Source organism: Marmota monax, unplaced genomic scaffold (assembly GCF_021218885.2).
Source record: "Marmota monax isolate L192 unplaced genomic scaffold, Marmota_monax_Labrador192_F-V1.1 WCK01_AAM20220418_F8-fsc00174, whole genome shotgun sequence".
NCBI classification, from domain to species: domain Eukaryota; kingdom Metazoa; phylum Chordata; class Mammalia; order Rodentia; family Sciuridae; genus Marmota; species Marmota monax.
This window is the reverse complement of record NW_026694860.1, coordinates 2,432,928-2,577,106: the sequence shown is the minus strand read 5'-3', so window position 1 is coordinate 2,577,106 and position 144,179 is coordinate 2,432,928. Positions and strand designations below refer to the sequence as shown.

Here is a 144,179-nt window from a genome sequence, read left to right as displayed (position 1 = left end):
GTTGGTGTATGGTTCCCTTGAACAGTATGTAGTGTCCCTCTTTATCCCTTTTGATTAACTTTGGCTTTAAATCTATTTTATTTGATTTGAGTATGGACACTCCTGCTTGTTTCCGAAGTCCATATGAGTGATATGATTTTTCCCAACCTTTCACCTTCAGCCCATGTATGTCTTTTCCTATCAAATGCGTCTCCTGTAGGCAGCATATTGTTGGGTCTTGTTTTGTGATCCATTCCACTAGCCTGTGTTTCTTAATTGGTGAATTTAAGCCATTAACATTTAGGGTCATTATTGAGATATGGGTTTTTTTTTCCAGCCATATTTGTTTATTTATGTTACTAAACATGGTTAGTTTTCCTCTTTGATTATTTCCCCCCCCCCTTTACTGTCCTACCTCCCACTGTTGGTTTTCATTGTTATTTTCCATTTCCTCTTCCTGTAGTGTTTTGTCGAGGATGTTTTGAAGAGATGGTTTTCTAGCTGCAAATTCTTTTAACTTTTGTTTATTGTGGAAGGTTTTAATTTCATCTTCCATCCTGAAGCTTAATTTTGCTGGATACACAATTCTTGGTTGGAACCCATTTTCTTTCAGTGTTTGAAATATGTTGTTCCAGGATCTTCTAGCTTTCAGAGTCTTGTTGAAAGATCAGCTGTTATCCTGATTGGCTTACCCCTAAATGTAATCTGCTTCCTTTCTCTTGTAGCTTTTAAAATTCTCTCCTTATTCTGTATGTTGAACATCTTCATTATAATGTGTTTAGGTGTGGATCTCTTATGATTTTGCACATTCGGCATCCTGTAGGCTTCTAGGATTTGGGATTCTGTCTCATTCTTCAAGTCTGGGAAGTTTTCTCATATTATTTCATTGAATAGATTGCTCATTCCTTTGGTTTGGAGCTCTATACCTTCCTGTATCCCAATGACTCTTAAGTTTGGTCTCTTAATGTTATCCCATATTTCTTGGATGTTCTGCTCATGGTTTCTTAACAGTCTTGCTGAGCTGTCTATGTTCTTTTCCAGTTGAAATACTTTGTCTTCATTGTCTGATGTTCTATCTTCTAAGTGTTCTACTCTGCTGGTAGTATTCTCCATTGAGTTTTTAAGTTGGTTTATTGCTTCCTGCATTTCTAGGATTTCTGTTTGTTTGTTTTTTAATAACCTCTATCTCCCTGTATAGTTGATCCTTTGCTTCCTGGATTTGTTTGCGTAATTCATTGTTGAAGTGATCTTTCATTGTCTGATTTTGCTGTCTAATGTCTTCCTTGATACTCCAGATCATCTGAAGCATGTATATCCTGAATTCTTTATCTGACATTCCATGTGCTGCAGTTGTTACCTCTTCTAAAGTTGCGTTGACCTGCATTGCTTGTGGTCCTTTCTTTCCTTGTCTTTTCATACTGCTTGCGTTTCTTTCCTGCAGGCGTGGGTGGTGGCTCTGCTCTCTCCTTATTCCAATTGGGGTGTCGTGACTACCATGCCGGCAGGTCACTGGGCCTGTTCTGGGTGCTGGCGGCGGCTCTGTTCTGCCCCTACTCCAATTGGGGTGACGAGTGTACCACGCCGGCAGGCCACCGGGCCTGATCCGCCGGTCGGTTGCAGGTTTGCCTACCCTGCAGGCGTGGGCGGCGGCTCTGCCCTGCCCCTCCTACCATGCCCTCGGACCACTGGGCCTGTTCTGCCAGTTGGTCGCAGGTCTGCCTACCTTGCGGGCGCAGGTGGCGGCTCTGCTCTGCCCCTACTCCAATTGGGGGTCACGCCGGCGGGTCACTGGGCCTGTTCTGGGCGCGGGCGGCGGCTCTGCTCTGCCCTTCTGGCTTGATGACAAAGTGAGAGAGACTCGGGTGTTTGTGACTCACTTTCTTTATCAGGAGACCAACTGTTTCTGTCGCCGCTGGTATCAATGAAGTTCTCTCCTCTGCCGCTTTCTGATGACATCAGATCTCTGCCATGTTGGTATCCCATGCGAATGGCAGCATTTTGTTCCCTCCACAGAATTCAGCAGGCCTCGGACAGAGAAGCAGTTTCCGCGAGTTCTTTAGCCCTGGGCCAGAGCAGTTCCGGGAGCCAGAATTCGGCCGCTCCGTGCTCCGAGTATGTTCTGATAGGAGCAGGCTCCAAGAAGCAGTTTCTGCGGGTTAATTATCACTGAGCCTGAGTAATTTGTCTGCGAGCCGCAGGCGAATGGCAGCCTGAAATTACCTGTTCTATGGCTGAATGAGCTGCGGTCAGTCGAAAACAGGGATGGTGATGTCAGCTCTCCAAGATGGTGGCCGCTGGCTTCCTCTGTGGTCTGACCGGTGTGGAGAACCAAATTGGACCGCTTCCTTCCCCCGTCTCAAACCCAGAATTCAGCACTTAGTACGGTGATTGCACAGCTGGCAGAAGCCCGCGGAAACTGCAGCGCTGTATCTTTGCATTGCTATCTCCTCATTTCTCAGGGCGCGCTGCAGACTCTAGCCGCGGGGCGATTTGCTGAATAAGCAGTGTAACCCTCCGTGCGGACAAATCTCTTGCGTTTGAGCCCCCGTAGCTGATCCTCGTGTGATGGAAATCCTTCCTCTAGGTTTTGGAGCACCCCCATTTTGCTGGAAATTCCTAACAAGATAGCTTTTAACCTTTCTAACTCGTCATTCTCCCGCACAGTGACGCGGTACACGGGGGTAATGCACTCCCTTCGCTGCCATCTTCCCCTTTGGATTTAGATTTTTCAAGCAATGTTGGAACAGTTAGGATTTGGAGACTCTGATGATTGAATGAATGCATTTTGCCTTCATTTAATGGAATGCGAATTTTGTAACCCAGAGGTGGAAAACCCCTAAATGCTTTCATGTTAAAGGGTTGGTCCTGAGGAGGTGCTATTGTAAGGTAGTAGAACCATTAAGAGGTAGAGCCTAGTGGCAGCTCTTTAAGTCATAGGGGGTATTCTATTGAAGGTGATTTTGGGACCCAGTTTTCTTTCTTTCTTTTATTTCTTGGGAATTTTCTCTGTCACACTCTTCAGTCAAGATGTGCTGCCTCATAACAGGTCCCCAAAGAGCAGGACCAAACAATCTAAAACTTCTAAAGTTGTGAGGAAAAAAAAAACACCCTGTGAGCTATTGTTATGTTAATATTAAATTTTACGTTTTTAATTCATTCATTTAAGAAACATACTTTACGCTTCTTAAATCTGTATGTTTATGCTTTTCAAACATTTGAGAACTTTTCAGCTATTATTTCTTTAAAAACTTTTTTTTTCCCCAACCTGCACTCATTCTCTTTTTGCAGCAATAACAAATGTTACATCTCTTATTATTGTTCTACATATCCTGGCGTTTCTAGTAATTTTCTTTTTCTGGACTATTTTCCTTATATTGTTCAATTATACACCATCTGATATACCTCAATATAATTGTTTATTTCTTCTGTTGTTTCCATTGTGCATTAGCCTATCCAGTGAGTTTTTATTTCATTTATTATATTTTCATTTCTAAAATTTCTATTCTGTTCATTTGACATAATTATTTCTTTGCTGAAGCTTTCTGTTTTTTTCTTTATTTTTCAGGGGTGTTATCAATTGCTACTTAAAAGCATTTGCATGGTGACTTCTTTAAAATTCTTGTCAGAGAATTCTAACACTGTGCCATCATGTTTTTTGAATCCATTGTCTTTTTGTCATTCAAATTGAGGATTCCTAGTTCTTGAAATGACTAATAATTTTGGATTGTATCCTACAATATGTTTATATTTTGAGACTCTGGTTCCTATAATAAACTTCTACTTTGGAAGTCAATAAGCCTTCTTTTTTCTTTTTTTCAGTATCTTTATTTTATTTTTATGTGGTGTTGAGAATCAAACCCAGTGCCTCACATATGGTAGGCGAGCACTCTACCTCTGAGCCATGACCCCTGCCCTCAATAAGCCTTCTTAAATTCATAACATATGTATAGATCTGATATGGAAACTCTAGTTTCAAAGTCAACTTATTTTTCAAAACCTATGAGTAAAATTCTGGTCTGCCTTCTATGTTCTCTGAAAAGGTCTATGTAAACTGTGATCAGTATTCACTTAATTCATTCATCACAATTTGGTTTTGTTTTTATTAATCTTAAACATGGGTACTTGGGTTTTGCTTAGAAACTAATAAAAAATTTAATGAATCCTCCCCATTTTAAAACTCCTTTCCATACTCCACCCTATTCTACAATTGGAAGGGGTCAGAGGCCACTCTTTTGTCACTGTTCACTTAATGCTGGTTGAACGTAGTTGACAAAGTTCCACTCTCCTCCTTGCAGTGTTGATAGGGGAGGAGGGAAAGAGGTATTGTCTCTGCTCCTATTAATGTAAGGTGGGGATGATTGACAGAACTCTACCTTGCAGTTTCTGCCAATGCAGCACTCAATAGGGCTGGGAATAGATTTCACCTCTGCTTATGCTCATGGGGAAGTTCCAGTTAAGTAGGCTGAAACCCACTGACTCTGCAGAACCCACTGTGGAGGAGGTAAGTGGCTTTTCCTTAGTATTTGCCTGGAAGAGATTGGGAAAGGGTGAAAAACGATTCTGTTCTGCAAGATCTCTTTACTGCCATCCACTTGTTGAGAGAGCAGACCTGTCTCACAAAATTTTTTTTTTTGTACTAGGGATTGAACTCAAGGGCACTCAATCACTGAGCTACATCTCCAGCTCCATTTTGTATTTTATTAAGAGACAGGGTCTTACTGAGTTGCTTAGTACCTTGCTATTGCTGAGGCTGGCTTTGAATTCACGATCCTCCTGTCTCAGCCTCCTGAGCTGCTGGGATTACAGACGTGTGCCACTGCGCCAGGCTCAGAAATTTTTAAAGTATGTGCCCATTGAAATTTCTGGGTATATATTGTCCTTGTATCCAGGCTTGGATATGTAGAAGGGGGAACAGACAGAACTTAACACTGGGTAGCTACTGAAGTCCTTAATCTCTGGGAAATCATCTTTTTTTCCTCCATCTTTCAACATCATCTGATAGTTGCTTTGATCAGTTTCTAGTTGTAAATAATAGGAATAACAATTCAGCTATCAAGGAGGTGGAATCGTCAATGAATGAGAGAACTGAATCAAGTTGGTTGATCTCTATAGTAAGAATGGATAATGGGTGATATGTGGACATAATGTAACATTCAACACTGAGTTGAGTCTTTCATGAAGGACAATGGGCTAATTATATGAAGTTAGCAATAAAAAAGAAGGACTGTCAAACACCACTCATGAGACAGAAAATGGCCACAATTGGAAAAAAAATACTAAAAGGAGAGCATTATTTTCATAAGGAAGATAAATGTTTCCTATAATAAAAAGTTGAAGGACAGGTTCCTAGAAGGTTGCTGATGTTAAAGAGTATTTGGTTGATAGTTGCCCATGATTTCAAAAAGCATAAGAGATAGGGCTTCAGAAGCAGAGGAAGCGTAGAAATTTGGCCAAGTTAGAGCAAATAGGTGAAGGACAGATTCCCAGAGGATATAGATATTATAGAATATTTGGTTGATAATTGACTATGGATTTCAAAGGGATAAGAGATAGGGTTTCAGAAGCTGGGAAAAGGTGGACTGTTGACTCAGAACAAAAAGGTAAAGGGTATGTTTCAAAAGCATACAGAGATTTCAGAGTATTTGATTGATAATTAACAGGGACTTCAAAGGGCACAAAAGTTAGGTCTTTAGGAGACAGGGATGGGTAGAATATGCACTCAGGAAAGGTAATTTCCAAAGCTCAGTCGAACAAAAAAGGAGTGAAGACTTCTGAGAATCTAGGTATCTTCAGGTAACCAACAGGTAAGGGATCAAATGTGAAGTAGAGGAGAGTGGAGCTGCTGGGAGAACTGAGTGAGGAAGGGACTGTGGGAATCTTTCTTGGATCCTATAGCATCCTGGGTTCCCACTGGGGTCCTACCCATTAATGCATATTTGCCTGAAAAAAAAACATGGTTATTCTGAGTATAGAGAAATAACAACATCTTATATCAATTTTTCTGGTCCTAACTTGAGAGAGACCTGCTGGTGAATGGTCTCAATTAAAATGTGCATCAAGTTTTTACATGTAAGGATGGGAGCAACGAACTAAGCATTTTTCTGAAGAAGCTAGAAAATGGGAAAAGAGGATGATGTTGACAAAGATAAGAACTAAAAGTAATATTTTGAAAATGGTCTAACAATTGGAATGACAATAAATACAAGTGTTCCACATTCTTCTGTTTTTTTTTTTTTTTTTCTGAAAATGTGAAGAACAAAACCTGGTAAGCTCATTAAAATGAAAAAACACAAACATGAAATAGTATGCTATATGACCACAGTTACAGAAATGATTAAATGAGACTACCTTTTGCAATACCTGTTTACTGAGCTATAATATACTGATGACATGAACCTTTTTTTCTGAGCAAATATGAATGGCCAAAATGGAAGTAAGGATAGAAAAATAGCAGGACGTGATTAAAAGCCATGGAAAATATTGAAAATATTTTATCAAAAATATTATTTTCCTTTGATTTCTGTAGCTTAGTACCACAAAACGAGTGGCTTAAAACAGTAGAAATTGGGCTGATATACAGCTCAGTGGCAAAGCACTTGCCTCACATTCTCAAAGCCCTGGGTTTGATCCCCAGTTCCAAAAAAGACAAGGAAAAAAACAGTGACAATTTATCCTTTATACATTTAGAGGCTACAAGTCGAAATTCAGGCATAGACATGTGGGGCCATGTTCTCTCTGCCGCTTCTAGGGGAGAATTCTGCTGTGGTTTGGATATGGATTTTTTTCCTCAAAAGTTCATATGCTGACATCTTGATCCTCAGTATGATGGTATTAGGCTTAGTCCCATTTTGTTTAAGAGATAGAGCCTAGTAGAAGGTGTGTTAGTCAGTTTTCTATTGCTATGACAACATACCCAAGAAAAACAATTTTTCAAGGAGGAAAGTTTGTTTTGGCTCACAATTTCAGAGGATTTAATCCATGTTGCTTTGGGTCTGTGACACAACAATACATCATGGTAGGAATGCATGTTAGAGGAGGCCTGTTAACATCATGGTGACAAAGAAACAGAGAGAGAGAGAGAGAGAGAGAGGGTGGGGGGAGGGGCCAGGGTCTCAATAACTCCTTCAAGCGCATGCCCCAAATCATGTTTTTTTCCATTAGGCCTCATCTTTGGAAGATTCACCCCCTCCCAATAGCACCACAGTCTGGAAACCAAGTGTTGAATACATGAACCTCGCAGTGGTCATTCAAGATCCAAACTACAAAGTCATGGGAGTCCACCATTCATGAATGGATTGATGCTGCCTCAGGAGGGATGGTTGTCATAAAGTGAGGCCAGTCCTTGCCTTGGCCCTTTCTATACACACCTAGGTCCATTTCTCCACTATGTTATGACTCCGCCATAGTCCCCTCACCATGATGTTGATGACATGATGCTTGCACCATACATTTACTGTAATTGTGGAGGAAACCAAGTATGAGATACTGCTTTCAAAGATACTTTAGTAAAGTTCTTTTTAAAAAAGTTTTAAATTACTCACATATTCAAAAAGAAATCATAATTTCTTTTCATATGTAGTAGTGAATATATGTCAATAAACTACATGTCAAACTTGCAGCTGCAGCTAATGCTGAACTTAGATATTTATAGCTTTAAAAAATGTTCATTTAAAAAAAGTAAAAAGTCTTATAGTAAATGAGTTAAACATCTAATTTTTTAAAAATTAGAGGAATAACAGAATAAAACGAGATAAATTAGATGAAATAATAAAGAGCAACAATTGATAACATAGATAACAAATATTTAAAATAATCAGAAGTCCCATTTCTGAAAGGTTGAAATAAATTCCTAAAAATATATGTGACAAAACTGAACAATAAAAAGGTTAAAAGACCCAAGTACATAATACTATGAATAAAAAGGAAACTTCAACTACAGATATAGTAGAAAATAGCACAAAAGATGTTATTGAAAACTTATTTTTAATATGTTTTAAATTTAGTTAAAATTGTTAAATTACTAGGAAAGATTATATTACAAAACTGATTCAAGAAAAAGTAGGAAAAAAGAAAAAAGAATGCCAACACTCTTTAAGTTATTCCATAAAATATAAAAAAATAAAATTTATTCTATGTAGCTAGTATCATCCTAATACCAGAACCAGGTAAGGACATACCAAAGAAAGAAAACTCATAGACCAAAATCACTGATTAAATTATATTTAAAAATCTGCAATAAAATAGTAGCAAATCATATTCAACAATATATTGAGAAGATTAGATATCTTCACCAAGTTAATTTCAACCCAAGGTTACAAGGATGGTTTAACATTTGCAATTCAATTAAATGTAATTCACTTCATAAATAGGATTAAGGATATAAATCACAAATCATCTCCATAGATGTAGACAAATCTTCAACAATGTTCAACTCTCTTTCATGATAAAAACACTAAAGGAATGAGGGGTAGGAGGAACTTACCATAACATCCTATAGACTATATATGACAAACCCAAAGCCTTATAGTGAATGGGGAAAAGCCAAAAACATTTTCTTTAAAATCCAATATAAGTTAAGGATATCCACTCCTACCACTCCTATTCTACATAGAATTAGAAATTCTAGCCAGAACAATATGGCAAGAGAGGGAAATACAATGGATAACAGGAAAGGCAAAATTTAAATTTCCACTGTTTATCAGAATGTGGAAGATGGCGGCAAATGGAGTGCATCACCCCCGTGTACCACATCACTGCGCTGGTGAATGACGAGTTAGAACAGCCAAAAGCTATCTCGTTAGGAATTTCCAGCAAAATTGGGGTGCACGGAAACCTAGAGGAAGGATTTCCATCTCCCAAGGATCGGTTACTGGGGCTCAACCACAAGTGAACTGTCCACCCGGAGATTCAAGCTGTTTATTCAGTGGCCCGCCCCGCTGCTAGAGACTGCGGCGTGCTGGGAAACAGCGGCCCTAGAAACGGCGAGCTAGCAACGCAGAGAAATGGTGCTGCAGATTCTGTGGGCTCCTGCCAGCTGTGCCCTCACTGTGCTCCGGGCTGAGTTCTGGGTTTGAGATGGGGGAAGGAAGCGGTCCAGTTCTGTCCTCCACACTGGGCAGCCCACTGAGGAAGCCAGTGGCCACCATCTTGGAGAGCTGACGTCACCATTGCCAGTTTTCGACAGATTGCAGCTCATTCAGCGATAGAACAGGTCTGTGTCATTTAGACCATCTCCCATACAGCAGGGAAATCACATAAAATCTCTCCCCGGCTTTCTGGGGGCGTGATTAACAGAGTGAACGTGAATAGACGCGTGGGGAAAGGTAAAGGCACCTGACCTCCAACTCCCCCCCCCCCACACCAGCTGCGAAAACGAAACCTGTAGCGCCAGCTCTCGGAGGAGGGGCTAGCGGAGGGAATCAAAACAATAAGGTGCCAGTTCCCAAAAGCCGAGCTCCACGTCCAGGAAACTGCAGGCACAGAGTGTAGCTTGAACTGCTGAGAGGTATCACACTGGGAAAGGCCTGGCTGACAGGAGAAGCCAGGGGAATAGAAACCAGGAATAAACCTAAGCTAACAGGTTTTGAGAGACACCGGGGGTGGGGGGGGTGGGGGGGGGAGGAGGGAGCGGCCTCACATGGATTGTTTCCTACAGCCGGAGGACAAAATCTTGGCCCAGAAGGCACAGCACCACCTACTGGAAGCGAAGAAAATAGAAGTCTAACAGTGTCCCTTTTTTCTTTATGTTTTTTAAAATTTTTTTTAAATTTTTAAATTTTAATTTTTTTCTTTTCTATAATTATATTATTATTTTTTTAAATGTAATTTTTATTTTACTGCATTTTATTATTTTTTTTATTATCATTTATTTTTCTTTTCTATTCTTTTCTCTTTCTTTCCTCTCTCCCTCTCTCTTTCTTGGTTTGCTTCCTTAGCTTTTCCCCATCTTTCCTCTTAAGCATGACCACCCAGATTACATACAACTTACTAAATGCAAATAGATGAATACTACGAATCGGTCCATAGTCCGCCTAAGCCCTTAACTACTCCCAAGTACTCCTGTCTATTCTCTTGTTAATATCTGCCTGAATTTGAGCAACACCCCAAAGAAGCTAACATATACTAACCTCCATACCATCAAATTGCCCGACCTCAACATAAAATCCTAAGTTCAAACCTCAATTCTATACATGCCATCAAATTCTGTAGGCCTTTAATGAAACTAATGAATTTACCTTAAATCACAATTAAATCCAACATTTCTAAACATTGTCTCCCAACACAAAGGAGAGATATTGGAACTATAAAAACGAAAACAAATTTAAAGAAGAAAACAGAAACACAGCAGTCAAACAGAGTTGGAAAGTAACGTGAGCACCATGAAAAAACAGGGGAAAAAAGGATTACAAAAAATGCAGGACAACTTAAATTCACAGGAGAACCTAGAGACATCAGAAAAATGGACAGAGAAAGAACTCAAGGCATACCTAACTCAGCTGGAAAGGAATCTTAGAGAAGACATTAGACAGCAAGTCCAAACAATGAAAGTATACTTTGGAAATGAATTAAATAGGCAAATTCAAATGGCAAAGAACGAGCTCTACCAGGAGATAGAGATTTAAAAAAAAAATCAAGCAGTAATCCTAGAAATGCAGAAAACCATAAACCAAATTAAAAACTCAAACAAGAATATTACAAATAGACTAGATCAAATAGAAGTCAGAACATCAGATAATGAAGACAAAGTTTATCAACTTGAAAAGAATATAGTCAACACAGAAAGGATGCTAAGAAATCACCAGAAATCTATCCAAGAGATATGGGATGTCATAAAAAAACCAAACTTGAGAGTCATCGGGATAGAAGAAGGTATAGAGGTTCAAACCAAAGGAATGAACAATCTACTGAATGAAATAATCCTAGAAAACTTCCCAGATATGAAAGATGGAATGGATTGCCAAATCCTGGAAGCCTACAGGACCCCAAACATACAAAACAGTAATAGACCAACTCCAAGACACATAATTATGAAGATATCCAACATACAGAACAAGGAGAGAATATTAAAAGCTACGAGAGAAAGAAGGCAAATTACATTCAGGGGTAAACTAATTAGGTTAACGGCTGATTTTTCATCACAGACGTTGAAAGCAAGAAGATCCTGGAACAATGTATTTCAAATGCTGAAAATTAATGGATTCCAACCAAGAATACTGTATCCAGCAAAATTAAGCTTCAGATTTGACAATGAAATGAAAATATTTCACGATAAACAAAAGTTTAAAGAATTCGCAGCCAGAAAACCAGCACTGCAAGGCATTTTGAGCAAAACACTATAAGAAGAGGAATTGAAAAACAGCACCCAAAACTAACAGTGGGAGGTAACTCAGTAAAGGGAAGAAAAAAAATAACCAAAAAGGAAAAACGAGCCATATTAAAATAAATAAATAAATAAGCATGACTGGAAGTACAAACAATATATCAATAGTAACCTTAAACATTAATGGCTTAAATTCACCAATCAAGAGACAAAGACTAGTAACCTGGATTAAAAAAACAAATCCAACAATATGCTGCCTTCAGGAGACTCATATGATAGGAAAAGACATACACAGGTTGAAAGTGAAAAATTGGGAAAAATCATACCACTCACATGGTCCTCGGAAGCAAGCAGGAATGGCCATACTCATATTGAATAAAATCAACTTCAAACCTAAGTTAATCAAAAGGGATAAAGAAGGACACTATATACTGTTAAAAGGAACCATCCACCAACAAGACATAACAATTATCAATATGTATGCACCAAACAATGGTGCTGCAACGTTCATAAAACAAACTCTCCTCAAGTTCAAGAGCAAAATAGACCACAACACAATAATTATGGGTGACTTCAACACACCGCTTTCTCCATTGGACAGATCCATCAGACAAAAGCTGAATAAAGAAACTATAGAACTCAATAACACAATCAATAACCTAGACTTAACCAACATATATAGAATATATCAACCATCATCAAGTGGATACACGTTCTTCTCAGAAGCACATGGATCCTTCTCAAAGATAGACCATATATTATGCCATAGGGCAACTCTTAGTAAATATAAAGGTGTGGAGATAATACCATGCATCTTATCTGATCATAATGGAATGAAACTGGAAATCAATGATAAAAGAAGGAAGGAAAAATCCTGCATCACCTGGAAAATGAACAATATGTTACTAAATGATCAATGGGTTACAGAAGACATAAAGGAGGAAATAAAAAAATTCTTAGAGATAAATGAAAATACAGACACAACATATCGGAATCTATGGGACACGATGAAAGCAGTTTTAAGAGTTTAAGAGGGAAATTCATTGCCTGGAGTTCATTTCTCAATAAAAGAAAAAAAACCAACAAATAAATGAACTCACACTTAATCTTGAAACCATAGAAAAGGAAGAGCAAAACAACAGCAAATGTAGTAGAAGGCAAGAAATAATTAAAATCAGAGTGGAAATCAACGAAATTGAAACACAAAAAAACATTAAAAAATTGATAAAACTAAAATAAGAGAGGTAAATAGGGAGCCTACATCCTGGGAACAAATTTTTACTCCTCACATTTCAGATAGAGCCCTAATATCCAGAGTATACAAAGAACTCAAAAAATTAAACAATAGGAAAACAAATAACCCCATCAACCAATGGGCCAAGGACATGAACAGACACTTCTCAGAGGAGGACATACAATCAATCAACAAGTACATAAAAAAATGCTCACCATCTCTAGCAGTCAGAGAAATGCAAATCAAAACCACCCTAAGATACCATCTCACTCCAGTAAGATTGGCAGCCATTATCAAGTCGAACAACAACAAGTGCTGGCGAGGATTTGGGGAAAAGGGTTCACTTGTACATTGCTGGTGGGACTGCAAATTGGTGCAGCCAATTTGGAAAGCAGTATGGAGATTCCTTGGAAAGCTGGGAATGGAACCACCATTTGACCCAACTATTCCCCTTCTTGGACTATTCCCTAAAGACCTTAAAAGAGCGTATTATAGAGATACTGCTACATCGATGTTCATAGCAGCACAATTCACAATAGCAAGACTGTGGAGCCAACCTAGATGCCCTTCAATAGATGAATGGATAAAAAAATGTGGCATTTATACACAATGGAATATTACTCTGCACTAAAAATGACAAAATCATGGAATTTGCAGGGAAATGGATGGCATTAGAGCAGATTATGCTAAGTGAAGCTAGCCAATCCCTAAAAAACAAATGCCAAATGTCTTCTTTGATATAAGGAGAACAACTAAGAACAGAGCAGGGAGGAAGAGCATGAGAAGAAGATTAGCATTAAACAGGGACGAGAGGTGGGAGGGAAAGGGAGAGAGAAGGGAAATTGCATGGAAATGGAAGGAGACCCTCAGGGTTATACAAAATTACATAGAAGAGGAAGTGAGGGGAAAGGGAAAAAAACAAGGGGGAGAAATGAATTACAGTAGATGGGGTAGAGAGAGAAGATGGGAGGGGAGGGGAGGGGAGGGGAGGGGGATAGTAGAGGAAAGGATAGGCAGCAGAATACAACAGACGTTAGTATGGCAGTATGTAAAAAAGTGGATGTGTAACCGATGTGATTCTGCAATCTGTATACGGGGTAAAAATGGGAGTTCATAACCCACTTGAATCTAATGTATGAAATATGATATGTCAAGAACTATGTAATGTTTTGAACAACTAATAATAAAAATTAAAAAAAAAGAAAAAACACTACAGAAGATACTGGAAGGTGGAAGAAACTTTTATGGGCAGAATTATTGTTAATATTGCCATATTACCAAAAACAATATACAGATTCAACGAAATTCCCATCAAAATACCAAGGACATTCTTCACAGAATTGCAAAAATATTCCTAAATTTATTTTGAGAAATAAATGATCCCGAATAGCCCAAGCAGTTATAATTCAAAAAGCAGTGCTGGAAGTATCACAACACCTAATTTCAAATTACAATACAAAGCTCTAGTAGCAAAAAAAAAAACATAATACTGGCATAAAAACAGACATATAGACCAATCGTACAGATAGATGATACAGTGACAAACTCACACATTTACAGTCTTTTGATCCTTGACAAAACATACATTGAAGGCACCAAAAACATACATTGGAGAAAAGATATCCCCTTCAACAAATGGTACTGGGAAAACTGAAATCCATATGTGACAAAATGAAATTAAACCCCTATCTTTCACCATGCAACTCAACTCAAAGTGGATCAAGGACCTAGGAATCAAACCAAAGACCCTGCATCTAATAAAAAGAAAAAGTAGGTACAAACCTCCATCATATTAGATTAGGCTCCTATTTCCTTAATAAGATTCCTATAGTGCAAGAATTAAAATCAAGAATTAATATGTGGGATGTATTCAAACTAAAAAACTTCTTCTCGGCAAAGGAAACAATCAGTGAGGTGAATAGAGAGCCTACAGATGGGGAGCAAATTTTTACAACTTGCACATCAGATAGAGGTATCTCTGGGGTATATAAAGAACTCAAAAAGCTAAACACCAAAAAAAAAAAACCAAATAACCCAATCAATAAATGGGACAAGGAACTGCTCTCAGAAGAGGATATACAATCAATCAACAAATATATGGAAAAATATGTTCAACATCTCTAGCAATTAGAGAAATGCAAATCAAAACTACTCTAAGATTTCATCTCACTCTAATCAGAATGGCAGCTATTAAGAATAGAAACAACAATAAGTGTTGGTGAGGATGTGGGGGAAAAGGCACACTCATACATTGCTGGTGTGACTGCAAAATGGTGCAGACAATATAAAAAGCAGTATGGAGATTCCTTGGAAAACTTGGAATGGAACCACATTTGACCCAGCTATCCTACTCCTCAGTCTATACCCAGAGGACTTAAAAACATCATTCTACAGTGACATAGCCACATCAATGTTTATTGCAATACAATTCACAATAGCTAAACTGTGGAACCAACCAAGATGCCCCTCAGTAGATCAATGGACAAAGAAAATGTGATACCTATACACAATGGAATATTACTCAGCGATAAAAGAGAATAAAATCATGGCATTTGCAGGTAAATGGATGGAGTTGGAAAATGTAATGCTAGGTAAAGTTAGCGAATCCCCCAAAAACAAATGCTGAATGTTTTCTCTGATTTTAAGGAGGCTGATTCATAGTGGGGTTGGAAAGGGGAGCAAGGAAGAATTAAACAAATTCTAGATAGGGCAAAGGGATGGGAGGGAAAGGGAGAAGGCATGGGGATAAAAAAGGTGGTGGAATGAGATGGACATCATTACCCAAAGTACATGATTAAAGACATGAATGGTGTGAATATACTTTGTATACAACCAGAGATATAAAACATTGTGCTCTATATGTGTAATATGAACTGTAATGCATTCTGCTGTCATAGATAACAAATTAGAATAAAAAATAAATTGAATAAAAGATACCGTTTTAAACAAATGGTACTGAGAAAACTGGTCATTCATATGTAGAAGAATAGGACTAGATCCTCATCTCCCACCCTGCACACAAGTGAACCCAAAATGGAATAAAGACCTAAGAATTGACCAGGAACTATGCAACTCATAGAAGAAAACATAGGTTCACCATTCCAACATATAGATTCAGGCAACAATTTCTTAAATAGAACTCCTAAAGCTCAAGAAATAATATCAAGGGGCTGGCTTTGTGGCCCAGTGGTAGAATGCTTGCCTAGCACACGTGAGGCTCTGGGTTCAAACCTCAGCACCACATAAAAATGAAATAAAGATATTGTGTCCACCTACAACTAAAAAAATAAATATAAAAAAGAAATAATACCAAGAATTAATAAATGGGATGGCATCGAATAAAAAGCTTCTGCATGGCCACAGCAGCAATCACAAATGTGATGATAGAATGTACATAATGGGAGAACATCTTTGCTAGCTACTCTTCTGACAGAGGATTAATATCCAGAATATATAAAGAACTCAAAAATCTGAACACAACCACCCACTGAAAACCAAATAACCCAATTAATAAATGGGCAAAAATGAACGAAACAGACATTTCTCAAAAGAAAGAAGTAGTTCAAATGACCAACAAATACATGAAAAAATGTTAACATTTTTAGCAATCTGGGGAACTGCAAATCAAAGGCAGACAGAGATCTCATCTCTGGTTAGAATGGCAGCCAGAAAGAATACAAGTGATAATAAATGCTTGTGAGAATGTATAGGAAAAGGAACATTTTTACATTGTTGGTTGTATAGTAAATTAGTATGATCACTATGGAAATTGGTATGGAGTTTCCTCAAATGTCTAGGAATGGAACCACCACCATATGACCCAGCTATACCACCACTTAGTATTTACCCTAAAGCATTAACGTCTTCATACTATAGTTATAAATGCATATCCACGTTTATAGTAGCACAATTCACAATAATCAAACTGTAGAACCAGCCTAAATATCCATCAATAAATGAATGGATAAGGAAAATGTGGTATATATCCCAAATTGAGTTTTATTCAATCCAAAAAAAAAAAAAAAAGAAATTATGTCATTTTTAGGAAAATGGATGGAACTTGAGAACATTATGTTAAGTGAAATATGCCAAACTCAGACAGCCAAGGGCCATATGTTTTGTCTCAGATGTGTAAACTAGAGAGGAAGAAGCAAAAGAAAAGATAGCGGAGATTTTATGAAAATAGAAGGGAGGCCACTAAGTAGAGAAAAGGGACCAGAGGGAGGGAGAAGGGGAGGTAGAGGATAAACGGAAATGATATTGAACCAAGTGAATTGTTATATCATGTGCATGTACAAATATATAACGAAAAATCCCTTTATTATGTATAATTATAATGTAAGAATAAAAAACAGGAAAGAAAGAAAAAGTGGAATACTTAAATGGTTTGATATTTATAAGCTATTTAAGGCCTTTCCAAACAGAGTTACTGGGAGTTATATTTTACATGTGCTATCAGGGAAATAAGAAACCTAAGAGATATTTAAATTGAGTTCTGAGTTAGGTTAGAGAGAAAGAACCATGCACCTATCTAGGAGAATGCCACTTCAAGCAGAGGGACACCTACTGCCAAAGACATGGTTGAAAAATAGCATGGGACACCTGAAGAGAATTGAGTACTAGTATAGCTCATGTGTGGTGAACTTGAAGACAAGTCAGGTAAGACACGGGAGTGTCAGGCACAGCTTTACTTGCCGTAGTTTACACAAGGATAAATGCTTTCCTTAGGAATGTGGTTTCATTCTGCATGCAGCAAAAAATTCTTCAAAGTATATTAAGAAAATAAATGATGTAGTTTAATCCTATTTTCAGAACACCAGTAAGATAGTTCATGATTACTCCCTAATTTTCACTGGAAATTATGGTTACTAAGGATTAAAAATTATATCTGTAATTTAAAGTACTAAGATTATAAGAGAAACAACAATGTATACCAAGGAAAATACATGTATTTTTATGTATTTATAAGGAGAGTTATAAGTTATGATGATGTGTTTTTGTTAAGGGGAAAAGAGAGCAATTAATTTGGTTTTTTTTTTTTGCATTTTTTATTTGTGGGTTTTAGGTGTACATGACAGTAGGGTCTATTTTGACATATTGTACATACATGGGTTGCAACTCATTACAATTTTCATCCCATTCTTGTGGTTGAATAGGATGTGGATTTACACTGGTCGTGTATCTATATATGAGTATAGGAAAGTTATATCTGATTCATTCTACTGTCTTTCCTAGTCCCATCTCCTGCCCCTTCCTTTCATTCCCATTTGTCTAATCCAATGAATTTCTATACATCCCCTCATTACCCTCCCTTGTGATGGATTAGCATCCACATATCAGAGAGAACAATTGAACTTTGTGTTTTGGGGACTGGCTTATTTCACTCAGCATGATATTCTCCAGTTCCATCCATTTACCTGCACATGCCATAATTTTATTCTTCTTTATGGTTGAGTAATATTCCATTGTGTAGACATATCACATTTCTTTACCCATTCATCTATCGAAGGGCATCTAGGTCAGTTCCACAATTTGGCTATTGTAAATTGTGCTGTAATAAACATTGATGTGGCTGTGTCACTGTGGTATGCTGTTTTTAAGTCCTTTGGGTATAAGCTGAGGAGTGGGATAGCTGGGTCAAATGGTGGTTCCATTCCAAGTTTTCCAAGGAATCTCCATACTGCTTTCCATTTTGGCTGCATCAATTTGCAGTCCCACCAGCAGTGTATGTGTGACCCTTTTTCCTCACATCCTTGCCAACATTTATTGTTGCTTGTATTCTTGATAATTGCAATTGTGACTGGAGTGAGATGGAATCTTGGTATTTTTAATTTGCATTTCTCTAATTGTTGGAGATGTGGAGTATTTTTTCATATATTTGTTGACCGATCATATTTCTTTTTCTGTGAACTGCCTGTTCAGTTTCTTTGCCCATTTATCGATTGGGTTTGTTTTTGATTGATTGATTTATTGATTTGTTTTCTTGGTGTTAAGTTTTTTGAGTTATTTGTATATCCTGGAGATTAATGCTCTATCTGAAGCGCAGGTGGTAAAGATTTTCTGCCCTTCTATATGCTATCTTTCGTGTTATTGTTTCTTTCCTTTGCTGTGTAAAGCTTTTTAGTTTGATATCATCCTATTTATTGATTTTTCATTCTACTTCTTGTGCTTTAGGAGTCTTATTGGGGAAGTTTGTTCCTGAACCTATATGATGGAGAGTTGGGTCTACTTTTTCTTCTAGCATGTGCAAAGTATCTGTTCTAATGCCAAGGTCCTTGATATACTTTGAGTTGAGTTTGTGCAGACTGAGATATAAGGGTTAAATTTTAATCTACTATATATGGATTTCCAATTTTCCCAACACCATTTGTTGAAGAGGCACCTCAGATAGAGCATTAAAATGGACCTGGAAGAGAATAAATGAGGTATCAAGAGAGAGTCCAATTAATCAAAAAATATCTAAAATTAGTACTCTGATAAAACAAAACGTTGCGAGACACTGGAATTGGTTAATAGCATACAGTAAGTGAAATACCTATCATATATGGATTCCTATTTCTTTTTGCTAATGTATTTTAAGTAGAGGCCTTTATTTTTGAGATTTCAATTGTAGTGTATCTTAACCATAAGAAAGTTTATGTTACCAGATATAATGCTGTTTGTTTCTTCTCAGTTCTGACTCAAACCTGCCAAGCTTTTTAAGAGAGTAGATATGCTAGGATCCACCCTCTCCTTGACTGGCAGCTCAGGTGGTTGAGTACTGTCTTCTTTAAAGGAGACTTATCCCTCAGAAAGCTTTGTTATTGTGTCTGTGGTTGGAAGTGCAACTCTAGCAAGGATGCTTGCTGGGCCTCTCACCTACTCCACTTGTAGAACATCTTGTTTTTTTTTTTTCCCACATACCTCATTTCAAGAGCCTCAGTCCATGTGCTGGGGAGATTGTGTAGGATGCATCAGTATATGCATGAGACCCTTCTGCCTTCAGGGAGGGTATGCAGGGATCAGTGGTTTCCATCTGGTGCTTTGTTCCCAAAGCTCCTGTGTTAATGCTGTGCCAATTCCCACACCCTGTCAGCTGTGTTCCTTATCCCAGATCTCAGACTGCCAATTTCAAATGAAAATGCTCTTCACTCTTCTCTGCTCTTCAGACTGCTAGAACAATAGTTACAGCTCCTTTCACCTTCCTCATCATCTCCCAAAACTGTGTCACAGACCCATTCTTGTGCCCAACCTGTCCCAGCATGAACACTCAGACAATCCATTGAAAATTTAAGCCTGTGTCTATTTTTTTTTTGAGTATTCAAAAAACTGGTGTCTTAAAAATAAGCCTAATTAAAAAAAAAGGAAAAGAAAAGAAACTGGGTGGGGGAGGTGAGAAATAAAGTTATGTATGAAAAATGAAAGCTACAGGAATTCCTAATTCATTAGAAGAATCCAAAAATGTGTCATTTAAAGCTATCTTTACTTTGTACTTTCAACTGCCTCTGATGGAGGGTTCCAGGGTTTTTTCCTCTGCTATTTCATCTCTCTGCTTGTGACTCTATTTTCTGCTCAGATTGCAAATTTACTGGACAATGGCATTTGTTTTTCATAATCTCAGTGGGAGAATTTCTTTTGTCCTATAGGGGAGCTTCCCATCCACATTGAACCACCACATGCTGGATGCAGCTGCCACCTGATGCTGTCACTAATTCTCTATGATAGAAGATATTTTTGGTTTTCACCTGGGTGCTAGCTCTGTGGGTTGCCTACAGGCATTTTCCCAGTTTTTCTTCTCCAGTTTGCTGCTACAGAAAGTCTGTTTTTATTCATACTCAGAGAGCTGGTATTAAATCATGGGTTCCTCTTATCTGTCATTTTCTCTTTACCCTCAAGAAAACCTTTTTCCATTTTTTTTCTTAAATAAATGTTTGCTTACACAATTTGGTAATATATACTATAATAGTTTGGATATGACTTGCTCCCAAAGCTCCTGTGTTAATGCTGTCATATTCATAGGTAAATAATTAGGTTATGAAAGCTGCAAACTAATCAGTCCATTCTAGAATTAATGGACTACTTGGAAACTGTATACCGAAAGGTCATTCTGGAAAGGGGTATGCCGGAGGCATGCTCTGGAAGGATTAATCTTCCCTGCACTCCATTCTCCTTGCCTTCTCTGCTTTCTGACCATCATAATCAGAATAGAATTATTCCACCACACTTCTGTCCCATCTTGGATCCAGAGCAATGTAGTTAACTTACTGTGGACTGAGACGCTAAAGCTATAAGCCAAAGTAAATATTTACTCCTTTCAGTTGCTCTCGTTAGGTATTTTGCTCACAGCAATGAAAACCTAGCCAACACAGAAATTGGTACTGAGAGTAGTGTCTTTGCTAAATGAACCTGACCATGTGATTCAGAAGCCTTTGGAAACAGTCTGCAGAAGTTTGGAAAAGTTTGAGATACAGGCTACATAAGATTTAGAATGTTGTCAGTGGAGCTAAATGCATAATTATGGTGGAAGCTCAAAAGTCCATAATGCCAATAGGGATGCAGACAGTAAACACTGTGCTCATAAGGTCTCGTAGGGAATGAGGATTCTAGTGAGAACTGGACTAGAGGTCACTTGTATTTTATTCTTTCAAAAAACGTTTCTACACTTTGATCACATCCTGAGACTTTCTTTGAGGCTGAATTTAAATGTGGTGGACTAATTAAACTGATGGAGTAAATTTCAAGGCAGCACAGCACTCAGGCAATCGCATGAATGTTGATATCAGATTTTAACTAGCTTTACTTTGAGAATTGGAGCAGGAAGTACAGCAAAAAGATTTTAAAAGCCTTCATTTGGAACAGAATAGTGCCTTTAAACTGAGGTCAAGGAAGTTGTGGCTGTTGAAAGATTACAACCACTAAAAAGATGCTAAGCACTTTGCATGGAGACCATAGGAGATAAGTTGAAGCATCGCAGGAATTGGCAAAACCATACCCACTGTAAAAGAAAAATGTCCTTTGAAACAGACATTCTGGCATCCTACTTATACATGGGAGGGGGGCTAGAAGTTGTTCTACCATGATCAGCCACTCAGACACTCAGAAGCTACTATAGTCATTGTCCTAGGATGCTCATCTATTGCTCAACCTGGCAGTCCATCTTGGTGTCATCCACATTATGTCAGTTCGTAAGGAATCCAGATGCTAGAGTTTGGTCCTGTTGGTTTCTGCAGAGAGAGAGAGTCCTTAAAATATCCATATGGTCAATGTGACCTTCAATGAGCAGAGTGTCCTGGACATAAGAATGAACCTTCAGCAGGTAAGTGGGGAAATTGGCCTGAATCCCTCACAGCTAGTGATGTTGCCTTTAAGGTATGGAATGATTGAGAAGAGCAGAAATCAAAACCAATATAGGTTTTTTGTCAACCCTTGAAAAAAGATTCTCAAGAAAGTTAAGGAAAAGAATATAAAGGGCCATTTCCATTAAATAACAAAATCAATAATCTTATTAAAAAATAAACACCCCACAGAAGCCCTGGGGTATAATTGACAGTAGGAACCCAACTAAAAATTAATAACACCATATCAGTCAGTGATAGGAGTGACAAGGCTCAGTGACACCCATTGCTATAATCCCTTACATGCAACCAGGAAGAACAAAAACTAAAACAGAGATTTTGGTATATGTCAGATTGTTCAATCCTTCTCCTGAGATGAGAATTTTTGTGTAAATTAAATGTACAGATAACCTTCTTGCCCCAAAAGCAATGGCTTCATTTGCAAGTGCCACAAGAAAATGTGCCCTGGTTTCAGCTTTTACTTGCCAACTAGGTTAAGAGAGAGAGAGAGAGAGAGAGAGAGAGAGAGAGAGAGAGAGAGAGAGAGAAAAGAAACTGAATCCATTCTGCTGGAGATCTGTGAAAAAAAATCAGTCAAGCCATTGGGTCAAAAGGACCCTGGGGAGGGTTCTCAATGATACCCCAATCTAGATTTTACCCCAAGAGGTTGTAACCTGCCCCATGAAGAAAGAACATCCCCTTAGGAGAGATATTTATATGTATCCAGCCTCTTCTAGACAAATTTTTAAACCACAGATTTAGTTGGTTTTGCCAGATTCCCTATAATACCTCTATCCCTCCGCTAGTAAACCCACTTACAATTACCAATTTGTTCAAGACTTGAGAGCTATAAATAATATTTCCCAGAATGTTTACACCACAATATCAAATCTCTATTCCTACTGAGTGTGATGTCAGATAACCATGGAGAGTTCACAATTCTGGACTTAAAGGATACATTCTTCTCCATCTCACTGAAAAGGAAGTCCCAATTATTGCATGCTTTAGAGCAACAGGACCCCAAATTCCAAAGTTACCACCCAATATTGCTGGACTACCTCTGGGATTTAAAACTCTCCTATTCTATTTAATGCGAGTTTAGCAAGAGACATGCCAGGATTATGGCTGAATCAAGTAAATTTTTTTGCAATGTATGGATGACCTGTTTATAGCTAACCCTGATGGTAAACATTGCTTTCCAAACACCATTACTGTATTAAACTACCTAAATGATAAGTCACCTCTCTGGGATTACAGATTTACTAAGGAACCTGAAGTTTGATATCAGATCATATGCAGGTTATTTTGAGCCTTAGAGAACCCAGGAATGGGAGACAGTATATGGGTTCCAGGAATGACAAAATTTTCATGTATTTGGATCACTAACTTGACTAATAGCTAACCACCTATATGAGACCTTTATAGGAACAGTAATAGAGTATTTGCTTTGGATCCAAGAGTGCCAATCCACTTTTGAGACATTAAAACAAAGCCTCATAACCACCCCTACTTTAAGCTTGCTTGATTTACAAAAGGATTTTGGATTATATGTGCAAGGAACCACCTGTGGAATTCTCTTACAGACATTGAAAGATATATCATGACCATTACCTTATTTGTCAAAGCAGCTTGACCATACAACAAAAAGATAGTTCTTTTTCCTGCAATCAGACAATTGAGTGGCACTTATGAATCACTACAAGAGGTTGAGAAGTTCACTCTAGAATAATCCAGTGCTGTTTGTTCCTCACCAAGTCCTGGATTTACTAAAACAAAGGGTGGCTACTGACTAACTGATGGGGAAATACTAGGCCATTCCACTAGAGAACCCAAATTTCAACCTTAAATCCATGTCCACCTTAAATTCAACAACCCTGAGCAATCTTGAAGATTATTTACTCTAACAGGTTGGATTTGTCAAATCATGAAAAAGGATTCTCAAAAGAGTTAAGTGCCGGGTTTCTGTTCTCACAACTAAAAGGCTCAGGGGTCACTCTAGTTAAACTGGGCTAACTGGGCTGCACAAAATAACCACACAAGAGACACAAATACCTTTTTCTTTGGCGTCACTGTGATGGCTCCTCTGACCTTAAGGGTACGTAGAAAGAGAGAGAGTGAGAACACGCGCTAATTCCTTTTATTGAGGAGAAGCTATTCAAATGAGGCAAGGGCTCAGGTTTCAGGGGGCTGAGTATCTTCATGAAGTCCACTGTCAGCAGGTTGATTGACACCTGGTAGGCCACATCCAAGGACACAGTAAGAGAAGGGGACACACACAAGGCACTTCCATGGAAGATTCTATCCTAAACAGGGCAAGGGGTTAGATTATGAAGGAACAGGTGAGCATAGCTTCACCCATGGGGCTGTAGCAAGACACACCCATGCATGATACACCGACCCTCAAACCCAAGAAGGGTGCCACATTTCTGCGACTGAGCGCCTCAGCACCCAGCCAGGGAGTGTAACTCAGTCATGTGTAAGGTTGGCCTCCCACAGTTAAGGAAAGAATATAAAGGGCCACTTCCATTAAAAAACAAAACCAATAAGCTTACAGAAAGAGAAATATGCCACAGAACCAGACTGGGACTTCTTTATCAATTGGAGCAGCTTCATGGACAATGGCCAGTGGATGACTAGATACAGTGATCCAGAGCAATAGACATTGGAAGCTGAGGCATTTCCACTGGGAACATCAGTCTAGAAAGTCAAGCTAATTGCTCCACCAAGAGCTCTCAGACTGGGACTGAGGAGGTAGCTCAGTGGTAAATTGCTTACCTCGTGCTTATGAGTCATTGGGTTCAATTTCCAGAACCGCCAGAACAAAAATGATTAAGAATTCTCAGACTTTCCAAGAAAAGAAGGTAAACATTTACACTCACAATATGTTGTCATGATAGTATAAGCCAATAGTGCTATCTGGAAAGAAAGAGGGTTCCTCATTACCTAAAAGAAAAATAAACATGCTCTTGAAATATTGATATTAATGCAGACTGAGGCCAAACCAAAGTAGATGATGATCATGCACTGATTTGACCATCAGAAGATTAACACTTATGTAGCTCATGTACAGCAAACTGTGCATTGGAGCCCTAGTGGTGTGGCTTGAGTTAGATCAATACAAACCTCTTTGTACTGAGATGAATGAGAAACAGGCCAAAAAGTGGAGTTTTGACTCCTGGAGTAGCTCAAGATGAAATTCCCATGGGTTCATCCTCCTGCCTGAAGCAGTGGTCTGGCCCTACCTGAGAGTACTCACTATGGGAGGTATGTCTTGATAAGTTTCATCAAGCCCCATTTTGTAAGGGCCAATAGACAAGGAAAGCAAAAGCTGAAAACTATGTGAATCACTGACTGTTTCTTACTGCCTGGTTCTAGTTCTTCATAAGTTCAAGAAAAATCCTTTTCTAATATTCTATGAATCATTTTAATGAGCTACCATGTTTTCACATAAACTAGTTAGACATAAATTATTCTTTTTTTAAACAAAATATTTGACTAACAAAGCTGTACTAAGAGTTTCAAAAATGAAAGATTTATATTCCCTATAGCGAGCCATCCATGGACTGTGTGTGTGAGCTATGTGCATTTGAGCTTATAAGGGGACTGGACTGGCGTTCTGTGCTTCTTGGGCTGTGCCACGGCATGTATGACTTTCCTCTTGCTCTACCTGTGATCCAATACAGCACTTGAGATGGGTGTGGCTTCCCGAGATGTCAATCAACCTGCGGGACCACAAGACATCACCACGCAAGCCTCCACCCAATCCCTTGTCTTATTTGGATGGAATATTCTATGAACGGCTTTTCCTCAATACATAGGGGGGTTTCAGGTGTGCTCTATCTCTTGCCTCTTGCCTCCCTTTCTCCTATTTCCCCCCAACATAGGAGCTGAGGTCTCAGAGACGCCTCTGACCCCCAAAAGGATACTTCTGTGTTTGTGTGGTTTTTTGTTGCTAGCCTGGCCAGCTGGTGACAGTTCTCCATGGAGATATAAGTAGATGTTTTATCTCCAAATTAAAAGTAATCCAATTGTATTGGATATGTAAAAGTATTCTATAGCTGAAACAATAAAAAAAATGTAGTGAAAGAAAAATTTTTACAGAAAATTGAGTTAATGAAATAGTAGTTTAGAAGTTTCTGAGAAATGAAATCACAGGATCATAGAATATGGTTATTTGATACTTTTGCTTTTGTTCTAAAGTAATGAAGTGATTTTCATATCCACAAAAATATATGAGAATATTTATTTCCCTCCACTCTCTTCAACATTGAATATTCCAGTTTTTAAACTTTACCAACTATGAATTAATGTTTTGACCACTTAATGATTGCAAAGTCTTTTCCTGTTCTTTAGAAATTTTTCATAATTATGAATTATTTTGTAAATGTTATAAAAGTATTACAAAAATACAGAAAAACACACATGAAGTTAGATGAATAATCATAAAATGTCTAGCACTGAGCAAGGAAAAGAATATTCCTAACATTTCAGGAGTTCTCTTATTTATCTGTCTAGTTACCACACTGTCCCCTAAAGGTAAATATTCTCCTGACTTCTGAAACCATAGATTAGTTTCATGTGTTTTTGAGTCTTATGTAATGAAACTTGAAATTTGTGTCAGGGTTTTCTTCTACTAAATATATGTTTCTGTAATTCTTTAATGTCTTCCAAGTATTTGTAATTCACTCATCATGACCGATATTTAGTTTCATCATTTGAAATGTGATAATTTACTTTTTTGGAGTATACACAGATGTTGCATTGTTTAATGGCTTTGATAAGTGTCCACCAGGGACTAATGTTTCAAGGCTTATTCCCCATCCCTTAATGATATTCAGAGATAGTGGCACTTTTAAGATGTAGGGCCTAGTGCACTAAAGTTAGGTCATGGTGGCTTGTACTTGAGAGGAATATTAGGACCCTGGCCTCTTCCTCTTCTTCTCTGTATACTTTCCAACTGCCTTGAGATGAACAACTTTGCTCTACATGTTCCCCACCATAATGTAAAGCCTCGCTACAGGTCCATAAGCACTGGGCTAAGACATCATGACTGAAACCATTGAAATCATGAACTAAAATAAAACTTTCCTCTTTATGGGTTGATTATCTAGGGTGTTTTTTTTTCCAATATCATAAATCTGAGTAATGTCGGAGTCCAGCTCCAACAGGGGATCTCAGGAGACGAACAGAAGGTGAGGAGTCTACGAAAGGGGGGTGGAGAAACAACACAGACACCAAAGTGGAGGTGCTGAGTCCCAATCTTTACTTATGAAGTTAATCATATATACTTTTCATTTTGGCAGGCTCACAGTACTTTGTGGTTACAAAACAGGAATTATTATTCAAAGAAACAAAATATTACGTAGCTACAATTAGATAAAAAGAATGTATCTTGGCTTAGGCATAAGCAAGCATTTTTACTTTCAATTCTCGGTTTGCTTTGAGCTGTTTCTGCTTAGTTAGCTTTTAATAATAGGAATGTCCCAGACTATTGGCCTATACCTTGACTATTCTTTCTTGACTTACTGACTAGAATTGGCACCATGGTTATAGCAAGTGGTTAACTTGAAAAGAGAGGCTACTAATTTTAATCAAACAAGAGCAAGAGCACAAACCATTGTGCACAGGAACAAGAACAAGTTGCCCAGTACTAAGCGCTAATCTGTCTTCTTAACATTAAGTCTTCTTCTCTAGATTTTAATTTAATTTCTCAAAAACTTCCTTGACTGTTTTTCCTACAGGGGTTTTTTCATTAAACATTAACAATTTACGTTCCACAGATGAATCTTTGCATTTAGAGCAAACAGATTTATTCTTTAGAAGTAGTTGCATTAATTGGGAAAGTCATGTTTTTTCCTTCATACTTAATGGTCATATGAGAAGTCTCAACTATACTTATTAAAGGAATACAAAAACATACCAGCCATTCCGAGAAACATACTGCGCTCCTCCAGAGGATGGACGCCTTGCGCCATCCACCTCAGTAGGGCCTTGTCATTGCCTGAGTCAGGGGAGGAGCGCAGCAGAGTAATATAGTTTGTTCCCATTTGGTGTCCGTTATGAATGGTGCTACTCTTAAATGTTTATGATTTTAAATTCATTAATCTTTTCCTTTTTGGTTTCTTTTACTGCTTTTATGCTTTATGTTTTTCTCATTTTGAGAATTATGAACATACTCACCAGTAGTTTTCTAGGTATTTAAAGTAATTTTATCTTAAATATTTATTAAATTTTATGTTGCATAGATTTAATGAATGACACACTATGGTTATAACCTTTGTTTTCATACAAATACATAATGGCTGAACCAGTAAATAACTAGTCCACTTTGAGGAGTGGATGAGCCCTGGTTATTGGCTGTTCCTGTGGCAAAAGTCAGACCTGGGAAACACTCCTTGCTAAAAGGCAAGGATGTGCACGGCTTTGATATCTTGCTCTGACACTAATAGTTATCAGATGTTCCAGTGAAATAAGTATTCTGGGTACAGCAGGATAGTTACAAAAATGTTTCTAGCTCTGTAATGTTTTAGTGCACACAGAAGCCATTTAATAACTCAAAAGCCTTGAACAATTACAGAACTTCTGTGGTTTAACTTCCTGATAATGAGACCTGATAAAATAAACATGCTGAGCTAGTTCTGAGCTAGTTCCTGCATCAGAGGGCAGTGTCCCACCTGGCCCCAGCTTTGTTTAAAAAAGTCTTTGTGTTTTTCTTTGTCTCCCATTGCCCTTACTTGAGAACCTTTGTTGTTGCTGCATGGATTGCAGCATGACTTCTTCAAATATTCTGCTTACTATTACATTTCAATATTCACAAATTTTTTTTTAAAAAAAAACAAATATTTTTAGATGTATGTGGACACAATACCTTTATTTATTTGTATGGGGTGCTGGGGATCAAATCTAGTGCCTCACATATTTGAGACAAGTGCTCTACCACTGAACCACAACCCTAGACCCCACAAAACTTTTGAAACCAAAGAATTGAAGCTTAATTGCAAGAACAATAGATGCAGGAAGCCACCCATGTATTACTTGCAGGTCTTCACTCGGTATGAAAGCCAGGGAGATTTCAGTTTTTCCTTGGGAACTATCTGTGACTCCTCCAACCTATAGATTGCCCAAGGCACATGATCTTTATCTCCAGTCTACTAGGAAGATCCCTCAGTAGCTCTGCAAATGAGCATAATCCATTAGAAACTGTATAGCCCATCTTGTACTTTTTTCAGCAAAGAACATTCCATGGAAAGCCTTTGAAGTTCCCCAATATAAATAAAGCAATCAAGAGTTCCATTTTGCTCTTTTTAGTGTGGAAGCTTGAAGGGTATGATGGGTTAGCCCATCCTGTCCTTCCTCTTTAAAAAATATTTCCTGTGTTCTGTGTTTTCTTTTTCATCAATCTATTTTCCTTAGCCTTTATTCCAGAGCCAGCCCATTCCATTTCTACTGCCCACGTGGGATGTGGGTGGGAGATAGACTTGTTAATGTTTAGTTGATCCTTAACTTCATTATAGATAAAGACAAAATACACACTATCAAATACTCCCTGAAGACTTTCAGAAACAAGTCACGTTTTAAGCTTTCTATTTTCCTGTGTTCAAGCAGGGATCCAGGTAGTCTACCTCCCAAATCAATTTAAGCTTTGATATGTCAAAGCATTCATCAAATTAATGGCAACTAATCTAAGCATAGTTTACTCATTCTATTCAATAACTTTAGAATTAATAATTAAATGATAGGTAGAAAGTTAGTGTATAAGTTAAATTTCACTCTCTGATTAATACATTTTTATATAATTATTTTATACTTGGTTACAATTCTACTCCTCATTTATATCCCAGATGAACTTCAGTGGAAAATCTCTCATGTTCCTCTTGAATATTCTATCAAATCTTTCATTCTGTGCCACAGTCAAATGATGTTTCCAATCTCCAATGGTACCTAATAGAATAAACACATAAAGAGAACACTTATGAATAAGGAACACTCTCATGGCAAAGGTTATCCCAATCCATCATAATATCTTCTCCAATCCAAGATAAATTTTTAACTTCTCCATGGGGTTGGATACCTTATCATTCCTTAGGAATGAATCTAAAAAGACCCTTAGGAACACAACAGTTCAGTAAATTTAAATTTCAGTTCCCCATATTAGACTTTCACCACTTAATCTTATCCATTCTTTAGGAAGAAAAAAATCTAAAAGATATGAATATATTAGGATTTTAAAAAATATTTTGACTATATGACAGACATCATACTTAGCAAGTTACAATTATCTAATGTAATATGATTTTCAATGAAAACCTAGAAGATACATATTTCTTCATTTTTACATTATAAAAATGGAAACCCAATGATCATCAACTAAAGAAGTCAATGTCACTTAGGCTATAGACCTACCACTATTGCAGTTTAGCTTGATAGAAGATAAAAACCATTATTATGTAAGGAGTGGTGAATGAATTACAGGTTTCTTTGAATTATCCCAAGGCAGAAGTATGCCCTTCTGAGAACTCTTGGTGGAAAAGCACCAATAGAAATTGCTTAGTCACTGGTGATGCTCTGTTCAAAGGGGATTCTGTGCAGCTCACAGCATTTATTGGTTCCTGGCTTTGAGTTCAAACACCAGGTGCCCAGAGGTAGAAGAGATACGGGCACAAGTTGATAAACTCTAATTAGACTGTTGTGCTCACAAATTTCAGCGTCAGACTCTCTCTTATTAGGAATTTAGTTGATCCACTGGGTCTTGCTTTCTCTATATTTGTGTTTGCTTGTCTTTTCCCAATCCTCTCACTGGGATGTTTGGAAAATGGAAGAAATGTTGCATAGGCAGCAACATTATTATACCATTTTTTAAATAAAAAATAGTAATTTGGCCTCTTTACCTTCCAGATATGCTTGTATAAATTGTTGACATGTGGAATGGATAGCAAGCTATTATGGACATGAGAATTGCATTGTATCTCTTTTATTGTAGGAATGAGGAGTGAGAGCTGATAATTTTTTCATCACAAGAGAAAAAGACCATGATTTAAAAAAAAAAATCAATATCCAGGACCATATGTATTCACCACTGAATTCTATAAGACCTTCAAAGAACTAATACCAATACTCCTCAAATTATTCTATGAAATAGAAAAAGAGGGAACAGTTCCAAACTCATTCAATGAGGCCAATATCACCCTGATTCCAAAATGAGACAAAGACACATCAAGGAAAGAAAACTTCAGATCAATATCTCTAATGAATATAGATGCAAAAACTCTCAATAAAATTCTGGAAAATCAAATACAGAAATATATTAAAAAGATAGTGCACCCTGATCAAATGTGGTTCATCCCAGGGATGAAAGGTTGGTTCAACATATGGAAATCAATAAATGTAATTCATCACATCAATAGACTTAAAGATAAGAAAAGATGATAATCTCAATAGGTGCAGAAAAAGCACTCAACAAAATATAGCACCCCTTCATGTTCAAAACATGATAACAGGAACATGTCTCAAGATTGTAAAAGTTATCTATGCTAAGCCCAAGGCCAACATCATTCTAAATGGAGAAAAATTGAAAGCATTCCCTCTAAAAACTGGAACAAGACAGGGATGCCTTTTTTTACCACTTCTATTCAACACAGCCCTTGAAACTCTAGCCAGATAATTAGATAAAATTAAAGGGATGCGAGTAGGAAAGTAAGAACTCAAAATATCACTATTTGCCAATGACATGATTCTCTACATAGAGGATCCGAACAATTCCACCAGAAACTTGTTGAACTAATGAATTCAGTAAAGTAGCAGAAATGCAAATCAAAACTTCTCTTAGATTTCATCTCATTTCAGTCAGAATGGCAGCTATTAAGAATACATACAAACAACAATAAGTGAAAGGCATTTCTGAACATCAGTGATAAATCCTCTGAAAGAGAAATGACATTTACAATAACCTAAAAAAAAAAAAAGGCAAAAAACTTTGGAATCAACTTAACAAAAGAGGTGAAAGACCTCTACAATGAAAACTACAGAACTCTAAAGAAAGAAATTAAAGAAGACTTTAGAAGATGGAAAGATCTTCCTTGTTCTTGGATAGGCAGAATTGTTATTGTCTAAATGACCATACTTCCAAAAGCACTACGCAGACTTAATGCAATCCCAATCAAAATCTCAATGGCATTCCTCATAGCAGTAGAAAAAGCAATCATGAAATTCATCTGGAAAAATAAGAGACCCAGAATAGCCAAAGCAATCCTTAGCAAGAAGAGTGAAGCAGGTGACATCATTATATCAGACCTTACATTATACTACAGAGCAATAGTAACAAAAATAGCATGGCATTGGTACCAAAATAGACTTGTAGACCAATGGTTCAAAATAGAGGACACAAAGACAAACCCACATTAACATAGCTATCTCATACTAGATAAAGGCACCAAAATCATATATTGGAGAAAAGATAGCCTCTTCAACAAATTGTGCTGGGAAAACTGGAAATCCATATGCAGCAAAATGAAATTAAGCCCTCATTTGTCACCATGCACAAAACTCAACTCAAAGTAGATCAAGGATGTAGGAATTAAACCAGAGACCCTGCAACTAATAGAAGAAAAAGTAGGCCCAAATCATTCCTTAACAAGACTTGTAAAGCACACAAAATAAAATCAAGAATCAATAAATTACAGCGCCTGGGTGCTTCTTAAAATCTGATCTTATCGGAGTGAACACCGAGCGCGGGGCGGCCGAGTTCCGGCTCCCGGAACCGTCCCGGAACCGCCCTGGCTCAGGGCTACGGAGCCAGCGGAGGCTGCTTCTTGGACCCTGCTACTATCAGAGCAAACACCAAGCACCAAGAAGCCGAATTCCGGCTCCCGGAACTGAGCCCGCGGGGACTGCTTCTTGGAGCTTACACTTATAGGAGCTTACACCGAGCACGGAGCGGCCGAGTTCCGGCTCCCGGAACCGTCCCGGAACCGCCCTGGCTCAGGGCTGCGGAGCCCGCGGAGGCTGCTTCTTGGACCCTGCTACTATCAGAGCATACACCAAGCACTAAGAAGCCGAATTCCGGCTCCCGGAACTGAGCCCGCAGGGGCTGCTTCTTGGAGCTTACACTTATAGGAGCTTACACCGAGCACGGAGCGGCCGAGTTCCGGCTCCCGGAACTTCCCTGGACCGGGGCTAGGAGCCCGCGGAAACTGCTTCTCGGTCCGGGTCCTGCTGAGGGCCGGTCAGGACTCACCCGTTGCTTGGGTTGCCCGGCAAGGGGAACGAAATGCTGCCATTCGCATAGGATACCAACATGGCAGAGATCTGATGTCAGCAGAAAGCGGTGGAGGAGAGATCTTCATCAATACCAGCGGTGACATAAGCAGTTGGTCTCCTGGTAAGGGGGGTGAGGCTCAGTCACCCGAGTCTCCTCAATTTGTCCTCGAGCCAGAGGGAAGGAGCCGGGCCGCCGCCAGCCCCCGGAGCAGGCCCAGCAGCTCGCCAGCGTGGTGACCGCGTGACCCCAATTGGAGAGGGGGCGGAGCGGAGCCGCCACCCACACCCACCAGGTGGGCAGACCCACGACCCAGTAGTACATGGGCGTGGTAGGAGGGGCAGGGCAGAGCCGCCCTTCGTGCTTGCAAGGTAAACAGACCTGTGACAGCCTGGCGGGTCAGGCCCAGTGGCCTGCCAGTGTGGTACACACGTCACCCCAACTCGAGTAGGGGCAGAGCAGATCCTTCTCCCACGCCCGGATCAGGCCCTGCCGGTGTGGTGGTCACGTGACCCCAATTGGAGTGGGGGCAGAGCGGAACCGCCACCCGTGCCCGCAGGGTGAGCAGACCAGTGATCAACCTGCAGATCAGGCCCAGGGGTCCGCAGGCGTGGTAGGAGGGGCAGGGCAGATCCGCCGCCCGCGCCTTCAAGGTAGGCAGACCTACAACAGACCGGCGGATCAGGCCCAGGAGCCTGCCGGCGTGGTACACACACCACCCTAATTGGAGTAGGGGCAGAGCAGAGTCGCCGCCCGTGCCAGGAACAGGCCCAGCGTCCTGCAGGCGGGGTAGTCACGACACCCCAATTGGAGTAGGGGCAGAGCAGAGCCTCCACCCGTGCCCGAAAGGTGGGCAGATCTGCGACCGACCAGCGGGACAGGCCCAGTGGCCTGCCGGTACGACAGACAAGTCACCCCATTTGGAGTAGGGGCAGAGTAGAGCTGCCGCCCGCGCCTGCAGGGTAGGCAAACCTGCAACCGACCGGCGGATCAGGCCCGGTGGCCTGCCGGCGTGGTACACTCGTCACCCCAATTGGAGTAGGGGCAGAACAGAGCCGCCACCAGCTCCCAGAACAGGCCCAGTGACCTGCCGGCGTGGTAGCCACGACACCCCAATTGGAATAAGGAGAGAGCAGAGCCGCCGCCCGCACCTGCAGGAAAGATACGCAAGCAGTATGAAAAGACAAGGAAAGAAAGGACCACAAGCAATGCAGGTCAACGCAACTTTAGAAGAGGTAACAGCTGCAGCACATGGAATGTCAGATAAAGAATTCAGGATATACATGCTTCAGATGATCTGGAGTATCAAGGAAGACATTAAACAGCAAAATCAGACAATGAAAGATCACTTCGACAACGAATTACGCAAACAAATCCAGGAAGCAAAGGATCAAATATACAGGGAGATAGAGGTTATAAAAAACAAGCAATCAGAAATCCTAGAAATGCAGGAAGCAATAAACCAACTTAAAAACTCAATGGAGAATACTACCAACAGAGTAGAACACTTAGAAGATAGAACATCAGACAATGAAGACAAAGTATTTCAACTGGAAAAGAACATAGACAGCTCAGCAAGACTGTTAAGAAACCATGAGCAGAACATCCAAGAAATATGGGATAACATTAAGAGACCAAACTTAAGAGTCATTGGGATACAGGAAGGTACAGAGCTCCAAACCAAAGGAATGAGCAGTCTATTCAATGAAATAATACAAGAAAACTTCCCAGACTTGAAGAATGAGACAGAATCCCAAATCCTAGAAGCCTACAGGACGCCGAATGTGCAAAATCATAAGAGATCCACACCTAGACACATTATAATGAAGATGCCCAACATACAGAATAAGGAGAGAATTTTAAAAGCTACAAGAGAAAGGAAGCAGATTACATTTAGGGGTAAGCCAATCAGGATAACAGCTGATCTTTCAACACAGACTCTGAAAGCTAGAAGATCCTGGAATAACATATTTCAAACACTGAAAGAAAATGGGTTCCAACCAAGAATTGTGTATCCAGCGAAATTAAGCTTCAGGATGGAGAATGAAATTAAAACCTTCCACGATAAACAAAAGTTTAAAGAATTCGCAGCTAGAAAACCATCTCTTCAAAACATCCTCGCCAAAGCATTACAGGAAGAGGAAATGGAAAATAACAATGAAAACCAACAGTGGGAGGTAGGACAGTAAAGGGGGGGGGAAAATAATCAAAGAGGAAAACAAACAATGTTTAGTAACAGAAATAAACAAATATGGCTGGAAGAACAACCCATATCTCAATAATAACCCTAAATGTTAATGGCTTAAACTCACCAATTAAGAGACACAGGCTAGTAGAATGGATCACAAAACAAGACCCAACAATATGCTGCCTACAGGAGACGCATTTGATAGGAAAAGACATACATAGGCTGAAGGTGAAAGGTTGGGAAAAATCATATCACTCATATGGACTTCGGAAACAAGCAGGCGTGTCCATACTCATATCAAATAAAATAGATTTCAAGCCAAAGTTAATCAAAAGAGATAAAGAGGGACACTACATACTGCTTAAGGGAACCATACACCAACAAGGCATAACAATCATAAATATTTATGCCCCAAACAATGGTGCAGCTATGTTCGTCAAACAAACTCTTCTCAAGTTCAAGAGTCTAATAGACCACCACACCATAATCATGGGAGACTTCAACACACCTCTCTCGCCACTGGACAGATCTTCCAAACAAAAGTTGAATAAGGAAACTATAGAACTCAATAACACTATTAATAACCTAGACCTAATTGACATATATAGAGTATACCACCCAACATCAAGCAGTTACACTTTTTTCTCAGCAGCACATGGATCCTTCTCAAAAATAGATCATATATTATGTCACAGGGCAACTCTTAGACAATATAAAGGAGTAGAGATAATACCATGCATCTTATCTGATCATAATGGAATGAAACTGAAAATCAACGATAAAAGAAGGAAGGAAAAAGCATACATCAATTGGAGAATGAACAATAGGTTACTGAATGATCAATGGGTTATAGAAGACATCAAGGAGGAAATTAAAAAATTCTTAGAGATAAATGAAAACACAGACACAACATATCGGAATCTATGGGACACATTGAAAGCAGTTCTAAGAGGAAAATTCATTGCTTGGAGTTCATTCCTTAAAAAAAGAAAAAACCAACAAATAAATGATCTCATACTTCATCTCAAAATCCTTGAAAAAGAAGAGCAAAACAACAGCAAAAGAAGTAGAAGGCAAGAAATAATGAAAATCAGAGCTGAAATTAATGAAGTGGAAACAAAAGAAACAATTGAAAAAATTGACAAAACTAAAAGTTGGTTCTTTGAAAAAATAAACAAAATCGACAGACCCTTAGCGATGCTAGCGAAGAGAAGAAGAGAGAGAACTCAAATTACTAGCATACGGGATGAAAAAGGCAATATCACAACAGACACTTCAGAAATACAGAAGATAATCAAAAACTATTTTGAATCCTTATACTCCAATAAATTAGAAGATAGTGAAGGCATAGATAAATTTCTTAAGTCATATGATCTGCCCAGATTGAGTCAGGAGGATATAAAAAACCTAAACAGACCAATATCAATTGAGGAAATAGAAGAAACCATAAAAAGACTACCAACTAAGAAAAGCCCAGGTCCGGATGGGTATACAGCAGAATTTTACAAAACCTTTAAAGAAGAACTAATACCAATACTTTTCAAGCTACTTCAGGAAATAGAAAAGGAGGGAGAACTTCCAAATTCATTCTATGAGGCCAACATCACCCTGATACCTAAACCAGACAAAGACACTTCAAAGAAAGAAAACTACAGACCAATATCTCTAATGAACCTAGATGCAAAAATCCTCAATAAAATTCTGGCAAATCGGATACAAAAACATATCAAAAAAATTGTACACCATGATCAAGTAGGATTCATCCCTGGGATGCAAGGCTGGTTCAATATACGGAAATCAATAAATGTTATTCACCACATCAATAGACTTAAAAATAAGAACCATATGATCATCTCGATACATGCGGAAAAAGCATTCGACAAAGTACAGCATCCCTTTATGTTCAAAACTCTAGAAAAACTAGGGATAACAGGAACATACCTCATTATTGTAAAAGCAATCTATGCTAAGCCTCAGGCTCGCATCATTCTGAATGGAGAAAAACTGAAGGCATTCCCTCTAAAATCTGGAACAAGACAGGGATGCCCTCTCTCTCCACTTCTGTTCAACATAGTTCTCGAAACACTGGCCAGAGCAATTAGACAGATGAAAGAAATTAAAGGCATAAAAATAGGAAAAGAAGAAATTAAATTATCACTACTTGCAGATGATATGATTCTATATCTAGCAGACCCAAAAGGCTCTACAAAGAAACTATTAGAGCTAATAAATGAATTCAGCAAAGTGGCAGGATTTAAAATCAACAGGCATAAATCAAAGGCATTCCTGTATATCAGCGACAAATCCTCTGAAATGGAAATGAGGACAACCACTCCATTCACAATATCTTCAAAAAAAATAAAATACTTGGGAATCAACCTAACAAAAGAGGTGAAAGACTTATACAATGAAAACTACAGAACCCTAAAGAGAGAAATAGAAGAAGATCTTAGAAGATGGAAAAATATACCCTGTTCATGGATAGGCAGAACTAACATCATCAAAATGGCGACATTACCAAAAGTTCTCTATAGGTTTAATGCAATGCCAATCAAAATCCCAATGGCATTTCTTGTAGAAATAGAGAAAGCAATCATGAAATTCATATGGAAAAATAAAAGACCCAGAATAGCAAAAACAATGCTAAGCAAGAAGTGTGAATCAGGCGGTATAGCGATACCAGACTTCAAACTATACTACAGAGCAATAGTAACAAAAACAGCATGGTACTGGTACCAAAACAGGCGGGTGGACCAATGGTACAGAATAGAGGACACAGAAACCAATCCACAAAACTACAACTATCTTATATTTGATAAAGGGGCTAAAAGCATGCAATGGAGGAAGGATAGCATCTTCAACAAATGGTGCTGGGAAAACTGGAAATCCATATGCAACAAAATGAAACTGAATCCCTTTCTCTCGCCATGCACAAAAGTGAATTCAAAATGGATCAAGGAGCTTGATATCAAATCAGAGACGCGCCGTCTGATAGAAGAAAAAGTTGGCTACGATCTACATTCGGTGGGGTCGGGCTCCAAATTCCTCAATAGGACACCCATAGCACAAAAGTTAATAACTAGAATCAACAAATGGGACTTACTCAAACTAAAAAGTTTTCTCTCAGCAAAAGAAACAATAAGAGAGGTAAATAGGGAGCCTACATCCTGGGAACAAATCTTTACTCCTCACACTTCAGATAGAGCCCTAATATCCAGAGTATACAAAGAACTCAAAAAATTAGACAATAAGAGAACAAACAACCCAATCAAAAAATGGGCCAAGGACCTGAACAGACACTTCTCAGAGGAGGACATACAGTCAATCAACAAGTACATGAAAAAATGCTCAACATCTCTAGCTGTCAGAGAAATGCAAATCAAAACCACCCTAAGATACCATCTCACTCCAGTAAGATTGGCAGCCATTATGAAGTCAAACAACAACAAGTGCTGGCGAGGATGTGGGGAAAAGGGTACACTTGTACATTGCTGGTGGGACTGCAGATTGGTGCAGCCAATTTGGAAAGCAGTATGGAGATTTCTTGGAAAACTGGGAATGGAGCCACCATTTGACCCAGCTATTCCCCTTCTTGGTCTATTCCTTAAATACCTAAAAAGAGCATGCTACAGGGACACTGCTACATCGATGTTCATAGCAGCACAGTTCACAATAGCAAGACTGTGGAACCAACCTAGATGCCCTTCAATAGACGAATGGATAAAAAAAATGTGGCATTTATACACAATGGAGTATTACTCTGCATTAAAAAATGACAAAATCATAGAATTTACAGGGAAATGGATGGCATTAGAGCAGATTATGCTAAGTGAAGCTAGCCAATCCCTAAAAAACAAATGCCAAATGTCTTCTTTGATATAAGGAAAGTAACTAAGAACAGAGTAGGGATGAAGAACAGGAGAAGAAGATTAACATTTAACAGGGATGAGAGGTGGGAGGGAAAGGGAGAGAGAAGGGAAATTGCACGGTAATGGAAGGAGACCCTCAGGGTTATACAGTGGAGGGGGTAGAGAGAGAGGAGGGGAGGGGAGGGGAGAGGTGGGGAGGGGGGAGGGTGGATGATGGGAAAGGCAGTGGAGCACAACAGACACTAGTATGGCAATTTGTAAATCAATGGGTGTGTAACTGATGTGAATCTGCAATCTATGTATGGGGTGAAGGTGGGAGTTCATAACCCACTTGAATCAAAGTGTGGAATATGATATGTCAAGAAATTTGTAATGTTTTGAACAACCCACAATAAAAAATTAAAAAATAAAAAATAAAAAAATAAACAATTAAAAAAAAAAGAATCAATAAATTAGATGGATTCAAACTGAAAAGATTTTTCTCAGCAAAAGAAACAATCAGTGGGGTGAAGAGAAAGTCTACAGAATGGGAGCAAATTTTTTACCACACATACATCAGATAGAGCACCAATATCTAGGAGATATAAAGAACCCAAAAAACTTAAGCCCCCAAAGCAACCTAATCAATAAATGGGACAAGGAACTGAACAGACACTTCTCAGAAGAGGATATACAATCAATCCACAAATATATGAAAAAAATGTTCATCATCGCTAGCGATTAGAGAAATGCAAATCAAAACTTCTCTTAGATTTCATCTCATTCCAGTCAGAATGGCAGCTATTAAGAATACATACAGGAGACTAGCAACATGGTGGCGGATAGGGAGGTAGCACTACCATGACCTGCACCGCTGTGCTTACAGTAAGGGAGTTCAGAATGGCTGGATGCTGTCTTATCAGGAACATTCAGTGAAGTTGGGCTACAATGAAACCTAAGGGAAGCATTTCAACATCTCAGAGGCTTCAGGGTGGCTGAAATTCTGAGCCACCCCGATCGTGGAGGTATGGGAGCAGAGAAATGGAACTTGGGATCCTGTGAGGAGCTGCAAACCATGCCTCCACAGGACACCAGACCAAGATCTGAAGCTGGGACTTAGGAGAGAAATGGCCCAGACCCATCCTCCCCACCGAACACCCTGCAAGGAAACCCGCGACCACCATATCAGAGAATTGACATCATCAGAGTTCGGCGGATCAGATCGCATGGCAGCGAATTCAGTGACAACAGGTGTGTGACCCTCAGCCCCCCCCCCTCCATACATCTGGGAAAACTCAAAAAAATCTCTCCCCAGCTTTCTGTGGGCATAATTATCAGAGCCAAGGGAAACAGAAAAGGCACCTGACCTCCAACTCCCACTCCCACCAGCAGCGAAAACGGAAACCTTTCTCACCAGCTGGCAGGGGCCTGACTATTGGAGGGAATCCGACAGAATAGGCTGCTGGTTCACAACTTTCACACTCCAAAACCATGAGGTCTGGGTGAATGGCAAACAGAGAGAGTGCCTAGTCGTTCAAGAGAGCAGGGCATCCAGGAAACTGCAGGCCCAGAGTGTGTGTAGCTAGATCTGTGGAGAACTGCCCCAAGTAGGGCTTGGCTGGCAGGAGAAGCAAGGGGGCTAGAGACCAGGAGCAAGCCTAATGACCAGGATTGGAGAGTCACCCGACTGAGGAGGGAGAGCCGCCTTACAGGGATTGCTTCCTGCATCTTTTGTTTATCATGGAAGGTTTTTATTTCATTGTCAAACCTGAAGCTTAATTTTGCTGGATACAATATTCTTGGTTGGCACCCATTATCTTTAAGCATTTGAAATATGTTGTTCTAGGATCTTATCTGATCATAATGGAATGAAACTGGAAATCAACGATAAAAGAAGGAAGGAAAAATCCTATATCACTTGGAGAATGAACAATATGTTACTGAATGATCAATGGGTTACAGAAGACATCAAGGAGGAAATTAAAAAATTCTTAGAGATAAATGAAAACACAGACACAACATATCAGAATCTATGGGACACAATGAAAATAGTTCTAAGAGGAAAATTCATTGCTTGGAGTTCATTCCTTAAAAAAAGAAAAAACCAACAAATAAATGATCTCACACTTCATCTCAAAACCCTAGAAAAAGAAGAACAAAACAACAGCAAATGTAGTAAAAGGCAGGAAATAATTAAAATCAGAACTGAAATTAATGAAATTGAAACAAAAGAAACAGTTGACAAAACTAAAAGTTGGTTCTTTGAAAAAATAAATAAGATTGACAGACCCTTAGCCATGCTAACAAAGAAGAGAGAACTCAAATTACTAGCATACGAGATGAAAAAGGCAATATCACAACAGACACTACAGAAATACAGATTAATTAGAAATTATTTTGAAACCTTATACTCTGATAAAATAGAAGATAGTGAAGGAATCGATAAATTTCTTAAGTCATATGATCTGCCCAGATTGAGTCAGGAGGATATAAACAACTTAAACAGACCAATATCAAGTGAGGAAATAGAAGAAGCCAACAAAAGACTACCAACCAAGAAAAGCCCAGGACCGGATGGGTATACAGCAGAGTTTTACAAAACTTTTAAAGAAGAACTAATACCAATACTTTTCAAGCTATTTCAGGAAATAGAAAAAGAGGGTGTACTTCCAAATTCATTCTATGAGGCCAACATCACCCTGGTTTAGGAAAAACAGACAAAGACACTTCAAAGAAAGAAAACTACAGACCAATATCTCTAATGAACCTAGATGCAAAAATCCTCAATAAAATTCTGGCAAATTGGATAAAAAAATCTCAAAAAGATCTTGCACTATGATCAAGTAGAATTCATACCTGGGATGCAAGGCTGGTTCAATATATGGAAATCAATAAATGTAATTCACCACATCAATAGACTTTAAGATAAGAACCATATGATCATCTCGATAGACACAGAAAAAGCATTTGACAAAATACAATATCCCTTTATGTTCAAAACACTAGAAAAACTAGGGATAATAGGAACTTACCTCAACATTGTAAAAGCTGTTGATGCTAAGCCTCAGGCAAGCATTATTCTAAATGGAGAAAAAATGAAGGCATTCCCTCTAAAATCTGGAACAAGACAGGGATGCCCTCTCTCACCACTTCTATTCAACATATTTCTCGAAACACTGGCCAGAGCAATAAGACAGACGAAAGAAATTAAAGGCATAAAGATAGGAAAAGAAGAACTTAAATTAGCACTATTTGCACATGACATGATCCTATAACTAGCAGACCCAAAAGGTTCTACCAGGAAACTTCTAGAACTAGTAAATGAATTCAGCAAAGTGGCATGATATATAACCAACACCCATACATCAAAGGCATTCCTGTATATCAGTGACAAATCCTCTGAAATGGAAATGAGGACAATCACCCCATTTATAATATCCTCAAAAAAAACAACAACAACTTGGGAATCAACCTAACAAAAGAGGTTAAAGACCTATACAATGAAAACTTCAGAACCTTAAAGAGAGAAGTAGAAGAAGACCTTAGAAGATGGAAAGATATACCTTGTTCATGGATAGGAAGAATTAATATCATTAAAATGGCCATATTATCAAAAGTACTCTATAGGTTTAATGCCATGCCAATCAAAATACCAATGGCATTCCTCGCAGAAATAGAAAAAGCAATCATGAAATTCATCTGGAAAAATAAGAGACCCAGAATAGCAAAAGCAATTCTAAGCAGGAAGAGTGAAACAGGTGGCATAGCGATACCAGACTTCAAACTATACTACAGAGCAATAGTAATAAAAACAGCATGGTACTGGTACCAAAACAGGCAGGTAGACCAATGGTATAGAATAGAGGATGCAGAGACCAATTCACAAAATTACAACTACCTTATATTATACAAAGGTGCTAAAACCATGCAATGGAGAAAGGATAGCATCTTCAACAAATGGTGCTGGGAGAACTGAACATATGCAACAAGAATGAAATTGAATCCCTTTCTCTCTCCATGCACAAAAGATAACTCAAAATGGATCAGGAGCTAGGAATAAAACCAGAGACTCTGCGTCTAATAGAAGAAAAAGTTGGCCCTAATCTCCACCTCGTGGGGTTGGGCTCCAAATTCCTTAATAGGACACCTATAGCACAAGAGTTAAAATCAAGAATCAACAAATGTGACGTATTCAAACTAAAAAGTTTTTTTCTCAGCAAGAGAAATAATAAGAGAGGTAAATAGGGGGCCTACATCCTGGGAACAAATTTTTACCCCTCCCACTTCAGATAGAGCTTTAATCTCCAGAGTATACAAAGAACTAAAAAAACTAGACAATAAGAAATCAAATAACCCAATCAACAAATGGGCAAGGATCTGAACAGACACTTCTCAGAGGAGGATATACAATCAATTAACAATTACACAAAAATATGCTCACCATCTCTATCAATCAGAGAAATACAAATTAAGATCACTCTAAGATACCATCTCACTCCAGTAAGAATGGCAGCCATTATGAAGTCAAACAATAACAAGTGCTGGTGAGGATGTGGAGAAAAAGGTACACTTGTACATTGCTGGTGGGACTGCAAATTGGTTCAGCCAATTTGGAAAGCAGTATGGAGATTCCTTGGAAAGCTGGGAATGGAACCACCATTTGACCCAGCTATTTCTCTTCTTGGACTATACCCAAAAGACCTTAAAAGAGCATACTACAGGGACACAGCTACATCAATGTTCATAGCAGCACAATTCACAATAGCTAGACTGTGGAACCAACCTAGATGCCCTTCAATAGATGAATGGATTAAAAAAATATGGCATTTATACACACTGGAATATTACTCAGCACTAAAAAATAACAAAATCATGGCATTTGCAAGGAAATGGATGGCATTAGAGCAGATTATGCTAAGTGAAGTTAGCCAATCCCTAAAAAACAAATGCCAAATGTCTTCTTTGATATAAGGGGGGTGACTCAAAACAGAGTAGGGAGGAAGAGCATGAGAAGAAGATTACCACTAAACAGGGACGAGAGGTTGGAGGGAATGGGAGGGAGAAAGGGAATTGCACGGAAGATGGAAGGTGACCCTCATTGTTATACAAAATACATGTATGATGGTGTGAGGGGAAAGAAAAAAGAGAGAGAAATGTGTCACAGTAGATGGGGGTAGAGAGAGGTGATGGGAGAGGAGGGGAGGGAGGGGGGATAGGAAGGGCAGCAGAATACAACAGACACTAGTATGGCTGTATGTATAAACGTGGCTGTATAACCAATGTGATCCTGCAATCTGTACACGTGGAAAAATAAGAATTCATACCCCATTTGAATCAAATGTATGATATGTCAAGATCATTGTATTGTCTTGAGCAACTAATAAAAAAATTTTAAATTTCAGTTATTGTATTTTTCAGCATTAAAAGCTTCTTTTGGTTCTAAAAAATGAATACATACAAACAACAATAAGTGTTGGGTGAGGATGTGGGAGAAAGGGCACACTTATACATTGCTGGTGGGACTGCAAATTGGTTCAGTCAATTTGGAAAACAGTATGGAGATTCCTTGGAAAACTGGGAATGGAACCACCTTTTGACCCAGTTATCCCACTCCTCAGTCTACACTCAATGGACTTAAAAACAGTATACTACAGGGACACAGCCCCATCAATATTTATAGCAGCACAATTCACAATAGCTAAACTGTGGAACCAACAGAGATGCCCTTCAGTAGATCAATGGATAAAGAAAATGTGGTATGTCTACACAATGGAATATTACTCAGCAAAAAAAAAGAGAACAAAATCATGGCATTTGCAAGTAAATGGATGGAGTTGGAGAATGTAATGCTAGGTGAAGTTAGCTAACCCCCCAAAACAAATGCTGAATGTTTTCTCTGATTTTAAGGAGGCTGATTCATAGTGGGGTTGGGAGGGGGAGCAAGGAAGGATTACACAAATTCTAGATAGGGCAGAGGGGTGGGAGAGAAAGGGAGGGGGCATGGGGGTAGGAAAGATGGTGGAATGAGATGGACATCATTACCCTAAGTACATGTATGAAGACATGAATGGTGTGAATATACTTTGTATTCCACTCGAGGTATGAAAAATTGTGCTCTATATTTGGAATATGAACTGTAATGCATTCTGCTGTCATATATAACAAATTAGAATAAATAAGTTGATTAATTTTAAAAATATAAAAACTAAATATCCAAGTTAATGTATATAAAATATTTAAATAATTGCTTACAAATCAACATTTGTCATAATATTATTAAATTATGAATGTTACAAAATAAAATATGAATAAAATAGAAGCCAAATTATGGTTTAGAATGTTCTAAGTTAAAGTTTAAATTAAAAACTGTGAACTTAAGAGGGAAATATATCCATTCTTAACAACTCCTGGCATATAATATATTATACCAAAATAGAGATCTTAATTATTTTTGAAGTAATTAAATTAAATTCATAGCAGATAATACTATGAAGATATTGCATTACTTTTTGTAAGGAAGCACTCTGACTTTCAGGAAATAATATTCCAAACATCCTCTCCCTTAAGAAAACATGCATTAAGTTTACTTGGAATATTTAGGAGAAATAAAGGAAAAAAGGGTTATTGTTCTACTGGTTCAATATATCCATTGCTTTCACATAAGACAATAACAAAATTTAAAAAGAGTAGGTCATGTGACCTATAAGAAAAGAAGGAAATATTTGTTAAACAAGTTAAATTGTCAGACTGCATACTAAAATACAGCTAGGTTCCCTGAAAGATACTCCAGGCCTACTTTCAGTTAGGATGCTTGATCTTCTCTGGTCTCAAATATCATTATCACTGGAAGAGATACATTGGAAGCACTGACTTTTTCTCATAGTTTACAAAGACCCAAAAGAACTCTCAATATTTTTGCTACTATAAACCCCTGAGAATTACCTTTGCGCAGGAAATTTCCCTCATCATTTCTAATTCCAACTTTATATTTTACAATATTTTTATAATTTGCTAGTGGATCACACTTCATGTTTTGAAATTCAGCCTGTCTCACAACAGAATCCAAATCTTCTTCACTCAGTGATTTTGCAAGAAACTTGCAGATTTTAAGCACTGAACTTCTGAGGTCCTGGAAGAGTCATAGTTATGAAAGATTATTTAGTATGTGAAGGATACATGAGTTACATACAGGTAAACACACAACACAATCAAGTGTAGGTGAAAAATTCCAACATGCAGGCACTGTCAATGACTTCTTAAATAGGAATCCTAAAGTTCAAGAAATAAAAGCAAAAATAGACAAATGGTGTTGCATCAAATAAAAAGCTTATGCACAGCAGTGGTAACAATTAGCAGCCTGAAGAGAGAGCCGACAGAAGGAGAGAATATCATTGGCAGCTACACTTCTGACAGATAATTAAGACCCAGAAAATATAAAGAACTAAAAATAACACACACACACAGACTCACAAAGAACAACAACCCCCCACCCAAACAACACATTCAATAAATCAGCAAATGAACAAAACAGACATTTCAAAAAGAAGTACAAATGGCCAACCATTACATAAAAAATGTTCAACATCTTTATCCCTTTATCAAAGCCACACTGAAATTCCATTTCACTCCAGTCAGAATGCACCAGTAACACAGGAGCCTGAGGAAGGAGGATCTTAAGTTCAACGCCAGCCTCACCAACTTAGTGAGACCCTGTCCCAATATTAAAAAAAAATAAATAAAGTGCAGGAAGTGTAACTCAGTGGTAGAGTACCCCTGGGTTTAATCCCTAGTACCAACCAAACCCAAACAAACAAACAAACAAACAAACAAACAAAAAACCCCAATAAATGCTGGTAAGAATGTGAGAGGGGAAATGAACCCTTATGTACTGTTGGTGGGACTGCAAATTGGTACAGACATTATGAAAATCAGTATGGAAGTTCCTCAAAAGACTAAAAATGGAACTACCATACGACCCAGCTCTACCACTCCTTTGAATTTATCCAGAAGCATTAAATTTAGCATAGAGTGATACATGCATGTTCATGTTCATAGCAGCAAGAGTCACAATATTCAATATAGAAAAACAGCCTAGGTATCCATCAGCATATAAATGAATAAAGAAAAAATGTGGTATATGCACAGAATGGAATACTATTCATTCTTAAAGAACAAAATAATGTCATTTTCAGAAAAACGAATAGAACTGGAGATCATCACTTTAAGCAAACTAAGCCAGACTCAGAAATAGAAGTATCACATTTTTTTCTCTCTTATGTGGGATTTAGAGGGAAGAAAAGGAAGGCATGAATGTAGAAGAGACTATTAGAGAAGAAGAAAGGAGTCAGGGAGGTGAGAAGAGAAATAAGGGAGCGTACGGGAGAGTGTGGAATTGATCAAAATATGTTATATGTATACATGAACATGCCATACTGAAATCCATTATCAAAAAGTTCAGGTAATGTAACTCAGTGGTAGAGAATCCCTGGGTTCAATCCCCAGTAGCAACCAAACCAAACCAACCAACCAAACAAATAACGAAAAAAAATAATAAATAAATAAAATAAAGATCATTTGAAATAACTTTGAAAAGATAGTTAAAATGGTATATTTTAGTTATGGATATTTTACCACAATTAAAAAGTGCAATGGGGATAAAACCAAACCAGAAATACTATATGCAATAGCTGTTCATAGGAAAGATGGATTAATTCTATGAGATTTCAGACTTAAAATAGACCTAAGCTCATTAATCGAAATGGAGATATTAGTGAATAAATTTCCTAGAAAGTTAAACCCAGATGAAAAGAGAAATACAGAACTGGGAACTAGGGACAGGGAAAATAAAAACATTCAGAAAGATACATCATGGAAGGGGTCAGATGCCTTCATTGCCATATGTGGTGGATATAGCAATGTGACTGTGGATAATGACTGTGGATAGTGAGAACACAGCCCTGAGGAATACCTGTTAATAAGGGATAGGCAGGAAATTAGGAATGCCACCCTCTTCCCTGCACCATTAAAAGTCTAAGGAATAGTTAGATATGAAAATGACTAGAAGAATGTGTTTTGAAGAAACCAAGAGAATAAAGGGCTTAGGAGAATATATACATATATTTTAAAATAGCCTTCTTATTCCACCTTCTTCATATCTTCATAGCACATGAACATAATATTGAAGTCATTTCTGCGTTCATACCAGCCTCTTATATGATCAAACCAACAGTTTGCTTCCACTGTGGAAAAAAAGAAGTGAAAATATAGATGAAGATGTTGCACTTATTGAACTCCTCCTCCTCCTCCTCCTCCTCCTCCTCCTCCTCCTCCTCCTTTTGAATAACAATAGCTATTCAGAAATAAAAATTTCCTACCAACTGACATCTATATTACTGTTTTTAAATGGGTACTGTATTGGGAAACAATCACATGATTTTCATAGAAACCTCCCTATGCAAAACTGTTCTATATATTGAAAGAAAGCAATAATACAGAAATAAAACCCAAGGGTCTAAGTTTGAAGATAAATTTTTAAGGTAAATTTTTTACCTGCTTCCTTCAATGAAAACATGTTTTCATTTTTTCCGTTCCTTAAGATCTCTGGATAATAACATTAGCCATCTACAATGATACAGAACCTGAACACAATCTTTAAAGGAGAGAGATCCTGATGCCACTCTCCAATCTCTTATCTATCCATCCTCCTCAGAAGTGGAATGAAAATTCCATAGCTTCCTTGACAGCCTACCACAGGTCCATGACATAGCACAGAAACTCCCCCTGGTTCTTAACAATTCATGAATGTGTGACGCTACCTACATTTCTAGTTAGATGAAATTGCTAGAATATTCTTGCACCTCTTATGGTCTGGTTAAAATATTTCCTAAACAATAGGCTTCACAAATTTGACAACCCCCAATGGTCCTGGCAAGGATAGAAAAGCCATGTGTGGTTAAGTTGATGTACAATAGTAATTACTCACAAACATCCATGGTCTACAATTGTCCTTCCCTGTCTCTCTAAAACATGTTTCCTAAATTAGGGAATTTGGCCTTTGGCAGCATTGTTTCATAAACATGTTGCTTGATAAGTAAAGTCTTAGTTACCTTTTCCATCTAGAAACTTTTCCATGAAATGGTCAAGTGTATCTGAAGGTTTTAATATAGCTAGCCAATTTGTAAAATAAAAAAAAGAGACCAAAATATCTTTAGGATTTCTGTAGACATAAAGAACCTACAAGGAGAAGTACAAAATAATTTTAGCAATCCTTGGTTATTATTACAAATTTTTAACAGCTACATAATATTTTATTACCACATTGAATCATAATTATTTTCATATAGTCTGCTAGTCTTGGAAATTTAGGTGGTTACAAATTTATTCTTTTTGATATTAATTCAATTCAATTCAATTAATACTATCATTTATATGATGGTTCACATGTGTGCAATAATGTAAGACAAATTTCTAAAAAGTGGAATTAATTATTTATAAAGATTTTAAATATTTTAAATTAGTTTACATAGACTGTATTAATTGAACATCCTTGATATTATCTGATATTTGATGTGTAGTACTGGAAAAAGTGAAAATAGAAAATGAAGTTTAGACCTCTGTTTAAAAAAAAACACGTTTAATCTCATAACTGAGTATGGACATGCAAATTAAAATTAGTTTGAGATTACAACTATCATATTGATAAAAAATTAAAAGTCTGATATGTAAAATTACTAGGGATAAAATAAGAAACTAAGAACACATGAATTACTGATATCAGTATGACCGGATACAGGTGCTTTCTTAACAATATACAGCCTCACCCCATAAAGTTGAACATCCTTGCATTGTGGCTTTGCAGTTCCTTTCTTGGATGTATAATCTAGGGAAGCTGCTGCAGATGTGCCCAGGTTACACACTCAAGAACATTCTTAGCAGCATGTAGTTATAGCAGAGTATTAGTGTAACCTAATTATTCAATGAAGAGAAAGTATAGATCTGATAGAACTACCAACACAACTTGTAAAACTATGCAGTAGTGAAAATAGCATTAAAAAACTAGAATAAACAAAACCATTTGGCAAAAATCCCAGGGTGGGACAGGGAAAGAAAACAGAACAAGGCATAAAATATTATATTTTATTTTGAGACAGAGTCTCACTAAGTTAGTTGCTCATGGCCTCACTAAATTGCTGAGGCTGGCTTGTATTTGGGAACCTACTATCTCAGCCTCCTGAGGCTCTGGAATTATAGGAGTGCACCACTGCACCCAGCTGCACACAGAAGTTATCTCTTTTTCTTATGTAGTTGTGGAACACATTACACATGAAAAAACTGATTGTATGATTGACAATAATAAGTCCCTAAAATTAGAACTCTGTACTGGGATTGAACTCAGGAGCACTCGGCCACTGAGTCACATCCCAAGCCCGATTTTATATTTTATTTAGAGACAGGATCTCACTGAGTTGCTTAGCATCTCACTTTTTGCTGAGGCTGGCTTGAAACCCACAATCTTCTTGCACCATGCCTGGCCCAAAATCAGAACTCTTAAAGTACCATTATCTGATGATAGGTAATTATATAAACTCTTACAAATAAAAAAACAATATCAAAAGAGTGGAATCAATTAGAAAAATAAAGCTGATATGACAGAGTATCTAAAGCATAACAAAATTGTATCCATACCCATACTAAAAAGGATATGTATCCTTTTAAAATGTTCAAATTCAAAAATATATATTTGGAAGTAGATATACTAAATACTTAATTCAAGAAGTAGAAAGAGAAATGCAAACAAAACATGAAAAGGATAATTAAAATGAAAGCATTAATCACAAAGTAGGAAATACTAAATTATGATTCCTAAAAGAAGTAACTTCTTCAGAGGATAGCACTCAGTGAAATTGAAAACACCTTGTATTCTGAAAACTCTAAACAGGAGAGAATATAAAATTTTCATCATTCCAGAATAAATGAAAATGAAATATGAAACCATAGAATTGGAGTAAATTGATAAGATCATGGGAAAATATGCTATACTTTTCTCAGCCATTTAAGATTTACACATAGTGGGTAAAAATACACTGAGAACAAGATAAGGTACATACGGAAGACATGAAAGTAAGTAGACTTGATAAAATAGAGCCACAGAATGAAGATGGACGAATACTGGAATATTGTAATGCTAGCTGGCTCAGAACTAATCCCTGTTTCTATTAAATTAAAAATCCACATTTAAAAATCATTATGGGTTTAAAATATTTTTAAGGTGGATGAGATAATTTGCATTATTAGTTAAAATATGTAAACCAACGAAAAATTATCACATATCAAACAGAAGTATCTATTTTTGGAATGAAGAATGGACAGTAGGAAGAGAGGAACAATAGAGATTCAGTATGTCAATATGTAGATTTCAAAATAGTGGAAATTTTTTAAAGCAAATCTTTCAAGAAATTGTGTTAGATCAATTGGTAAAACTGTTGGATAAATATCATGCAATATTTATGTGCTTCATCATGTGTTGTATGAAATATAACTTATAATCATAAATAAGAACAAAAAAATGAAGTTAATTAGGTAAAAGCTTGAGAGTATTTGCATAATCTTTGCAGTGGGAAAGTGTTTCCTTACTAAAGCACCAAAGCTACAAGTCATGAAAGTAACATTAACAGATCAGTTACATAAAATTAAAAGCTTTCAACAATTTTTAAAGGTAATCCATTGATTGGGAAAACACTGCCTTATGGAAATTGTTCCACAAAACAGTAAATAAGACAAATTAGAGAAAAATGGGCCAATGGATATTTAAAGGTTATTTAAGGTCCTATAAAAATATAAAAGGTAATCTCATTAAAATCAAAAGGTTTGCAATGTACTCAAGAACAAATTGTTATTCTAGGATATTAGTCATATTTGTTGATTACCAATTTTAATATGCATGTGAGGAGAAAAAGTATTCTCAAATGCTATTTACTAAAGAGTAAATTGATACATTATAGAAGAAAAGGAGGTAATGACTGCCAACACTTAAAATAGTTGGCTATTTTAATCTGAAAATTCCATCTTCAGTGAAACATGGCACAAGAATAAAAACATGTGAACCTTCATAAGAATGTTTATTAAAATATAATATACACATTTGCTGCAACTTACCTTGTTGATTAAATACATATTAAATACTGTGAACCATAAAATAAAATCCTATGAAACCATAAAAAAGAATTTTATGGCCAATGTGAAAGACATTTTGTGATAAACTATAGAATTATACGTGCAATAGCTCAAGAGTATACATATATTTATAACTTCATATAATGTGCAAGACAACATCCTAAGCATAGAATAATTATAACATTTGAAAGTATGTGGATAAGGGGATTTAGTTTTTCTGTCCCCAAAATGGTTAATTAATCTGTATGACTTACTTTAGCTTTTTGATTCTTCAGACCTTTGGGTACTAAATTATACTGTAGATGGGAAGTGAAGAAGCGAGGAGATGGTCTTTTGCTATGGTCCACATTGTGATTATTGTATTCAACGAAGGGAGCTCTAAGGGCTGTTGTGATGTTTTCAGTTCTGTTACGATGTCCCTCAAAATAAATCAAGGATAGAATCTGCTGAGTCCAGAAGGTTCCTGTAAAGATAAATCATCTTGTTTTCAAACCTGAAGGAGTTGAAATAATAAATATCAACAGTAATCTCATGCATCGTGAAATCACTTGAGCTTTTTTTCTTTAAAACACTCCAAATATGCTAATGAGTTTGCCCAATTTCTGGTTTGCTTTTTGTCTATATTAAAGTTAGTAAAGATAAAATCAAGTCGTCTTAGTTCCTTTCTCACTTAAGGAGTTGTGATTGTTCTGATTCTGTGACAGTGATGACTTGGATTAATTCTTGATGTTCTCTTTGTTTCCTGTATTCCATGTGAGGTCTTTTTTTTTATTATTAACTTGTAATAATTCGACCTATGGATGATGTAGGGTGTGATATTTCCACATACGCACAGAGACTGAGTTGATCACATCAGGGGAATTAGCACTTCCCACTCTGCCATGTCTTTCTGCTTAGATCCTTTGATTTCATTTATTCTAGATTTTCATAAAATAAATTATAATATTGAGTTCTGTTTTACTACATTTTATGGGTACTTCTGTCTTCGTTAGTACTTCTGTGCTCTTTAGTAAATAGAATTTGAGAATGCTTTTTCTCCTCACATGCATATTTAAAATGGTAATCATCAAATTGACTGCAACTTCTTTCTTAAAACTTTATCTTTTAGAAGTTTAGACAAATTAACAAAATTATAGCATGTTCAGTTTCTTCCCCCCTTTTTATTACCATTTAAGGTTATGAAATATTCTTATGTCATATTCCCAGGAAACCATGATAACACACATTATAGGGAAAGAGAAGACCAAAAATTTCAATGTTCTTATTGATTCTTGGTTCTTTAATGAGTTCAAATCTGCTCACAGGCTATGAAGGGATTTGGGAAATTCATGGAAATGTCCTACTCCATTTCCAATTAGAATGGACCCAGATGTGGTCACATGTAATGGTACTAAGGTTTTCCCTTATTTATTTATTAATGATTACTTTGAATTATTTATGAGTGGCAATGTGGACTTGAACACACAAATCCCACTGTTCTCAAGAGCAGGATAATAGTGCTTCTTATGAAGCAGAACTCATAATTTTGAAAAATTGCTCATGCCAAGATATTTCAGGCTCCAAAGCTGATAACAATAAAAGTTATGGTGTCCTCTATGGCCCTACATAAGTTTTCATCAACCACTACAATCTTGGCCCAGGATATCCAGAAGCACTTGGCAATTTGCTGGTGATTATTAAGTTCTTTGGTAGCCATACCAATGGATGATCACATGAAACTGCTATTTTTCTACTGTTCTATCTCTGCCAAGTCTTATGATGGCTTGTGTGTCTGAACTCCAAATGAGTATCTGAGCTAGAGTTAGAAAATCTATGAATACACATCGTAAAGAAACGGAACTGATTCTTATCATTGAAATAAGCAATACCATCAAATATTGCTGTAATTATCAAGGTATTTGGTGTGACCACACACTAGGCAAACTATAATTCAACTCTTCCATCTCAACAAAATAATTCAAGAACTTCAAAAGCACTGGGATCCATAAAGATTGGTGGAAGTCAATTTTCCAAAGGAAACCCATGCAAGCAATAGACTCATGCTGTTTACTGTACCATAAACGACAACATCCTTAGTATTTAACTCGTAACTCTCTTGTCATCTGTCAGCATATATAAAACTATGGCAAGTTAACAAGTTAGCTTACATATAGAATACAATTTTAGACCATTCTCAGATTGTGACAATGGAAGTCTTGAGTTCCAGAGTTTAGTGAGATAGAATGATTTCCTCAGTGCCCATCAAACTCTGTAAAATATTTAAGGAGACAGGCTGACTTGAAGTGAAAAACTGTACATATTTAGAAAATATATCATGTTTCACCAATCCATGTATGACCAACTTTATTTTGTGTGGTGTTCTGGGACAACCACATCATAAATAAGAAAACACTGTGTGTGAAATCTTAATATCTACAGCTTTACCTTTTAGTCTGCATTGACCATTGTAAAAGTGCAAACCAAGCCCTCCATGTGTCACTCCCTGCTGAAGTAGAAGCCACCATTTATAAAGGTTCTTAGTACCTTCTTTAGCCCAACTTCCTGCAGAAATACATTTTTGCCTTTCTGACACAAGGTATTTCTAACATAGTAGAGATCTGAATTTCGCGTAACTTTTTTCTGATCCTTAATGGATATCCAAATGTAGGCTGCTGCTGATGTCTGGGAAATAGCACATTTATACACATATATACCAATCCAAAGCAAAGAATATCAGGAGGCCACTCCTTACACTTACCAGATTTTGGATATGTTATTATGAAGACATCATCATCTCTAATTTCAAAATCTTCTATAGCTTCCAGCATTTCAATTTTAGCAAACTGACGTTGTAAATAGTGGCCTTTAAAGTTATATAAGTATGAATTCTTATTGTCCATGATTTTTCACCTACAAGTACAAACAAAATCCTCTTCAAGTTCTTAATATACTATAGGACTTTATTATTTTGTATACTTAGTGATAAATACATGCCAGTACCATTTCAAAGTCTTATATATATTAACTCTCTTACTATGCTAAACACATCACATACGAAATTACTTAAAACTACGTTAATCCAACATTGTTGTATTTTTATCATAATTATTTTAAAGATGAGAAAACAGAGATTCTAAGAAGTTAGGTAGTTTTTCCTCAAACCTCCATGATTCTAAACAGAGAGAAGAGGAAATCAAGGCACAGAGAAGTCAAACAAATTATTCAAAGTTGCCCAGTTAGCAGTGCTGGAAAGATTGGTAACAGACATTTTGGCCATGCTTTTAATCCAAAATATCTTAGAATTATCTTACATTTTTATTCCTTACATTTTTCATTATTACACAAATAAATTCTTTAATGGATACACTTTTAGTTATGGTAATTTTTTATGTCTCTGATAATTTTTTATGTCTTCTGAGGCTTGGGATTTGAGAAGCTGTTTTTAGTGAAAAATAGAAGAAAATGCTTTTCCTAAGGGACGCCAATTGGTTTTACTTCAGAAATATTACCTTAGTGTTACAAGATTCTGCATAGAAATTATGATAATTTCCAATAGAAGGTGTTTGAATTAGAAATTGGATACAAATTTAAATAATAAACTTAAAAACAACAGAAAGTGAACAATCTAAACACAAAACATTTCAAACTTCAGATCAGCCAAGCAACTCTATCAGGTCTGTCTAAAAAATATTTATGGAATGTTAAATTAGTGAAAGAATCTCAGAAAAATCTAATAACTTAGAACCAGAATACATCATTTGAGAAGTAAATACTAAACACTAAACTCAGAAATTAATTCCAGGGTAATCTTTAATATTTTCAAAGTACAAATTTTCCCTGGTAAATAAAGAGGCTGTAATCTGAGAATAAGTAAATTTTTAAAATATTGAGCCTGTTTCTTCTTTCTCATATGTATAGACTCACACAATATTTGTTAAACAATTTTCTGAGGGAGAATTTACACTGCATTATATGGATAAATGGAGAAGCCCATAGTAGGAGGTATAAGTTGAGGAGAAAGGCAAAAGAGAAGTGTGAGTTGCTACCACATGCCTCCTACCAGCCCACAACATCGTCCACACACACACCCTGAAATGTCACCAAGGGTTCCAGAAACTCTGGTTGGTGAGAAAGAGTATCAGGACAGTTTCTGAAAACATTTCAAATGAATGTTTTTTCTTATTTATTACATTTAGTCACTGAACTTTCAGTCTAAAGGTAAAGAGAATTTTAAGAGCCATGGTATCAGGGAAGCAATCGAGAAAGCACATGAGGAGGTGCCCACTGGCTACTCAGTATTGTTTGCATGGCTTTGATGCATGTGGGAGAAGGCGATTGTGTAAGTAGGAAGCCTGTCTGTGTCTCCTTATTCCTTCATGGAAGTCCCAAAGAAAAGGGGTGGGGGGGTGTTCATAGATAATTAGGGAGAAAAGGAGGTAAATACATATAGTAATCTCTCATTCAAAAGAGGTGAGAATTGATAGTGTCTCTGAATCTATCCTGTGAGTACTCACTGTTGAGATCAACTGCTGAAGGAAAACCAGCTCTCACAAAATTTTCAGGATGATCTGCTGTGTCACTGAGGAATAAATAGTCCATATGGAGTTTGTTTTGGCCAATGAGTACTGTCCTAGAAACTATTTGGGTAGCTCAGCTTGTGTAAATTGGATAAGATTTTGTTGATGCTGGGAAAAGCATATCAATTATTGATGATCCCAGGTTCTTTAAAGGGATCAAACGTTTTAGAGATACTAAAAAAAAACTTCAGGAGAAGAGAGGGCACATTTACTTAATTACAGCAATTATGAAAAAAACACAAGGATTCTAATTGAAATCTACAAGGAGAGTTCCTTGTATCTGAATGATGGTAAGTCAAATCTTTCAGCCCATCTCAGGGAATGGTGATTATTCTTCAGTTCCCTTCTTGCACTCTCCTATCATCTACCCTAAACTCACCCAGTTGTTTCTTCTATTGTTTAACTGGTACCTACAGAAAGTTCTAGGGGTTATATAAACTTCTGAAAAACACAAATTCCTTTTCCAGTGCACACTGGGTTGCCCTTTCTAATTGATGCCCCTACAATACTGTTACTTTTTTTTAATGGTAGATGTTACCTTTTTGTTTTCCACAATAATTGTTTTTTCATCTCAGATCTATTCTAACATCTCCCATGGAATCTCTTTTTTTTAATTTAGTTATTGATAGACCTTTATTTTATTTATTTATATGTGGTGCTAAGAATTGAACCCAGTGGCTCACACATGCCAGACAAGTGCGCTACCACTGAGCCACAGTCCCAGCCTTCCCATGGAATCTTAACTCATTCCTCAGTCTTCTGTTGCTCATATAAGCTGCTCTTAGATAATGATTCTCAGGTTCCCACTAAATGCAGAATCTGATCCCAGGGTAGATATCTAATCTTTTCAAACCTTCCCTGGTTAGAAAGTAGGGTGTAATCTGAGACTAATTTCAGTTTATAAGTATTAAACCTGTCTCTTATTTCACATAACATTTATCTAAAACTAAGGCTATGTTTGTAAAACAATTCATTTTCAGAGGACAGCAAATTGTGAAGAGTAGAAATCAATGGAATAGACTATGGATTAAAATGAAGGTTTTTAGATTATATAATACAATTTTCCATAGAAATTTGTGGCCTTTTGAGGTTCTTGAACTCTTTTGCCTTCCTCTCTTCCCTCTTTTTCTCCCCTGACTCCACATAATTATCTGCTGTGAAACATCTAGACCAGTAAGTGTAACAGCCAAGTGAATAAGACAGCTGCTTTCATGAGCAGAGAGCATTTTGATTTCCTTCTTCCCAGCTACACAGTGTTACGTGCATCTAGCAAGTAAGAGGGATTGAGAGGAACACAGAGCAATGGCTGATTGCAGAGGTGGGGCAGGAAAGGACAGAGGAGCAGCTTGAGACATCTTGTACCACAATGTGAAGATTTATGCAAAGAATTCTGGACACAGATCAAAAGGGCACCAGAGCCAGCTTGCAGGTATCACATCTGACCACTTCAGGAGCAATTTGAATTTTGCAATACATAATCATAGTGTAGATCACAACTTTTTGAATAAAATAAGAAAATATGAGTCTCTCCCAAGGGTAGACAAATGTTATTGACAGGAACAGACAGAGTTTTAGGATTTGTAGGCCAGATGGCAAGAATGAAGATAATATGCAGTTGTTTTTAGGAAGAAAGAAAAATATGCCAAGCTTTTATTCTTAATTATTTTTTCAATAATTTAAAATTGGAAAACTATTCTTAACTCACAGATCATACAAAAGTAGATTATTGGCTGGATTTGTGTCCCATAGATAGATTGAAAGCCCCAGTCATAACTGATGTGAATGCATGCAGAAATAAATGAATAAGAAGGAAAATACCTATTTGGACTGGAATATCATGAAGTAAGTATAGAAGAAATTATTGGAAAAGAAGTTTGAATGAAGAAGAGGATCTTCTTTAAACATTTTAAAGTATATTTCCCCAAATTATTAATTTCTTAGAATAAAATTTACCATGTAAAACTCTGGCACACACCACCTTAACCAACATTTGAAAGCTAACACCATGAATATTGCTGTTTATACCAACCTGACATTTCTCCTATTATGATCATTAAAGACATATAACTTCAGTTTGTTTTCTCAAAAAGTTCAACCTCATTTTATCATTAGTAAACATCAGAAGAAATAAATCTGAACAATATTACGGCATGTATTATTCAAAAATGCTGTAGTCTGTAAAATGAAGAAAGGAGAGAAATTATTTCAGATTAGACACAAAAAAGATAGAGTACATGATGCTGAAGTTGATCATGTCACAGAAAACAAAAAAAGTCTATATAAGACATTATTGTTACAATGGAAAAAATTTGAATATGTATTGGTAGTTTATATAATACTACTGTATCATTGTTTCATTTCCTTATCTTATAATTTTATTTAAATAACTTATTTAAGTAACTTTATTGTGCTTATTTTAGTGTCTTATATCTTAGGAAATTCACATGCAAGTAATTAGTAATAGAGGGGAATGATTTCACAGTCTCAAGCATTTTTCATATATATGAAAGTTGAAAAAGAGAGGTAGGTACAAAGAGAATATTGAAAAAAATGGAGCAAATATTTTTTAAATGGTGATTATGGGAAAGAATACCCATAAATTTGTGGTTCTATCCATATAATTTTTTAAGTTTGAAATTACATGAAAATGATTTCTCCCTTTTTAATGGAACTGTTTACTTTGTTCCATAATATATTGAATACACACACACACATATATAAATTTGCTTTTGATTTTTACAACACCCTTGTTTTATAAAATAATATTTAAGCAGCTGTCTTACAATCCTAAAATAAGGTGTGGTATAATTTGTGTACACATATATTTAGAAAAAAAACATGATATATATATATATATATATATATATATATATATATATATATATGTTTTTGTGTATGTGTGTTTGTATTGTCACATTTAAAAATACTTATTTAAACATGGTTATATATGTAGTGTAAATAAAAGTCAATATATTAACATACACAGAGTAAGATGTAGCATACATAAAAGGAAAACATGACCAAGTGCTCATGTACTGCCTACAGTTAAAGATTTAGTGTTGTCAGATACTTGCCCCTACTTACAATAATTAATTTGGAATTTAAAATAATGAGAACATAAATAATTCCACAAAAGAAAGACAGGAAAATAAATAAGCAGAATATTAAGTGTAGTAGGAAAACATTTGTGAAAATGTAGGAAAAAAATTTAACTGAGGTAGGATTTACTTGTAAGACAACTTCACAACTTGCAAGTTAGAGAAATTGAGAGCACTTGCTGTTCCTACAAATGATCTGCTCCAGTTGATATTATTATTCCATTGTCAAAGTAAACACAATGCCTTTTTAAATCTTCATCTTTTTGATGTAGGATTGTAAGAGTCCTTCTTTGGCATTTGGAACACTACTCTCTCTTGATCCTTCTCAGCCCTCTAGACCTATTTCTTCTTAGCCTCTTTTCTTGCTTCTTTTTCTTAATTGAGCCCTGAGTCTTAGTGTCCCCAATTTCCTTTTCAGTCCTCTTATCACTCAATGCTTTTTCCTTGTAGGAGTTCCCCCACAGCAACTCAAGTAATTTCTTGCTATTTAAAATTTAAATAATATTTCCTGGCTTTCTTATTGTTCATTTTTTCCAAGAATTTTATTTCTTATACTCTTCATCTTGGTAAACTCTTATTTAGCTTTTGTGATCCAATGAAATATTGCCTACAGTAAAAACCTTTCCCGGGACAAGCTAGACTGGAGGTGGAAGCCCGGCGCCAAGCCAGACCGGAGGAGGAAGCCTGGCCCTGCCCGGCATGCTAGTCCGGAGGAAGCCCATCAACCCTTAAAACCCATCAAAGCACGTGTGGCTACCAGCACGGTTCTGCAGCTGATCCAGGTACCCGATTTCCAACTCCCCCACCCTTAGCTGCGATAACTCAAAATATTTCCCACAAGCTTTTGGGGGTTGTAGTTATCAATGCAAAACAACAACTGTACAGGCAACTGGTTTCCATCTCAGAGACTAGAGTAGGGAAAATACAGGTGGAAGCTCATGTCCTTTCACACTGGCTATATCCACCACCCTGAACACAGAGGCTCAAGCTAGGAATAGACAATGCCACCTACTGGAAGCAAGGAAAACAGTGTTCTGACTTTTTTTTTCTCTTTCTCTCTTTTCTTCTCTCTCTTTCACAACCTCAACATATGTGAAACCAAGAACTGTGCATGAACAACCAAATCACCAAAATAATATAATATAGAGGAATTGCATATACCCCACCTTCTCCCCATTTTTTTTTATTTCTATCTTACTTTCTTTTTCCTTCTCTCTTATTTCTCTTTTCTTCCTTGTTATTTTTTTTTCTTTTCTTCATTTGTATTCCCTCTATCCCACTTTCAACCTCCTAACTTTTGCTATCTATACATAGGGTAACTAAATACAGATAGGAGTTTGAGTCTATACATTCTTCCATAAATTATCAGTCTATTGGTTAGAGTTCTCCAAAGTTGCTAAGTTAGTTTAACCTCATACCCTCACTTCTTTCCCTCTAAGTATAACATCCTTTGTCTGAAATTAAGTTTTCTATATGCCACCAGATAGGGTATGCCTTTTATGAAACTAATGACTATATTCTTAAATAATAATTAAAGCCAATATCTGTAGAATTAGAATCTAACTATAAACGTATTAATAATGAAAACTTGTGCTTAGATGATGTACTGTTGATATTGGGAACTGTTAACATTGTCTTTCTCCACAAAAGAGGGATTTTGGAGCTATACAAAAATAATATAAATATATAAGGGGAAAACCATTAACACAACAGTTTCACAAAGCTAGAAAGAAACATGAGAAGTATGAAAAGACAAGGAAAGAAAGGACCACAAACAATACAGGTCAATTCAACATTAGATGAGGTAATATCTGCAGCTGATGGAATGTCAGATACAGAGTTCAGGATATACATGCTTCAGATGATCTGGAGTCTCAAGGAAGACATTAAACAGCAAATCCAGACAATGAAAGATCACTTTGACAATGAATTACATAAACAAATCCAAGAAGCAAAAGATCGACTCTATAGGGAGATAGAGGATATATAAAAAAAAAAAAAAAAAAAACACAAAGAGAAATCCTGGAAATGCAGGAAACAAAAACCAAATTAAAAACTCAAATGAGAGTATTACCAGCAGAGTAGAACACTTAGAAGATAGAACTTCAGACAACGAAGACAAAGTTTTTCAACTTGAAAAGAACATAGACAGCTCAGCAAGAATGTTAAGAAATCATGAGCAGAACATCCAAGAATTATGGGATAATATAAAGAAACCAAACTTAAGAGTTATTGGGATACAAGAGGGTATAGAGGTCCAAACCAAAGGAATGAGCAATCTATTCAATGAAATAATACTAGAAAACTTCCCAGACTTAAAGAATGAAAAAGAAATCCAAATACTAGAAGCCTACAGGACACTGAATGTACAAAATCATAAGAGATCCACACCAAGACACATAATAATGAAGATGCCCAACATACAGAATAAGGAGAGAATCTTAAAAGCCACAAGAGAGAGGAAGCCGATTACATTTAGGTGTAAACCAATCAGGATAATGGCTGATCTTTCAACACAGACTCTGAAAGCTATTAGATCCTGGAACAACATATTTCAAACGCTGAAAGAAAAAGGGTTCCAACCAAGAATCATGTATCCATGAAATTAAGCTTCAGGATTGAAGATGAAATAAAAATCTTCCACGAGAAACAAAAGTTAAAAGAATTTGCAGCTACAAAACCAGCTCTTCAAAACATCCTTGGCAACATTACAGGAAGAGGAAATGAAAAATAACAATGAAAACCAATAGCGGGAGGTAGTATAGTAAAGGAAAAACTAATCATAGAGGAAAAAAAAATCATGTTAAGTAACATACATGATCAAATATGGCTGGAAGTACAAACCATATCTCAATAGTAACCCTAAATGTTAATGGCTTAAATGCACCAATCAAAAGACATAGGCTAATAGAATGGATTAAAAAAAAGATTCCACAATATGCTGCCTACAGGAGACCCATCTGATAGAAAAAGACATACACAGACTGAAGGTGAAAGGTTGGGAAAAATCATACCACTCATATGGACCCCAGAAGGAAGCAGGGGTGTCCATACAAATTTTATTTTATCAAATAAAATAGACTTCAAGCCAAAGTTAATCAAAAGGGATAAACAAGGACACTACATACTGCTCAAGGGAACCATACACCAACAGGACTTAATGATCATTAATATATATGCCCCAAACAATGGTGCAGCCAAGTTCATCAAACAAACTCTTCTCAAGTTCAAGAGTCAAATAGACCACAACACAAAAATCATGGGAGTTTTTAACACACCTCTCTCACCAATGGACAGATCTTCCAAACAAAAGTTGAATAAAGAAACCATAGAGCTCAATAATAAATTTAATAACTTTGACTTAATTGATATATACAGAATATACCACCCAACATCAAGCAGTCCTAAGAGCCATAGCCAAGTAGTAATGATGCATGGCATTTTTGGTTGAAAGGTGATGCCAGCAAGCCATTGAGATGATGTGATTATGTTAAGATCTGCATTCAAATGGATATTAGACCCCTGCTGTCTGCCTCAGCATGCTACTTTGGAGCTCTAGCGGGACTCCCGGAGAGTTCCCATTGGTTGGGGAAGTGCGGTAGGAGGGACTTCCGGAGGAGGGATTTGCGGTTGGTGTGTGGGTCCGGGAGAATGCCACATGTGTGGGTTGGCATATTTCCCGGGAGCATACAGGGCACTGGCGGGAGTTTCAAAAATAAAATTTGTTCCTGTTTGAGTGGCTCGTGATTTTTGTGCCCAGCCAGACTGTGGCAATTAGTGGCCCGTGCAGGGAATGCCTGAAGCTCAGAGGTAAGTAAAATTGCTCGCCCCGAGGGAAGGCGAGAGAATGGGTGACCATTTCAAGAAAAAATGTGTTCTTGTTTTGATTTATTTTGTTTTTGTTTCAAGCTGCCTATCCCTAGAACTTTCTCAGGCAAACTGGGAAAAATGGTTGGCTCAAGGTTTGAAGTTGTTCGGCCCTAAGTAAGAGAAAATTGATACAACAATTTTTTGTTCTGTTTTTGTTTCATTCTGTTTCGGTTTTGTTTTATGTTATCTTGTTGGGTTGCATTACCTTTATAGTAGATTAGAAATTAGTAAAAAACAAACCAAAAAACTGTTAAGTAAATTGTTAGAGGTCCAGACTATGGTAGAAAACATGTTAGGTCAAGCAAAAGAGAAGGTCTCTCGAGCTAGTCAGATAGAGGAAAATTTAAAAGAAGAAAGCTTAGAGGAAAAACAACCATCAGGGGGAAGCTACAATAGGAGGCTGCTACAAATAGATCAAGAAATAAATAGACATGGATTGGGTTTTCAGAAAGGGCCACTGAGACAATCAAAATTACTTGGAAATCAGAAAGACCAGTATGGGTTCCTCAGTGGCCCCTGACTAAAGAAAAGATACAAGTAGCCCATGGCCTGGTCAAACAACAATTAGTGGAGGGACATATACAACCTTCCGTATCTCCCCATAATACTCCCATTTTTGTCATTAAAAAGAAATCTGGTAAATGGGGATTATTACAAGATTTAAGAGCCATTAATAATGAGATGGTTATTATGGGACCTGCTCAATCAGGGATTCCCCAATTGTATGCTTTGCCAAAAACCTGGTGTGTTTTAGCTATAGATATTAAAGATTGTTTTTTTTTCAATTCCAATTCATCCTGAGGATAGTCCACGTTTTGCATTTACTATCCCTGCACTGAATCATGAAAGTCCTGGTCAGAGATATGAATGGAAAGTACTCCCTCAAGGGATGGCTAATAGTCCAACTATGTGTCCAATTTATGTTAACAAAGCAATCCAGCCACTTAGAGATCAAAATCCTGAACTACAAATATTTCACTATATGGATGATGTGTTATTGGCACATAAAGATAAAAACACATTGCTAGAATGTTATGCCACACTTAAAAATTTATTAAAAAATTATAATCTAGAGATATCAATAGATAAAGTACAATTAAATCTTCCAATTAATTATTTAGGAGTTCTATTATCCTCAACCATGGTCCGTCCACCAAAAATTCAAATACGAGTAGATCAACTCAAATCACTTAACGACTTTCAAAAGTTGTTTGGAGACATCAATTGGATAAGGCCTTATCTAGGCATACCAACAGGAGAGTTGGGACCTTTATTTGATATCCTAAAGGGTCCATCAGATCCAAATTCACCCCACATGTTAACGCCTAAAGCAAGAAAGGTATTAAAAAATCATTGAAACATATATGGAAAATATGCATTTGGATAGAATTGATATAAGTTTGCCTTTATTATTTATTGTACTACCAACAAAAAATATTCCTACAGGGGTATTTTGGCAAGAAGGTCCATTATTGTGGATACATTTATCTTATTCTCCTAACACTATTCTTACTAGGTATCCTGAGGCTGTAGGACAATTAATACTCAAAGGACTAAGAGCAGCAAAGGGAGTGTTTGGGATTTCTCCCAATAAAATTATTACTCCATATACTATGGATCAAATTGATGAGTTAGCTAATGAGTTAAAAACTTGGGCAATAATCATGTGTAAATCTAATGTTTCATTTGATAATCACTTAACCTCTAATCCTTTGTTGTCTTTTTGGTCTTCACATCCTGTAGTTTTTCCAAAAATGACAAAAAACCCTATCATGAATGCTCCAAATATATTCACTGATGGGTCAAATAATGGTACAGCAGCAGTAGTTACCCCTGATCAAACTTTTACATTTTTAGTACCCAAACAATCAGTTCAAAAGGAAGAGCTTAATGCAGTATTACAAGCTTTTGTGATGTTTAAAAATTCTGTATTTATTTTCTGATTGTCAGTATGTAGTTAATGCTATAGTATCCCTTGAAGATGCTGGTAGGATTTCCCCTTCCTCTACTGTTTTCTCTTTGTTTTCCACTATACAAAGTCTAATCTGGGACAGAAAAGATCCATTCTTTATAGGACATATCAGGGCACATACAGGATAGCCTGGAGCCCTTAGTTTGGGCAATGAATTAGTACATAAATCTACACATGACATACATATTTTCTCCATAATAGAAGAAGCTATAAATTTTCATAAAAGGTCCCATGTCAATGCTAATACTTTACAAAAGCATTTTAAAATAACTAAGGAACAAGCCAGACATATAATAAAACAATGTCAAAATTGTGTGACATTTTTACCACAAGTTAATCTTGGAGTCAATCCTAGAGGATTGATACCTAACCATATTTGGCAGATGGACGTCACACACTTGCCAGAATTTGGAAAGTTAAAATATTTGCATTTTACAGTTGATACTTCTTCTGGATTTCTGATGGGCTCCCTTCATGCCGGAGAAAAAACTAAAGATATTATAGCTCATTGCTTACAAAATTTTGCCACTGTGGGCGTTCCAAAACAGTTAAAAACAGATAATGGTCCTGGCTATACCTCTAACTCTTTTAAACAATTTTGCTCATCATTTGGCATTACTCACATAACAGGAATTCTATACAATCCACAGGGACAAGGCATAGTTGAAAGAGCTCATCAATCTATTAAAATGTACTTATTAAAGCAAAAAGAGGGAATTGGAAAGGGGTATATATCCCCCAAAGATAAACTTAAAATAACACTTTTTACTCTAAATTTTTTAAATTTGGATTCATCAGGACTTAGTGCTGTGGAAAGACATAGGTATCCAAAAAATGTACATAAGCCTAATGTACTTTGGAAGGACATTCTAACAGGACAATGGAAAGGTCCTGACCCAGTGATTGTCTGGAGTCGGGTTCTGTTTGTGTGTTTCCACAGGGAGAACAGCAGCCGATTTGGATTCCAGAGAGACTAACCAAAGTGATTTCTACAGACCAAAAAGAAGATGATTTGACTCAAATCCATAACAGCTGATATCCAGAGCTCCAGCTTGGCTATTTTTACATCTGTGACAGCGATTAACCAGGATGCTTTTTTCAATATCTATTTCATTATTGCCTTTTCCCACATCATAAAGTTCTATTTTATTTTTTGAGCTCATACAGACCTAGGTTAATGTTTTTCTGATCAGTTTTATTTTTTGAATGTGGAGTTTTTAAACATTGTAATGGAGATTTCACCTGTGTAAAGCTACAAGGCCTTTACTATTGTCTTATGTGTTGTATGTTTGTGTGCACATTTCTGTTTTGTGTTGTATGTCTGTATGTGCGTATGTCCATATATCATATATGAGGAGCACTCATGAAAAATAGATCCAAATTTTTTATTATCACGTGATTTTTTTTTTTAAGATGTTTGAAGATAATGCTTTTTAATATTTCAAATATTTTTTAAAATGTCATAAAAAACGTATCACCTTAACAGTACTTTGCACATGTGGAATTCATACCTAAATCTGATACTATTTTGGTTTATTTATGGCTACTTACAAGAAGACTCATGGTATTAATGTCCATTTGTCTGAGTCTTTTTCTTTGGTAGAGCCTAATGGGACCAGGCAGATGAACTATTTTATGCAAACAATTTGGTTAAAGCAAATTCACGATAATATGAATTATAAGATTTTTGTTTAATGGAAATAAACTTTAAAAGATTTCCACATTTATCCCCATTGTGGTTCTGGAAGCTTAATATCCTGTTCAGAGGTTAAAGAGTTTCAATAGCTCACACGATCCTGTAAAAATCACAACCGGCTGCCCTTTAATAAATAAAGTCATTGTAAAGAATTACATTTACAGAGTGAAAAGTAAATACATAGCATTTCAAATTCAATTTTGGAAGTACTAATAAGTACTGACCCATAACAATATACACTAGCTATCTTTTTAACTGTCCATCGTTAGCACCAATAAAGATTCAACAAAATTACCTTTATTCCCACATCTCAAAACAATTCTGCAAATTCTTAGTGAAGTTTAACTACAGTCACAGACCTTAAATATTCACATTGTTTTCTATGCTATACTGAAAATAAATTCGCTACTTTTCTGGATACTCTTTACAAAATCTTATTAAAATTCCTGGTTTTATCCCCAATTATACAGTAGCACAACCACCCTATGTCATTTCACATGATAGCTCTGTAGAGGTTTCACATCTAAAATTACCAAGAACAAAAACCCTTCCCTCCCTCATCTTGCATTCAGCTTAATTCTATACTAGTCCTTGGATTATGTACCACTGTAAAAGTATAACTGTATCAAAATTACCATGTTTATGGATACAATATTATGCCATACAGAGCAACAAAGTTACATATAATGACAAAGATTACTAATGTTATGCAAGACAATAACAAATGTGGACATGCTAGCTAGGCAAAGTCCCTACAAAGAGGCTGCTAGTTTCCCAAGTTCAAATAACATTGACAAAAATAATTAACAATTATCTTAAAAAAATTATAAGCTACTGGCAAATAAGGTAACTGCTAAATAAAAGTAGAGCACAAGATTAAACTCTTAATATTTACAACCACAAGATTTTTGAGTAAAATTACAATTGTGCACATATCAGTGGCTTTGTAACAAAAATAGTTCATATACACAGAGGAAAAATTAAGACAGTTTTCCGTTCAACAGAAGTTGAATCCAACCCATCTCAAAGATACTAAACAGCTCGAAGGTATACCACAGAATAAATTCAAGATTAGCCAATAAACAAGAGCCATACTACTGGTGTTCTAAGACAAAATTTAACCATGTTAAAGTCTATTATTCAATCAGGAGTCAGATGACTGTGCAAACTTTACCTCAACAGGAATATACTGAGATGTGCAAACAAATATAAAACCTCCACTAGAGTGGTTTGACTGGAGACTGAAGTTTTTTTTTTTCTTATAGAACTTTCTGATAACAATCATAAGCTGTAAGTACAGGTACAATGCACAGTCAGTGATCTTTTTATTGTTAGAATATAAAACAATTAAGAGAGCATAGGTTTCATTTCATTTTTATAAGGAAGACTGCATTTACCTGAAAAAAATATGGCATCACACACAGACACACTTCAGGGGAGGAGTATATTTAACAATACGGTGTAATTCTGAATGCTAAAGGTAAAGTGATCCTTGTTTACTGTTAAAATATGTAGTGTTAAAAGTTCTTTAAGGAAAAACTTACTAATTCTTCACTATGTAAGTTTTTGTGAATTTAGTTTTCAAATCACAGTAATCCACATATCCATTATTAATAGCTGTTTTGTAGTACTGCAACAAGCCAACAAACACTTAAATGCACTTCACATCAAGAGTATGTAAACTTTATTTTTTCCTCTTCAAGCCTTCAGAAAATTAGGGGTTATTTCAGCAGCCAATCTGGTCAAAACCTCTGAAGGCAAAAATTGAGTGCCTCACAGTATAGACCATCTGTGGCACTGCATACCCATCCGGTAGTGAAGTGTCCCCCTCTAATGGCTTCCAGTAAGGCCTAGAGTTTAAGGTTAACATGAAAAAGTGCCACCTTTGTTTTAGGTTAGTGATGGACTCTGACAAGAGAAAATAAAGTTATTCTGTATATTGTTATACTTATAAGCAGCTCCAATCCTGAGTATTTATGGTAATATCTAAACATACAAAAATGTATGTACATTTTTCTCCACTTTCTTGTAAACAGTTGTCAGCATACTGTTTTATCCCTTTATCATTGAAACATGCAAATCATACATACAGTATAAATACACAAAAGAAAACAATTTACACTCATTCAAAAGCCAAGCAACAAAAAAATAGCTACAGTATTCAAATTATAAATAATGGATGCTTGAGGCATCTTATATTCCTAGAAGCAGCCAGCCATTCATCTTAATGTTCTTAGCTGCAATTGTAGAAATACTGAGTTTTGCACCTTCCATGCTTTTACAGTATTTATAAACACTATCATATGTGGAGATAAAGACTTGTTTACTATAATCTCTTCTTTTCAGAATGAAGAATAAAGCAGCACTTACAAATTTTGAAGCAGTGGCAGCAACAGCAGGTGTTACCACTGCTAGATCAGGAGGAAGTTTTCCACTTTAACCATTTTTAAATTAAAAAAGTAAAGGAAAAATTGACCTAAACAAATGATTACATGTTCATTCCTTGGGCACTTAACAGCGAGTCCAGCATGTCGAATGTGTCTTTGTAGTCCATATGCTGGCTGTTTGTACTGTACTCGTGATTGGCATCAGGACCGTTGGTCTCCACTGGCTTCTTGTCCAGTTTCACGAGGGTGCTGAGATGTCCGTAGCCCACCTGGTATGTGACAGGGGGAGGAGGGGGTAAGGGATGGTTAAAAACAGAGTTGTGAGAGGATATATACTGCTTAACAGAGGAGGAAGAACTAGATGAACTACCTGAACTTTTGGAACTTTTGCTCATTTTGGAGTGATGGTTGTGAGAGGCATCATTGATATGCAGCTTCTTCCTTGAAGAACTGGAACTAGAGGAAATGCCATCACTGCTCAGGCCAACAGGACTCCTCAAAACAGTGGGTGGTATTCCATCAGCACTGTATTTACTGCCACTGCTGCTGCCACTATGTAAGTGGGAATGCTTGTGACTGCTTGCATGGTGACGGTTTGCAGGATGCTCCTTGTGCTTTTCCTTATGGTCTCTGCTAATATGAGGGCTTGAATGTTTGCTCTTCCCACTGCCTTCATCAGAAGAGCTGTGTCTTTCTGAGGATGAAACTTTTATCTTCATCTTCAGTTCTTCCTTACTGGTGCCTTTATCAGTGGGTGGTATTGGAATCCGTAATTTTAGTGATCCACTTTTTTCCTTTTTCTCTCCTATGAATTTTTCAGGTTTTTCAGTATTTGTGATGGGAATTTTCATTTTAATAGGAGAAGTTACAGAACTGCTGCTGGCTGCCTGTGACTGCATGTGTTTGTGTTGCTGCTCTACCTGGGCAGCTATATAATGATCCCTTACATCAAGATCTAGAGTTTCTAGCTTGCGTTTTTCTCTATATTTATCTAAAGACATTTTCTGAGGAATTACTCCAGGAGTAGCAGAAATAGGCCCATGGTGTTTACTGCTCCCTGCTTTATGAACATATTCTTGCTTAACAGAAGAATGATCAGAAATTTTGTCAGTTCTATGATGTAATCCTGAATGCAGTGATATTGAAGGTCCCTGCTGGAAGTTGATGTTGTATTGGCTACCAGACAAAGATGTCTCCTGTTTCTGTGAATAAATCGGTTCTGTCCTTGTTGATTCTTGATGCTGAGGCCATTCTTGGTGTGATGACAAACCATATGAGGTACTGGGCATTCCTGATGCTAGCACTGACAGATTATCAGATGTATGGCTGTCCTGAACAGATAAATTTCCTGAATTTAGAGGTACCGGTGTAGGGAATGCTGATGTAGATGGTTTCTGAAAACTTGGGTTTGTAGGCACACCTGTGACACTATCTACTAGTATTGAATTCTGGACCAAAGATGAGCCAAGAAGTGGTGTCTCTGAAACTTGTCCATCTACTTTTGGTTTCTTAGCTGCCTGATTAGCCCTCCAGTTTCGAATCCTCTTCAACCTACTAGGTGTTTTCTCCAATATTTGTAGAAACTCATGTGTTAGCTCATCTAGTAATTCTAGAGTAACTGTAGGATCCACATATTCCCACCAATGCTTTCCATCAGTTGACACAGGAATCTCCCAATTGGACCATTTGCAAGCCAAATGAATGCATACACATGCTATCACTGTTGGTTTGTACTGAAGACAGAAGGTCGTAAGATGTAGACTGTTGGTAGCCATGAAATAGGATGTCTGTGCCAAATCCTTGCTTGTACTTACAAATATCACAAGAGCGCCATCATTTTCTATACTACTGAAAATCTTCAACAACATTCACTCAAATGTTTCTTGCTATCCCCCAAAGATCTCTTACTAACTGGGTACATTTCACCACATCTGTGTGTGGGTGTTCAATGGTGATCTCAAAACCTAGTGTTTGTAGCATTATGGTTTCAAGTAAAACCAGTTCTTGAGTCTGCTGAAGGTAAGCATCACATTTTGTATCCAGCAGTGGCTCAAGAGGATGAAGACAAGCATGTGCCACTTTGATAACATGTTCAAGTTTTCGAGCTTGTTCTTCCACTTTTGCAGCCAAAAATAATGCAGTAGGTGATATTATATTTCTACTGAATTTGGTGAAAGAATGGTGCATATAAAACCTGTGCATATAAACAATCGCAGTGTTTATAGTAAGCTGAGAGACATTGAGACGCTGTCCCATGTCCTGGATGAGGTTGGCCGCCTGCTGGCGGTACGAGAGTTCTTTATCAGCCTCCACTCCGCAGCGGCGGCTCGGCGTGTTTTCCAGCTGTTCCCGAGTAAAGAACCAGCGAGAAGAACCTCCACGGCCCGACGCCATGACACTTCCTCCTCCGCCCGCTCCCTCACCCACCCCCCTCCCCTCCCGGCTCGCGGACTCTATCACGTGATTTTAATGGCTTAATTTAAATTAGGTAAACAGCTGTTGAGGATTGTTTTAATATGTGAACAAATAAGGAGGTTAACAATCTGTTTGTTTACTTTCACCTTTCCTTTTCATTAAATTTAATAATTCTGTTTAGGATAATGTAAATTGTTCAGAAAATTGTTTTCTTAGTACCTGTTGGAATGTTACATATTTTTTTTTTTAGCATCATTGTCAGAATTCCTATCTTCATCCCAGTGCTGGTGAAGACAAAGATGAAACCAAACTACAGCTTCTTCGATAGTTATCACAACAAACTGTATAAACTGATGCATCAATGAATAATAACTCAACAAGTAATGCTCAATCAAGGAGTCGATTTACTTTGGGAGGAAATGGACATATTGATAGATTCCTCTGCTTTGAACTGCTTACAGAACTTGCCTGGACTATGTATCACTTGTATGCATTGTGAACTATCTGTTGGTGCAGTGAATTGTGGTAGTGCTGGCATATCTTTGCTGATGGTGTCACCGGTGAACCATCAATTGTCTTGGTGTCATGGCATTTCTGTATCCTCCTCCCTTCTACTAGTGATGGTCTAAAATTTCGGGGCCAACAGAGGTGAGACAAAGAACCTCACCTCCCCCACTGGCACCAAGGCCAAATTTGGGGGCCAACAGAGGTGAGGCAAAGAACCTCCCCCTCCCCGCCACACTGGTGCATAGGCCTATCCACAGGTATGGCTGTATGCTGGACCAGTAGTCAGTGACGGGTATGATCCAATTGCAGTGGTACCAACCTAAGACAGGAGGCTGACGCCTAGAGGTCAGCTCATCCGATGACGGGTAAGGACCATATGTTGAATTGGACAACCTAACAGGCACGGTCCCTAAGCCACATTGCTTGTTGCTTAATTAAACAGAAGGGGGAGATGCTAAGAGCCATAGCCAAGTAGTAATGATGCATGGCATTTTTGGTTGAAAGGTGACGCCAGCAAGCCATTGAGATGATATGATTATGTTAAGATCTGCATTCAAATGGATATTAGACCCCTGCTGTCTGCCTCAGCCTGCTACTTTGGAGCTCTAGCGGGACTCCCGGAGAGCTCCCATTGGTTGGGGAAGTGCAGTAGGAGGGATTTATGGAGGAGGGATTTGCGGTTGGTGTGTGGGTCTGGGAGAACGCCGCGTGTGTGGGTCGGCATATTTCCTGGGAGCATACAGGGCACTGGCGGGAGTTTCAAAAATAAAATTTGTTCCTATTTGAGTGGCTCGTGATTTTTGTGCCCAGCCAGACTGCGGCAAAGCAGATACACTTTCTTCTCAGCAGCACATGGATCCTTCTCAAAAATAGACCATATATTATGTCACAGGGCAAATCTTAGCAATTACAAAGGAGTAGAGATACTACCATGCATTTTATCTGATCATAATGGAATGAAATTGGAAATCAATAATAAAATAAGAAAGAAAAAAATCCTACATCACATGGAGAATAAACAATATGCTACTGAATGAACAAAGGGTTACAGAAGACATCAAAGAGGAAATTAAAAAATTCTTAGAGGTAAATGAAAACTCAGACACAACATATCGAAATCTCTGGGACACTATGAAAGCAGTACTAAGAGGAAAATTCATTTCATGGAGTTCATTCCTTAAAAGAAGGGAAAGCCAACAAATAAATGACCTCACACTACATCTCAAAGCTTTAAAAAAAGAAGAACAAATCAGCAGCAAATACAGTGGAAGGCAAGAAATAATTAAAATCAGAGCTGAAACCAATGAAATCAAAACAAAAGAAACAATTGAAAAAATTGACAAAACTAAAAGTTGGTTCTTTGAAAAAATAAATAAGATCGACAGACCACTAGCCACGCTAACAAAGAGAAGAAGAGAGAGAACCCAAATTACTAGCTTACGGGATGAAAAAGGCAACATCATAACAGACAATTCAGAAATACAGAAGATAATTAGAAATTATTTTGAAACCCTATACTCTAGTAAAATAGAGGATAGTGAAGGCATCAATAAATTCCTTAAGGCATGTGAGCTACCCAGATTGAGTCAGGATGTTATAAACAACCTAAACAGACCAATATCAAATGAGGAAATAGAAGAAGCCATCAAAAGACTACCAACCAAGAAAAGCCCAGGACTGGATGGATATACAGCAGAGTTTTACAAGAACTTTAAAGAAGAACTAATACCAATACTCTACAATCTATTTCAGGAGATAGAAAAAGAGGGAGTACTTCCAAATTCATTATATGAGGCCAATATCACCCTGATTCCCAAACCAGATAAAGACACCTCAAAGAAAGAAAACTACAGACCAATATCTCTAATGAACATAGATGCAAAAATCCTCAATAAAATTCTGGCAAATCAGATACAAAAACATATCAAAAAAGATTGTGCACCATGACCAAGTGGGATTCATCCCTGGGATGCAAGGCTGGTTCAATATACGGAAATCAATAAATGTAATTCACCACATCAATAGACTTAAAAATAAGAACCATATGATCATCTTGATAGATGCAGAAAAAGCATTCGACAAAATACAGCATCTCTTTATGTTCAAAACTCTAGAAAAATTAGGGATAACAGGAAATTACCTTAAAATGGTAAAAGCTATATATGCTAAGCCTCAGGCCAGCATAATTCTAAATGGAGAAAAAATGAAGGCATGCCCTTTAAAATCTGGAACAAGACAGGGATGCCCTCTCTCACCACTTCTATTCAACATAGTTCTTGAAACACTAGCCAGAGCAATTAGACAGATGAAAGAAATTAAATGCATAAATATAGGAAAAGAAGAACTTAAATTAGCACTATTTGCCGATGACAAGATCCTATACCTAGCAGACCCAAAAAATTCAACCAAGAAACTTCTAGAACTAGTAAATGAATTCAGGAAAGTGGCAGGATATAAAATCAATACCAACAAATCAAAGGCATTCCTGTATATCAGTGACAAATTCTCTGAAATGGAAATGAGGACAACTACTCCATTCACAATATCCTCAAAAAAATTAAATACCTGGGAATCAACTTAACAAAAGAGGTGAAAGAGCTATACAATGAAAACTACAGAATCCCGAAGAAAGAAATAGAAGAAGACCTTAGAAGATGGAAGGATTTACCTTGCTCATGGATTGGTAGAATTAATATTATTAAGATGGCCATACTACCAAAAGCACTTTACAGATTCAATGCAATTCCCACCAAAATCCCAATGACATTTCTTGCAGAAATAGAAAAAGCAATCATGAAATTCATCTGGAAAAACAAGAGACCCAGAACAGCTAAAGTAATTCTAAGCAGGAAGAGTGACATTGGTGGTATCGCGATTCCAGATTTTAAACTATATTATAGAGCAATAGTAACAAAACCAGCATGGTACTGGCACCAAAACAGGCTGGTAGACCAATGGTACAAAATAGAGGACACAGAGACAAATCCACAAAATTACAACTACCTTATATTAGACAAAGGAGCTAAAAGCATACAATGGAGAAAGGATAGCATCTTCAACAAATGGTGCTGGGAGAACTGGAAATCCATATGCAACAAAATGAAATTGAATCCCTTTCTCTCACCATGCACAAAAGTCAACTCAAAATGGATCAAGGAGCTAGGAATCAGACTAGAGACTACGTGTCTAATAGAAGATAAAGTTGGTCCTAATCTTTATCACATGGGGGCATGCCCCAAATTTCTTAATAAGACACTTATAGCACAAGAGTTAAAACCAAGAATCAACAAGTGGGACGAGTTCAAACTGAAAAGTTTTTTCTCAGCAAGAGAAATAATATGCGAGGTGAATAGGGAGCCTACATCCTGGGAACAAATTTTTACCCCTCAAACATCAGATAGAGCTCTAATCTCTAGAGTATACAAAGAACTCAAATAGTTAAACAACAAAAAAGCAAATAACCCAATCAACAAATGGGCCAAGGACTTGAACAGAAACTTCTCAGAAGAGGATATACAATCAATCAACAAATACATGAAAAAATGCTCACCATCTCTAGCAATCAGAGAAATGCAAATTAAAACTACTCTAAGACACCATCTCACTCCAATAAGAATGGCAGCCATTATGAAGTCAAACAACAATAAGTGCTGGCGAGGATGTGGGGAAAAAGGTACACTCATACATTGCTGGTGGGACTGTAAATTGGTGCAGCCAATTTGGAAAGCAGTATGGAGATTCCTTGGAAAGCTGGGAATGGAATCACCATTTGACCCAGATATTCCCCTTCTCGGACTATACCCAAAAGACCTAAGAAGAGCATACTACAGGGACACAGCCACATCAATGTTTATAGCAGCATAATTCACAATAGCTAGAATGTGGAACCAACCTAGATGCCCTTCAATAGATGAATGGATTAAAAAATGTGGCATTTATACACAATGGAATATTACTCAGCACTAAAAAACAACAAAATCGTGGCATTTGCACGGAAATGGATGGCATCAGAGCAGATTATGCTAAGTGAAGTTAGCCAATCCCTAAAAAACAAATGCTGAATGTCTTCTCTGATATAAGGGGGGTGACTCAAAATGGGATAGGGAGGAAGAGCATGAGAAGAAGACTACCACTAAATAGGGAAGAGAGGTGGGAGGCAAAAAGAGGGAGAAGGGGAGTTGCACAGAAGATGGAAGGAGAACCTCATTGTTATACAGAATACATATATGACGTTGTAATGAGAAAAAGAAAAAAAAGTGTGTCACATTAGATTGGATAGAGAGAAAGGATGGGAGAGGAGGGGAGGAGTAGGGAGGATAGGAAGGGCAGCAGAATAGAATAGACAATATGATTGATGTATGTACATTCCATGTATGTATTATATATCAAAATGCATTCTACTGTTATGTATGACTAAAGAAACAAATAAAAACTAAAAAAAAAGAAAAAAAAATTTAGAGGACTGGGATATAAAATACCCAACAGATTTCAAAGACAATGCAAAAAAAATGAGTGTAAAGTATCTCATTAGTTAACTCTACAATATGATGATAATATTTGGAATATATTAGGTTAAATTAAATGCATTGTTAAAATTTAAAAAAACAAAAAACAAAAAAAACTAAAAACCTTTCCCAGTGCCAAAAGCAGAGTTAGTTGTTAGATTCTGACACAGTAGCCTGCTGTCAAGATTATAGAATAGTAAATGCTATAATACATTTCTAGTATATGCCGGACTTTTATATTTATTTTATACCTTTTTACTTTTATACCTTTTGACACTCTCTACCTCTCAGCTTGTTGGCATGTGATTATCCCCAAAGCTTAGAAATTGAGTCACTTGTTCAAAGTCGTACAACTAGTAAGTGATTGATCTAGGATTCGAACACAGATGCAACTCCAAAGCCAAGGTTTTCTATCATATGAAACTATATGTTGCACTTATACATCTTTATTGTCTCTTTCACTTAACTGGAAGCAACTCAAAATCAGAAAAGTCTTTTTTACATATACATCTCTGGGCCTGGAAGGCAGTAGACAGTCACAGTCTGGAAATGAATCGGTAAATGAACAAATGAAAGTTGAGAACTAAGAACAGAAATCATGGTGTGTCCAAAACAGGAATAAAACCATGAGCATTGTAACATAAATATGGGACAGAGTTGCTCAGATTTCATTGTTTCAGAGACCTTCCTCCCTTCCTGTTCCTGAGTCTTTCCACTCTGAGATGGAGCTTTTCATCTGCACCTGATAATTCAGCTCTTTCAGGTTCTAAAACCAATCCTACCTTTGTTAGGAAGATTTATGGAATCTAGCTTAGGGACTCAGGCTTGAGGATCAAATACAGCTTATTTGTGTTCCCCTCAAACCCTAGTTTTAGGGTGCAGATCTCTGCCTTGTGATGCTGTGCCTGTAGATAGCCAATATCTCACTCTTACACAGGAGTTTGGACTTTGACTAGTGCTGCCTTGAGAATCAGCCTGATCCCCACCTGCTGTGCACTCCCACGTGTCTGTCATTAGGCATGGATATGCAACCAAAGGAGCCTACCATCAATTCCTTGATTCCTATGGCCTGTTCCTTCTGTCTGAGCACTCTAGAACTCACTGCATCAGGCTGAGTCTCTCCAATGGGCTGCTGAGCCCTAGGGAATGCACCCACTGTTTGATCTTTTCCCTGCCCCTCCTATCTTTTCCATGACAGGGTCTCTTACTGAAGACACTTTTCTACACATTAAATTTCTTTTTTCTTTAATTTTTTTTTTATTTTTATATGACAGCAGAATGCATTACAATTCTTATTACTCATATAGGGCACAATTTTTCATATCTCTATATACAAAGTATATTCACACCAATTCATGTCTTCATACATGTACTTTATTTTTAATTTTTTTTTAATATTTATTTTTTAGTTCTAGGTGGACACAATATCTTTATTTTGTTTTTATGTGGTGCTGAGGTCTGAACCCAGTGCCCCAAGTGATCTAGGCGAGCACACTGCCACTTGAGCCACATCCCCAGCCCATACATGTACTTTAGATAATAATATCCATCACATCCCACCATCATTTCTAACCCTATGCCCCTCCCTCCCCCTCGGACCCCTCTGCCCTATCTAGACATTAAATTTCCAACTACATAAACATTTTAAATAGTCTAGCAATAATAGAACATAGAAGATCAGTGGATATGCATAAATTACAAGTATACAGGCATTTAGGAAATATACAATTTTAAAATATTTGAAGCTAAAATTTTTGTAATACAACAAATTTTACTCTCTATTGTAACTTTTCCTCCTTTGGTACCATCTCTTTCACCCATTTGGCTCTGAAGCTTATAATAACTATTTGATTCCTTTCCTCTTATAGTATGTCCTGTGAATATAATATGCATAATATCAAAACATAATATAAGGATCTTGCCTTGAAACAGAATGCAGATTACACTAGATTTATTTCAAATTTTCTAAAAAAATTAAATGGAAAACATGCAATCAATTTAAGCCTTTTCATTACAATCATGCATCATAATGACAAGGATACATTCTAAGCAATATGTCATTAGGTGATTGTGTTATTGTGCAAAAACCATAGAGTGCACTCACACAAACCTAGAAGGCACAGCCTATGTACACTAGGAGCACACTGTGTGCTCTACTTTAATATAATGGGTAGTGCAGTAGGTTTGTTTACACCATAACCACAAACGCATAATGCTTTGTGCTGTGACATTATGACAACTTTGATGTTACTAGATGACAGGAATTTTCCAGATCATTAAAAACTTAAGGGGTCACTGTCATGACTGCATCTGATATTCATTCATTATTCAACAAATATTTAATGAGAAACAGCAATTTGGAGAACATAAAATAGAAGAAAATCATTTTATCTGTTATCCAGAAACTTACCCCACAAACATTTAGCAAAATGTGAGGGTTGAAAAAAACTAAAACAAGATATGAAACAGAAATGCCTAAATAAGGAAGTGGGTGGTGAGAAGTAAGGTTGATTGGAGAAGGCTTGAAGAGATTTTTTAAAAATAGAGCACAAATACTATTTGGAGAATTATAAAATAAATAGTAACAACAACATAAAATTAAAACAACACTCCACCAAACCCAAAGAATCCCTCAGGATTTAAATATTAAAAGTCATAATAATTACTCACTGCTTCATTTTCTAATTCCCGACCAGCTCCTTTCAAACTCTGGAGAAAAAAGAGCCTTCTGCTTTTCTTTATTTCCTGCATTGGAAGCAACTCATTTTCATTTTGGAGTGTATCTATTTTTTACTAAAATGTAAAATTTTTCATTTAAAATGTGTCATTTTTATATCTTGAGTAATGATTTCAATGATGTCAACAGCATTTTCAGGACACTTATCTAATATGTCTTCATCAGCATATTAAAATATAATCATATCTACCCAAAAAGAGAAGATTCCATATTTTTTGGTAGGTTCCAGACATAACTTTTCTATGTTCATATATGACTACACAACCAGTGAAACTCCACATCATGTACAACCACAATGATGAGATCCTAATTAGAATAAGGTAAACTTCTTGTATGTATAATATGTCAAAAAAAAAACAAAAACCCTCTACTATCATGAAGAAATGCTGGGAGCCATTAGCCAAGTAGGTATGACAATTTCCTTGCCAGCGTACCCCATGTTGCAGTGACATTGCATGTAGGTGACCTTGCTCAAGGACCAGGGCGGATTAGGGTGTTCCCGGTTTAGGATAATTGGGTTTAGGGCGTTCCAGTTTAGGGCGTTCCAGGTTTAAGATTATTCCTGCTGGGAATAGGGCGTATCCTGCTGCCTGAGTTCCCCTTGAGTTCTCAAGGGATTCAGAGTATTTTTTGGGAGACAGAAGCCCAGTGAGAGTGGATTTGGGCAGAGAACGTGGATTTCCCCAGAACGTGTTTGTAGACGGCTGGTGTGAGTTCAGGAATAAAGAGTTGCTGTTTGAATCTACAAGCTGTGTGGTGGCTCGTGATTGTGTGCCCAGCCAGACTGCGGCAAAGAAAGAGTATTTTAAGAATCATTTCATGAAGACTCAGTTGGATGTTTAGGGAATTTCAATAACTTGAAATCCTAGATTTTTCAGTGAAAAATTTATACCATGAATGAACCAAACGTATCCTAGAACTTTCTTAGGAAACACCTGTAATATGATTTGTATGTTTAAGTTATTAAAGAAAAACATCATAGCAAGATACATATTCCACATGAGGTACATTGTCATATTTCATTTATGAAATTTAAATCGCTTGGTTATATATTTCTTCACTTTTGCCTTACCTTCTTTTCCACTCCCTCTTCTACTTTCTCTCACCAAATCCAATTTGATTTCTAAATCATGTCGATTCTGTCTTTAAGATGTGTTCCTTTCCTTTCTATCTCATTATTTAAGCCAATTATCTGCTCCAGTGAGTTAAGAACTACAAAGAATGAATTTCATATTGCAATCTTCAGCCACACATGACCAAAGACAAGTCATCAAATATTACTCCTCTTTATTAAATGTGACATCCCTAATATCTTGTTTTTAAAACACTGCTTTTGGGCTGGGATTGTGGTTCATTGATAGTGTGCTTGCCTACCATGTGTAAAGCACTAGGTTCATTCTCAGCACCACATGTAAATTAAATAAGATAAAGGTCCAATGACAATTAAAAATATATTTTAAAAAACACTGCTTTTTCTTTCACAACTGAATTAATGAAACTTCCTCTACCCTCTCAATAATTAGTTGCATTTTATACATAAATACTAGTGTATGTTTTTTCAAATCCCAGAATTGCAATGTGAATTTACTTTTAAGAAAAGTCTCTGTCAAAATACTTTCACATTGAAAAGAAACTCTTCTGTTCAGTGTGGATACAGGCATGAATTGCTTTTCTGGTGAATATGCTTTATTATTTCTCAAATTTTGTTTCTAATTATTTGTTCAATTAGACCTTCTGTCCCAGTGAAGTAAATTTAATAAAAATCATTTTCATTCATATGGTAAGTACCAGCTAATAGCCTTTATAAGTTCCCAGTATGTCATTTCTCTCAAAAAATATTTTAAAATCACCTTTATGCTCAAGGACTTACCACTTTATGTCATTCCCAAACAATTCTTCCTTGGTTTAGAGTGGCTCTTTCTGAGAACACTGAATTGCTGCTATAAAATTTTGTAAATTATATATTTCCTATTCAGAAACTGCATTAGGTTCTTCCATGGCCAAGATTAGAATTGTATTTTTTATTTATTTCCTCCTTTGCTAGAAAGAAACAAAATAAATATAAGCTCAATAATTGTCTATTTACTATTAACTGACCTGAGATATTATTTCTGAGTTTCTTCTTTAATGTGTATGTTTATCTTTGACCTTAAGACTGTCATAAGACATTCTGAATTTAGTTGTACAATGTTCCTGATTTCATACACCAAAGGCATGTCCTAATCTTTGTAGATATATATTAAAAATTTTATGATGTTCTGAAAAGAATCAATATAAATTCTTATAGCTTTTATTTAATTATTTTATTATCCAGTTATTATTCTCCAATTTCTCTTCATAGGGATTATTTCATAATAGCTAATTCTTGCATCAAATATAGTATAGGTAGTGTATTGTTCACATTGGTTATATTCTCATCATTTATTGATATTTAAGGGTCTTCTAAAAATAATTCTTCCACAGTTCCATTTCATTTGAAAGTTTCATATCAAGAGTATGAAACATATAAAATTACATGATTTCTATCACAGAGAATAAAAGAATTGCCTCTGATAATGTTCACAAACAAACATTTATAGGAAGAGATGTTGGCAAGGAGTAAGGATAGCCATAAATTTTTAATATGTTGAACATTTTTAATATGCTGAGCAAACCAAAGCAAGTAAAGTTCATGTCACAGAAAGAGAGAGAGAGAGAGAGAGAGAGAGAGAGAGAGAGAATATGTCACAAGAAAATATGCAGATGCTATTGGCAACCAATGTGAAAGGCAGTTCACAAATCTTATGTTTGAAGTATATGTTGTTCTGTTGCCCAAACATCACTGTTCTTGTTCTTCAACAGGATTGTTTTGACTAGGAGTTTCTTTAAAACTTTATCAACCTTGCCTAATTTTTATTTAGTGTTGAAACTCATGGAGAAGCCTCTAGACTAAAAAGATGGTTGTTTTGGGGGCAATAGCAGGGTTTTTAACTAGAGTGTTTGATTTGCTCCAGTTAGGAGCTAGGAAAATCAGACTCCAAGCCCAAAGTCTTATTTTATTTTTCAATATAATTTTAAGTTTCAATATAATGTCCATATGTGCTTTATTCATAGTTCTTCATTTATAAAACTCCCTGGATTTTGTCCTTTCCTTTGTGGGACACTTTTGGAAGTCTGAGCTTAAAGATGATGCACTAGTTTATCTGGTGAAGGAAATTTCAATACAACACAGCATTTAGATCACAGCATTGGTGTTATTGACTGATTTTGATGCATGGGATTGAAAAGCAAAAAGGAAGAGAGCACTGGGATTTGGGAAATTTTTAGCTTGACCAGAAAAGAAAGAGTACAGAAAGTTTCAACTAAAATGGGTATGGCAATGCTTCACACTTGGACAATAAGAAGGATTTCTCAAGAGCAGCCATCACAGGCTCTGAGATATAAAAATGCAAATTTGTTTCAAAAGTATTGCAGAGAAGAATCATTTGAGAAAAGAGCCCTAGGCCACCCTGAATGCCCAGGACTACTTAGAGAATCATTTCTCTATGTATAGCCAACTTGGTAGTCAGAGGCTGCCACATCTGTGGATCAAGCAAGCCAAGGCACAGCTCATAGCAGATGCAGACTTTGGCATTACACACATGATCTCATTGGGCAAGCAGACAGAATACAAGATGTATCATCATTGTAGCTTCCATTGAAATGTCAGAGGAAACCTTCGGGTGATGTCGGGCAATATCCAGGGTCAAAGTTTTGCAAGGAACTCAGTCTTGTGACAGCTACTCTCTTGAGACATGCCTGTGATTTCCGTGAAGTGTCTTGACACACTAGAACTATGGCTTCCATGTATGTGCCTGCCTGAAGGCAGATATGGCTTCCACATGTGCAAACCTAATTCTGCTAAAGCCCTAGCAACAAGGGTGTGCCTTATCTCTGTTGGCTCCTGCTATCTCCTCCATTCTAACCCCTCCTTCTTTCTCTATAAAAAGCCTATGTACGCAATAAGAGTTGCTGGGCCATTTCGGCTGACTCAACTCCGGACTCTGTGTGATTTTTGGCCAGGCGGGGTGGCAGAGGCCGGGTTGTGACACTCATCTCATTAAGCCCTGGGGACACTAGCTGGTCTAGTGCTCTCTGCTAATCTCCATCGGAGGGCAGTTCTGACAGCTCTGACAGCTGGTGCCCCATGTGAGGAGGGAACTTCGCTGATGAGCAATCAGTCTACGGGTGAGTGTACCCACATAAGTTATGGGGCAGTCTTCTTCAAAAAATGATCTCTCCCTTCAATCCCTCGGAGTTCTCCTTAAGAGTAGAGGTCTCGAGATTTCTGACACTCAGGCATTTAAGACCTGGGAGACTATGGTTAAGGCTGCTTCCTGGCTACCAGAGAGTAATTTATTTGATTGGGAGACCTGGGATAGGATTGAACAGCTGGTCAGAAAAGCCCAGGTTAATCGGGGTGAAATTCCTCCTCTTGGAGTTTATCCCATCCTGTCAGCCCTTAAGAGTTGTTTCCCTCCTAGTAGGTCGTGTTCCACACCAGAGGTCAAGGGCCTGCAGCTAAGGGAGGCACTCGGGACAAGATCTATTCCCCTAGGAGACCCTGACCACACACCTTCAACTGAAGCCAGTCCTAAAAGGGAAAGGGGCGATGAGGAGTCCGGGGAGAGCCAAAATGCAGGACCCTTGGACCCCTTTGATGCTGCTCCATGGCCTCCTAGACAGGGAAATTCTCTCCACCCTCCATTACCTAGTTCTGAATCCTCTCAGAACCCTTTTAAAGCATCCACCAGCAGCCCTGGCAGGTCACCCTCTGCCCTTCCTCCACCATATCTGAACTCCGGACCGAGGCTGTACTCCCTTCTAAGGGCTCAAAGTCTCCTACCGGTTGCTGGCTCCACACGGAGTCAGAACCCCGCTCACAGCTTAGTTCAGGGCCATATCAATTATTTCCTGTTAATATTAATCCAGGTGGTAATCGCCCTGCAGCCTGGTATCCCTGGGATCCAGGTGATCTCAAGGAGTTACTTCAGGGCTTTGCCCATCAACCATGCACCTTGGCAGATTGGAGGGCTTTGGTCCTGGCGATTCTTCCTACCCCAACAATGGGCAGCCAACTCCTTGTTGTTTGCCTCACTATGGTAACCATGGGGTGCCTGGCGGAAAGAGCAAGTTTCCTGGTCCCACCTCCCACACTTTCGTGGGCTTCTAATTGATTCTTCCACAGTCACTCAGACAGAACTTCTAGTCCCGCCTTCCAATCACTAACCTGTATTTTCTGTTTCAGATTGCTTCCAGAGCTGCCCAGAGCCCATATTTTTAAGAATGCCTATCTGTAAATGCTAACGAAAGATATTTTTTCAGACAAAATTTAATTCCACAGGTTTCTATGTTGCATCCCTAAATTTAAGTTAGTTCTGAGTTAAATAACCTGACTTTTGGGGCTGGGGAGGTGGCTCAAGCGGTAGCGCGCTCCCTGGCATGCGTGCGGCCTGGGTTCGATCCACAGCACCACATACAAACAAAGATGTTGTGTCTGCCAAAAACTAAACTCTCTCTCTAAAAAAAAAAAAAAAAAAAAAAAAATTAAAAAAAGATAACCTGGCTTTTCTTATAGTTGTGTTACTAAATAATCTATTAATAAGAGATATCTAACATGCTTGTTTGTATTTAACTTTAATTTTGGAGGTTATGGAGATGCATTTGCTCGCCACAGGAACAAAGCCAGCAATGTTCCTGTAATGACCAAAAAAAATCCTTATTCTAATTCCTGACTATAAAAAATAAATATGTATACACAAGGATCTTATTTCAGTTACATCAAGTGACATCACATAAAAGAGTGCACTCCTAGGTAAAAATAAATTGAAATGGATCCAAGTATTTTAAAAACCACGTGATTACATAAAGTTAATACAATTATAAGTTATGTCCTTATTCTTAATATAATCTGTAAAATAATTAGCACATGTCTAATTGTTTAGTTAATATATATTTGCCTGTTTTTTTAACAGAAAACTCGTAATTTATATGTTTTATACGTACATTCATCAGATACTCTGCCTTTTCAGTTACAGATATTTGAGATAAATGTATTTACTATAAATTTGCTTTTAAGTGAAAATACAATCTTCAAGTAGTTTCTAATTCTCAAAGTTATTGTTCAAACTCAAAACATGATAAACAAATATAATTCTTTTTTATTTATTCATTTTTTTATAATTAGTTGTTCAAAACATTACATAGTGCTTGACATATCATATTTCATACATTTGATTCAAGTGGATTATGAACTCCTATTTTTACTCCGTATACAAATTGCAGAATCACATCGGTTGTACATCCACGTTTTTACATACTGCCATACTAGTGTCTGTTGTATTCTGCTGCCTTTCCTATCCTCTGCTATCCCCCATCCCCTCCCCTCCCCTCCCCCCATCTTTTCTCTCTACCCTAACAAATATAATTCTGTCTACAAAATATCTAAGGATTTAAACTACATTTTAATTGATATTTCTTATCAAAGTACAATAATTTGTTTATAGATTCTAAGGTTTCCAGAAATTATTCCAAAGTATAACCAGAAAAAAAATTCTAAAAGAAAAAGATGCTTCAACAAAGAGAAAGCACACATTGGATCCTAACAGGCAGAGAGAAATCAACATGCTACTCCTGTAGTTCCCCTTACCATGGGGATGCTCGCAGGGACTGCAGAACAATATGCCTCAGGGATACAACAAGCTGCCATTCCCCCCCCCACTCACTCCTCTCTTCTGTCAGTGCCCACACTCAGACCCACCAGGTCCTCTTACCAGCTAACTCAAAACTCAAACAAGCTGAGTAGAGCCCTCAGACCCCCGTATCAGAGACCTGATGAAAATGGCCTTTAACATTGCTTTGTCATCACTGAAAACAGGTTACTAAGAATTAAAGTCCCTTACAGGCTTTTTGGGATATTCACTCTGGTCTTCCCCTCTGCTCTACCTGTTCAACTGCTCAAGTTTTCCTTGCTAGGAAAATCCCAAACCACTTTCCCATTATTCTTTTACATCTCCTTCCTCATTCTCAGATCCACCAGAGCTGCTCTCAGCCCTGCCTTCCCCGTCTTCCCCCTCCCTACCCAGGCCCACAAAAAGTCTTAACTGACCTTCTCCAGAAATCTTCACCATGGCTGATTTTAGGACTTTCAGCAAAAGAATCCCTATAAAAGAGTTCAGTGTAGATAAACTTCCTTTTTTCGTGTTGCCCTGTTTTACTTGGCCACTGGCTGGAAAAATCAGTGCTCCAAAAGCTAGACACTCCCTTACTAGTTTTTCACAAAATATGTAAATAAGGCCTCTGGCCTTGAGCTGGGCTTCACAGTGATGGCTACATTTCTAAGATAAGGGAGTTATCAACTAGGCTCCATGGTAACAGCTGGCAGGATGAGGAAAGAAAGGAAAGAAAAAGCTCTCCCCCTCCCAGTGTCCTTGAAAAGTTAACTTGCCCAGAACAGAAATAAAACAAAAAACAATAAACAAAAACTGCTTTTTGTCAACAGAGTGATATTGTTTTGTCTTGATCCATCATGGCCACAGAGTGGTCTTGTCTAATCCTAACGTTATGTAAGATTGATTATGTTTAATAGGAGAACAACCAGACTTTGTCATGAGTAGCAGAACAATTTGTCTGATAAAACTGGCCTCATACTCACAGCAGGGCCTGGCTGACAGGCCCCAAAGACGAGACAAGATACTGGAAGATAATATACTTTCTTTAATATGAAGAGAAAAACTGGGGACAACCCCAAGGACATCACATAGGGCAGGTATTTCCCCAGAAGTAAGTACTACAGTCTTAGCTGATGTTGCTGATGATTCTCAAATTACATCAAGGACACCCAGCACCATGAGTGATGCAGAGAAGTGAAGAATCTCCTTACATAAGAAGATCCAATTGAAAAACTTGAAATGTGAAGGATGAACAGCTTAAAAAGAAACCATGAAACCTTGATATGGCATTCCTGCTCCGTTAGATGGCTTTTTGCCACTGTGATAAAATGTTTGACAAGAACAGCTTAGAGGAGAAAAAAATTATTTTAGGCTCGTATCTTCAGAAGTTCAGTCTATAGTCTCTTATTTAGTATGAGAAAACTGGTGCAAACTCAAAAAACTGTTGCAAAGGGCAGAGGTTATTTCATAAAATGGGACAGTCTAGTGAATAGGTTACAACTCTCATAATCTAATCATTTCACCTCTGAGCATTCCTGTATTGACTACTGCAATGAGCTTATTGGGAGACACCTTATATCCAAACCGTAATACCAGCCTAGGAATTTTGCTTCAGTTTAAGTAGGATGGAGTGAGGGAGAAAGGAAGCTCCAAGTGTCCTCTATAACATAAAAAGATTGCAAGCTAATCATCATCTTTGTCATAGTTGATGAACCAATATTGATACAGCATTTTTAACTAATGTCCACTGTTTACATTAGGGTTCATTGCTCATGTTGAATTTGTTTTATAGTCTGGACAAATGCATCATGAGTCCAGCATTCAAAGTTCATACAGAATAGTTTCAGTAAAAATCCTATGTGCTCCACGTGTTAACCCCTCTTCCTTAACCCAAACCTTGGAAACCACTAATCTATTCACTATTTCTATTGTTGCCCTTTCCAGAATATGCTATAATTGGTATTACACAGTATTTAATCTTTTTGGACTGATCTTTTTGCACCTTTTGCATTTAAATCTCCTCCTTGTCTTTTCATGATTTCATAGCACATTACCTTTTTCACTAAATAATATTCACATTATTTATGAACAGAACCAGTTTTATTTCTTTCTTGTCAACAAGTATACATTTGATTTCCTTTACTTGTGTAATTGTATTACCTAGACCATGTAGTACAATAGGAGTGATAAAGGCACATTCTTACTTTTCTGTTAGGATAAAATAACTTATTTTTCTACCATTAAGTACAATGCTAGATGTAGGCATTATTTTTTAAAGGTATTTATTATAAAATAAAGTCCCACTCCAATATTAAGTTGCTGGAGTTTCTTTTCAAAATGAGCGAGCATGAGATTTTGCTAAATACTTTTTCTATATTTACTGATAAAGGCATAATTTGTCTTCATAAAAATAAAATAAAGGTATTATGTCTACCTACAACTAAAAACTAAATGTTTAAAAAAATTTTGAGACTAAAATCATGTCCTTTTATTTCTATTTACTTATATGGGTATTTCCTTAGAATAATGACATTATCTAAAATAAACATAATACAATTATCAAAAGCAGGAAATGCAACATTGATGCAGTTCTATTATATAAACCACAAATATATATTTTAAAATGTTCAGTTGTAACAACAATATCCTATAGATTTTTTTTCTGTGATAGGATCAAATGCAACATCATGCATATTTATTAATTTATTTATATTGTGGTCTTGGGTATAGAACCCAGGGGCACTGTAACACAGAAGTACACCAGCAAGCTCTTCTATTTTTTATTTTGAGACAGTGTCTGACTACCCTTCCTGACTGCCCTCAATCTTGCAATCCTCCTGCCTCTGCCTCCCAAGTCACTGAAATTACAGGTGTACACCATTGTGCCAGACTATGCTTTGTATTTAATTGTCATGTCTGGCTAGTTTCCTTTATTCTCAAATCATTTCTGTCCTGCTTGCTTACTCCTTTTGGCATTGTTAAAAATAGTATATGGCATAATGGGTATTAATGAGTTTTTCTGATGTTTACTCATGATAGAATAAGGTTGAACTTTTTGACAGGAATGCCCTGAATTCAATGTGCTCTCAGTGGTCAACAGGAGAAATGTAGGTTGGCTTAATGTCAGTATTAGGGATGCTACTTTGATTAAATTGGTTAAAGTGGTGTCTATCTGGGTTTTACCTAGTAAAATGACTCTTCTGCACTTTATTACATAAAAATTAATTATTTGACAGTACATGCTTTGAATACATGTAAATAACCTCTTCCTCATTCAAGCATTCCCTCCCATTATTTCTTCTATATTTACTTCTTGATATTTCAGTCCAAAGAGATATTTTTCCTTCTCACATATTTAATCATGCCTTCATTTTTACCAGTATCCATCGGAGATATTTTATCTACAGACGTGAGGCAAATCCATCCCATCATCTGTTTCTATATAGTCTGTGAAGGAAGAATGACTTTCCTTCATGAATGGAAAAGAATTAAAATAATTTTTTTCACATAAACATTATATGAACTCTAAATTTCAGTGTAATTTCATGAAGTTTCATTTTCAAAATGTTATGGTCATTCATTTAATATGTCTCTGATCACTTTTGTATTACATAGTCAGTTTGAGCAATTGTTGCAGAAACTACACCTGGCTGTCTACATGAACATTGCTTTGCACTGTTGCTTATCGCACTACAAGTCACAGTGATGTCATTGTAACACAACAGTGCTTCATGTGGCAGGTGTTTTGTCATACCCTGGTAGTTAGTTAATGTTTTAAAATCACCAGTGCATACTCAGTGTGTAAAAGCTAGAAGAGAAAGGTGTATTATGAATATTTTTAAGGAAACACGGAGTGTGGATTACCTTTTATTAAGGAAGTTGGCAAAGCACCCATTTGGCTATCAAATGCTAAAGAACATAGTGTATATCACCATTATCAGATTAAGCAATCATCACAATATTCCCAAGTCACAAGAAAGAAATGTTTAGAAACATTTAGAAGCTTAAAACCCATCAAATTCCAAATTCTTAGTTTTGCAAATATTTCAACACAGGCTACTAAAGTTATTGAAAGTGTTATATTTTTTGCTCCATTTAAGCTTTTATAGGTGTTCCACATCTGATAGGATGGGACAAAATATTAAACATGGTTTCATAGATTCAACATCAGAAAATAGTCTGCCCTGCTTGACTATCAAATGAATCACTAAGATGTTGACTTTGATTACAGATTCATTTTCTTTTTTTTTTTTTTTTTTTGGTAAAAAAAATTTAATGAGATTTAATGGGTGAGGCCTACTAAAGAGTCTAGTCTTTGGAAAGAGGATATAGTAATACTTTTTAAATGCATGTTTTTTTTACAAAAAAGAAAAGGAAAAATGAAAATGATGCTGTAAACAAACTTCTCAGTATTCATTTGTGAGTCAAGCAAGGTAGGCTGTTTCCTGCTGTTCATTCAAGTAAATGAACTTTGATTAAAGCAGTTGAAGACATGTGCCCAGAGAAAATAAAGTTGCCTAACATCACACTCCCCTTCCAAAATGAGTGCACTCTAATTTTACTACACATGTATTGACAAGAACTGTTATAAATTAGTGTTATCTTTGCATCTGTTAAAAAAAATTAGGGACTTTTTTTCTTTCTTGTTGATAACATCTGAATACTATTTTGTTCTTGCCCCTTGTCCTGAAAGGCCTAAAACTTTTAATGTATGTCTCAGCCAGTAAGGTTTGTCTTACCTTTATATAAACTCACATTTCCTTATTGTACTGAAAAGGTTGTGATCTATTCTATGATTATGTATTGCAAAATTCGAATTGTTCTTGAAGTGGTCAGATGTGATACCTGCAAGCTGGCTCTGGTGTCCTTTTGACTTTTTCATTATTCTTTGTGTAAATCTTTACACTGTGGTACAAGATGTCCCACATCTATCCTTTCCTGCTGCACCTCTGCACTCAGCCATTGCTCTGGATTCCTCTCAGGCCGCCTTACTTGCTAGATGCACATAACATCTAGCAAGAAGGGAAGGGAATCAAAACGCTGCCTCTGCTCATGGAAGCAGCTGTCTTATTCACTTGGCTGTTATTACTGACTGGTCTAGATGTCTCACAGCTGATAATTATTGGGAGTCAGGGAGAAAAAGAGGGAAGAGAGGAAGGCAAAAGATTCCAAGAACCTCAAAAGACCCCCTTATACATTCGGTTCATTAAAATTTGTATAATAAAAGAAATTCTTATTGAGCCTGTCATAATAATAAATAGAATACTCCTATTGATTTCTACTTTTCATGCTGTATTTATTTTCACAAAATGGACTATTTTAGAAACTCTAATTTGACAAATATCATGAGGAATAAGAGACATCTTTAATATTTATAAACTGAAATTAGCCTCAGATTACACACTACTTTCTAACCAGAAGGAATTTTATTTTGAAAAGATTCAAGATCTCTCCTAGGTTCAAATTCTGTATGTAGTGGGAACTTGAGAATCAATCATTAGATAATCATTATCTAAGAGCAGAATTTATGAGCAACAAAAGACTGAGGAATGACTCAATTTTTCATGAGAAATGTTAGAAAGACCTGAGATGAATCATAGTTATTTGTGGAAAACAAAAAGCTAACATCTATCATTAAAATGAATAACGGCACATTGATTAGAAAAGGCAAACTCTATGTGCACTGGAAAACAAATTTATGTTCTTTTCGAGTTTATATAACCCACTTGTAACTTTATATAACCCCTAGAGCCTTCTGTAGCCACTGCCAGTCAAACAACAGAAGAAACAAACTGGGTGAGATTATGCAAGGAAAGATCTTAAGAATGATCACCAGCCCCTGAGATGGGCTGGAAAGACAGACTTAACCATCATTCAGGTACAAGGAAGCTGTCCTTGAAGATTTCGAATGTGTCTTTGTGTTTGTTTCATAATTGCTGTAATTCAGTAAATGTGCCCTCTCTTCTTCTGAAATTTTTAAAGTATCTCCAAAGGTTTGATCCCTTTAAAAAAAACCTGGGATAACCTGATATGCTTTCCCCAGTGTCAACAAAATCTTACCCAATTTATAAGAGCTGAGTTGCTCAGTCAGGTTCTAGAACACTACTCACTGGCCAAAACAAACTCCATAGGGACTATTTATTCCTCAGTGACACAGCAGTTCCTGTCAGCTTAAAATTTTTGTGAGAGCTGATTTTCCTTCAGCAGCTGATCTCAACAGTGAGTAATAACAGAATAGTTTCTGAGCCATTGTCAATTCTCATCCTGTTTTGCATGAGAGACAAATATCTGTATTGACCTCCTTTTCTCCCTAATTATCTATGAACACCCCCACCCCTTTTCTTTCAGACTTCCATGAAGGAATAAGAAGGAGACACAGAAAGGCTTGCTACTTACACAATTTCCTTCTCCTACATGCATCAAAGACATGCAAACTATACTGAGTAGCCAGAGGGCACCTACCTGAATCCTCTTCACATGCAGCTTTCTCCTTTGCTTCTGTGATACCAGAGCTCTCAAAATTTTCTCTCCCCTCAGACTGACAGTTGAGTGACTAAATAGAAGAATTCGGAATGTTTGTAGATGCTGCCTGATGCTCTTTCTCATCACTCATAGTTTCTGGAACCCTTTGTGAAATTTCAAAGGGTGTGTGGATGGTGTTACTAGCTGTTAGGAAGGATGTGGTAGGGATCACACTTCACTTTTGGCTTTCTCCTCAACTTATATCTCCTACTATGGGCTTCTCCATTTATCCATGTGATGCAGTATAAATTCTCCCTCACCACAATTTGAAGGCTGAATTCTCCAAGGTTTTTCCTAGGAAATGCAGGATGTCAATATCAAAATAGCTCTCCATCTGCCTGCATTGAAAACACTCTTTTGATGCATCAGCCCAGCTCTTCTGTCCCCAGGACTCAATATTTCATGTTTCCTAGATGTCAACTTAATGAGGGGAAACCTCTAGCAGCTTAGTAGGGCCTTAATTTTATCTTTCATTTGGTAGCCAAGAAACCAATCATGAAGGCATCACTCAGGTGAGTCTAACATTAATCATTTTCTGTTCTTATTCTGGAAAAGACTAAACTCTGAATTCCTCCTATTGATCAGGTAACTTGGATTGTTTGTAAAGAACTCAATGTTATTTCTTGACATACAATTTAAACAAAGCCATATTTGCAGCTTTTTAGCAAATTCAGTTTCTTGGCATGCACAGAATTAAAAAAAAAACCCTGAAATCTATATTGATTCTAAATCTACTATTAGAACTTATGGGATTGTCTCAATCATGTAACCTTCAAGGAAAGATTTCTCAGGAAGAGCAAATAGAAATGCTTGGCTGGTCTGAATTTTGTAGGTATTTTGACCATGGAAATATACATGGAAGCATTCCTCTTGTGAGCACACTCAGAGAGGGTAACTGGAACTCTGTTTCCCACCCTTAGAATGCCCTGAAATTTCTCCTAGGAACTAGTAAGATAATGAATACATGTGCAATGTGTAGCTGCTGTGGCAATGCCCCTAGAGTCTTATTAGCCTAGACCTTGATCTCAGGCACACAGCTCCTGGGACAAACACAATGTTTCACTGAGCCTAAACCTCTCCACATAACAATAACTTTATACAGTGGACTTTCTTGAGAGCTACATAAAACACCTAACATTGCACATTGCAATTTAGTATGTAGCTGAGGATTAGCTGCATAATGTTGCTAAGTCTGTAATACAATGAACAATATGTACTAATGATGCCAATGACCTGAAGTAACCTATGGATATAAATAAAGCTGGCAGCTTGGCCATTCTGCCATCTTTCCTCCCTTTGCATCTTGCCTCTATGTCTCCCTTTTTGTTCTCATTACAAAATTTTAATAATATTTGTCTTTACATTGTTTGCTTTCCATTTTTGTTTTAGTTTATTATTGAGATTCATATGATTTCTGATTTTAAAATCTCCTACTGTAAACTATGATAACTTTCATGAAGTAACTTGTAACTACGAGGGCAGCATTTCTGAAGTAACAACAATTTAAAGAGCAAAGCATTTTCATTTTTCACTTTCAACAGCATCTCAGTTCCCTAATTCAGAAGTTTCTTTCAGACCCAATGAGTTATGCATACTCTAGAAAAACATTAGAAATAAAAGAATATCCATTGAAGAATTTCTTATTTCTACAACAATCAAAAAATATAAGCAATAAAAATGTAAAACACTAAGAATTTCTGGATAAAAAGTATGAATTCTCTGGCCAAATTATCCCTTCTCCAATCTTTCCAGTTCAGCTAGCTGGACAAGTTTAAATAATTTGGTTGACTTCTCTGAGTTAATTCCTCTTCTCTATGTTGAGGATCATGGTATCTGTTCCTCATGGACCTTTAAGAAGAGTTGTCTCACTTTTCAGCATTTCTGCTGCCTCATCTTTAAAACACTGATGCTAGCAATACAGCAATGTTGGTGTTTTGTGACGTTTTAAATCATTCATATATGTGCTGTGCTTAGTGTCATTAATATGTTCATACACATCAGTCATTGCAATAGTGCTAGGCATATATTGACCACTCAATAACTATTATTCACTTCTAAAATAACTTGATATTATATGTTTGCACTTGTAGGTGAAAAATTATGGACAACACAAAGGAATACTTATTTGAATTTAAAGGCTACAATTTTGAAAGGTCTTTAGTTAAAATGCATATAGTACGAAGTGCAGATGATTTTGAAATTAGAGATGATGATGTCTTCATAGTTACCTATCCAAAATCTGGTAAGTGTAAAGAGTGGCCTCATGATAGTAGATTTTTCCTAAGTTTGGTGTGTGTGTGTGTGTGTGTGTGTGTGTGTGTGTGATTGTGTCTCTGTGTATGTAAATGTGCTCAGACATCAACAGCAGCCTGACCTACATTTATATATCCATTAGGAATCAGAAAAAAAGTTAGCTAAATCTCAAATCTATACTACCAAAGCTCATTTGCAATAGATATATTGTCAATTCTGTTAAATATATATATATATATATATATATATATATATATTTCTTTATATATTTATATATATTTATATATATATATATATATATATATATATATATATATATATATATATATATATATAAAGAAACCAAATACTGAGCCATGAGCAGGTACTGGGTAAAGGCTGACCTGTTGGCTTGGTCTGTTGGACAGACCTGAGACAGTCCAAACTCATCTTTTCTCTAATTTGTAAATGCTTCCTGAGTTGGAAGATTTATCTTCCATAATTATACATGTTCCAAGATGTTTCATTTTCTTGAGAAGTATTCCATGTCAGCTGAGTTCCACTGAAGATTCTCAAAAACGTTTTCAACCAGTAAGTTCTACTAGAAAATGAAATAAGAATGATTTTGAGATTTGTGAAGATAATCATTACAAAGAAGTGGTAAAACACAATCCTGTTGGGCTAAACAAGTACTAATAATAGTAATAATGACTTCTACTTCAGCAGGGCGGGATACTTGGCTTGGTTTGAGTTTTTATAGTTGCCCATGCAGACTAAGGAGTAAAGCTGTAGTTATTAAGATTTTACATACAATGTTTTGCTTATTTATAGTGTGGTTTCCCAAGAACACCACAAAGAAGTTGATCATACATGATTAGGCCAAACAAGTGAATAAAATGATATATATATATACACACACTCATGTCAAGTTCTGCTATTTCCTGACATCCTTGGATGCTTAAATAGTTTACAAAACCACCTTACATGGTAAAGAGAAAAGGAGGGGAAAGTGAACTCGCTATAATTTTGTTAATTTGTCTATAATTCTAAAGGGTAAAGTTCTGAAAAAGGAATTTCATGAAAGAAAAACAGGTACCCACAAAATATAGTCAAAATGGACTCAGTAACCAATAACATATTGTAAGAAAATACAGAAGGAATAAGCTCGAAGACTCCAAACAGAAAGAAATGACACAGAGAAGGAAATGCTAATTTCCCTGATGTGATAGTACAGGGTGTATGCATGTGTGGAAATACCACACTCTACCCCATCAATATGTAGAATTATTATAAGTTAAGGAAAAAGTTAAAAACACGAAAAAGGACCTAACATGGAGCAGGAAACAGAGAAGGAGAGGCAGAATTAATCTAAATCATTACTATCATGGAATCAGAACAAACACAGCTCTTCAAGTGACAAAGGAATTTAGAGTCTTTGATTTTATCTTTATTAACTTTAAAGTTTCATAGAGACAAAAATGAAAGTTGGACAAAGTTGTTAGCATACTTAGAGTGTTTAAAAGAAAAGAAAGCTCAAATGATTATGGTGAATGACACTATTGTTGACTTAATTTTTAATGACTAATTGAGTTTGAAAACAAGATGATTTATTTTTTCAGGTACCGTCTGGACTCAGCAGATACTAAGCTTGATTTATTTTGAGGGGCATCGTAACAGAACCGAAGACATCAAAACAATAGATAGAGCTCCCTTCTTTGAATACAATAATCATAATTTGGACTTTACCAAAATACCATCCCCTCGAATCTTCAGTTCTCATCTTCCATATTATTTAGTTCCAAAAGGTCTGAAGAACAAAAAAGCTAAAGTATGTCATAGAGCCTAGTCTCTCTCTCTCTCTCTCTCTCTTTTTTTTTTTTTTTGCAAAAGCAAAATAACCGGCTTTAAGTAGATTCCCCAAATTATGTTTAGGATATTGCCTTCCACAATAAAAATATATGAATGTCCTAAAAACTATGCCTGTAATAAGCAATTGTGGATATAATTTGCAATTTATTCTATAGCATATAACAAAAATTCTTTCACATTAGCCATAAAATGCCATTCTTTTTTATGATTTCATAGAATTTTATTGTGTGGCTTTGCAATAATTAATGTGTATTTGATGGACAGATAAGTTTCAGCCAATGGATGTCTTGTGTTGTCATAAACATTCCTATAAAGACTTGCACTTTATTTCTCATGCCATGTTTCAATTAATGTGAAGTTTTCAAATTAAAATGTCTAATATTTTAAGTGTTGACAGGGATTACCTACCTGCTTTTTATAATATATGAATCATACTTCATCAAATACCATGTAGGAATGCCTCTGTCCTCACATGCTTACTAATAATGGGAATTTTCAAATTTGCCTAATATGCTAAGTAAGAAAGTAATCTCATTTTTGAGCAAATTTCACTTTCAATTTTAATAAGATTATCTTTTTATATATTTAAATATCCTTTTTATTTTTTGCCCCTGTGTCTTTAGGTTGTCTTATTTACTGTTTTGTGGAATATTTACTTGGGGCAGTCTTCCCCTTTAAAAAGAAAAGACTTTTCTGAAAAACGGTTTAAAACTTTTAACCTTACGTAACCCAACTGTTAATACTTCTTTCCTGACTTCTGGTTCTGGTGATTTACTAAGAAAACACAACACCAACAACAAAGATTATGTAAATACCCTCCTAGCTAACATTATTTTTAACCTTTTTTGGGGAGGTACATGGGCTTGAACTCAGGATCACTCAACCACTGAGCCACATCCCCGGCCCTATTTTGTATTTTATTGAGAGACAGGGTTTCATTCTTTCATTTCATTTCTGTGGTTATATATTTTCAGCACCTCTCTTTTTGAGGCTGGCTCTGAACTTGTGATCCTCCTGTCTCAGCCTCCCAAGTAGCTGGGACTACAGACTTGAGTCACCAAGCCTGGCTATATTAAAACCTTCTTAGGATTATAAATTAAATCTTATACTACTTATTATATGAGATATGAATATTGCATTATACTTGTCCCAAGAGATACTAATTGACACAGAATATTTTCTTAAATCTTTGACTTGAGTATCTCCACTATTTTGAAGTCTATATATTGATATGCTAAATTTTCATTGTCTCTCTCTTCAGTGTGCAATCTTTATTCCAAAAATAGGCACTTCTGCTGATTATGTAGCAGTTCTTCCTTGTTTTGTACATTTTAACTGACAAGGCAAAGTTTTCTATCTACTTTTTACAATATAGTGTAGTTCCACAATGCTTATCAAATGTGGATTTTAATTTAAGAGAGATTTTTTTCTGGGAAAACAAACATTGCAATATACCAACATTCTTGGAGCTTCATTCTATGTCTCTATTTTATCAGGTCTACTTTAATACCATCAATATGTATTATTCTTTTTACCCACTTGTAGATATTTAACATTGAAAAAAGTATAACTTTTTAATAATCTCATCAATTTACTCCAATTTTGTGGTTATATATTTGCATTCATGCTGCAAAGATAAAAATTTTATATTCTCTTATTTTTAGAGTTTTCAGGATATAACGAGTTTTCTATTTTACTGGGTTTTCACCCTCTGAGGAACTAGCTTTTTTTCTGGATGTATACTTCCATTTTAATTATTATCTCATTTTAGTATATATCTTTCTATCTTCTTTAATTAAATGTTCAGTTTACCTATTTCCAGTGTTTATATTTGTCAATATTAACATTTTAAAATGAATATCACTTTTAGTATAACTATGGATATAATTTTGTTAATGTTTAAAACTCTGTTATTTCAGTTTTACTTTTATAATTGGTTTCAGCTCTCTTGAGACTTTTTTAGTTTAAAAGTGTTTGTATAGTTTTCTATCATGGGAAATGGTGTTTACATATTCTAATTTTTGGATTTTATTTAAAAGTTAATTGTCAATTGCATGATCAGTTTTCAAACATGTAATATGTTTCATACATGAGAAAAGGAGATAAACTTTCTGTGTTGGGTACTTATACAGATTTTAAAAACTAAATAAAATAAAATGTTAATAATCAATTTTATAAATTTATTTTTGCTTTTATTGTTAGGTTAAAGACAGTTCTCTGTAATTGTTCTACTATGAGTGTGGCTAAATCAAAATACTTACAGATTTACTGGAACTTTTCCATTGAAGTTTTTCTATTATGATCATCAGTGGACAAAGGTTCCTTTTCTGTTGGTCTTTGAAAACAAATTATGGGCCATCATGTTAAATCATTTGGCCTACAATTTTACTTAATTTCATTTTGTTCCTTATTCTCTAATTCTCTGGGATTTTGCCACATGCTCTTGTTTGTTCTTGATTTGAAATGCCATTTTCACTGCTGCATAATATAACTTCTGAAAGTAGTTCTATCAGATCTCTACTTTCTCTTCATAGAAAAATTAGAATATTCCAGCATTTGCATATCACTACATGCTGCTATGAATGTTCTTGAGAATGGCCTTTGGGCACATATGCAGGAATTCTCCTATAATATACATCCAAGAAGGGAACTGCAAAGCCAAAAGTACAAGGATTTTCAGTTCTATGGGATGGGGACTATATTTTCTTAAGAAAGCAGGTGTATCAGTTCCTGCTAAATTGCTAATGGACATGTTTTGACTTCCTCCTAGTAATGATACATATCAGAATTTTAAATTTTTTCAATGTGTTATTTATGAAGAGGTATGTTAAAGTGATCTTAACCTACATGTCCATACTCAGTAATGAGATTAAGCCTGTTTTGATAGGTTATTGACAATAATTATTGTGTATTCTGTGAAAGGCCTTTTTTTGGTTCAACTTTTCATTAGTGGTATTTTCATATTAATTTTCTTTGTACAGTTTCTGTCCTATAAGTAAAAGAATTTATTTCAACACTTTTTGTAATAGAGAAAAATTGGGGGAAACCCTAATTTTCCATGACTAGAAGAATGGATTAAAATAATTTTGATTCATTCAGCTAATAAATGTGATTCAGCTGTTAAAAACTTGAAATAATATGCTGGAATTGTTAATATTATTTCTAATTCTTCCTGCAGATTCTTTATATCTACAGAAATCCTAAAGATGTTTTGGTTTCCTTTTTTCATTATTCAAATTGGGTGGCTATATTAAAGAATTCTGAAACTTTTGAGAATTATATAAAAATGTTTCTAGATGGACAAGGTAACTATGAGTTTATTTATCAAGAAACTTAGGGAAGATATGTAGAGAGATGGAAAAGGGCAATTGTACAATGCATGCTCTTGAGTAGTTACTATGACATATCAACTTAGTCTGCCACCCAGTGGCGTTTCCATTCCTTGCCAGGACCATGTGGGTCTTGTCAAGTTTTCAAAGGCATGTTGTTTAGAAAACATTTTGACCAGTCCATAAGAGGCTTACAAATATTCTATCAATTTAAACTAGCTACAAATATAATTAAAACAATACATTCCAGAATCACTAATGATCAGGGTGTTTGTGTACTCTCTCCTGGACCTGTGGTAAGCCTTCTAGGGCCATGGTGGAGTTTATCACTCCACTACTGATGAGGATTGAAAGTTGCAAGGGACTTGTAGTGAGAAGTATCAGGATCTCACTCATTTAAAGATTACATTCAGGTTTTGTCTCATTGTAAACAGGTAGCTTTGCTATCCAGAAATCTTAGAGAATGAGAAGAAAAATGGACATGTGTGTTTTCTGGTAGATATAGGAAAGTGGAGGAAATTGCTTTAAAGAAATCTGATTTAAACTTAGACCCAGGGGCTTTCTCATTTCTTCATTGCTGCCTTCCTACATCCATAAGGTCGCTTTTCATGGTCACTTCTCTATGAAAACCATGATTGTTCCCCTAAGCAGTAATCATTTCAAAACAGTAATACAGATGTTCAGTGGTTGGGGCCTTTATTTTTGTTTTTGTGACCATAAGGAGGAAAAGACAGAATACTTTGCTATTCAATAAGTGCAACATCTTTACCTTCTTACTAATTATTTTTTGCACAGTGGTGGGAAGTCGTTGGTTTGATCACATAAAAGGCTGGTATGAACACAGACATGACTTCAATATTCTGTTCATGAGCTATGAAGATATGAAAAAGGTAAAATAAGAAGTATTTTTAAAAATTCTATTTTTAAACATTTTTTCTCCTGGTTTCAGGAAAACTCATTCTCCTAGTCATTTTCATACATATTTCGTAGGCTTTTGGGGGGTAAGTGGAGGTTCTAATTTCCTGCTTATCCATTAATTATTACTGGTTTTCCTCAAGGGTTTGTTCTCACTACACACAGTCACCATGGTTATCATTTAAAAACTGTAGCAATAAAGGCAACCTCAAATATCTAGGATACCAATCTTGTAAATCATTTTTATTAATATTAATTACATATTAACGGGTTTTGTTATCTGATTTCTATATGACCATGCAACATGCACTGATCATATACAATCTCCCTTCTTCCACTCTTATTTACCCTTCCCCCTGGACCCTTCACAAGCCCTAGTATTCACAATTCTACTTTCAGTCCATATTTGTTGTTGTTCTCACGTGTGCCTCTTGCACTACTTGTCTTTGTATGTCTGGCTTATTTTATTTAACATGATCTCCTCCAGTTCATGAATTTTGCTGGAAGATTTCATTTTTTATATCTGAATAATAGTCCAGTGTGTGTGTGTGTGTGTGTGTGTGTGTGCGTGCACCATATTTTCTTTATGTGTTCATCTTTGATAGACACCTAGGCTGAATCCTTATCTATTGTGAATAGTGATACAATAAACATGAACATGTGAGTTGTCTCTTCTATGGTGACTCTATTTCTTTTTGATATATACCCAGGAATGTAACAGTTGTATTATACAGTAGTTCTGCTTTTAGTTTAGTGGGGTTTTTTGTTTGTTTGTTTGTTTGTTTGTTTGTTTTTGAGGATACACCATACAACAAACTTTTTTTTCCATGGTAGTTGTACTTAAGAAAGTTCATCAAGGAACACCATGACACTGGGGGAAGAAGCCACTTCAAAGACAGGATAATTGTTGCTATAGATGAGGGTGAGGCCTGTGAGGCATGTTCTTCCTGTTTTTTAAAGAGAATCTTCATGTGAAGTCATAGGATGCTTATATGCTGATGAAAGTTTCAAAACTGCCTGAAAACTTTGTGTAATTCAAACACAAGATAGTTGAAATTTATTGTTCTGTGGACTCTGGTTGGTACGTGGATTCATTAATACATCATATATTCAGTTACTTAAACAATCACTGAATGATTGCTCTGTGACTGGCACTGAATCGTGCGTAATAGATGACTGAATTTTTTATAGACAGAACTCATAATCTATCAGGGAAAACAGGTACTCACCAAGCTAGTATATGTAGTTCAAAAGTAATAAGTGAAATTATTAAGGAAAAGTCTAACTATAATGTCAATGTGCATACGTACTGAGAGTATCTAGTATAGTTGAAAGTGAAGGTCTTTTTTTTTTCCTGAAATAAATAAATAAGAGCTAACAGAAAGAAAAGAAATGGGAGAGACTTATAAGAAAAAACGAAAATGCATGAGACCTTTGAAGACCTAAGGGAAGAACTTGAACAATGTGGAAGAGATGAAATATTAATATAGAGGGGTTTTGTAGGAGCCAGATTTTATAAGATCTGTGGGCTATGTTAATGAGAGTGATTTCTTTAAAGTTAAAAGTAGTCAAGAGCCTCTTAAAGAATTATTAAGAGGGGTAGCCATAGAATATGATTTATATTTTTGAATGTTATTTCCATTCATGAATTAAAAAGAAAAAATAGTGAGTATAAGGAATCCAGTCCAGACACAGACCATTGTGTTAATCCACTGAACATCAGTGCTTCCTTGGATTGGAGTAATGTCATTATGAATGAAGAGAATACAGAGTTTTGAGGCACAGTTAAGATGTAAAAAGAAAAGGGATTGTACAAAGTACAAATGATAAAGAGAGAGGTATCAAGGATGCTTCCTTTATTTCCAGTTGGTGCATGTGTGCAGATAGTGGTCTCATTCCTGAAGGTGTTTAGGGCACTCTGAGGCAGGGTTGGGTTAGAGGGGGATCAGAGTAGCTTGAATATGACATTGTTTTTGACCTGTGAAGATTAAAGTGATTTAGAAGAAATCAAATGAATAGAGTGAGAAACAAATGAAAAATACAAATCAAAACTCAAAAAGATTTCTGCCTTTAGATATTAACGCCATTAATTTGAATATCATCACTATAAAGAATATAATGGCAGTAGCTTGGGAGGCTGAAGCAGGAGGGTTGAGAGTTCAAAAGTAGCTTCAGCAATTTAGTGAGGCTCTAAGCAACTCAATGAGACCCTATCTCAAAATAGAATATAAAAAGGAATAGGGATGTGGTTCAGTGGTTAAGGGGCCCTGGATTCAATTCCCAATACCAAAAAGAACAAAAGAATGCATGAGAAGAATGAATGTGGATAAAATTGATTGGGGTAGGATGGAGTAAGGAAGTAAAGGAGAGAAGGAATATAGACCTTGGTCAACTCAAGTTTTCCTCTTTAGAGCTCTTTCTAGAGAAACCTCACAATGTTGTCAAAAATTAGATATTCAGGGCTGGGGTGGTGGCTCAGTTGGTAGAGTGCTTGCCTAGCATGTGTCAGGCACTGGGTTCTATTTTCAGCACCGTATTTAAATAAATGAATAAAATAAAGGTCCATCAACATGCAAACAATATTTTTTTTAAAAAAAAAAACACATTAGGTTTTCATCAAAGTTGGAATACATTTTGGAGTCTTCCTTTGCTGCTTCTCTTGGAAATGTCTTGGTAGTTTTATGAAACACTGCCCATGCTTGCTTCTCCAGTGATAAACCCAGCAAGACGTATAAACTCAGGGCAGTTTCTCTCAGAGGATTTTTCACATTTCTCAATTAGTAGTAGTAGCCCTAGAACCTTAATGACTATGCAGGATTATTTTCTACTTTCCTGTCACAAGTAGAGTCGAATGGTATATAATTGAACTAGAAGCAATTATAACTATAATGTTTAAAGATTCATATTTAGGTGGCAAAAGTCAAGTTAGAAGACCAATAATTCACTATCATATAATGAGGATGGAGGTTACCGTTGGGGGAAGGACAAGGTTTAAAATGAGGAAAGGGTGTTTATTGGGGGATTCTGGAATGCGTGTCATTTTCATATATGTATTTTATTTTAAAATGTAAAAATTCTGGAAATACTTTAATTTATCTTAAGAGAAATGATACTCCCCTTTGGGGGGAGTCTAATATGAGAGATTTAATCATTCCCATCCTGTTATCTTTTCCTTCAACATATTGGAACTGGCTGATGCCTCTAGGAAAGAAATGCATATATACCTGAAGGGTGTGGGGCAATTGTCTTTGGAGACCCCACAAATACAGTGGTAAAGAAGAGAGCTGCCCATTGTGTTACATGAAAAACCATTTTGTGGAATAGGGCTCAGAATTTTGGATAGTAATTGGTAGTAGAATTAGGGAATGGCTGGTGTTCTGAAGAACTGGCCAAAGTGCAAGACTGTAGCAAGACCTAGAAAATAATCTCTGAATCTATGTTATGGTTTAGATATGACTTGTCCCCCAAAAGATCATATGTGAGACTATGAAAGAAAAGTTTAGGGATGATATATGATAGGATGATAAAAGGCCTGATCTAATCAGGGCATTAATATCCTAAGTGGTAATTTTAGGCAGGTAGGTAGGGTAGAGCTGGAGGAGGTAGGTCATCAGGGATATTCCTTTGAGGTATAATGTCATGAGCTGATTGGAGCTCTCTCTGCTTCCTGGTGTGATGTCTTGAGTTGTTTTTCTCCACCACATTCTTCCACCGTGATATTCTGACTCACTTCAGGCCCTGTGGAATGGAGCCGGCTGTCTATGGACTGAGACCTCTGAAACCGCTAGCCACCAAACAAACTTTGCCTCCTTTAAGTTTATTCTTGTCAGGTTTTTTTGGTCACAGCAACGAAAAACCTGACTAAAACAATCTGTGTTTCATCTTCCATTAAAATTATTCACTAAAGTCTACATTTCGATTAACAAGCTGGGGGTTTATCTGATACTTTGGTTAATAATAGTTGGCTTTGAGGGAAAGACTTTAATTTTATCTCTTATTTCCTTGTATGTGACAAGCATAGCTGTTTTGAAATTCTTTCGGATAATTTCTACATTTGTAACATCGATAGTTCTATTTTATTGTCTTTTTTATGCTAGAGCTTGTTCACATTTTCTTATCCCTTTGTATTCATTTATATTCTGATTTTATTATTTTTTTCTGCACCCAAGTTTGGTGTAGAAATAAGTTAATAACTGTGGTGTGGGAGACCAACCTTGCACATGACTGAGTCACACTCCTCTGCTGGGTGCTGAGGCACTCCATCACAGAAATGTGGCAGAGCTTTCCCCACCCTTCTTGGGTTCAAGGGTTGGTGTTTCGTGCATGGGTGTGTCTTGCTACAGCCCCATGGGTGAAGCTATGCTCACCTGTTCTTTTGTAATATAACCCCTTGCCCTGTTTAGGATAGAATCTTCCATGGAAGTGCCTTGTGTGTGTCCCCTTCTCTTACTCTGCCCTTGGGTGTGGCCTACCCAGGTGTCAGTAAACCTGCTGACAGTGGACATCATGAACATAGACTCAGCCCCCTGAAACCTGACCCGTTGCCTCATTTGAATAGCTTCTCCTCAATAAAAGGGGTCAGGGCATGTGCACTCTCTCTCTTCCTGCGGACCCTTAAGGTCAGAGGAGCCATCACAGCGACCCCAAAGAAAAAGGTATTTGTGTCCCTTGTGTGGTTATTTTGCACAGCCCAATTAGCCCAGTTCAACTGGAGTAACCCCTGAGCATTTTCTGTGGACCTGTTATTTTTATTCATCCTCTCACACTACATTTTTTCCCCTACAAGAATACAACTAACATACTCAGGAAGTTAGCAAGGCCCTGTATCCTCTGTCCCCAACCTGCCAACCCATCTCCATTTCTTGTGAGCACATAGTGTATCAAGCACTTTGAAGTTCACATTTCATAGGGGTAGGGGTTTCAGGTTTCTTTAGTTGGGGGCTCATTTTTTTAAATTTTATCCAGAAAAGAAATCTTTGCTTCTTGAATTGAAAGAAAAGTTCCTTTCTCATGAAAATTGTTATAACCTCTTTGAGATACAGTTTTTCCAGTTAAAGTACTATTTCCTATAGTAATTCTGTTTAGGTTTTATCCTCCCACTGAAATTTTTACTTGTGATAAAATATCCATGACATAAAGTATATTTTTTACTTGTGATAAAATATCCATGACATAAAATATGCCACTTTAACGACTTTGAGGCGGATACCAGGGATTGAACTCAGGGACACTCAACCACTGAGTCACATCCCCAGCCCTATTTTGTATTTTATTAGAGACAGGGTCTCACAGAGTTGCTTAGCCCTTGCTAAATTGCTGAGGCTGGCTTTGAACTCACCATCCTTCTGCCTCTGCCTCCTGAGTCCCTGGGATTACAGGCATGAGCCACCGTTCCCAGCCTGCTTTAACCATTTTTTAAGGGAACAGTTTTGTGTCATGAAGTATGTTCATATTCTTGTGCCAACATCACCACTCTCCTACTCTAAAATGAATTCATATTGCAAAACTGAAACTCTATATTCACAAGGCTATAATCCCTCATTCTCCACTCTCAACCCCTTGTAGGCCTTGTATAAAAACATTCTACTTTTTTTGTTTAAGAAGTTGATTAGTCTTAGACTATCATATCAGAGGAATCATACAGTATTTGTCCTTTTTGACTGGCTCATTTAACTTAACTTACCATAATGTCTTCAAGGTTCATGCATTTGTAGCATAATTCCTTCCTTCTAAGGCTGAATAATATTCCAATGTACATATGTACTACATTGTATTTGTGTATCTCATACATATACATACATACACATCACTTTTATATTCTGTATTGTGAATAATGATGTATGAACATGGTGTACAAATCTCTCTCTGAGACTTTAACTTTCAATTTTGGGGGTACATACACAGAAGTGGATTTTTTGGGTCATATTGTAATGCTGTTTTTAGGTTCATACTATTTCCATTGCATTTGCAGAATTTTTACATTTCTACCAACATGCATAAATCTTAATTTTTCTGTGTCATTGGTCTTATTGTTTTCTGATGTGGTTTATTTTTAATAATAAAAATATTGAAATAAAAATAAATAAAATATTTAAAAATTTAAAATAATAATAGCCTTCCTAATGGGTGTGAAGTGGTACCTTACTGTGGTTGATTTGCATTTCCCTAATGATTAGTGATACTGAGCATCTTTTCATGTACTTATTGGACATGTGTATATCTACTTTGAAGAAATCCTTTGCCAATTTTTAATTGGACTGATTTTTTTATTCTCGTTGATTTGTAAGAATTCTTTATGTATTCTGGGTAGTAGAACTTTTAAGATATTTGGTTTCTTATTCTACAACTTAAATTTCTTTGTTCTAATGTCTTTTTTGTTTTATTTTTTGTTTGTTTTGGTGTGTGTGTGTGTGTGTGTGTACTTGGGTTTTTAATGTAAAAGATAATCTTATGCGCTAACAGGGACCACTTCATTTGCTTTATTTTCTATTTCAGTACCTTTTTTGTTTTTATTGCTTAGGTGCTCCAGCTAGCATTTCTAGTATCATGATAAATTAAAGTGGAAAAATGGAGTTGAACTTACTCCACATCTCAGATGAAAATCTTTCTCTCTTAGTTGAGTTTGCTGTTAGCTGTTCCATATAAGACTTTTTCATGTTGACGTAGATTCCTTCCATTGCAGATTTATTGAGAGTTTCATCATAAAAAGATGTTGGGTTTTGTTAAATGTTTTTTTTGTGCATCAATTGAGATAATCATGTCAGTTTGTTTCCCCATTCTCTTCTCATAACAAACTGCATGGTTCATATGATGACACTTCTTTGCATTCCAGCAATCAATTTCACTAGAATATGAAAATGTTGTGTGTTTGGCTGTAACTCATGCATACTCATGGCTCTTTCAGGACCTCAGAAGTGCAGTGCTGAAAATCTGTAGATTTCTTGAGAAAGAACTTAGTGAAGAAGTCGTGGACACTGTTGTGAAACAGGCTTCATTTCAGAACATGAAGTCTAATCCACAAGCAAATTATAATGATATTGTAAAACAGGAAATGGGAGTGAGAAACAATGAAGGAAATTTTCTACGCAAAGGTACTATTCAGTAGTTCTTAGTAGCAAGATGTAAGCTGTCATTCAAGTCCTTGATACCTAGGAGAAATAATAAGTGCTTCCATTATGTCTCTCCAAGTAACAGTGACATTTGGAACCTAGAGAAATTAAGCATCTAATTGAGAGTAGGTCTGAAGAGGTTTTCAAGAAACCTAAGTGTTTTAGTATACAAACTGCTTAATTAATATTGCCTTATTTCTAAGTCACATGAGCCTGGTCAGGTATATTAAATGAGAAGAACAATAATCCTTATTTTCCCTTTTTTCTTCTAGAATAATCTAAGGAGTAAACTTAATGTGTGTTTTGCTGTGCTGGGAGGAGGTTTGGATTACTGTGTTACCATGTGTCATCATAAAGAGTGATATCTTATTAGTGCTATCTGCTATGAATTCAGTTACTTCAAAAAATCCTTGAAATCGTTTTTACTGTGATCTTATTACATGCTTGAAGTAGTTGTCAAGAATGAATATTATTTCCCTTGTAACTGATACCCTTTAAATTCAAAGTATTATTATTATTAGTAGTAGTAGTATAGTAGTACCAGGGATTGAACTCGGGGGCACTCAAGCACTAAACCACATCCCCAGCTGCTATTTGGTATTTTATTTAGAGACAGGGTCTCACACTGAGTTGCTTAGAGCCTCACCCTTGCTGAGGCTGGCTTTGAACTCAACATCCTCCTGCTCAGCCTCCTGAGCTGCTGGGATTACAAGCATACAACACCACACCTGGCTTCAAATTGTTAATTTTTAATTTAATCATTTAGTGTATAAACATTCTAAACATTTCACTTCTACTTTATTCACATTTTATGTCATAATTGGCTCATAATTTACCAATAGGATGATGGATATTAATTTATGAACAATTGTATAAACATCTTATGGAAATTGCCCTAGATATTGATATATTTTAAAATTCCTTTTTTTGATGACATTTATTATAAATTCTCCCTTTTAATTCCTCAGCTACAGTAGATAAAAAGCAATTCTCATATCCCTAAGAGCTTGTTATCTTTTCCAAAGGCCAATAATAATGTCTATACATGTGAACCTGATAGCTGGAAATGCCAAGTTATTTTTCACTTAAGAAGAATGGCATAATGTAATCCCTGCGGCTCAGGAGGCTGAGGCAGAGGAATGCAAGTTCAAAGCCAGCCTCAGCAAAAACAAGGTGCTAAGCAACTCAGTGAGATCCTGGCTCTAAATAAAAAACAAAATAGAGGTGGGGAGTGGTTTAGTGGTCGAGTACCCCTGAGTTCAATCTCCGGTACTCACCCCCAGAAAAAAGAATGGCATAATGATGGTTTAATCTTGTATAAAAAAAAAACAAAAAAACATGCAGAAAGAGAAGCTCTGGTGCTCTATAAGACTTTGATTTTATTAGTTGAAAATACTTGAGTCTTGTTTGTTTTTTTTTTCAAATTGAAAAAGAAAGAAATACTTATCTTGGAGGGTTTTAGTAAGAATTATATTACAATTGATAAATGTGGTGCACTTAGTATGAGGTTCACTTAGTATATATACAGGAGTATATATATTAAAAATACTTTTTAAATTCTAATATATTCATATCTTTATAGTTTTTTATTCCTAAGGATCACAGAGTGGGAAAGGCTAACATATGGGGAAGTAAATTTTAAATCTCTTTACTGCATTATTTTGTTCCTAGATTCTTTATTCAATCATTCCTGTGTAAGAAAAGATGAGGTCTCCAATCCTGTGGACCTGAACAAATATTTAGCTTGGTTGAAAAGAGATTAACCCATTAATTTCCAATTTTTAAATTCTGTGAACACAATAATATTCACATATTATTAGAAAGTTAAAAAAATAGGTATATTGGTTGCTCCACTTAAATTTGACAGGGGTTCCACATCTGGGACAATGGGACACATGGGTTCAAATGGTTGAGGCAGTCTTTAACATGAAGTGTTCTTTATTCACCAAAGTGCCATTCATGTTCATATCCCATTAGGTACCATTGGAGATTGGAAACATCATTTTACTGTGGAGCAGAATGAAAGATTTGACCAGATATTCCAAAGGGAAATGAAAGACTTTCCCCTCAAGTTCGTCTGGGATATAAATGAGGAGTAGAATTCTAATCAAACTATAAAAGAATCATATAAACTCTAATAAAATGCTATACCTTAACATACATAATAATAATAACATACATAATGCCTATTACTAATTATAAAACTTCATTAACAAAATAAATAAACTATGCTTAGATCAGTTGCCATGAATTCTTTAAAATTTAAAAAAATTAGTTTTACTTTAATAATTAAAATTACAAATCAGAAATTAAATTGCTTTTGCAGCTTTGGTACCCTGCATGAAAATGGCAAAACAGAAAGCATAAAACATGACTTGCAAATATCTTCAGAAATTATTCTGTATTGTGTATTTTCCTTTACTCACAATTAAACTCAGAATCAATTAAACATTAAAAATCATTTTATTCTTGTACTTAAATTTTAATTCTTTGGTTTCGAAATCAATGTGGATATTCAAATGTGATATAGAATAAATGGAGAAGTCCTATATAAACAGGTACTTCTTTTTAATAATTTAACAGATCACAGTTTGCACTAGATGAAAAAATAGTTTTTTCAGGCTGGTCAGGATGGCATGCACTTGTAATCTCACGATCTAGGAAGCTGAGGTAAGAGGATAGCAAGTTCTAGCCAGCCTCAGCTACATACAGAGACCCTGTCTCAAAAGTTTTAGAAAAGGAAAGGAGGCTTGGGGATATAGTTCAGTAGTAGAACTCCCCTGTGGTTATTCCCCAGTACAGTAACACTACCACCACTACAACAAAGTTCTATCCATAATGTATCACTCAATAAAATTACATCACAGAAATTGAACAGTTGAATATTTAATAAAAGTTTAGTAGATTTATAAGCCTTTAAGGGTAGCACCATACAAAGTCATCAAATGGAAACAACCTGTGATACTTGGCTTTCCATTATTATAACAAAATACCTGAGATAATAAATTCATAAGAAAGGAAAAGTCCATTTTGGATCATTGTTTCAGAGGTTTCAGACACAGTCACTTGACTCAGTGGATTATGGGCTGTAGTGAAACATTATTTCATGATGGGCAGTGTGTAGTGGAGTAAAGCTCCTCCCTTCAAGGCATCTGGGAAGGAAAAAGAGAGAAAGAAGAAAAGTCCAGGGTCCTAATTCCCCAATGGAATGGCCCTGATGACTTAACTTTCTCCATCTAGACCCGACAGGTGGTCTGCTTCCCAAGAGCACTAAGGAGTAGGGATGGAGCTTTCAACACAGGGGTCTTTTGGAGGACACTTACCCAAACCATAGCACAAACCAATATCCGTGTACATCCAAATAAATAAGTAAATTGTGATATTTCACATTATGAAACAAATTATCTATAAAGAAGCATGAATTACAATTCTCTGAAAAACATACACAAGTTTAGAAATATAATATTCAGTGGAAACATGCCAGACACTTATTGCATGTTTTCTTATATGATTCGAAAAAAGGTGCAACTAATGATGGTTTTAGAAGGTGGGTGTTCACCTTCAAGGAATAATGCAGTAACTTAACAGGTAAATGAGAGCACTTCTGGGATGTTAGCATTATTTCTTTTCCCTTGATCTTAGTACTGTTCCTTTTGGGAATATTTGTGTGACAGTGTACATAGGATTTGTATATTTTTCTGATTTTTACCATGCATTTATTTGATTTATAAAATAAATAAGAAAACATTTCCAAAGAGCAGAAAAAATCTTCCAGTAATTAAATGGACAAAACATTAATTCATAGTTAGCAAAAGTTTAAAAATTAGGGAATACTCAATGATGTGCTCAGATGCAAAAAGTTCCAGAGGAAAAAAGAAAGAGAACAAAGCATTGGGCTCTTAGAGAACCACTGAAAATAAGGACTGATTATATTTTAAACGTTAATTTTAATGTTTCCTCTCAAAAATGGGCAGAAGTCTCCTAACCTTGAGAATCTTGAGAAGGGAAGGATCAAGTATGCCCCCTATAGACTGAATTTGATGGATGTCATTGCAAGGATTAAAGAATATTGGGATGGGTATTGGCTCAAGCAGTAGCGCGCTCACCTGCCATGCGTGCAGCCTGGGTTCGATCTTCAGCACCACATACAAACAAAGATGTTGTGTCCGCCGATAACTAATATATATATATATATATATATATATATATATATATATATATATATACATATTAAAAAAAGAATATGTTTAGGGAATGAGGTAGATAATGTTTCTTAAGCCAAACATCTGTATAGAACCTGAAATACACAGGACCCTTAAAAAGATCTAGAAAAGGAATATGAATTTTCATTTATATGGATTTTATTTTATCATAAAAATAAGCACACTGGTTTACACTTATCTGGGAAAGTCTGAAACTCTCAGGTCACCCCTTAATAAGGTCAAGGTCTGGGCTGGGGTTGTATGTAGCTCAGTGGAACAGCACATACCTAGCATGTGTGAGGCACTGGGTTCAATTTCTTTAAAAAGATTAAAAGTCCATTGACAAGGAAAAAAAAATATTTAAAAGAAGGTAAGGTCAAGAGTCTATCTATTTCTCACCTTTCAATGGAGTTGAAGGAGAAAATAAGGAATCCCTTACCTCTAGAATCTTGGATAAATGGGGAAGAAGATGAAGTTTAAATTCAATACAACTGTAAACTGGAAAAATCAGGAATTCTGGGAAAGTAGGGAATTCAAGAAAGCACAGGATCCAAGGAAAAACTACAGATGCCAGTTGTGGGGGAAAAAAAAAGTACCATACAAGAGAGAAACCCACTTAAGAGACCAGGATTTTTTCTCAAACAAATCTAGCTTACAGGAGGTTAAAACTCCATGTGGTTATTCAAAGATTCATAAAACCCTACAACGAAAACCATACCATTCAATTTTCCATACCATTATGGCAATTTACCACCCTTTGAGACCCTCTGTCAAACATCTGTAAACTCTAGGAAAATAACAAAAATACAAGTAGCTGAAGATACAGAAAGGTAAGAAAAGGCAGGAAGATTATGGAGGGGAAACAAAACTCAAAGAAGAATCTAGAATGGGGAGGGTAAAGTTTTCCCTTTTTTGTTTTTTTGTTTTTATTTTTGTGTCCCTTTACTCTCAGGAGCCAGTCACAGATAATAGTACTGGCAGCTGGAACACAATAAAAACTTCAGCCTGTAAGTGGTGCTCATGAACACTGCCCATTCCAGAAAATTTATTCTATTTAGTGTCTTTCATATGATCAAAAGAGGCATTTAAATTTACCATTAATTATATATCCACTGTACAGTTATTATGAGTAGAAAAATGAACAAAAAGATTTCTTATTTAATGATAATGTATTGGCCTCATATGATAATTGAGAGTGAAAGTCACATTAGTCTCATTTCTCTCATTCACAACCATGTCAGAGAAACTGAAGATGTGCTTATTTTTTAATCATAAACAATATTAAAAAATAAATTTATGGCATTTACTTTAACACAGTTCCTGTCTTTGTAAATAATGAATATTGTTGAAGTGTAACTGCAGGACCTACAAGATTTCCGTGTTCACGGGACTCTTCAATAGTGCTGGGCTCTGCTCACTCACTAGCTGAGTGATTCGCTCCCTAGGAGGCACCTTCCAGCACTGATACAAATTTAAGCCCAGCGCTTTAATTATTCTCTCAATCTCCTACAACTTGGTAAGGATTATATAGCTCTATGACTCAGCAGTGGGGTAGGTGTTATTTTCTACCCATTTTATCCTTAAATCTCCATTATCATCATTTAAAAAAATAAATTCAACCTACAGACTGAATCTCACAAATCACCATCAGTGTTAAACAGTGACTTCAAGTAAATATCCAGGCAATTTAAACACCCTGTCAGGGTTGTTGTCCTGTCAATGAATCTTCCCTTTCTATTTCTCCTTCCATAAATGACACAGGACATGGAAGCTTAGTGTCCACATTTTGTGTTCTGTCTCCTTGATCTTTGCTGACCTTCACTAAGATGTGTCTTCTTCCACCTAGGCATCCAACAAAGGTATCTCTCAAGTGAAATTGGCAACTACAATTGGGAACAGTGGACCTTCCCTTGTCTAAGATCTCAAAATTCTTCACTGAGTCACTTCCTTACCCTACCCCAAGCCCTTCTTCATCCTTTGACAGGAGCTTGGTGGAAATTCTTTATGTCCTAGAACAATGATTCACACCCTGTTAAGTCCTTATCTCTAGTATTTCCCCATTTTATTTTCCCCACAATACTCTGTTTTAATGGAAGTATAATAGACATACTACTAAATACATATATTAACACATGGATTATGGATTTTATAAAATATATACATTTCCATCAACTCAAATCATTTCCAGTCAGTTTCCATATCGGAGACAAGCATTATTTCAGTTTTCTTAACATAGGTTTTGCTTCCTGAAACTTCATATAAAGGATAAAAATCATCTTTTGCTAAAAAAAAAAATGAGACTCTTCTGTTTTCTAATGTATACCAGGAGGTGTTCTTTTGTAATTGCTGAGTAGAATTTTGTATGAAAATAACACAAATTGTTCAGTTACCCATTGATAGCTTAGGTTGTTTCTAGTTCAGGATTTTCATGAATAAAATTGCTACGAATAGTCTTGAACAAGATCTTGTTTTTGGACAGACATTAAGTCTCTTGCATAAATACCTAAGAATAAAATCACCAAGCCCGAGCTGCATCTAGAGGTTGGAACTGGGCTGCTTGCCGAGCCCTGTTCTCCAACGCCTGGACCGCAGCCTCGAGCGCCTTGGTCGCCTGTTCACTGCTGCACCTTCGGGCAGAGCCTGCTCTGAGGTCGTTCTGCATCCCCCTGTGAGGGGACCCATGCTCCTGTGGGGGGCCTGAGAGCCGCAGTTGTAGCCGCTTGGGTCCCGGGGGCCGGGCTCCGGGCCGAGGAGCGGCGGAGGCCATGGCGGCGCTGCTACGGTTGCGGACGAGCGCGGCGCCGGCGCCGGTGGCAGGATTTCATTTCTAGAAATCTGGACTGGAAACAGAAGCAGCAGTTTGTATAATCCCAAGAACTTGCTTATGCCAGGGAGCTGCAAGGGTAACATGAATATCATTGAGGAGATCCAACATGGCAGCAGGCGTGGAGAGATCAAGTCTCTGACCTCTTCAGCTGCGCGGACATAGGGAGCCGTAAATTGTCTAAATGCTATTTGCTCAGGATCACTAGGCAATGCTGAGCTGACGTGGATCTGGGGCGAACAGTCTGGGCCCCTCAGAACACACACCAAGCCCGGATCGGCTGCATTCAAGCTCCGATTCGCCTGCTTCTCGTGACTCAGCACTAAGGATCCCTCTGAAATAACTGGTCGGCCCGTCTGAACTTACAGAGGTAAAAGCCAACCGAGCCTTCATAGGCAGTGGCCACAGGATTGAAACGGGGATTGGGAGAGACAGTCAGGACCCACCCGTTGCATTGGTCACCCGGCAAAGGGAACAAACGGTCACCATTTGCATGGGATACCACCTTGGCAGAGAACTGTCATCACGGGCAGAGGAGATAACTTCATTGAAACCAGCGCGACAGGTGTGTAATCCCCTAGCCATCTCTCTACACACATTGGGGAAACCTTAAGGGCCCCTCCCAGCTCTCCCGTAAGGGCCCCTCCCAGCTCTCCTGTGAGCGCAATAGCCAGACTGAGGGAATCAGGAGTGGTGCGGGACTCGCGGCGTGGAACTCCGGGCTACCGCTCCAACCAGTGCTGACAACTGAGGTCTCTTGCACCAGCTACCGGAGGCGTGGCTACTGGAGGGCAAGCAAATTCGCTGGGGGTTCTCAGCCCCAAGCTCTACAAACTTAGGGTCTGAGGGAGGCAAACAGGGAGAGTGTGCCCAGGCGTTCATGAAAGCAGGGCTCCCAGGAGCAGCAGACCTGGCGTGTAGCCAGTATTGTGGTGAGCATCACAGGTGAGCGGGGCCTGGCTTGAGGAAACACAAGAGAAGGCCCTAGACACACAGGATTGGAGACCCGCCCAGTCTGGGAAGAAGAGCTGCTGCACAGTGACTGGTTCCCACCTATTGAGAGGAGAAGCTTGGCCCAGTGGGCACAGCTCCACCTACTGGAAGAGAAGTTAATCGAACTCTATGACTGCATTTATTATTATTATTTTTTTTTCTTTTTCTTTCTTTTTCATTTTTTTGTTTTTGTTGTTGTTCTTTAACTTTTTTAATGTTTTTAATTTTTTTAAATTTTTTTATTATTTTTTTATTTTATTATTATTTTTAAATTTTAATTTTCGTTTTTTATTATCATTATTATATTTGTAAAAAAAATTTTTTTTTCTTTCTTTATTTTCTATTTTTTTGTTTCTTTTGTCTTTTCATTTCTTTTCAATTTTCTTATTCCTCCTTCCTTGAATTCTACCTGCCTACTCTCATTCTCTTTAGTGACTTCTTCCCTTCCCTTCTAATATCTTTCCTCCCAAGCATCAAATAAATTTATAAGAGTAAACAGTAACTCAGCAGTCAAACAGAACAAGAAGTAACATGAGCAGCATAAAAAAGCAAGGAAGAAAGGGAGTACAAACAATGAAGGACAGCCTAAATATTCAGGAGGACCTAGAGTCAGCAGAAAAATTGTCATATAAAGAACTCAAGGAATACCTTAGACAGATGGAAAGGAACCTTAAAGAGGATACGAGACAGCAAATCCAAACAGTGAAAGAACACATTGAAAATGAATTACATAAACAGATAAAAGAAGAAGTTAAGCATCTTTATCAGGAGACAGAGATTATAAAAAAAAAAAATCAAACAATAATTCTAGAAATGAAGGAAACGATAAACCAAATTAAAAACTCAATTGAGAGTATCACTAACAGAGTGGAGCAAGTAGAAACCAGAACGTCAGATAATGAAGACAAAATATATCATCTTGAAAAGAGCCTAGCCAACTCAGAAAGGCTGGTAAAAAATCACGAGAAAAACATCCAAGAGATATGGGATAACATAAAAAAACCAAGTCATCAGGATAGAGGAAGGTACAGAGATTCAAACCAAGGGAATGAGTAACCTGCTGAATGAAATAATTACAGAAAACTCTCCAGAAATAAAAAAGGAAACGGATATACAAATTGTAGATGCATACAGGACACCAAGCACACAAAATCACAGTAGACCAATGCCAAGACACATTGTTATGAAGATATCCAATATACAGAACAAAGAGAAAATATTAAAAGCTACAAGAGAAAGGAGGCAGATTACATTCAGGGGTAAACCAATAAGGTTAACAAGGGATTTTTCATCACAGACGCTGAAAGCAAGAAGATCCTGGAACAACGTATTTCAAACACTGAAAGACAATGGATGCCAACCAAGAATTCTGTATCCAGCAAAATTAAGCTTCAGGTACAACAACGAAATAAAAATCTTTCATGATAAACAAAAGTTAAAGAATTTGCAGCCAGAAAACCAGCATTGCAAAGCATCTTGAGCAAAACACTACACGAGGAAGAAATGAAAAACAATAACCAAAACCATCAGTGGGAAGTGCCTCTGTAAAGACAGAGGGCAGGGGGAAAGCTAATCATTGAGAAACAAACTAAATTTAAAAAAAAAAGAAGATAAATAATCAAACATGGCTGGAAGTACAAACCATATATCAATAGTAACTCGAAACGTTAATGGCTTAAACTCTCCAATAAAGCGACATAGGCTGGTAACATGGATTAAAAAAACAAATCCAACAATATGCTGCCTCCAGGAGACACATCTGATTGGAAAAGACATACACAGGCCGAAGGTGAAAGGTTGGGAAAAAATATACCACGCACATGGTCAACGTAAGCAAGCAGGGGTGGCCATCCTCATATCGAATAAAATCGACTTCAAGACTAAGTTAATCAAAAGGGATAAGGAAGGACATTATATACTGTTAAAAGGAACCATTCACCAACAAGACATAAAAATTATCAATATTTATGCACCAAATAATGGTGCTGCGACGTTCATAAAACAAATTCTCCTCAAGTTCAAGAATCAAATAGACCACAACACAATAAATATGGGTGACTTCAACAAACCTCTCTCACCATTGGACAGATCCTGCAAACAAAAGTTGAATAAAGAAACTATGGAACTCAATATCACAATCAATAACCTAGACTTAACTGACATATATAGAATATATCAACCATCATCAAGTGGATATACTTTTTTCTCAGCAGCACATGGATCCTTCTCAAAAATAGACCACATATTATGCCATAGGGCAACCCTCAGTAAATATAAAGGGGTGGAATAATACCATGCATTTTATCTGATCATAATGGAATACAACTGGAAATCAATTATAAAAGAAGGAGGGCATCACATGGAAAATGAACAATATGTTACTGAATGATCAATGGGTTACAGAAGACATAAAGGAGGAAATCAAAAAATTCTTAGAGACAACTGAAAATACAGACACAACATATCAGAATCTATGGGACACAATGAAAGCAGTTTTAAGAGGGAAATTCATCGCCTGGAGGTCATTCCTCAAAAAAAGGAAAAACCAACAAATAAATGAGCTCACACTTCATCTCAAAGCCCTAGAAAAGGAAGAGCAAAACAACAGCAAATGTAGCAGAAGGCAAGAAATAATTAAAACCAGAGCGGAAATCAACGAAATTGAAACAAAAGAAACTATTGAAAAAATTAACAAAACTAAAAGTTGGTTCTTCAAAAAAATAAATAAGATCGACAGACCCTTAGCCATACTAACAAAGAGAAGAAGAGAGAGAACTCAAATTACTAACATACGGGATGAAAAAGGCAATATCACAACAGATGCTACAGAAATACAGAAGAAAATTAGAAATTATTTTGAAAACCTATATTCCAATAAAATAGAAGATAGTGAAGACATCGATAAATTTCTTAAGTCATATGATTTGCCCAGACTGAGTCAGGAGGATACTCACAACTTAAACAGACCAATATCAATGGATGAAATAGAAGAAGCAATCAAAAGACTACCAACCAAGAAAAGCCCAGGACCGGATGGGTATACAGCGGAGTTTTACAAAAACCTTTAAAGAAGAATTAATACCAATACTTTTCAAGTTATTTCAGGAAATAGAAAAAGAGGGAGCTCTGCCAAATTCATTCTATGAGGCCAGCATCACCCTGATTCCGAAACCAGACAAAGACACCTCAAAGAAAGCAAACTACAGAACAATATCTCTGATGAACCTAGATGCAAAAATCCTCAATAAAATTCTGGCGAATCGGATACAAAGGCACATCAAAAAAATTGTGCACCATGATCAAGTAGGATTCATCCCTGGGATGCAAGGATGGTTCAATATACGGAAATCAATAAATGTTATTCACCACATCAATAGACTTAAAAATAAGAACCATATGATCATCTCGATAGACACAGAAAAAGCATTCGACAAAGTACAGCATCCCTTTATGTTCAAAACATTAGAAAAACTAGGGATAACAGGAACTTACCTCGACATTGTAAAAGCTATCTATGCTAAGCCTCAGGCTAGCATCATTCTCAATGGAGAAAAATTGAAGGCATTCCCTCTAAAATCTGGAACAAGACAGGGATGCCCTCTATCACTACTTCTATTCAATATAGTTCTCGAAACACTGGCCAGAGCAATTAGACAGACGAAAGAAATTAAAGGCATAAAAATAGGAAAAGAAGAATTTAAATTATCACTATTTGCGGTTGACATGATTCTATACCTAGAAGACCCAAAAGGGTCTACAAAAAAACTACTAGAACTAATAAATGAATTCAGCAAAGTGGCAGGATATAAAATCAACACACATAAATCAAAGGCATTTCTGTATATCAGTGACAAAACTTCTGAAACGGAAATGAAGAAAAACACTCCATTCACAATATCCTCAAAAAAAAAAATAAAATACTTGGGAATCAACCTAACAAAAGAGGTGAAAGATTTATACAATGAAAACTACAGAACCCTAAAAAGAGAAGTAGAAGAAGATCTTAGAAGATGGAAAAATATACCCTGTTCATGGATAGGCAGAACTAACATCATCAAAATGGCTATATTACCCAAAGTTCTCTATAGGTTTAATGCAATGCCAATCAAAATCCCAACGGCATTTCTTGTAGAAATAGAGAAAGCAATCATGAAATTCATATGGAAAAATAAAAGACCCAGAATAGCAAAAACAATGCTAAGCAGGAAGTGTGAATCAGGCGGTATAGCGATACCAGACTTGAAACTATACTACAGAGCAATAGTAACAAAAACAGCATGGTACTGGTACCAAAACAGGCGGGTGGACCAATGGTACAGAATAGAGGACACAGAGACTAATCCACAAAGCTACAACTATCTTATATTTGATAAAGGAGCTAAAAGCATGCAATGGAGGAAGGATAGCATCTTCAACAAATGGTGTTGGGAAAACTGGAAATCCATATGCAACAAAATGAAACTGAATCCCCTCCTCTCGCCATGCACAAAAGTTAACTCCAAGTGGATCAAGGAGCTAGATATCAAATCAGAGACTCTGCATCTGATAGAAGAAAAAGTTGGCTCCGATCTACATATTGTGCGGTCGGGCTCCAGATTCCTTAATAGGACACCCAGAGCACAAGAGTTAATAACAAGAATCAACAAATGGGACTTACTTAAACTGAAAAGTTTTTTCTCAGCAAGAGAAACAATAAGAGAGGTAAATAGGGAGCCTACATCATGGGAACAAATTTTTATTCCTCACACTTCAGATAGAGCCCTAATATCCAGAGTATACAAAGAACTCAAAAAATTAGACAATAAGATAACAAATAACCCAATCAACAAATGGGCCAAGGACCTGAACACACACTTCTCAGAGGAGGACATACAATCAACCAACAAGTACATGAAAAAATGCTCACCATCTCTAGCAGTCAGAGAAATGCAAATCAAAACCACCCTAAGATGTCATCTCACTCCAGTAAGATTGGCAGCCATTATGAATTCAAACAACAACAAATGCTGGAGAGGATGTGGGGAAAAGGGTACTCTTGTACATTGCTGGTGGGACTGCAAACTGGTGCAGCCAATTTGGAAAGCAGTATGGAGATTCCTGGGAAAGCTTGGAATGGAACCACCATTTGACCCAGCTACTGCCCTTCTCGGACTATTCCCGGAAGACCTTAAAAGAGCGTACTACAGGGATACTGCTACATCGATGTTCATAGCAGCACAATTCACAATTGCTAGACTGTGGAAAAAACTCAGATGCCCTTCAATAGATGAATGGATAAAAAGAATGTGGCATTTATACACCATGGAGTATTACGCAGCACTAAAAAATGACAAAATCATGGAATTTGCAGGGAAACGGATGGCACTAGAGCAGATTATGCTTAGTGAAGCTAGCCATTCCCTAAAAAACAAATACCAAATGTATTCTTTGATATAATCAGAGCAATTAAGAACAGAGCAGGGAGGAAGAGCAGGAAGAAAAGATTAATATTAAACAAACACATGAGGTGGGAGGGAAAGGAGAGAAAAGGGAAATTGCATGGTAATGGAGGGAGACACTCATTGTTATACAAAATTACATATAAGAGGTTGTGAGGGGAATGGGAAAATAAACAAGGAGAGAAATGAATTACAGTAGATGGGGTAGAGAAAGAAGATGGGAGGGGAGGGGAGGGGGGATAGTAGAGGATAGGAAAGGCAGCAGAATACAACAGTTACTAATAGGGCATTATGTAAAAATGTGGATGTGTAACAGATGTGATTCTGCAATCTGTATTTGGGGTAAAATTGGGAGTTCATAACCAACTTGAATCTAATGTATGAAATATGATATGTCAAGAGCTTTGTAATGTTTTGAACATCCAATAAAATAAATAAATAAATAAATAAATAAATAAATAAATAAATAAATAAAATAAAATCACCAAGTCCTAGAGAAAATGAATTGTTTACTTATAGGAAACTCCTGTTTTCCAAAATGATTATACCATTTTACACTTCCAGAATCATTTGTGAGAGTTTCAATTACTCCAGATTCCCACCCTATTGAGAGTATTTGTCTTTAATTTGTAATAATTCTAGTGAGTCTGAAGTATTTTATTGTGATTTCATTTACACTTTTCAAAAAATTCCAATTCCTTTACTCTCCTGAGATAAAATCTACAGATAGCATGACCTAAATATATATATGCAATTTGGAAAAAACTCAATACCATAACTAAAAAGCAGAGACAAGAGTGTAATAAAATTGATTCACATATATTTATATGTGAAATATGCAAGTACTACTAACATAATAATGTGCAAATTATTACACTTATAAGAAGAATCACTATAATTTAAGAACTACAAATGTATAAAATATATACATTGTCTTGGCAATTCATGTATAATAAAAAGCCTTGGAATCAATAATGCTATTTTGTTAAATGTTGATAAGCTCTTGATAAATTTCTGAACACAAAAAAGTGTAATCTTTCCTCCTTTTTATGGAAATTACATTCTTAAAACCCTCAATGGATATTAAAAGTTTACAAAACAAAATTTGAGTTAATATGTAAAATGGAATGAAGTTCTACACTCAATTTTATACATGTTTTTCCACTGTCATAAATGTCTAGAGAAACATCAGAAATTTGTGCAGCATTTGGAAGAGCTTTTTGTCTTGTGGGACTATACATATCAGAAAATGTCTAGTATCACTGGCTCCTACCCACTTTGGTGTATCCAAACACTCAAAAATGCTCCCACATATTCCACTGCCCACCCAGAACCACTCTTCTTAGCACAACCTGGGGTCAGTGGGAATTAGCTTAGGCACTAGCTCAAGACCCTCCTGACCAAATTCTGCTCTCAGCCAGTTCTGATCTACTACCATTTGCCATTGGGTCACCATGATTCTTTAATTTAAATCATTGTATAAGATGCCTGCGTTTGAGTTCTCCCAGGGAAGAGACGGATGTGTATATAGGCTGGGAAGAACTCCAAGGAACCATATCTTTGTGAGAGTGGAGCAAGCATGACTGAGCAAGGGAGAAGCTGAACTGAAATGCAGTTGCAGTAGAGGCCACAATTGATAAAATAGGGAGATAAAGAGCTCCCTATTCTACTCTTCAGAATTATTCTAACTTGAGGCAGGTTGGCTGCCACAGGTGGGAACCCAGAGCAACATTGTGCAAACTAAAGTAGATACACACTGCTAAATAAACTTTTGACTTTTTCTGGGTTTAGATATTTTGATGATATAATTACAAAGGAAGATGGAGACATATACAGCAATGGAATTCAATTGTGTAGGGCTTGTGGAATAAGATGCATCAGGAAACATTTATAGGCAAAGCCCAGTGAAAAGCTTTACTGTAACTAACCAATAACTCAACAATTTTCCATTTCTAAAAATGAATCATTAAATATTATTATCCCCACCCTTACAGATGAGACAAGGATCAGACAGGTTTAGTGAATTTTCTTCAAATTCACACTACTTGTGCATGACTATTTCAATCCCTCATTCTAAACAACTGTACCATACATTTGCACACTAAGAAATGTGCCAACATAACTGGTGAAGTAACATATTAATTTTTTAAATACTAAATCTTCACTCTTATTTCTTGTTTTCTCTTGTGCTAAAGCCCATCAGCACTGGCTCAAAGTATGCAAGTTCATTACCAATTGATTTCCAATGAAGATAGACAGAAAAACACCAACCTTCCCACAATATAAACAAATGTGCAGACTTCCTATCCCAAACAAAATCCCATAAAATTAGTTAATAATAGGAAGGAAAGAGAATAGTGGCAAATATTATTTTTCTTAAAATACGAACTTCATCAAAGCTATTGTTTCCCATTTTCTAATCACTGATTTTGTTATTGCTATAAAAATTCATTTTAGTATTGGCATATAAGTGCATCATGAGATAGTTTATGGCCCACCCCTGCCTCCTGCTTTTGGGGGGGGGTTAAATAATTTATCTTTAAAAAGGGGGAGAACTAAAGATACTTTGTTTCCAACTTATTGTCAATGAATCCTAGGGTGCATCTTTCATATAAAAATGGTTCAACAATAAAAATCTCCAAAAGTAAATACTCTTCACCTCTGTGCAAGTAAAGAAAGTCAGAAAAACTAGCCAGAGTGTTCTTTCAAAGAAAAATTAAAGCAAATGTAGAGATGAGGTGGAAGTAGAAGAGCAAATTCTTAAGTATGCTTAGGATGAGCAAATGCCTAATACAAAAGGCCAATAGGCAGGAAAACAATACAATTATTTAAAAACATCAATTAAATGTTTAAGGAAATGAAAAGATTTTGTTAACTATAGGAAACAATTCTCTTAGTTCTTTGAAAACAACCCTTTTTCTCATTAGCCTCTTTCAGAGACTACACTTTTCCAAGAGTATGAATCAGTCTGTCTCTCTTACTCTTCCTATCTCCTTTTCCACCCAGTGCTCTCTTCTCAGTTGGCTTAATATACCTAAAATATTTAGCTGCAATAAGAGAATTGAGAAACAATGAAATGCCACTTAACTTGGTGGTTCAGGACTGCAAACAATACCATTTGTGTTGGTGTGCTCACTTGTGGCGTACTGGGGAGTGTCTTTAAAAGTGGTTATTACAGAACCTAACCTATATTTTGGTGTGGCTACAAGTGGATAAAGTGCTGGTCAGAAAACACGGGGCCAAACTGCATTATTTTACTTCCTTTCTGAGTGAGGAGGGAAAGAACATTCACATTACCACAAAGGACACCTGGCACACAGTAGCACTCAAGTGTTAACTGAATCAGTTGCTCACCTTACTGGCTCAATAAGTCAGCTTAGTCAACAGACGTTTCAAAGTGAACATTCCCAATCAGCAACAACAAAGTAAATTTGTGTATCTTTCTTACTTTCCATAGTGCTTGTGAAAATGAAATTTTTAAAAGTTGGACCAAAAAATGAAAACTGGGTTGAGGTTCAGTCACTTAGAAAGGATAATGCAAAATAAGTTTAGATGTAAGATTAAATCATCATAGACCATTTTTTAAGTCTTTTGATGGCTTTTACCAACAATTATGAGTTTAACCAACAGAATGACCCATCAGCCACCTTCTGACACAAGTAACTTCATCAAAAGTTCACATGAATCCACTTAAAATGAAACCTGAAAACCTAACAATATACCTTTTTGACAGTATTTTTAAATGTCACTTTGACACAGTTCTTAAAACAGCTAATTGTTGTTGTTCACATATATACAGTTACACAAATTCTTACTTTTCATGTCTTCTCTTCTGAAAAAGTTTACCTACCATTCAATGTTCTCAAAAACCACTCGATACAGTTATTAAAGTGTGTGATTCATTTTGACACCAAATCACATATTGTCTCCTACTTTTACCATCTGACATGTGTATTCTTCAAAAGACAAACACCAAATATTGAGGCAGTTCCCCTGCTTTTCATTTGTACTTCAACACACCTAACAAAGTGCAAGCACACAAATACTGAAAACCCACAATAATTTTCTTTGTCTGGAATCCAACAATGCATCTCTTTCCTTCTTGGCACATGTATCTTAAGTTTGTGACAATACCATCAATAAACTCATTCTTTCCATTGAGATATGACTGATCACTCCCCTTGGTTCTATCCCAAGCAGGCAATGTCCACATAACTATTTAATGTGCTGCCTTAGATCACAACCTGTTTAGCCTTTTACCCAGGAGAGCCCCATTTGCAAAAGTATATCAAGTAATGTGGAATCTACTACTGTCCAAAGATGTAGTTGGCAAAACTGAAATTTCTTTGAAGTCTCATGTTTTATCTTTTGAAGTACATCATTTTGCATTCTATTCCATAATTCATTCATTCAACATTACTAGCTGCTTACTCCATGACAGGAATTACTAGAGTACACTGTAATGAATATAGTTTTTATTTTTAACCTGGTAAAATTTAACTTGGCTCAAGTAGAAAAACTAAACAAAGATTTGCCGAAATCCAAGAAAAAAAAACAGATAATTCAAGACATGCTAATTATTGCTTCATATACCATTAGTCATGGCTTTGCTCATCCTGGGAGTCTGTGTGCTCTGTTTTGAAAAGCTGAATCTTGATTTAATTCCCAAAATAACACCATGAGCAAACTGAATACCTACATGAAGAGACTTGGAAATAATATTAGAACTAATCAGGTAATATTTATTTTACCACTAGGTTTTGCCTATAGTCTGAAATGACAAAAGCAGAAAGCCATTTCAATACCTGGAGGAAATGTATAAAACTGACCCTTTAAAAAAACATGAAGGGGAGAAAGGATTTTTTTTTTTAAATTTTTTGGCAGTGCTAGGGATTGAATTCAGAATCTCACACGTATTAGGTAAGCACTCTACCACTGAGCTACATTCCCAGGCCTGGGAATCATTCTTGATACTGCGAGGTCAAGTCTTGACTGAACTCAGTACCACATGGCTCCTCACGGCTATTTTAGCCTCAGACTGCTTCTTCTACGTTCTTATGCATCTTTTAAACAGCTTTCAGCAGGAGCTTTTCGATAAAACAAAACCTCACGTAACAATTTTTGGATCTCTCCCTGCTATTCTGTTCTATTGCTCTGGCATCAACACTGACTACAAGTTTCCTTAAAAAAGTAATAAATTACCCAATGACAATTTAGCTTTTAATAACAAAAGTCCAAAAGTCAATGTGGGATTGACATAGTTTTGTTTGCAGGTATGTGCCTGGGTCTTTTTTGACTAAAGACAGCTCTTTACAACGGCACAAGTGATTTACCACTGGATTTAGATGAATCCTCCATGGCTTCAAAGACTGGAAAATTCACATTAAGCTTGGCTCTCGAATATGGTATGTCCAAGTCAATCATTTCAAATTAATAAAAAGACAGCCTTACACATGTATTGAGATTGATGTGTGTTTCTCTTGCCCACAGTGTATAACTTTTATAATTCAGAAAACTTCAGACTGGCTAATTAGAAAGCAGCAAGGAAACACTAAAACATACAGATGTCACAATTGCAAGACAGTAGTTCAATGAGGAGTGTGCATCAGAATCACCTGTAGAACTGGTATGCAATTTCACTGTTTAAAAATGCAGACTGGGACTTACAAAAGTCTTACCTGAGAAGTGACCTACGAATAAACATCTCTTAAAAATACCACAAATTCTGACTCCAATACTACTATTATATTGAAATCCATTTTTTTCTGCCTATAATATGGGCACTGGTTTTATTAAGACATAAATTTATTGTGTCAGAAGGATCTAGGAATAATGCTCTATTTGCCTCAGCCTTCTAACACAAATGACTACACTTAGAATCCAAAGAAACAACTATCACCAGCAGAGAAATTCTGAGTTATTCTGATTCTTCATGTATGAACCCTCACATGCCAAAGCCTACCCTCAAGTCTTGGTGTTATAGGAAGGATCTCTCTTCAACACTAAATACCTTTAAATATGTAATCTTCTGCTCATCAATTAGAAGACATGAACATTACATATTTGAAATTTTAAGGTCATTTTATTAAGTCAGTGATGAAAGTGATCAGAAAAATGTTCTCCTACTTCCAAATTCATTCTATGAGGCCAACATCACCCTGATACCTAAACCAGACAAAGACACTTCAAAGAAAGAAAACTACAGACCAATATCTCTAATGAACCTAGATGCAAAAATCCTCAATAAAATTCTGGCGAATCGGATACAAAAACATATCAAAAAAATTGTACACCATGATCAAGTAGGATTCATCCCTGGGATGCAAGGCTGGTTCAATAAACGGAAATCAATAAATGTTATTCACCACATCAATAGACTTAAAAATAAGAACCATATGATCATCTCCATAGATGCGGAAAAAGCATTCGACAAAGTACAGCATCCCTTTATGTTCAAAACATTAGAAAAACTAGGGATAACAGGAACATACCTCAATATTGTAAAAGCAATCTATGCTAAGCCTCAGGCTAGCATCATTCTGAATGGAGAAAAACTGAAGGCATTCCCTCTAAAATCTGGAACAAGACAGGGATGCCCTCTCTCACCACTTCTCTTCAACATAGTTCTCGAAACACTGGCCAGAGCAATTAGACACATGAAAGAAATTAAAGGCATAAAAATAGGAAAAGAAGAACTTAAATTATCACTATTTGCAGATGATATGATTCTATATCTAGCAGACCCAAAAGGCTCTACAAAGAAACTATTAGAGCTAATAAATGAATTCAGCAAAGTGGCAGGATATAAAATCAACACGCATAAATCAAAGGCATTCCTGTATATCAGCGACAAATCCTCTGAAATGGAAATGAGGACAACCACTCCATTCACAATATCTTCAAAAAAAATAAAATACTTGGGAATCAACCTAACAAAAGAGGTGAAAGACTTATACAATGAAAACTACAGAACCCTAAAGAGAGAAATAGAAGAAGATCTTAGAAGATGGAAAAATATACCCTGTTCATGGATAGGCAGAACTAACATCATCAAAATGGCGATATTACCCAAACTTCTCTATAGGTTTAATGCAATGCCAATCAAAATCCCAACGGCATTTCTTGTAGAAATAGAGAAAGCAATCATGAAATTCATATGGAAAAATAAAAGACCCAGAATAGCAAAAACAATGCTAAGCAGGAAGTGTGAATCAGGCGGTATAGCGATACCAGACTTGAAACTATACTACAGAGCAATAGTAACAAAAACAGCATGGTACTGGTACCAAAACAGGCGGGTGGACCAATGGTACAGAATAGAGGACACAGAAACCAATCCACAAAACTACAACTATCTTATATTTGATAAAGGAGCTAAAAGCATGCAATGGAGGAAGGATAGCATCTTCAACAAATGGTGCTGGGAAAACTGGAAATCCATATGCAACAAAATGAAACTGAATCCCTTTCTCTCGCCATGCACAAAAGTGAATTCAAAATGGATCAAGGAGCTTGATATCAAATCAGAGACACGCCGTCTGATAGAAGAAAAAGTTGGCTACGATCTACAGTCAGTGGAGTCGGGCTCCAAATTCCTCAATAGGACACCCATAGCACAAAAGTTAATAACTAGAATCAACAAATGGGACTTACTCAAACTAAAAAGTTTTTTCTCATCAAAAGAAACAATAAGAGAAGTAAATAGGGAGCCTACACCCTGGGAACAAATCTTTACTCCTCACACTTCAGATAGAGCCCTAATATCCAGAGTATACAAAGAACTCAAAAAATTAGACAATAAGAGAACAAACAACCCAATCAACAAATGGGCCAAGGACCTGAACAGACACTTCTCAGAGGAGGACATACAGTCAATCAACAAGTACATGAAAAAATGCTCAACATCTCTAGCTGTCAGAGAAATGCAAATCAAAACCACCCTAAGATACCATCTCACTCCAGTAAGATTGGCAGCCATTATGAAGTCAAACAACAACAAGTGCTGGCGAGGATGTGGGGAAAAGGGTACACTTGTACATTGCTGGTGGGACTGCAGATTGGTGCAGCCAATTTGAAAGCAGTATGGAGATTTCTTGGAAAGCTGGGAATGGAGCCACCATTTGACCCAGCTATTCCCCTTCTTGGTATATTCCCTAAAGACCTAAAAAGAGCATGCTACAGGGACACTGCTACATCGATGTTCATAGCAGCACAGTTCACAATAGCAAGACTGTGGAACCAACCTAGATGCCCTTCAATAGACGAATGGATACAAAAAATGTGGCATTTATACACAATGGAGTATTACTCTGCATTAAAAAATGACAAAATCATAGAATTTACAGGGAAATGGATGGCATTAGAGCAGATTATGCTAAGTGAAGCTAGTCAATCCCTAAAAAACAAATGCCAAATGTCTTCTTTGATATAAGGAGAGTAACTAAGATCAGAGTAGGGATGAAGTGCAGGAGAAGAAGATTAACATTTAACAGGGATGAGAGGTGGGAGGGAAAGGGAGAGAGAAGGGAAATTGCATGGTAATGGAAGGAGACCCCCAGGGTTATACAGTGGAGGGGGTAGAGAGAGAGGAGGGGAGGGGAGGGGAGAGGTGGGGAGGGGGGAGGGTGGAGGATGGGAAAGTCAGCGGAGCACAACAGACACTAGTATGGCAATATGTAAATCAATGGATGTGTAACTGATGTGATTCTGCAATCTGTGTATGGGGTGAAGGTGGGAGTTCATAACCCACTTGAATCAAAGTGTGGAATATGATATGTCAAGAAATTTGTAATGTTTTGAACAACCCACAATAAAAAATTAAAAAAAAAAGAAAAATATTCTCCTGAAAATTATTTTTTTTCTTAGAAAAAAAGAAAGGAAAATCAAAACCCTCTCAGCATAGCCACAGTTGCTGTGGCAGTCAACTTCTCTGCAGATGGAGACAGTCCATTAGTCTGCTGAGTCACTCCCTGGGTCAGCGGGATTGTAATCTGGATCATCTTCATCATCCTCCATCTCCAAGTCATCCATTTCCTGGAACAAAGACTCATCCACCTCCACATTGTTTCCAGCTGCAAAAAGCAAAACAAAATTCCCTCTCAGCTTTATACTCAAAAATCAAACATAGAACTCACTGGAGTACCAGACAGAAGCTTCTCAGTGTATATGGGAGGTGTCACTTATGAAATCCCAAACTACTAGTGCAAATGACACCTTTCTTTGTCAGTAGAAACTCTTAACACTTTAAGAGCAATTTCATTGTTCCAGGTCACAGTTCAAAAATCTGTTGTTATTGTTGTTGTTAAGGGATCATCATAGAATACATATTTATAATGTGGCATGTTATATACTGAAGATATGTTGCTCTGGTTATAGTAAGTTAACTATCAATAAGATTTATTCCAGAAATCTCTCATACTTGCTAATTAATTGACAGATGGAACTTGACCTTTTCTCTCCACCAGTTCTCCTTGTAATCAATAGACTTCTCAAGATTCCATGTGTCTGAGCCCTACAGTAAGCAATAGCCAGGTTCCCCATTAAACATCTCACTCTTCACTTTATTTATTAGATAAATAAAGGATAGTATAGCTCCACTGAATCCCCACACATTGTAATCTTCCTTCCCAATCAGATTTACTTACTGCCCTTCACTGTAATGAGAATATAAAGAAAACAAGTGTTGTTTCATGCCTATGAGTAGATCAGAAAGAAAAATAGGAAATGCTAAGCCCTAGTCAAAGAATAACTGTCTCTGTAGGGTTTCACAGAGCAAATGAAATCTAAAATATCTTTGTGATATATTTGAATACACCAAGAAGAAAAGGTCAGGTGAAAGTAATTGTTGGTAGAAATGTATACAAAAGCAAGAATAAGAGTAAGACCTTGAATATGTCAAACTGGAAGGCAAGATTTTTTAGGAAAAATACCAACAGATAAAACATAAGGGTCAGACTGAGGACAGCATAACTCAACCTTTTTTTCAAACTAATGGAAACCAAGAAAGAATTTCAAAAGAGAGGTTTATGATTAAATATAGGTTTTAGAAATGCCATCTCAAAGGCAGCAACCATAAAACAGATAAGGACATTAGAAGGAGGAACAGATTTGGGGATACAGTTTCAGAGGCTACTACAAAAGTCCAAGTGAAAATGATAAAACCTTCAAGTAAGAGAAGGAAAGTGATGAGAAGACATTTCAGAGGCAAAATCAATAGGTATGTTTTGGTAACTTACTGGATATGAAGAGGCAGCAAGAGAGGAAATACTAGGAGTTCTATATCTGAGGTTTTTCCAAGCTCCATGAGAGACTATGGAAAATCATTCCCATAGACTTGTGATACTAGATATTTTGGGGAAACAAGTCATCTGAGTCACCTGTTTTCTTGTCACCATAGATGTCTATCTGTTCCTATCTAGAGATTGTTTAAGTTATCATAAAATGTTCAAATAGTACATTGTTGTAGAATTAAACATTCAGTTCAAATATTTTAACTGATCAACTGTTAAGAGTTTTTGCTTCAAAATGAATTTTTTTATCAGTCTTGGGAGGAAAAATTTACATTGAATTATCACTCTGACCTTTGTGGTTTAAAATTAAAGACAAGATTATACACATGTGGAATTCTGATATTATCTCACCATCCTCCAAGAACTGGATATCAGATGTGTCAAGATTATGATCTGTTTCAAATAGCTGTTTCCCTAAAAGATATAAGTATGATTAACTCAAATGGCATAGTATTCATTCACCTTCCCTATGAACATTGAAAAAAATATAAAAATTCAGGAAAACAAGTCTGAAAATCTATCTTCCTACAAATTTCAATAAATTTGTGAACTCAATTAGTAGCTAGGATGTATATGAAATATATTCACATTAAAAAGGAACAAGTGATAAACCTAGTCTATATAGAGTTCTAGAAAAGTGAGATTGCTTATATATAAAATGTAAATATCCCTGTATTTCAAAATCTGTTAGTTGTAATATTAATATCAGAAATCAGACATAAAAATTCCTCATAACCAGGCACAGTGAAACATGCCTGCAATCCCAATTACTTGGGAGACTGAGGCAGAAGGATTGCAATCAAGCCAGGCCTTGTCATCTTAGTGAGACCCCATGTCAAATTAAAAAATGAAAAACGCTGGGGACATGACTCAGTGATAGAAGTTCACTGGAATAAATCCTTAGTACAGGAGAAAAATTAATTATAAATTATACTTAAAAAAAACTTCATGTTGATATATTTTCTCTTTTTGTCCTAGATACCTATGAATATTATTGTCTTATAAAAATCTGTTCAAATGATCCTCTTGCTGCACAAGAAAGGATACCAAAATATTTGAGGGTAACAGAAAAAAAAAAGGTATGGGAGTATCATACCACTTAATTTATTTTTTCTGCTTGCTCTTCTTCTTTTATCTGTTTTTTTTTTTTAATTTGCAGAAGTTCTACATCAAACTTGGCCTCCCAACTTAAGAAATTCTCTATTTTAACAGAAGTGCCATGGAATAATTGCTTAGAAAATAAAAATTAGTCCACCAAAAACTGAAAAATAAATATTCAAAAAATTCTCTCTCTTCTCTTTCTCTAAAAAAAATTAAAAAATTAAAATTAAAATTACATAACTCACAACAGTTTCACAAATAAAGCCTAACAATATCTTCTAGATAAATAAGTATAACAGCTTAAAAGAGAAACCACTTATAAGAAAAATTAATATTTGAAATTTTGAAACATTTAATCTGATTTCTGCCTGCCCTGGCTGCTCTCATTGGTTTTGGCAACTTGCTCTGGAAAAGCCCATTTTTTATCTTATTATAAAAAACAAAATAATATACAATGTAGTTACTATATTTACCACTGATATTTACCATTAAGAAGAATTTTGTCGGTTTTATCCATTTATTTATTTTTTTAATATTTATTTTTTAGTTATAACTGGACACAACATCTTTATTTTATTTATTTGTTTTTTTTATTAGTTGCTCAAGACAATACAATGATTTTGACATATCTTACATTTGATTCAAATAGGGTATGAATTCTCATTTTTCCACGTATATAGATTGCAGGATCACATTGGTTATACATCCATGTGTAGCAGAAAGAAATTCAACCCCTATCTTTTACCCTGCACAAAACTCAATTCAAAGCTCATCAAGGAACTAAATATTAGACCAGATACACTGTGCCTATTAAAAAGGAGTCCCAACTTTCCATCGTACTGGCTCAGAAACTGACTTTCTCAAGAAGAAGCACAAGAAATAAAATCAAGAATCAATAAATGGGGGCTAGGACTGTAGCTCATTGGCAGAGAGCTTACCTAGCCTATGAGAGACACTGAGTTCAATCCTTAGCACCACATAAAAATAAATAAAATAAAGATATACTATCCACCTACAACTAAAATATTTTAAAAAATCAATAAATGGGATGGTATGAAACTAAAAAGCTTCTTCACAGCAAGGAAACAATCAAGAATGTGAAGAGAGTGCCTACAGAATGGGAGAGAATTTTTGCCATGTATGCCTCAGACAGAGCATTAATCTCAAGGATATAGAAAGAATTCAAAAAACTTTACCACTAAAATAATAATAGTAATAATAATAATAATGACCCAATTAATAAATGCACAAAAGTGATCTAGTCTGTTGATGATGCTTTCTATTTTTTATTTGATTTATTGTTTCCTTCATTTCAAAAATCTTAACACCAAAGAAACAAATAACCCAATCAATAAATGGGACAAGTACCTGAACAGATACTTCTCAGAAGAGAATATACAATCAGTCAACAAATATATGAAAAAATGCTCAACATCTCTAGCAATTAGAGAAATGCAAATCAAAACTACTCTAAGATTTCATCTCACTGCAGTCAGAATGGGAGCTGTTAAGACTACAAACAACAATAAGTGTTGGTGAGGATGTGGGGGTAAAGGCACACTCATACATTGTTGGTGGGACTGCAAATTGGTGCTGCCAATATGGAGAGCAGTGCAGAGAATCCTTGAAAAACTGGGAATGGAACCACCATTTGACATAGCTATCCCACTTCCTCGGTTTATACCCAGAAGTCTTCAAACCAGCATACTACAAGGACACAGCCACATCAATGTTTATAGCAGCACAATTCACAATAGCTAAACTATGGACCCAACCTACATGCCCTTCAGTAGATGAATGGATAAAGAAAATGTGCTATATATACAATGGAATTTATTCAGCATTAAAAGAGAATAAAACCAAGGCGTTTGCAGATAAATGGATGGAGCTGGAGAATATAATGCTAAGTGAAGTTAGATAATCACCAAAAAACAAATGCCGAATGATTTCTCTGATTTAAGGATGCTGATTCATAATATTCTGCAGGGGTGAGGGGGATGGGAGGATTAAATGAACTCTGGAAAGGACAAAAGGGAAAGGGGAAGGGAGTGGAACAGATGGGGAATAGGGGCAGGAAAGACAGTGGGATGAGATGCACATTATTACCTTAAGTACATGTATGAAGACACAAAGGATGTGAATCTACATTGTGTACAACCAGAGATATGAAAAATTGTGCCATATATGTGTAATATGAATTGTAATGCATTCTGTTGTAATATATAAGGAATTAAACTTTTAAAAACTCAGAATAAAACAGGAAAATCTTCCTTTTGGATTAAGCAATTAATTCTTAGATATGACATTTGAAGTATAAGCAACAAAAGAAAAAAAACCAAATAAATTGTGCTTTTTCAAAATTGAAAAAAATCAGATATTTGTACTATTAAAATATCAGTTATTTGTAATAATATAGTGACTAATAACATTATTACTACTTAAAAAAAGAATACAAACAACAATAAGTGTTGGCAAGGATGTGGGGAAAAAGTCACATTCATACATTGCTGATAGGACTGCAAATTGGTGCAGCCTGTATGGAAAGCAATATGAAGAATCCTTGGAAAACTGGGAATGGAACCACCATTTGACCCAGCTAACCCAGTCCTCAGTCTATATCCAAAAGACTTAAAATCAGCATACTACAGGGACACAGCCACATTAATGTTTATAGCAGCACAATTCACAATAGCTAAATTATGGAACCAACCTACATGCCCTTCAGTAAATGAATGGATAAAGAAATGTGGTATGCATACACATGGAATATTATTCATTAAAAGGGAATAAAATCATGGCATTTGCAGGTAAATGGATGGAGTTAGAGAATATAATGCTAAGAGAAGTTAGCCAACCCCAAAAAACAAATGCTGAATGTTTTCTCTGATTTAAGGATGCTGATCCATAATGTGGTTGGGGAGAGGCATGGAAAAATTAGATGAACTCTAGATAGGGTAAAGGGGAGGGAGGGGGAGGGAGAAGGCCTCCATGTAGGAAAGACAGTGGAATGAGATGGACATCATTACCCTAAGTACATGTATGAAGACATGAATGCTGTGACTCTAATTTATGTACAACCAGATAGAAAAATTGTATTCTACAAGTGAATTGAAATGCATTCTGCTGTCATATATAACAAATGGAAATTTAAAAGAAAGAAAAAAAATGGGCAAAATAACTTAACAGGCACTTCACAGAAGAGATATGGTCAACAAAAATATATTAAAAAAAGTTCAACATCTTTAGCTATTAGAGAAATGCAAATCAGAACTATACTGAGACTCCACTGTACTCCAAGAAGAATGGCAATTATCAAGAATATAAGTAACTATAAATGTCAGCAAGGATGTGGGGAAAAGGGTTCACTCATACATTGTTGAGGGGACTGCAAATTGGTGCAGTTGTGGAGAGTGATGACTTGAAATCTGTTCTCTGATTCCCTCATGGCTCCGTTTGTGCTGGGAGCTGCCTATAAAAAAGTGCAAGCTAACCAACAATCAGTGGGCAGCAGGAATATAAGTTTATTGGATCAGACAAAGGGGAATAGGTAAGACAATAGAATTAATCTGACATAACTTTCCTAATGCATCTATGAATATACCTCCAGTGAACCTCCACAACATGTAAAAGGACAGGAATGGGATCCTAACTAGAACGTTATACTCTATGTATGTATAGTATGTCAAATACCCTCTACTGTCATGTATATCTAAAAAGAACAAATAAAAATGAAAAAAAAAAAAACAAAAACAAAAACTTCACCCTTATTTGACCTTTGATTTCAAGCAGATGAGAGCTCCAGCAGGATATGGCTGGGTACTTTCCTTAAGGCTTCATAGGACTAAAATCAAGTTGTTTTCCTTTCTGATGGCACTGTGGAAGAAGCAGCTTCCAAGGTCATTCATGTGTTTGAATACATTCAGTTCCTTGTGGTTATTAGATTGAGGTCTGCCTTTTCTTCATATGTAGTTCCCTCCATCATCAAGTCAGCATTACCTTGTTGGATCCATCTTGGTTTTCTGATCTTCTTTTCTGCTTCATAGGCTTGTAAGATTACACTGGGATCTGCTGGAAAGTAAAAAAAAAAATCTCCCAATATTAAGGCCACCTGATTAGTAATTTTCATTCCATGTGCAATGAGATAATGCACATTTGCAGGGAATGGTGCATGGGAGCTTCATAGGGGCAGCATAATATATCTACCACATAATTCATGTTTCATGCTTAAAGGTTAACAGCTGCCAAGGGTTCATCATTTTCTATGAGGTAATAAGATATCCTTTTATTCATTCTCTTCTATATTTTATAAGGATGACTAGAGAAAGTAGTAGGACAAGAAGTACCCTAACTAATTCTCCATGTCTTCATTCAGAAACTGCATTACTGGTGCTCTGCAGCCTGGAGGGACAGTACGTGATATGCAGAGTACTAGTCCAAATACAGAGAGAAGAAGGCTACAAAATGAAGACTCTTCACAGCTGAAGCATGGCATGGCCTTCTTTCAACCCACTGACTCTTAAATATGGACCCTGGGTCTCTTCGTGATGAAGAATATAGAAAAGTAAAGCACTTAAAGAAAAAGTGGATGTAGGTCAGAAGGGTGAAGCCAGCACAGCGAACATAGTGGCCATGTGTGCAGATGACCAGTCACATTCCTCAGTATTCTGAATGCCAGAGCAGCCCTCCATAACCAATGTCACATTTTGCAATCCTACCAGGGACCTGGGACTCTCATCCACACCTTGTCAGCTCCCACAGGAGGAACCCCGGAGTCTGCAGTTATCAGTTAAGCAAGGAAGCCTGGATAATACTGATGCAGACAACATTACAGACATCTTGTATTGCTTAATTATGAAATACAAAGAGTAGATAAGATTACAGAGAACAACTTCAGGAATACACTGAAGTCACATACACCCACCAATCAGTTTTAGATACAGAAAGTATCTTTCTCTGATTTCATTCCCCTCATTGCTACACCCATCCCCTCCCACAGAGAAAAGTAAATTCTCTACTGATGTTGCTTCACAGATGTGTTTCTTTGACTTGATATGTCAAGTTGCTCTCCAAATTGTGTCAATTTTTATTCTGACCAGTAATAACCGAGGTTCCTGTTTCTCCACATCCCTTCGGACTTACCCTGTCTGGCTTATTTTCAAGCATCCTAGTGATTGGGAAGTAGTTTCAATTTGTATTTCCGTGATTACTACCAAAAACAAAATTGAAGATACTTTTTAATACCCCAATCAGTTTTCCTTTTGTGTGCTTATTCATTCATGTTTTAGTCATTTATTCCATTGGGGTTCTTTGATTTTTCTTACTAAAGTAGTTCTTTATACCTAATTAATCTGACTCTGATATTTTTATGAAAGATTAAAAGCTATAGTCTTTACTTTATCACATTTGGTTTAAATTATTCATTTCTAAGTCAGTCCCAAAAAGTCAAAGTTTGAATGTTTTCTCTGATATGCAGAAGCTAATCCAAAATAACAAATTGGGGATAAATAAGAAAAATATAGAAGAAAGATCAGTGGAGCACACAAAGGGAAATAAAGAGAGGAAGGATGTTGCAGTAATTCACTTGCAGGTCAGCATGGGAAAAGAAAGAAGAAGCAGAGCAAGTTAAGCAGCAGCAGAAAAAAAGTCCTTTATTGCGTACAAGCAATCTTTTTATAGTATTGTGAACAAAGAAGGCAGCCTTCCAACATCAATAAATCAGGTCTTTCAGCTAATTAAACATATAGCATACAGAAGTTTTACTTTCTAATCAGAAGTGACCCACTTCTCATGGCTAATCTATTCTCGGCCCGGAGTATGTTGAGCTCTGCTTTTTGTTAAGAACAGATAATAAAATTTTTCTCAGTGCCCTCCTTGTCCACTTGGCAGAACATCCCATTTGCAGGCAAGTCCTCCCAAGGACAGCAGACACCTCGTTTTCAAGCATGTCTGCTGTTACCTATCTATACCTTGACAGAATATCCCGTTTGCAGGCAGACTCCATCAAGGACAGTAATAGTAACGCAGTTACATCTGATTCTCTACAGAAGGAGGATGGGATAGGGAAAGACAGTGGAATGAGTCTGACCTACTGTCCAAGTACATATATGAATATGCCATAGTGAATCTCACCATCTTGTTCATCCACAAGAAATTAATTTTAATAAACTATAAGTGAATAACAGAAAGATCAGTAGAGTAGAATGAAGGGAAGAAGAGGTAGAAGGAGGAAAGAGTAAGGGAAAGTTCTGGAAACGGAATTAGAACAGATTATATTCCATGCTTGTATAATTGCATCAAAATGAATCACATTGTCATGTATAACTAAAAAAGAACTGATTAAAAAAAGAAAACAATTAGAGTGCAAAACAGCATGCAGTTATCCTAGCTCTGGAAATACAATTAAGCTTGCCTACTGATAGAGATGAGGGGCTTAATTTAAACTGATGTAAATGATGATGATAATATTAAGTGGATGCTCATTTTCTCAGGAGTTTGTGTGATTAACAAAAGCACCCTGAAGTGCTTTTTTGAAATACTTTATTTTAATTTAATTTTTAAAATACTTTATATTTTTTATATTTATTATTTTCTTTACTACACTACATATCTAGTTTTCCTATTATATATATAAGAAATATTTGAGGCTTTGGCTCAGAGGAAAGAGAGCTTGCCTGGCATGCATGAAACACTGGGTTCAATCCTTAGCACCACATAAAAATAGCATAAACTAAACTACAACTAAAAACTAAATGTTTAAAAATAATTTGAGAATAAAATCATATCCTTGTATTCCTATTTACTTACATATGAATTTCCTTACAATAATGACATTATCTAAAACATAATACACTTATCAAAACCAGGAAATGCAATATTGATATGGTCCTATTATATAAACCACAAATATATATTTTAAAATGTTCAGTTGTAACAACAATGTCCTTTATAGATTTTTTTCTGTGATAGGATCAAATGCAACATCATGCATATTTATTTATTTATTTATATTTGTAGTCCTGGGTATAGAACCCAGGGGCCCTGTAACACAAAGGTACACTATCAGGCTCTTCTATTTTTTTATTTTGAAACAGTGTCTAACTAACGTTCCCAAACTGCCTCAATCTTGCAATCCTCCTGCCTCTGCCTCCCAAGTCACTGAAATTACAGGCGCTCAGCACTGTGTCAGACTGTGCTTTGTATTTAATTGTCATGTCTAGCTAGTTTCCTTTAATCTCAAATCATTGTCTGTCCTGCTTGCTTACTCCTTTTTGGCATTTATAAAAATAGTATTTGGCATAATGGGGTTAACTTTGAGTTTATCTGATGTTTACTCATGATAGAATAAGGTTGAACTTTTTGACAGGAATGCCCTGAATTCAATGTGCTCTCAGTGGTCAATAGGAGAAATGTAGGTTGGCTTAATGTCAGTATTAGGAATGCTACTTTGATAACTTGCTTAAAGTGGTGTCTATCTGAGTTTTACACAGTAAAATTACTCTTCTGCATTTTATTACTTAAAAATTAATTATTTGGCAGTACATGCTTTAAAACATGTAAATACCCCTGTGGGAAGCCATTCTCGCATGTGATTGGGCACCTCCCTGATTGGGTGTGAGGCGCTCTGGTCAAACTGTGTTGGAGCTAATCCCTACCCTCTCCAGGTGCAAGAGCCTGTCCGAGTGGGGGTGTGACTGACCATTGACCCTGAGGCCAATCACTGACCCTGACCTTGGAATGCTGCCCTCCTCGACCTTCATTGGATGGAATTTTTCCCTGAATTTCTTGTTCTCCAATAAAAGGCCACTCCCTGGAGTGCTCTCTCTCTCTCTCTCTCTCTCTCTCTCTCTCTCTCTCTCTCTCTCTCTCTCCCTCTCTCCCTCTCCTGTTAGTCCTGAGTAAACCTCGCTGCTCCACCAGGTGGCTTGAGGCAGGAGCCAGAGGGGAGAGCTGTCTTGGTCCTGGTCATAGAAAAAGGTAATTGAGTCTGTGTGTTTATTTCGATTTCACTAGTTAACTTCTATGCTACAAACCTCTTACATGAAACCAGCGTGCTGGTCGCGCGGTGGAATTGCCACCCAACGTGGGGCATTTTAGCTTAATTAGATTGAGAGGGAGCGCGCTATAAAGATAAAGGAATTGGTGACAATTTTGGGTCACAAAAGTATCTGGAGGTACTGAAGGAACGAGACGTTAAATTATTTAAAATGGGAAATTCAACTTCTATGGATAAGGAGATGTATCTGACTATTCTAGACACCATAATTAATCAGAAAGGAAAACAGATTAAAAAAACTCAGTTATTACAATTCTTAAAGGTTGTAGGCGAATTTTGCCCTTGGTTTTGTGAACAAGAATCCCCAAATTTACTTACTTGGGAGAAACTAGGGAGGAAATTACAAAAAGTTTGCCTTTCTAATGAATTACCTGGAGGCATAGAAAATATACAGCAAACATGGACTGCTCTGGAAATTTGTCTTTTTGAATATATAGGCCAGAGTTCATGGCCCCCTGAAGATCTATTGAAAGGCATTCAGAGAGCTATTAGGTCTATTCAAATAGAAAATCCGCCTGAGGCTAAGTTAATTTCTTTTCCCTTGAGCCATTTAAAAACAAAAGCTCTTAGGGCTAAACCAAAAGTTAGGAATGTGACTTTAAACTTGCAAGAATGAGATCAAGGTAGCCTGCAGAAAGATTATAGAGAGGAAGGTCATAGAGAGTAAACCTCCATAGTCATAGAGAGTCCTCCGGAAGAGATAGACGATCCTCCTGGAGAGGAAAATCTGGAAGAAATTCTTAGAGAGGCACAGAGCCCTTCTACACCATGTGGCTTAGAAGCCCAATTTCAAAATGGTGACAGCAGAGATTCTTCCCACGAGTCGCAGTCTGAGGGAGAGGAATCAGACATTTAAATTCAGGACTTACGGAGAAATTTTAACAGACTGCGTTTAACACCGCCTGCCCAGGCTATTAGAATTCGGCCATTATCTGCTATTAGGACAAAATTTAACAGGTACTCTGAATTAACAATGACTTTTCTTACCCCGTTCCAGCGAGGTATTAAGAAGGCACAGGAGGCAGGGGAAGACATTAGCGGTTTTCAACTTTTCCCAGTTTTTGAACAGGTTATTGACCAAGACCAGAGAGTTCGAGTTCATGCTGTAATTCCATTTAAGACTATTAAGGAATTGAAAAGTGCTTGTGAGACATATGGTCCGAATACACCTTTTGTACAAAACTTAATTGATACCATCTCCTCACAACCACTTCCACCGAGTGATTGGATTTCGTTAGCCAGATCTTGTTTGAGTGGGGGGGATTTCTTACTTTGGTGATCTTATTGGGCTGATTTTTGTACTGAACAAGCAGAAAAGAATAGAAAACAAAATTTACAGACCCCAGTAGAAATGTTTTTAGGAACGGGTGAATTTGCTGATTTGGAGAGACAGTTAAATTATTAATTTGTAGTGTATGATCAGATAACTGACTGTGCTAAACGTGCCTGGAAACAAATAGTTTCCAAGGACCAGTCCAATTTAGTTCTTACCAGAGTCAAGCAAGGTGCCAGGGAGCCATATTCGGATTTTGTAGCCCGATTGTATCAGACAGCAAATAGGTCTATCGGAGACCCAGCAGCGTGTGAGTTTATTGTTAAGCAATTGGCATTTGAAAATGTGAATAAATATTGTCAGTATGTTCTTAGACCGCATCGTAAAAAAGGAACAGTTTCTGAGTTTATCCGCTTTTGTTCTGAGATTGATTCTACCCATTTGCAGACAGTAACGCTAGCCGCAGCCCTGAAAGAAACCCTAAAACCGCAGGAATTAGTACGAAAACCCCACGGAAGATGCTATCTCTGCGGGAGAAATAATCATTTTGTGCGAGAATGCTGTACTCGTAACTTTAAGTTCAGGGCTCCATCTACTGTTGATAATAGGTATTGCAGGACTCAACCCCACGTGGCAGATCAAAATGGCGCGGATCAGCCCGCCTTCTCGCCTTCATTTCCTCCTAGCAGGAGAACAAACAACTTCCGGTTGGCCCCTCCCCGGGCCAAGCAAAAATATGGGGAATTCGAGGAGGGATCACACAGTGTGACGTCACTGGCGCTGACCAGGACAGCCCACCATTTTTACTGGTACATAAATCACAGACAGTTTCCTTAGAACCCTCAACAACAATTGAATTGAATCCTGAATCAGGGCCAAAACAAATCCCTACTGGGATTTTCGGGCCACTTCCTGATAATACTATAGGTTTAATTTTGGAACGTAATAATTTAAAAGGAGCCATTGAGGTAATACCTGGAGTGATAGATTCAAATTTTAAAGGACAATTAAATGTTACTGTAAGGTCCAATTATGCCCTAAGGCTTATTCCAAAGGATGCATTTGTCCAATTGATTTTATTGCCCTGTGATTCAGATAAACACCCGCAAGTAAATTCAGTTTCTAAACCGCCAGACAGAGTGTACTGGTTTCAGTTAGTGCAACAAGAGCACCCTTTATTGTAACTTAAAATTAATCATAAAAATTTCAAAGGAATTCTCGACACAGGTGCAGATATTTCTGTCTTTTCTAGTAGATTCTGGCCTAGGAATTGGCCCTTACATGTAGC

General features: G+C 36.7%; 3 protein-coding genes and 1 pseudogene across 9 annotated transcripts; 1 reads left to right on the top strand and 3 right to left on the bottom strand.

Moving 5' to 3' along the window:
- Positions 1 to 27,087: 27,087 nt before the first annotated feature.
- LOC124080487 (amine sulfotransferase-like) lies at positions 27,088 to 87,407 on the bottom strand. Of its 5 annotated transcripts, XM_046426405.2 has the most exons (10): positions 87,180 to 87,404; positions 81,924 to 82,093; positions 79,987 to 80,061; positions 58,896 to 59,041; positions 55,048 to 55,199; positions 52,565 to 52,773; positions 49,244 to 49,370; positions 48,282 to 48,376; positions 46,080 to 46,266; positions 27,088 to 29,788 (listed from the first exon to the last, which is right to left on the bottom strand). In XM_046426405.2, the coding sequence occupies exons 5-10, from the start codon at positions 55,187 to 55,189 to the stop codon at positions 29,667 to 29,669; spliced, it is 882 nt and encodes a 293-aa protein (XP_046282361.1). In that variant the 5' UTR covers positions 55,190 to 55,199; positions 58,896 to 59,041; positions 79,987 to 80,061; positions 81,924 to 82,093; positions 87,180 to 87,404; the 3' UTR covers positions 27,088 to 29,666. The 5 variants fall into 5 exon arrangements, with proteins under 5 accessions (XP_046282361.1, XP_046282360.1, XP_046282362.1 ...); XM_046426404.2 differs by lacking the exon at positions 79,987 to 80,061; XM_046426406.2 differs by lacking the exons at positions 79,987 to 80,061; positions 81,924 to 82,093.
- Positions 67,479 to 72,311, bottom strand: LOC124080488 (cyclin-T2). Of its 2 annotated transcripts, XM_046426409.1 has the most exons (3): positions 71,791 to 72,311; positions 70,260 to 71,696; positions 67,479 to 70,158 (listed from the first exon to the last, which is right to left on the bottom strand). In XM_046426409.1, exons 1-3 carry the CDS (start codon positions 72,281 to 72,283, stop codon positions 70,091 to 70,093), a joined length of 1,998 nt encoding a protein of 665 aa, XP_046282365.1. In that variant the 5' UTR covers positions 72,284 to 72,311; the 3' UTR covers positions 67,479 to 70,090. The 2 variants fall into 2 exon arrangements, with proteins under 2 accessions (XP_046282365.1, XP_046282364.1); XM_046426408.1 differs by having other exon boundaries at positions 67,479 to 71,696.
- On the top strand, positions 84,039 to 111,192 carry LOC124080486 (amine sulfotransferase-like). Of its 2 annotated transcripts, none has more exons than XM_046426402.2 (7): positions 84,039 to 84,259; positions 95,355 to 95,506; positions 97,116 to 97,324; positions 100,544 to 100,670; positions 101,490 to 101,584; positions 108,514 to 108,700; positions 110,696 to 111,192. In XM_046426402.2, the coding sequence occupies exons 2-7, from the start codon at positions 95,365 to 95,367 to the stop codon at positions 110,815 to 110,817; spliced, it is 882 nt and encodes a 293-aa protein (XP_046282358.1). In that variant the 5' UTR covers positions 84,039 to 84,259; positions 95,355 to 95,364; the 3' UTR covers positions 110,818 to 111,192. The 2 variants fall into 2 exon arrangements, with proteins under 2 accessions (XP_046282358.1, XP_046282359.1); XM_046426403.2 differs by lacking the exon at positions 84,039 to 84,259 and adding an exon at positions 92,555 to 92,961.
- Positions 111,193 to 131,124: 19,932 nt separating this feature from the next.
- LOC124080518 (RWD domain-containing protein 1-like) lies at positions 131,125 to 138,728 on the bottom strand (annotated as a pseudogene).
- Positions 138,729 to 144,179: the final 5,451 nt, after the last annotated feature.

Coding starts and splice junctions, on each gene's coding strand:
- LOC124080486 (XM_046426402.2), top strand. CDS start 95,365: ATGGACAACACAAAGGAATACTTATTTGAATTTAAAGGCTACAATTTT. Junction 101,585..108,513: donor GCTATGAAGATATGAAAAAG/GTAAAATAAGAA, acceptor TGGCTCTTTCAG/GACCTCAGAAGTGCAGTGCT. Junction 108,701..110,695: donor AGGAAATTTTCTACGCAAAG/GTACTATTCAGT, acceptor ATATCCCATTAG/GTACCATTGGAGATTGGAAA.
- LOC124080487 (XM_058573272.1), bottom strand. CDS start 55,189: ATGGACAATAAGAATTCATACTTATATAACTTTAAAGGCCACTATTTA. Junction 49,371..52,564: donor TGAAGAATCAAAAAGCTAAA/GTAAGTCATACA, acceptor TTCTCCTTGTAG/GTTCTTTATGTCTACAGAAA. Junction 29,789..46,079: donor GGGAAATTTCCTGCGCAAAG/GTAATTCTCAGG, acceptor TTATTCTATTAG/GTACCATTGGAGATTGGAAA.
- LOC124080488 (XM_046426408.1), bottom strand. CDS start 72,283: ATGGCGTCGGGCCGTGGAGGTTCTTCTCGCTGGTTCTTTACTCGGGAA. Junction 71,697..71,790: donor ATGTACCCAGTTAGTAAGAG/ATCTTTGGGGGA, acceptor TATTTGTAAGTA/CAAGCAAGGATTTGGCACAG.